At 33.8% G+C, this 144,179-nt stretch overlaps 11 protein-coding genes, 1 long non-coding RNA gene, 1 other non-coding gene and 3 pseudogenes across 14 annotated transcripts; 8 read left to right on the top strand and 8 right to left on the bottom strand.

Moving 5' to 3' along the window:
* The window catches only part of LOC120117236, a 5,970-nt pseudogene extending 356 nt beyond the window's left edge, over window positions 1–5,614 (top strand).
* Window positions 5,615–17,516: 11,902 nt separating this feature from the next.
* LOC120117432 (auxin response factor 10-like) lies at window positions 17,517–20,093 on the bottom strand. Its single transcript, XM_039137721.1, has 4 exons — window positions 19,820–20,093; window positions 19,087–19,750; window positions 17,857–18,659; window positions 17,517–17,706 (listed from the first exon to the last, which is right to left on the bottom strand). The coding sequence occupies exons 1-4, from the start codon at window positions 20,056–20,058 to the stop codon at window positions 17,703–17,705; spliced, it is 1,710 nt and encodes a 569-aa protein (XP_038993652.1). The 5' UTR covers window positions 20,059–20,093; the 3' UTR covers window positions 17,517–17,702.
* A 6,171-nt stretch (window positions 20,094–26,264) lies between these two features.
* LOC120117234 lies at window positions 26,265–28,797 on the bottom strand. The gene is made up of 13 exons (XM_039137522.1): window positions 28,643–28,797; window positions 28,447–28,566; window positions 28,201–28,314; window positions 28,008–28,091; window positions 27,776–27,891; window positions 27,595–27,696; window positions 27,406–27,519; window positions 27,256–27,312; window positions 27,103–27,169; window positions 26,813–26,866; window positions 26,641–26,715; window positions 26,439–26,474; window positions 26,265–26,357 (listed from the first exon to the last, which is right to left on the bottom strand). The coding sequence occupies exons 1-13, from the start codon at window positions 28,643–28,645 to the stop codon at window positions 26,265–26,267; spliced, it is 1,035 nt and encodes a 344-aa protein (XP_038993453.1). The 5' UTR covers window positions 28,646–28,797.
* Window positions 28,678–31,225, bottom strand: LOC120117233 (alpha carbonic anhydrase 7-like). Its single transcript, XM_039137521.1, has 7 exons — window positions 31,120–31,225; window positions 30,812–31,029; window positions 30,611–30,720; window positions 30,410–30,512; window positions 30,156–30,323; window positions 29,990–30,077; window positions 28,678–28,754 (listed from the first exon to the last, which is right to left on the bottom strand). The coding sequence occupies exons 1-7, from the start codon at window positions 31,208–31,210 to the stop codon at window positions 28,678–28,680; spliced, it is 855 nt and encodes a 284-aa protein (XP_038993452.1). The 5' UTR covers window positions 31,211–31,225.
* A 19,004-nt stretch (window positions 31,226–50,229) lies between these two features.
* Window positions 50,230–51,076, top strand: LOC120117232 (extensin-like). The gene is made up of 2 exons (XM_039137520.1): window positions 50,230–50,257; window positions 50,472–51,076. The coding sequence occupies exons 1-2, from the start codon at window positions 50,230–50,232 to the stop codon at window positions 51,074–51,076; spliced, it is 633 nt and encodes a 210-aa protein (XP_038993451.1).
* Window positions 51,077–61,108: 10,032 nt separating this feature from the next.
* On the bottom strand, window positions 61,109–61,182 carry TRNAN-AUU. Its single transcript has one exon. It is a non-coding gene; the product is annotated as a tRNA-Asn (tRNA).
* A 2,924-nt stretch (window positions 61,183–64,106) lies between these two features.
* LOC120117430 (lysM domain receptor-like kinase 3) lies at window positions 64,107–65,558 on the top strand. Its single transcript, XM_039137719.1, has one exon. The coding sequence runs from the start codon at window positions 64,166–64,168 to the stop codon at window positions 65,519–65,521; it is 1,356 nt and encodes a 451-aa protein (XP_038993650.1). The 5' UTR covers window positions 64,107–64,165; the 3' UTR covers window positions 65,522–65,558.
* Window positions 65,559–70,277: 4,719 nt separating this feature from the next.
* On the bottom strand, window positions 70,278–73,331 carry LOC120117231 (annotated as a pseudogene).
* Window positions 73,332–74,292: 961 nt separating this feature from the next.
* On the bottom strand, window positions 74,293–79,747 carry LOC120117427 (ABC transporter G family member 28-like). Of its 2 annotated transcripts, XM_039137716.1 has the most exons (14): window positions 79,424–79,747; window positions 79,258–79,334; window positions 78,890–79,168; window positions 78,712–78,775; window positions 78,469–78,615; window positions 78,308–78,342; window positions 77,940–78,013; window positions 76,860–77,740; window positions 76,388–76,684; window positions 75,744–76,235; window positions 75,269–75,417; window positions 74,860–75,149; window positions 74,647–74,780; window positions 74,293–74,528 (listed from the first exon to the last, which is right to left on the bottom strand). In XM_039137716.1, exons 1-14 carry the CDS (start codon window positions 79,654–79,656, stop codon window positions 74,372–74,374), a joined length of 3,309 nt encoding a protein of 1,102 aa, XP_038993647.1. In that variant the 5' UTR covers window positions 79,657–79,747; the 3' UTR covers window positions 74,293–74,371. The 2 variants fall into 2 exon arrangements, with proteins under 2 accessions (XP_038993647.1, XP_038993648.1); XM_039137717.1 differs by lacking the exon at window positions 79,424–79,747 and having other exon boundaries at window positions 74,294–74,528; window positions 78,890–78,954.
* Window positions 79,748–81,162: 1,415 nt separating this feature from the next.
* LOC120117230 (transcription factor TCP20-like) lies at window positions 81,163–81,750 on the bottom strand. Its single transcript, XM_039137519.1, has one exon. The coding sequence runs from the start codon at window positions 81,748–81,750 to the stop codon at window positions 81,163–81,165; it is 588 nt and encodes a 195-aa protein (XP_038993450.1).
* Window positions 81,751–87,118: 5,368 nt separating this feature from the next.
* On the top strand, window positions 87,119–90,314 carry LOC120117429 (ruBisCO large subunit-binding protein subunit alpha-like). Its single transcript, XM_039137718.1, has 8 exons — window positions 87,119–87,295; window positions 87,456–87,639; window positions 88,031–88,152; window positions 88,276–88,483; window positions 88,591–88,736; window positions 88,866–89,172; window positions 89,268–89,719; window positions 89,885–90,314. Exons 1-8 carry the CDS (start codon window positions 87,242–87,244, stop codon window positions 90,176–90,178), a joined length of 1,767 nt encoding a protein of 588 aa, XP_038993649.1. The 5' UTR covers window positions 87,119–87,241; the 3' UTR covers window positions 90,179–90,314.
* A 5,499-nt stretch (window positions 90,315–95,813) lies between these two features.
* Window positions 95,814–96,714, top strand: LOC120117475. Its single transcript, XR_005515632.1, has 3 exons — window positions 95,814–95,970; window positions 96,188–96,298; window positions 96,466–96,714. It is a non-coding gene; the product is annotated as an uncharacterized LOC120117475 (long non-coding RNA).
* A 3,962-nt stretch (window positions 96,715–100,676) lies between these two features.
* Window positions 100,677–105,416, top strand: LOC120117472 (P-loop NTPase domain-containing protein LPA1 homolog 2-like). Its single transcript, XM_039137750.1, has 7 exons — window positions 100,677–100,979; window positions 102,048–102,382; window positions 102,970–103,051; window positions 103,137–103,562; window positions 103,686–104,420; window positions 104,564–104,674; window positions 104,943–105,416. The coding sequence occupies exons 1-7, from the start codon at window positions 100,839–100,841 to the stop codon at window positions 105,156–105,158; spliced, it is 2,046 nt and encodes a 681-aa protein (XP_038993681.1). The 5' UTR covers window positions 100,677–100,838; the 3' UTR covers window positions 105,159–105,416.
* An 898-nt stretch (window positions 105,417–106,314) lies between these two features.
* On the top strand, window positions 106,315–111,100 carry LOC120117237 (dolichol kinase EVAN-like). Its single transcript, XM_039137523.1, has 14 exons — window positions 106,315–106,531; window positions 106,660–106,772; window positions 106,924–107,130; window positions 107,292–107,396; window positions 107,497–107,567; window positions 107,660–107,740; window positions 107,815–108,029; window positions 108,519–108,708; window positions 108,827–108,892; window positions 109,128–109,216; window positions 109,301–109,415; window positions 110,338–110,389; window positions 110,512–110,612; window positions 110,863–111,100. The coding sequence occupies exons 1-14, from the start codon at window positions 106,347–106,349 to the stop codon at window positions 110,974–110,976; spliced, it is 1,704 nt and encodes a 567-aa protein (XP_038993454.1). The 5' UTR covers window positions 106,315–106,346; the 3' UTR covers window positions 110,977–111,100.
* An 11,047-nt stretch (window positions 111,101–122,147) lies between these two features.
* Window positions 122,148–125,482, bottom strand: LOC120117426 (4-coumarate--CoA ligase-like 7). Its single transcript, XM_039137715.1, is given in 7 exon segments — window positions 122,148–122,438; window positions 122,521–122,623; window positions 122,720–122,787; window positions 123,340–123,485; window positions 123,719–123,908; window positions 124,301–124,846; window positions 124,849–125,482. Coding segments are annotated over 7 exon segments (1,635 nt in total). The 5' UTR covers window positions 125,317–125,482; the 3' UTR covers window positions 122,148–122,324.
* Window positions 125,483–129,596: 4,114 nt separating this feature from the next.
* Window positions 129,597–133,250, top strand: LOC120117452 (annotated as a pseudogene).
* The last annotated feature ends 10,929 nt before the right edge of the window (window positions 133,251–144,179 follow it).

Here is a 144,179-nt window from a genome sequence, read left to right as displayed (position 1 = left end):
TTATTCAAGTCGATGTATTCACTTTATTTTTAAGCTCTTTTTTTAGTTGGAAGTGGCTGGAGTTCCTTTATTTGAAGCTGAACTTTCTTATTCAGTGCTAATTGCTATTCTATCTAATTTGCGAAAAACATTTAAACTGTGCAGATATGTTTAGCTGGATTTACATTTTAGATTGATGCTGGTTCTCCATTTTAAACGAATTGTTCTAGTGATATTGTTGTGTATTTCCTGGGATTTCGGTTAGTTCATTGACTGGTAATTTTTGTAGGTGGAGTCGATTTTAGACAAGGAAAACTTTACTTTGGAAGAGCTTCTCGACGAGGAAGAAATAATCCAAGAGTGCAAAGCTTTAAATAGTCGACTCATCAATTTGTAACTTTTGCCACTATATCACATTGTGCCTTTTCTTATTTTTATTATGTTTTTATATTCTACCAGTTCCTACTTTGTTGGAATTCAGAAGTTATTCGCTACAGTTAAACTTGTGAAGTGATATTATATAAACTGATTTTGAATCAGTCTTGCTTCTTGCTCATTATACTTAATTCTTTAACGTACAGTCTGCGAGTAGAGCTCAAGTTGAGCAGTTATTACGGTATATTGTCGATGAACCTTCAGAAAATGCTGACAGCAAACGGACCTTCAAGTATGTCATTTCATCTGGACTGAGAACTGACTTTTTTCTTTCTGTTTCCTTGTAACTTTTCTGATGTTAATTCCACCCTTTCTAAATGATCTTTTCATTTCATGTCTAGATTCCCATTCATTGCCTGCGAGATTTACATGTGAGATCGATGTTATTCTGAAGACTTTAATCGAGGATGAAGAGGTATGAGTTTCTTTTTCATTATTGATTATACATCTGAGTTATGGAAATTGCTATGACTTTGTTTCATACACTCTCCTCTTTGTTTGCAGTTGGTGAACTTGCTTTTCTCCTTCTTGGAACCTAACCGTCCTCACAGTGCTTTGCTAGCTGGTTATTTCAGTAAGGTGTGTTGTTCATTTTCTGATTATTTTGTTTATTTCCCCTGTTTTTCGTGTCCTGTTTCCATGAATGCTACTTTTGTATTTATTACGACCAGTTTTCTATTAATGCTACTTTTTTGTATTTATTACAACTTGTTAAGTTTCATTTCCTTTGAAATTTAGGTTGTTATATGCCTTATGCTACGGAAGACTATTTCACTTATGAAGTACGTCCAAGTAAGTAAAGCTTTTGTTTACAATCACATTGTGATTTGCTTGACAAATTAGTTTTTCAGTGGTTTATGATCCCTTAACCACAAAGGATAGACTGTTGTATAGTTATCTATTATACGGATTAACTGGGGCCTCTTGTTAACAGGCACATCAAGATGTGTTGCGCCAACTGGTTGATTTGATAAGAATAACATCCATCATGGAGGTACCTGAGATATTCTGTGGTGTTTTATTGCAGTAGTGGATTTTATATGGCTTTTCGTTAAATATTTTTGGGTGAAACTTGATGTAAGATTGTGCCTTTTTTGCAGGTTTTGGTTCGGTTAGTAGGTGCTGATGATCATGTTTATCCTAATTTTTTGGATGTAATGCAATGGTTAGCTGATAGCAATTTGCTGGAAATGATCGTGGATAAATTGAATCCATCTGTATGTGCAAATCTTTCGTTTTGTCTTTTTAATGGCATACTGTACGTTGTAATGAGTCTCACAACTTGTTTTTTACAATGACCAGTGTGAACCTGAGGTTCATGGTAATGCAGCAGAAACATTATGTGCAATAACACGGAATGCGCCCTCACCTTTAGCCAATAAGCTCTAGTCCAAGGTTTGTGAGATCTAGTTCCTTCTTGTCTCTTCTCTACTTGCATCACCGTCTTGATTCTACATCGTGTTTATGTTTTTGACTTGACCTATAATTCTGCATATGTTCAACAACAGTTTTGTTGCAAGGATATTTGGTCATGCATTGGAAGATTCACATTCAAAATATGGCCTTGTACACTCTCTCTCAGTTTGTATCTCATTGTTGGATCCAAAGAGATCAGCTATTGCTTCTCCCTTAATGCATTATTTCGGAAATCAACATATGTATGAGCCTCCAATCCCTGTAAATCCAGAGACTATCAATGCAATGCTCCCTAAGCTTGGTGAGTGGAGCTTTTTCTGAAAGTTGTAATAGTTTCCATATATTCCTAGGCACATGTAAATGTTGGCTTTCATTTTAGCCATGGTGTTGAAGACTGCTGCTTGTTGTGTAGGTGAATTACTCATACTTTTGAATGTTTCATCTGATGAGAAGATTTTGCCTACCACATATGGAGAACTGAGGCCGCCTCTGGGGAAGCATCGCCTGAAGGTTCATCTTATATTTTGAAAGAAGTTTTGTTTGCCAACCAACACGGATACTCAACTTGGCACCTCTTTGATTATTTGGTGTTTGTTCACAATGCATATCAGGCTTTTTGCAGGGCTGTCATAATTTATTCTGTTATTAATGTTTTATATTGTAACTTATTTATTATTTATTTATTTTCAGATTGTGGAGTTCATTGCTGTCCTGTTGAGAACAGGAAATGAAGCTGCAGAGAAGGAATTGGTCAGCTCAGGAACCATTCAACGAGTTCTTGATCTTTTCTTTGAGTAAGCTCTTGCAAAACTTGTTATCTTGAATGAGAAACAGTTGGAAGTTTGTATCTGGTTAAATATGCTTGATGTCCTCTTTAGGAGGTGGCGGATCATTTCTTTTAGGAGGCTAAGATCATTTGTTTATTTCAAATTATACAGGTATCCATTCAACAATGCATTACACATCATGTTGAGAATATAATATTATCATGTCTGGAGAGCAAGAATGATGCAATACTTGATCACCTTCTCCACAAGTGTGATTTAATTGGGAGATTTCTCCAAACTGACAAGCAACCAATTCTTTCTGGTGACAATAATCTGGTAGATGTTAATCATATTTCTATTTTGCATTCTGCTAACGTGTGTTTAACTGATTTAACTAGAAGTTGTTTTAACTGCTTCCTGAGTGCGCGGTCAACTTAACCCTTTTCTGGTTAAACAGCCAATTTTACCTGCTGCTGGAAAACGTGCACCACGGGCAGGAAACATTGGACACATTACACGTATTTCAAACAAACTTATACAGTTGGGAAGCAGCAACAGCTGTATTCAGGCATACCTACAGGTGTGGAATTGGCTGCTTGCTAATGTTGTATTTATTGCTTCTGTCAAATTAAATTAGGGTATGATTTTTTAGTGGTTGGTAAATCTGATTTAAGTTCATTAGAATTAGTTTTGTATTTGGCACATTAGTGGTTCTTTCCTTGGCAGGAAATGCTTGGCTGGATTGATATGATGAATTAGAATATTTTGCTTTGATTCTTTATTAAATAAATATTTTTTGTGATTTTTCTGACTTGAGTTCATATATTTATATAGGAAAATAGCGAATGGAATGAATGGAAAGCAAATATTCTGCTAGAACGTAACGCAGTTGAAAAGTTTATCGATGGGCTTGTGGGTATGTTCTTGTTTATCTTCTTATATGTACTGCAGACAGATTAGTAGGATGTGATTGAAGGTCAATCATCTCTTATATATGTTTTTATTAGTGAATAGTGAGAGTTCTTGTACTCATGGATTCCGAGGTCTCTTCTGTTATGTGTACGATGTGGAGCTTCTGATAGTGTACCAATTTTCTGTCCATGTTGTAACACATTATAGCTTTTCCTTCTCATGTGCAGTCGCCCACATCATTGCAAGACAGAACACGGGACAGTGTGACGAGGATGATATTCATGATAGAGATTATGATGTTGCAGCTTTAGCAAATAACCTAAGCGAAGCTTTCAAATATAAAATCTATGGCAATGATGATAACGGAGTATGTATTTTGACTTTTCGTAACAGTATCTTAAATTCTACCTGTTTGCTTTACTTATTTCTTATTAACTGTTTTCAGGACCATGGTGCTCTTGATCGAGATGATGATGTGAGTGGCTCCAGTTTCTTTTGATTAACTGAAATCATCTCTGTGCTTGACCTGCCATTAACTTGTTCTTCCAAAGGCTTCTCTATTTTGCCTATTAAAGAAATTGATGGTGACATAACTGAGGGTTGTGTTAAGAACAGTGAGTGATGGAGAAACCAAACAATTAGGGGTTTTTATCATTTCTTTTAACATCAAAATCTACCATTAATATATGTTTTTACTTTGCAGGATGTATACTTTGATGATGAACCTGCTGAGGTTGTCATATCATCCTTGAGGCTTGGTGATGAGCAGGGGAGGTGAGTTTTCTTCTTGTTCGTTAGTTATGGTTTAGGTTGCTTCGACTCCTTATTTGTGGAAGACCTATGTTTGACATATGGTATGGATATGTGGATATGGTCTCTAAAGATCATCCAAATATATGGATAAGCTTAGAAAACTATGACCATACCCCTATCCATCATTCACGCCCAAGTCCAAGCAAGATAGCTCATTGTAATCTGAGGTTCACGATGGGCACTCCAGATGGGTGGATGTTGTTAAAGAGCCACCAATGACAGTTGCATTGTAAATGTACAGTTTGGGGTTATATTCTTTTGTTGAAGTATCCATATTACTGGAGATTACAAACCATGTTTTTCTAATGCAGTAGTCTTTTTACAAATTCCAACTGGTTTGCCTTCCAAGACGACAGAACCGGTAATGCACCAACAGGCATATACCCTTCAGAGATGATGCATGAGATTAACTTGAACGGCACTGCAAATGGTGGTAACAGCAGTAGTGATGATGAGGTGGTAGTTGGAGAGGAGGATGAGGTGAATGATAATGGCACGTGTACTTCCAACCCGATGACTGGATTGAACAACGATTCCATGATCGATGGAGACACACCAGAAGAAAAAAACATGTTTGGAGCTAGACCTGTACTTGAGTGGGTGGAATGGGGAGAACCTTTGGATCTGCAAGTAGGCGGTTCGAGCAGGAATCCATTTCTTGATGACGACAGCTCAGGGTTCAACCTACCGAGTCATACTGATTCGGCGATGAGTGATGGAGGGCCGCCTTCAGATGGGGAATCCATGCTTCCAAATGGATCCTCCAACTCCATGGATTCGAGTGAGGGATCAGTGAAGAGTGAGACAAGTAAAGAATCTCCATCAGCAGTTCCGTCTTTGTTTGAGGATGTTGAATTCATAGGGGTTGAATTAGAAGGTACGGAGAAAGCAATGGAGCAGGCTTTAAAAGAAGGAATAGTTGGGGAAGCTGGACCATTGAAGAGGCACGTAATTCCAAAGGTAGAAAAGGAGAAATCGGATGGTGGGATGGAGTTCAATGATGCAAACTATTGGAGGGTGGATCATGAGGTCACTGTTGTGGAGTAATGCAAGTTTTGGTTGGCACTGTCAAAAATTCATCGTATGTACAGTTTAATATTGTTTCCAGACGGGTGACGGTAAGCTTTGCCATCTATGCTTATTACTGTTCATTATTACTTATTGTTTCCTTTCTCATCTTTCATTCTTCTCAATGCTTTAAGGTATAGATGCCAATCAAATTACAATCTCCCACAATTTGCTTTACCAGTCGAAACATATTTTTATAATAATTATTACTGTTATTTTTTCCCTGTCGAATGATTTTGAAATTGCAAAATAAGATCTACAGTTACTATTCTACATGTGAGAATAAATGTCAAATGATATATAGAACAAATACTAGTGAATTCCTTTTTTTTTTTGTTGAAAAATATAAACATGACACGACTCTTCAACCGTATTAATAATTTGGACAATGTGACCTAACAATATACCTACCTGTCTCTATTTCATGACGGTCCTGCATCACGTGTTCTATTCTACCATAAATTCTCTGATTAATATTGCCCTTTTCTTTCCTTTATTTTTGTCGTAACAATAATGAGTATTACTCTCTCTCTCTCTCTGTTTGTGTGTGTAGAAAAGTCTATTTCTTGTATAAATTACTTATTAAAATTGAACAATCGAATAAGCAAAAGAAAATCTTAAAATTCAAAAGAAAACATAAACTTTTTCTTTTCTTATTCATAAATAAAATAAAGAAAATGCTTATTGTGTTGGTATTTGTCATCTACATACTTTTATAAATAAAAATATAAAAAATATATTCTAAATAGTTTTAAATATATATTTTATGAAATTTAATTATTTAAAAGGATTATAATCAAAAGTTTAAAAAGCTTGTATTATAAAAAATAATACAGCAACATATTATTAGAGTCCGTACAGAAGGAATTTTAAAAATATGATATATTAAGAAATGTGTACGAGAGATAGGAAATTGGTAGTTGGAGAGTTGAAAATATCACGAGATAACGCAGTAACCCTCAAATCCACAGAGACGCTGGTAAAAGCGGATGAACTTGTGGAAAAGTACCCTAAACTACCATAATAAAAAGTTTTTGAGTAAAGTTTAAAAATACTCATTAAATTATTTTAAAATAATTAATATTTTTTAATGTGATAATTTTTCAATTTAAACTTTACCTAATACATTTGTTTTTTTATTTATTTATTTTGATATACAGATTTAACAAATGTTATACATTTATAACTTAAGTTTAAAACTCTTCTTATTATGCATTCAATTGAGATCTTTGTATTCATATATTAAGGAATTTTATAAAATAAATTATAAATGTCTATGTTTTCATAATATTTATAATTTTTTAAGAATTATTACTTAAATATTAAAATAAAATATTTATAATAATTGAAAAATTAAATATTATATTAAAATTTGTTGTCCAAAAAGTATTTTTAAGAATTATTAACCAAACCCTTTTTTAAAACAAAATCTCACTCTGTAGGGTCCACCGCACGAACGCAGCCGTCATGCTATGTCACCAAATCTCTGTCGTTTATTACACAAGGCAGGACTTTTTTCCTTGCACTTGTTATAGTATTTTGAATATAGAAAATCGCCTCAGTGACCAAAAAAAAGTTATAATATACGATTTTAACCAATTTTTTTTGGATTTGCCAAAATGACCAACAAAATCGCAACGCGAAATAAAAATCGCAACGCGATCCCCAGAATCGCAAATCAGTTTCCAGAATCGCAAATCAGTTTCCAAAATCGCAACGCGCTTGAAAATTCGCGATTAGACAAATCGCATGCGATTTCCATAACGTGTACGCGAAATGAAAATCGCACCTAATCGCAATGTATCCGTAATCGCAACGCGTAAATATGCGTAAATCGCAACGCGCAACGCGTATCCGTAAACCGCAACGTGTATCCGTAAATCGCAACGCGTATCCGTAAATCGCAACGCGTATCCGTAAATCGCAACGATAATCCGTAAATCGCAACGCGTATCCGTAAATCGCAACGATAATCCGTAAATCGCAACGAGAATCTGTAAATCGCAACGATAATCCGTAAATCGCAACGAGAATCTGTAAATCACAACACTGAAATTTTGGGTATATAACACTGAAATCATAAACTAAATCCCTAAATCGCAACTCATTCCATCTCCATCTATCACTCTCTCCGGCGACATCCGTTCCTATATCCAACGACAATCCTTCCCAATCCGGCAACAGGTTTTAGTTTCGCAGCTCGTCTGTTTAGTAATTAATTTACAACCATGAAATCATCTAATGTTGATCATGTTGGATAGATTTGTGTTTTGGAGGGTCATGGGATAATGTTCATGGTGTTTTACAATATATGCCTTTACACATGAATCTTCAACTAAAATTGTCTTTACAAAAGTTAACTTATGAACTCTAATGCTACGTGTTTCAAATAAATTGAATTTAGAGCCCCTAAGTGGATTTAGGCTATCTTATCAGAGAAATGGTAAAGTTTATTTGTTAACCGACAATGAAGATGTTGAACGATTCATTGCTTACATTAGTGTTTCACAAGATGATGTTACATTGTATGTTGTTGAACCTAGAAGTAGTATTGTTGGGTCAGTAGCGGGTAGTAATCAACTAAGTTTTTCTCAAAACCCACAACCTTTCTCTAATCCAAATCCCAATCAACTTTCAGCACCAAATTCCGGTTTTCGTATTGACCAGTTAGACGATGATGACCAACAGAAAAAATTGTGAGTACTAGTCAGTATTCGAAATTTGGTCTTGGTCAATATCCGGACTTTGATATTGGTCAATACACGGATTTTGATGATGTTTCAGAAGAAGAAACAGACCATGCGTGTAATGATTGATATTGGTCAATACCCAATTTTGATGATGAAACAGCCGTTGCCGAAGAATGTAATGTTGATGATAATGAGGAGGAAGTTACGACTGTGAATGAACATGTTGAACATCCATTCTGTAATTCATATAATCCTGAAGAAGAAAAGAAGAAGAAAAAGTCCCCGAAGAAAAGAAAATGCCACGGGCGTATAACGGATATCTAGAATTACTTCAGATACCGGAAGAAGAGTTGATAAAGAAAGCAGTTGATTGTTACACAAAAGTTATTCGTATCAAGAAAGATGATTGTTTTGATACAAAGGAAGACTTGAAGATAGCTTTATATACGAAATGTGTGGAAGATGGCTATCAACTAAAAGTTAACAAATCAAGCAAAGATCGTTTCGAAACAAGGTGTATGATTGACAAAAACTGTACGTGGCGTATGATTGCAAAGAGAATAAAGATTGCAAAATGTTTCAAGTTAGGACTTTTATTGATAAACATACATGTTCAAGAACCCAAGTTTTTCCTCACCATAGACAGGCAAACAAAAAGGTGTTGGGTGGTTTTCTGGCTGAGTTAATGTTTTTGAATGGCAGGTATATCGGGGACATGAAATTATGACTGACATGAATGCTCGGTTCAAGATTAGTATATCATATCTCAAGCTTGGAGAGCCAAATGTTATGCCTTGGAATTGTTGAGGGGGTCGCCAGAAGCATCGTTTGCCCAACTGCCGGCTTATTGTCACAATTTAAAGCTGAAAAATCCTGGGTCGGTAACTCATATCAAAACAGATAGAGATGGACGCTTTGAGTTGCTGTTTATCGCCATTGGTGCTACGGTTAGTAAATCAATATAATTTTGTTGACTCATTTTGTTAGTTACATGCATTTCACATTTAAATGATTATATTTCTTGTGTATATTATTTTGTAGATTCGTTCGTTTATTACTTGCATGCGCCCAGTTATTATAGTTGACGGAGCACATTTGAAAGGTCGATACCTTGGAGTAAACTTATTAGCAGTAGACATGGATGCTAACAATGGGATATTGCCAATAGCTTACGGGGTTGGCAAATCTGAAACCTCTGATTCATGGACATGGTTTATGGGGCATCTTAGGGATTGCATAGGTCCTATTAGCAATCTGACAATCATATCCGATAGGGCAAACTCAATTGACAACGCTGTTAGAAGGTGTTTCCCAGATGCTTTTCATGGACTTTGTGGTGTTCATTTGTATAGAATCTAAAATCAAGGTCTGCTGGTATAAAAAGCACAAATGGACATACTGGAAGGCTGTAAAAGCTTATCGGGAAGTGGATTTCAATAAGCATATAAATTGTTTAAGACGTGTTTTGCCTCAGTGTGCTCAAACACTAGAAGATGTCGGGTTTGAAAGATGGTCAAGAGTACATCAACTTGGAGCAAGATATGGTTTCATGACGTCTAATAGTGCAGAATCAATCAACGCTCTAAGTCGTCATTCCCGGAAATTACCCATTACTATGTTAATGGAGTTTTTCGAGCCTCTATTCAACAGTGGTACTACAAGAAAGAAACCATGCAGGTATTATTTCTTTGAATTCGTAACTTATCATATTTATATATTTTACTAAGTATTGTTTATTTAAATTTACAGGAACATTGGAACATCGTGTTACACCATGGACTGAAAAAAAGATAACGAAACGTGTTGTGAAGTCAACGTCATGGAGAGTTGAACCATGTTCAAACACTTTGTTTCAAGTACTGGATAATAACTTAAATGGGCTAGTCGATCTAAATGCAAGACGTGTAGTTGTATGAAATGGCAAACATCTGTTATCCGTGTGGCCATGTTATAAAAGTTGCTCTTCATTTAAACCAAGATGATTCAAGCGCATACGCTATGGATTGCTACACTACAGAAGTTTATCGACAGACTTATGCCGAGATTGTCTACCCTATTCCACATCCTTCTGAGTGGGACATACCAGATGACTTACAAACAGTTTTGCCACCAGCCATGGACAGAAGGCTACCTGGCCGACCAAAAGTCACGATCGTATACCGTCTAAGGGTGAAGAGAAGAAGAGATCGACATGTAGTCGGTGCAAGGAAAGTGGTCATACAAGGTTGACATGTGGATCACCAGTGCCATCAAATCATCTTTCCTCTACCAAATATGGATCCTCATCAAAATCCAAAGCTCATATGGTGTCAAGCAAAAGGCAATCATCTTTAAAATCCCAATCACGATTGGCTTCACCTTTTGAGACTGTTAACTTAGGTGATTTTTAAATGCAAACGTTGTATTATGTGGATTTTATGTGTGAACTTTTAACATTTTCAGTTGAATTAATGACTCAGGCCAACCATTTTGACTTAACCAACTCTTGTTATTCAGTTGTTATCACTATTAGGCATGCATTTGACTATCGCAACACGGAAAATACAATCGCAACGCGAAATGAAAATCCCAACATGAAAATCGCAATGCGGAAATGAAAATCGCAACGAGAGAATCGCAATGCGAAATGAAAATCGCAATGCGAAATGAAAATCGCAATGCGAAATGAAAATCGCAACGACAGAATCGCAATGCGAAATTAAAATCGCAATGCGAATGAAAATCGCAACGAAAGAATCGCAATGCGAAATGAAAATCGCAACGAAAGAATCGCAATGCGAAATGAAATCGCAATGCGAAATGAAAATCGCAACGAGATAATCGCAATGCGAAATTATAAACGCATTGCGATTTTCATTTCCGCATTGCGATTTTCATTTCGCATTGCGATTCTCTCGTTGCGATTTCATTTCGCATTGCGATTTTCATTTCGCATTGCGATAGTCATTTTTGCCTTCAACATAATGCAGATTGAAATCAACAAAATCAACCATTACATTTCAATCAATTAAACAAGCACAAATAGAATTAGTTCGCATCAATTACACAAATCAACTTTACAAATCATCTTTTACAAATCAATTAAACAATCAAAAAATAAGCAATAATTCTTATTTCCGATCATCTACTATTGAATCAACTTTTACAAATCAATTAAACAATCAAAAAACAATCAATTAAACTATTGAATCAACTTTTGCAGCTCGACATCATTTTCACGCAGTTCACTTCTGAGATTAACCTGCAGAAACCAAACATTGTTCAAACAACACTTTCACATCTAAAACCTACAAACAGCAAATTATTGAATTCTAGTTACTTAACCAAACATTTTCAAACCAAAAGTATAAACTTACCAATTGTTTATGGACATTTTATAACGCGGAAGCAGGTAGGCAGCGTCTCGTATATATCGATTTAGCCATATAATGCCGAAACCACAAGCCTACTGCAGCTTTATCTCTATCGGTGGGAGGTAGATACTTGATGCTTCCCGTCGTCAAACGCTCCAACGCCAAGCATACGAGAGGACCACAATCTCCTCTGGATCCGCTCGTTTGTTGTGGCGCGGTCTCGTCTCTAATAACTGTAATATTGAGCTTCTTTGGCTTCTTGTTTCCAGAACGAGTCCAATAATTGATCGCATCCAAGAATTTAGCCAAATGAGAGCTCCATCCCTTAATAACATCTCTTAAATCAGCCAATGATATGTAATTTATCATGCTGTCATACACTATTGTCTTAAGGGATGGGAGCTGAAGCTCGACGAGAATCCAATGTTTACGTTCCAAAACAGGGATAAACACCTGCAATCATAAGTAATAATTCATTCATTTGCGCACTTATTTCATAAAACCTTTAAACTCAATCTAAAATAAATACTAACCTTATCGACCTCCCACCATGCAGGATAAAGTTTAGCTTGTCCATTGCCCAAATCAAATGATTCATCTCGTGCATTCTTCAAGTGAACGGCGTGAAAAGACGTCGGCATTATTGTATATCGTATATTTTTATTTTCTTAAGTTTTCTTATTATTAGAAGACGTGTCACCCACGCATCGATATGCTGTTTTACAAAAAAAGACATATATTAGTGACTTACATAAATTTAAAAAAAAATTAATCAAATTGAAATATAAGAAAAATATAAGACTTACCCCCCCATCGAAATAGCCATTGTCTTCGACCCTAATAATACGCCCCACCAAGGCCGTTCAAGCAACAAAAGATATCATCGGTGAGCTTGCATATGTCAGTGAAACACCCCTTGCTCCGCTCATGTAGATAAAATCAACTGCGGTCTTAGCCCAAAGGGTGTTATCCAAAATTGTGTCCGGTAGTTGTTCCCTCTCCTCTTCAGATACCGGTATGGTACTGGCCGGTAACTCATACGAGAGCCAACTTGAATCCATCATGTCCGGCACGTCAGAGGTTTCTCAAGAAGCCTACATATGACGCCATGTAAATCGGGCTCTTGAATGGTGGGAGGGACCTCTTCAATGATGACAGTGGCCTCTTGAACGGTGGGAGGGGACTCTCGAGGAATGATATGGGGGCCTCTTCAACGATAGGAGTGGACTCTTGAGGGATGACAGGCGAGTCGGGCTTCTTCTTGCGGTGTCTTCGCACTATTGGGGTGTACGGAGACTTAATAGCACGTGCACGCTGTCTGATGCGTGAACTCCGTCGTGCAAGCATAACCCGACGTAAAGCATCCACTCTATCGGGCCGCTAAATAATTAAATACAAAAATCAGTAAAAAACAGACATGATATTTAAACAGTGAAAACAAAGACAATATGTTTCAAACTTGCATTGTATTCACCCAAGTCATTATTCTATCATAGTTCACAAAATGCATCAGATAACAAAGAAAAATATGTTTCAAACTAATACCCTGAAGTTAGTATTTGTCTTTGTTTTGTCTATGGTTGAAGTAATGCAATCCATTCAAGTTTCAATTTGCAGAAGAAGAAATAGTTTACTTTCGCAACACGAAACTTAAAATCGCAACGCGAAACCAAAATCGCAACGCGAAATGCAAATCGCAACGACAGAATCGCAATGCGAAATGAAAATCGCAACGAAAGAATCGCAACGCGAAATGAAAATCGCAATGCGATTTTGGTTTCGCGTTGCGATCTTGTCGTTGCGATTTTGGTTTCGCGTTGCGATTCTGTCGTTGCGATTTTCATTTCGCGTTGCGATTTTGGTTTCGCGTTGCGATTTTAAGTTTCGTGTTGCGAAAGTAAACTATTTCTTCTTCTGCAAATTGAAACTTTCAACCAAAAGACAAAACAAAGACAAATACTATTTCACAGTGTTAAGAATACACAGTTTAGCAGAATTGGCAGCAACCGAACAAATTTACTTTCAACCAAAAGACAAAACAAAGACAAATACTATTCACAGTGTTAAAGAATACACAGTTTAGCAATTGGCAGCAACCGAACAAATTTACTTTCAACCAAAAGACAAAACAAAGACAAATACTATTTCACAGTGTTAAAGAATACACAGTTTAGCAGAATTGGCATCAACCGAACAAATTTACTTTCAACCAAAAGACAAAACAAAGACAAATATATTTCACAGTGTTAAAGAATACACAGTTTAGCAGAATTGGCAGCAACCGAACAAATTTACTTTCAACCAAAAGACAAAACAAAGACAAATACTATTTCACAGTGTTAAAGAATACACAGTTTAGCAGAATTGGCAGCAACCGAATAAATTTACTAAGCAATCTAAGTGAAATGGCTAATCTAAGTGAAATTACGAGTAAATTTATCATTAAGTTAAATATGGAAAATCTTAAACTTACCTCGTTGCGTAGAGTATGAACCTCATTCTGCAACGATACTATCATCTCACGTAGAGCGGCAACCTCACCACGTAAAGTTGACACCTCCACACGCCATGCACCATCGTTATCGCGTAGAGTACCGATCTCCTCACGCAAGGCATTGACCTCATCACGTAACTCCCTTGACTCATCCCGTTGAGGTGGAGAACAGGGAGATAGGAGTCGTGGCATCTTTGCCGGTCGCCTATCATGAGGTGATGGTGGAGAAGAGGCTCGATGATGTGACGGGATAGGTGATGGCTCTCGTTCTAGAGGTGTATAGTCGGTTCGATCGGGTGATGGCTCTAGGTGAGGTGATGGCTCTCGAATTGGAGGAAGTGGATGCTGCTCATCATCCGTGCCATCAAAAAAATTCTGACTAGCTTGCCACCAATCAGTGGCAAGCTCTTCCTCCGTGGGTGTCAGTCTTTGTAATGGAATGTTGGCCTCCTAAAATATAAAAACTCAAACAAAGTTAAACGTCTACTATTAATAACTTGTTTATATATTATATGAAAGTATTTGTGTTAACTTACATTATTATTGTGGCATATGGTATTAAGTCTTCCCAATCCAACAGAGTTTTCCTCTTCCAGGAAATAGCCCTGGGAATATCATTTGACGTTTTTATTGCATATGTACGCATGCTGGGGAAAGCCTCGAATATCCAAATCTATAAACAATATAATAACAAATTAGTAATTGTTAAATAATTAATTATAATTTTAGAAACATTATATAGAAATTCTTACCTTAAAGGCCCAAACAAAGCCTGACAAAGTGTATTTGGACCCATCGCCCCGCAAACTTTTGCGGTCATCAAAGGCAGACGACAACTTAGTCCAGGTAGCTTTCCATATATACGAACCCCACGGAAACAGATTCCATGCATTCAGGTCCTCTACCAATATTATTAGCTCCCGATGAATAGGTTGTCTGGCCTCTCTGCCTAAAAAGCCGGCATACACAAGTAGTAGAAGGCATACTCGGACAACATCGACGTCTTCCATCCGAGTGAAACCAGCTTTCTTATTAAATAATTTCTTCAGGTCGTCAACATGTAGGTTCGGCTTCTCCATTGACTCATCCGGAAAAACCCGGGATAACCATGATGGGCGGGCGATATGACGAGTGTACCGGCCTACATCATCGTGTCCGAATCGTAGACCAGTGATTAAGCAGAACTCCTTCCGCCCAAAGCAAGTATACGCTGGTGGAAAATGAAACCATATCTCTTCCTCACCACGTTGTATACTGTCGGGTAGATTTGATGTCATGGTCTGAAGCCACAAATGGGTCAAATTAGCATCTCCACCCGGATGCTGTACTCTCAGCCATGGCCCGAAGCAGGTTTCCTCAAACAATTGTCTTTGAGCAGGTGAAAGCTTCTTTGCAATTGTAGTGGCCAGGCTGACTTTATTTCTCAAGGTCAATTGAGCCGAAAAAAATTTCTACAAAAACAATAAACATACCAAGTTAGATATACCAAAAACTACACTGTGAAGATATACCAAAAACAATAAACATAAAAAGTAGTAGTTTATTCTTGAAACTAAAATTTGCAACACTGTTTTGTCTTTTGGTTGAAATGAAAATCGCAACGAGAGAATCGCAACGCGAGATGACAATCGCAACGAGAGAATCGCAACGCGAAATGAAAATCGCAACGAGAGAATCGCAACGCGAAATGAAAATCGCAATGCGATTTTGGTTTCGCGTTGCGATTCTCTCGTTGCGATTTTCATTTCGCGTTGCGATTCTCTCGTTGCGACAGTCATTCTCTCGTTGCGATTTTCATTTATCTCGTTGCGACTCTTCTGCAAATTGAAACTTGAATGGATTGCATTACTTCAACCAAAAGACAGAACAAAGACAAAGACAAATACTAACTTGAAAATCGCAACGAGAGAATAGCAACGCGAAATGAAAATCGCAACGACAGAATCGTAACGCGAAATGAAATCTAAGTGAAATGGTTAATCTATTATTGAAATGACCAGTAAACTTATCATCAGTTTCAATATGAAAAACCTACAATAATGCAAACATTTCAAAATAAAAATAATTAAAAAAACTAACCCTCGGAGGTTGATTTTCCATTTCTGAATATTGTGAGGGATTTCTGACCGTGAATGGTTGTGAGGGATTTCGCCGGAGATGGGGACGGAAATCTTCGGAGATGGGGACGGATTTCTTCGCCGTAGAGAGTGAGAGATGGAGATGGGACTGAGTTGTGATTTTAGGTTTTAGGTTATGAGTTGCGATTACGGGATTTTGTCTTAATATTCTTTTTGTAATTTGAAAATAAAATACGCGTAGCGATTATAATGACGCTTTAAATATCGCGTTGCGATTTACGGATACGCGTTGCGATTTTATGTATTATCGTTGCGATTTACGGATACGCGTTGCGATATACGGATACGCATTGCGATTTACCCATACGCGTTGCGATTTACGGATACACGTTGCGATTTACGGATACGCGTTGCGATTTATGTGTTCGCGTTGCGATTTTCATATTCGCGTTGCGATTATGGAAAATCGCAATGCGAATTTGTACTATCGCATCGCGATTTTCAAGAATCGCGTTGCGATTTTGGAAACTGATTTGCGATTCTGGAAACTGATTTGCGATTCTGGGGATCGCGTTGCGATTTTTATTTCGCGTTGCGATTTTGTTGGTCATTTTGGCAAATCCAAAAAAAGTTGGTTAAAATCGTATATTATAACTTTTTTTTGGTCACTGAGGCGATTTTCTCTTTTGAATATGTAGAATTAATAATTAAATATAGTAGGTGTAATTTGTTGACGATACCCGCATCGGATCTTGGGATTTTGGAATTGAATTTATTATTAATTGATATCGTAAATAGTACTGTATTTGAAAGTGGATGAAAACTCATGACTTGGTATTACAACATTTAAGACACAATTACTACAATATTTTTGGATTCAGTGTTCTATGCGTAATTTTGCCTCCCTTTCATTGCCATTGACTACATTGTAAAACCAAATCCTTTTCTCTTTATTAATCAATAATTATTTGCTTTGTAAAAAAATCATTTTTTTAAATTAACAATAATTGTTTGATTCAAATTGAATTCTATAAATTTAGTTCATTAATTTTTAAAAACTAGTAGTGCTTTATAAACATTTTTTTTCATGAATGCAAAAATGAAAGTTATAAAAATAAAAAATTGTAATAATTAGAGATTGGAAATTATAATAAAAAGGATTTATCCAAAGGTAGAGGGAACAAGCATTAAAACGGCGAGTAAAAAGGGAGTCCAACACCAACTCCGAGATTTCACGTGCGCCTGTTTCTATTTAATTTTCAAACCTATTGGAACAGCAAAGTCTTGCGTGTTTATGATCCCAAACTCTCTCATTTTCCTTAATGAGTTCGGAATAGACAGTGAAAAAGGACTAAATCTTTTAATTTAAAAGTTTTAAGAAATACATACTATATAATTTAGTGTAGACTAAACTCGTCCCTGATGGTAAGAAGTTGGAAGAATTATTTTACATTTGCATGTTTCATTCGATAAACTAAACTCGTTGCAATTTCAGCTTGGAGGGATTCATGTTACATCAACTGATAATATCCAACAAATTATAAGGGCCTTGAATGTTGTTCTCATAATTTACACAAATGAGGAAGCCTATACAACACTTCCATTCATGTTGTTTTTCCAACATCATGCAAATTTGCTTCAAGGACCTGTCTTTTCCTGCCATTTGAATCCGTTTCCAGCACCGGTGAGCCCTGACCTCACCTGGAAGAATGGTATACCAAGTTTAGTAGGAGCATTTAGGGTGGTGGCAATCAAAACATTGGTTTGGTCAACAGCATTGTTGCTTGAATGACTCCATGAATACAAACCAGGGTTTTAAATCAGAAATTTCCAAGTTTTTCATATTGATACCTGTACGGCGGTTCATCTCCAGTTTGTTTGACAGCAGCCGGATACAGCACATGCCCCGGCATGTTTAATCTTTCTATTCCAAACATATTGTAAGAAGCAGGAACCGAGAGTTGAAGGGATCTGCCAACATCCTCCGACTCCAACAATACCTTGCAATCCGGGCTGGATTCTGCAGTTGGATTGTACCGGTGCCACAAAAATCTAGCACTAGTTGACTTCTCTGGACAGGATTGGTTCACCAGAACAGATCCCGAACCATTGGAACAATCTTTTCTTCTCTCTGCATTACCATCTAATGAACTGTTTCCACTCATAACTTGTGAGACAGCTACATTTGAACAGCTCTGAAACAGCTGCTGCTGGGTAAATATGGGCTGACCAAAGAGTAAAAACTGGGGTTTCTTCACATTATCAGATTTCTCCTGATGATTAGAGTTCCCCGTCGTTAAAAAGCAAGATTCATTATCATGACTGTTTGTGCGCCTATTGTAAATTCTATTGTGCGGATCAGACTGGTGGAAATTGGACAGAAACAGTCCTGAATGCAGTTTGCTTTTATGATGGAGATCCGATAAAGCTAATCCGAATTGAACATGCCTGGCTCCCTGTATCCCAGGAGCATTATCAGATACAGGGCTGCTTGGCATCAAAAGTCCATCAAGGGGAAAGTTGAGGTGTTGAGGGAGCCGCAACCTCTTCCTCGGTGGTGAAAGGTGGAGAGTGGGCGTGTTTGTTGTCAATTCAACCAACCATGGACTTACACGCTTAACATTTTGCAATAAATCCGGTTCATCCCATGCCACCTGCAACGGTGATTACAGAGGCTGCTAAAACAGTTTATGAACCAATAAAGCTTAGACATCCACTTTTTAGTACGAGTCAAAGTGAATTTGTCCTTCGAGGAACCAAACACAAGTCAAATTTCTCTAAGATTTTCGTACAAGCCACATTTTATAAGGACAGGTTATGTATTTCTAAAGATCTATAGGTTTAAATCACCAAAAACATACTGGCAAAGGGGAAAAAACAAAGAAGACGTCTCCTATTCCGGTTTTCATGAGCAATTTACTTAATAATCAAGGGGGAGAATTGCACTATTAATGAAGCATATAGAAAAAATTTGATTCCTATTGATATATCAAGATAAACATTGGTTAGCATGTTGTAATTCAGCAGAAAAATATATCAAGTTTAATACAAATCCATATGAATCAGGGAGGAATAAAGCACCTGCAGAAGTCGCCAAGGTGAATTCGGCCATCGGATAGGATCCACAACTTGAACGGCAGATACAGTCCCCTTGAACCAGCTAATCCTAGAAGAATCCTCAGTCTCAGCAGCCATCTTGAACCTCATACCACGACACCAAGGAATCTTCATTGCTGCCTTCACTGCAGATGCCTTGACACAAAACTCTAGTGTGCTTGCTCTTGGATAATAAACAACCTCAAAAGGCTGTCGGCGACTGACGGCAACCGCTGCCAGAACAGCCTCTGGCCTCACTTTTCCATTCCCACCAAAACCCAAACCCCTATTTCCCATTATCTTACTCTCATCCTCCTTCAAGAAAGCTGAAGCTCCTCCATAAGACCTAACACAATAACCAATCTCAGTCCCACGCTTGGCTCGCCTGATCCCAAGGCAAAGATCACCGTTCTCAGCTCTCAAGAACACAATGGAGTCCCCAGCAACAAGCTTTTTATGGTTCACAAAACTACTCCACCCACTAGTGAATAGATGCCTCCTAGGAGTTCCCCTATAAATATGTCTAAACTTCCATGTCTGACCACGAACATCCTTGGCTATGAGAGTTTGAACTGGAGGATCTAAAGTGTAATCCAACCTTGGGAAAATGGTCTCAGCACAGTATCTTGGAACTGAAAATCCACCCCCATTGTTAGCATCAGATTGAGTCAATGTCTTAGCAAAAGAACAAGCAGGCTTTTCCCCATTAGAGCCACAACCTAAAACCGCATCATCGTCTCCAACATCGAGCTCATGGTTTGGTAATGGAATAAGGATGATTTTGGCATATACTTGATCAGTTTCAGTATCCGCCAAGAATTTGACTGAGGCTACTCGGCAAAGAACAAGAGATGGGATTTGAGGAGAATATGAGAAATCCAGAGGAGAGCGAGAGTGGTCAGCATGGCCTTGAGGAAAATAGTAGACTTTGGAATTCAATGGTGGGATTTGAACCATGGATCCAGCACAGGCATGCCATAGATTTGTATCTATGCTCTTTTCAGGTTCCTTCATTTCAGCCCTCTGAAATTTTCTTGCACACACTCTTTGAAGAATTTAAACCGAGTTAATGCAACCCAAGAATTGGTTATAAATTTCAGACCATGAAAAGAAAAAACACTTGATTAAAGTTAGGACATCAACGACAAGACAAGTCTCTTACCTTCTTTTATTAGAAAACAAAATAACGATACAGAAAATACTTCTCAAATAACAGCCCCCGACCGGGATATATGGCTATGCTGATTAAGATAAACTTTGCTATGAGACTTGCAGGTTTTCCAAACCCGGGTTTTGTTTAATTTATACACAGAACACTAAAATCTCTTATCAGAATCTAAACAAGCTCCTCACTTTTCGTCATCATCTTTTACTACTTTTTCAATATTTTAATAAAATTTGATGTCATTTTATATTTAAATTTATTATTACTCTATTAATATTTAATACAATGATTATGCATACATTATCACTGAGTTTTGCCATTAATATATTGTTGTAAAGTTTTAAAATTAAAATTATCAATTATGACGTGTTATATTTAATTTATATACAATATATACTCAAATCATTATAACATTAAATATTGTCTTTTCATTAATTACATCAATATAATAGTGTACCGGACACGACACACCAATACAAAATTATATTTATTCAAAATATATAAAATTGTACATCATTAATACATCAAATATTATCTTTTTATTGTATCTTTTATTTATTTAATATCTTTTCAAACACTAATTGATAGTAATTTCAAAGATTTTATATATCAAGGTTTATTGTTTTGCTGGTACCCATTACATATTAGCTGTTGTTTATTCAAAAAGTATTTTTATAAAACTAATAAAATGTCAGCAATATCTCCTGTGGTGATATGAACTGAGCAAAATATCGTGACGAGACATCCTATTTTGTTCGTGTCACTATTATAAAACATTTTGAAAAAGAATCCATATCAAATATATAAAGGATAAAGTATGTTTAAAACTATTTTAATCCTAGTTGATATTAGATACAGATCAGATCCAGACAATCTCCCTTCATCATTTTTTATTAATTTTTTTTAAAGAATCCATATAAAATAGTTTTTTTAATATTAATTATAAAAAATATAAATATTATTTTACCGATGACTTGTACTATGTTAAAATAATATTAAAAAAACTGTATTTTGAGATTTAATTAAATATAGCTAAGACCTAATACTGTCAAACATTCACTAAAGCCTAATTTCAAAATACAGACTGAATCCTAAGTCCATCATTTTCAATCTAAATCTAACACAACTTCACTTGACAATGGATCTTTCAACATAAACTCACCAGAATCCAAAACCTGAAAAGTTAGTTTCAAACTTGAATGAATCAAACCCTAAATGGATTTGAACCCATAATGTTAACAAAATTTTAAAAACCAGAAACTGACCCGACCGCTGCAATTCCAATTGCAACATCATCCAAAGTCACCCCTGGACACAAATGGTGTCGCGTGTATCGGCAGCTTGGTACCTAAATGCTGTTTCTGTCGGATCAGCAACACTGATTGTATCGTAGTAATTGGGAGCCTGGCTTTTTCTTCTCATCTCTACCACATTCTTATGAGAGTTGGAGTGTAATGATGGAACAAAATTCGGACTTGCAGCAGGAAGATAGTCGGGAAAGAGGCGGCCAGACCTGTAGCGAACTCCGCATGCATTACAAAGGGTCTTTGGTCCATAAGTGTCTAAGTAAAACCACATCTTTCACAAATCAATATCGATGAAATTCTAACATCAGTCGCAAAAGCAATATACGTGGCAAGACAAGTATTTCAAAATAATTAGGCACATGCCACCCAAAAATAATGGCAAATCGGAAGATGAAACATTACAACAAAATGTATTGTACGAATAAGTCGATCCTCCAAGTGTCAGGTCCGGGTCGCCTATCAAAAAGTATTTGAAAGGGAAAAGTTTGGGGGAATGAGCTAGGGAGCTTAGTGTGTTCCAACAGTGCAGAAATAAACATACAATTAAGTTTCCAAATCAGTTCAGTTCCAAGTTATGAAAACGTCAATAGTGTTTTAAGCTTAAAATACAAAATCGCCCTCCAACCGAACACCATATGCAGTTCCCCAAAACTGCATCCATAAGGACTTACCCTAAGCCCAAAAGATGTAGGTGCCAACCTAAGGGAGCATCTTAGGTCCATAAGATCTTACCCTAGTCGAAACGTAGGTGCCCCTTGAGGGGTGTGCCCTCAGGCCCATAAGGACTTACCCAATGCACATAGCACAAGTGTCACCCTAAGGGAGTACCTTAGGGTCCATAAGGTCTTACCATTAGGCCCACTGGGCCCAAGAGCCCACCCAAGGGTTGCCTTAAGTCTATAAGGAATTATCAGCTGATCGGTATTGAACCTATATAAGAAATTACCAGCTTGATCAGAGTTGAACCTGCAGAGACTTCATACCAGATCCCAGAGTATCCCGAAGAAAATAGTTTTCAGACAATATTTAGCAGTAGTAGAAAAATCAGAGTTCAAACAAAAATTAATTCAATAAAAATAGTAATCAGATAAAATAATCAGACAAGCATGCTTAAAAACTTCAGTAAATCAGAAATCATACTTGAAATAGATAAATCATACGAAATCAAGTCAACATATAGTCACATTGCAAATCAGACAAAACAATCATCTGCACATGATATTTCATACATATATTTAAAACATGTAAATGGCACACAAGGAATACACATCGCAAAAAGAATCAGTTCGGGAGATCTATCGAGCACCAACTTCACTACGCTCTTCGACTGTACTCGAACCTAGATCATATCAGAATAAGGTTATTAACGAAGTAATACATTAAACTGAGTATTTAATTGGGTTGCAGAACTATACGAGTAATCACAGGCTATCGCGGTCGAGCGGATCGGGAGGAACTGGGTCGAGCAGACGAACGATCATGAGAATCGCGGGCATCTTAAATATACGATAACATAAATTAGCCCTCGACTCTAAATTAAATTAAATGCACTTAGATTAATCTCTTAAATGAATTACTTAAATTACATATGCATATTCGGGTTTATGGGTCAATTCGGAGGTTTTTGGGTTCGAATTTGGAAAAATAAATTTCGAATTTGGACTCAGGACGTAAAAAACATAAAATATGAATTTTCTAAAAATTTGACTTTTTGGTCAAAGTCAACGGTTCAGACCAGTTCGGGTTGCCTTAGGCCGATTCGGGTTGACTTAGTTCGATCTGAGTGTACTCAGACATGTTTGAGTTGACTCGAACCAGTTCTAGGATGTTTTAAGGCTTGGGAGGAGCCCCACGCGCACGCGGCAGCTGCCGGATTTTGCAATTAACCGAGGAAAGCCGAGGGGGATTTTCGACGGCTTGCTCTCGATTCAGGCCAAACAGTGACCGCTTCGAGGTCATTGTCGGTTGGGGACAGATCGCCGGAGGACATTGGTTCTGCTGATGGCGACGGGACACAATAACAGCGGCCGAAGTGGGATGGTTCGACGGAGAAAGCTTGGGTGTTGAAATTTGGGAATTGAGGTTTGGTTTAGGGGGAAGGGTTTTTGGTATTTCTTAACCCGAGCCTAACCCCTTAAAACTAATTTTTATTATTTTTATATACAAATGTGACCTAGGCTAGATGGTAGAGGGATGGCCGGCCATGCCTGGGTTTAAACCACCCCAGCCACCAATTATCTTAACTAAAATTTGGGGTGTGACAAACCAAGCACTGAATGAGCCAGCTTGCGTGGTTGGACCGAAGCAGTTTTAACAGCATGTGGTGCACATAATGCATCCCATATTCTTGGCGCATCTGGACTGGAGTACAAAATACAAATACAATGCCAGAGTATATAACTTCAACAAGTGGAAATGGGATGTAAAAGAGCCTGTGTATTCAATTTTCCAACCCCAAATATTACAAACTTTTGTGCTATTGACAGACTTCTAATTTGCAAAAAACAAATTCATGCACGGTGATATATAAGAAACTAATCACAAATCAGAATATGCAAAGGTAGAACTTACTGGAAAGGTAAGGCTTTCAACTATACTATCACCGAAAACATCTCTATAAAAGCTGGAAGAAAAGTCAGCCAAAACACCAGCAGGCGGTGGCTCCAAGTTCTGAAAGTTACAATCCCACACTTCACCGCCACTGTTCTCTTGTACGTCGTCCAATTGTATATCCAGATACTTTATTACGTCATCAAAGAAATCATCGTCCCCATTCAAGGTTTTCTCAAACCAAGGATTAGTCATAATGATTTTTCTTTAATTATCTGTTCGCAAAAAACAGAAACAAAACAAGTTAAATATAAAAAAGGCGTTTATTTGAAGAATTTATAACTCTAAACCCAAACGAAAGAAATGAATGAAAACGCGTATAAAAGGGGTTAGAAAAGAATCCTTGTCCCATTTGGAAAGTACCTTATCTAGATAAAATTTACAAAGAAAAGACTTGCTATCGATTTCTTCCTTCCTTCATTTTCTGAATAATTGAACTGAAAGCAAAACTAAAATGCAGAAGATAAAGTGAAATGCAATAAAATGCTAACATTTAAAACAATGCAGAGAGAGAGGGAGGACCTGTGGTTTGAAGGAGAAGAGTGAAGGAAGAAAAGAAGTGTTTGGGTGAGAGGAAAATGAGTGGTAAAATGAAATTAGATTCTCTGAGTGTGTGAGAGAGAAAGTCAATGTAAGAAGGCGCCCAAGGGGATATCTGCGCGGTTTTCCTCTATCACCGTTTATTTATCCTCAAAATCTAAATCTTTGAAAAATATTACTACTAATTTATAAGAATTAAAATATGAATAATTAGAGGAAATATTACTACTAAAAGTAAATTACACTTCTTCAAATATGATAAATCATGTATTTAATTTGGTCTTCCCATATATAAATTAATACGACAATTTTTATAAGTAAATAAAAAAATAAAATTAAATGCATAACATAAAGGTGTATTTAGTATGATTTTGGATTTTTTTATCGTTCTTCATTTTTTTAATTCGATAACCTTTAATTTTTAATTTTATTTTAGTAAAATAGTTTTATACTATAAATTTTTAACAATAAAATTTTGTTCTTTATAAATATTTATAAAAAAATAATTTATAAATTGTGTATAAATTTTTAAAATTTTTTTTACTATTTTAGATAATAAAATAATTAAACTTAATTATAAATTAAATAAGTATTAAATTTAATTTGATTTTGATAACCACATATTTTAAATTTATGAACCATAAATTATGCTAATATCATAGTTTAGATCGATTTTTTGTTATATAATCATTGGTATATGATTTATTAATCTACTAATCCGGATCAAATACTGTAGAGGTAAGAGCGATATTTTCAACTCAATTTACTCCATTCATAGATATCAGGATTCAAACTCCTATTTTTGCTTAAGTAATCTAGTATCTTATCCCACCAGACTAACTTATTGTTAATATAAGTTAACCAATTTTTAATTAACATATAATAAAAATTAAAGGTGTTATGGGCTAACTTGAATTGGATTTGCACATGTGATTATTATAATTTGAACTCACCCAAATTTAATAATTTCTAAACTATAAGTCTAAAAATTTATTTAAAATTATCTATATTATTTTTAATCTTTTTAATTTAATATTTAATTATTATATATATTCCGTTTTTTTTATTTCTTTTACATTTTCACACGTAAACAATTTAGCATGTTTATATTATAAGATGATATACTATCATAAATTTAATTTTTATATACTATATATTATACTTATATACAACATAAATTAAGAAAATAAATCGAATTAGATTCAAATCTTAAATATTGAAATTTAAATCCCTAAAATTTGGATTTTCCATTTTTTTTAATGGTAGTAGTTTTACATTGATAACACGAGAGTCAACCATGTGCCTCGACTCGAGTACAAACGGCTCTCCATTATTTGTACATTACGGTAAGAATCTTACCAAAAATGAGGCTCAGCAATATGAATGAATCCACTCTTTTTTTCATCAGTACAAAAAATTTTGAAGTCTAACAAACATTAGGTGAGATGATATATGAACAAATGGGATGATAATGAGGGAAAGTTGGGGAGAAACAAATATTTAAAAGGAACCCCCTCCCCCAAAACAAATACTATAAAAAATTACCCTGCTCTGGACTGAACACGGTATGCCTCGTCGGCACTGGCCAGACGATTCTGAAACATAGACCTCTCCGTTTTGCATCTTTTTCTAACCTGTTAATGCAAAATTTTCATATCTAAGCCACTTTGTTGTTAAGACCAGAGCCAACAGAACAAGTTTGAATATTAACATACCCCTCGCCCACGACATTTCCCATACTTGGTTATGCCCTGAAATTCCACAGAAATCGCAACAATGAGAGAGGTTACCATCAAGAGGGCAGGCCATTGCCATGACAAACATGTTGAGTATAAATCCATCAAGGGTTGGATCAACATAAAGGGAAACTAACATAATTCAGCATTAATGCAGCGTAACATAGCCAAATTAACTCGCCTGCTTTAATAGCAAAGGATTGTCTTGACGACTAACCCACTGTGAATCTACTACGCCAATTTTTTCATGAGCAGGCTGTGCAGAAGAAAGATGATTGTTATTGTAGTGTTGCATGGAAAGAAGAGTCAATAACCAAAAGCAAAAAGCTCAATAGGAGACAGAAACTGCTAACATCAACGCATCTTCTGAGAGCAAAATCCAATCCCCATCCATACACCAGATCATTCTATAACAACATAACGCTTTGTTAAACATTTTGGTAGTATAAAAAGAAGGAAGCAACTCAAGAAATTGAACCAAGTTAATATCCAGAAAAAAAAAATAAAGTATCGTAAAGCTCCTAATCCGTGTCTTTTTGCTTCTTCCATCATCATAGAAGTTGAGAATCGAGGGAGATCATCTTGAACGTTACTGGTATATCTACTCAGAATTAAGTCCATGAAATCCGTAAGCATACTTTACCTGAATCATATACCATACACAACGCCAAGCTTCCCGAGAAAATACAGGCGCAGTAATTTCCACAAAACTGAGAGAAAACAATCGATGTTAAATGCAGCAGTAGCAGATATCAAAGAGAAGCGTATCAGAGGCTGTGTGAGAGAGGGAGCATACGCAGCACATGGTGGCAAATGTTGATCGAGACACCAGCCCGGTTTCTCAGTGGTAACCCTGTTGAACCGATTTTGAAATGAACAACTTTAAGAGATATAAAGCAACAGGGACTTTTGTTTTTATGATTGTCAAGAGAGAAAGAGAGCCTACTTATGAACTTCTAAGTCATCTCTCCTCTTTGTCATCTGCCATGTCAGTCCGTCATCGGGATCCACTCCTGGTTGTGAGATCTCCAAACCATGTTTCTTCACCAGTTCTATGTATCTGGTAAGTTGTGCAGAGAATTTTAGAAAGAAGCACGCCCGTGTTGAAAATTAAGTTAAAAAGTATAACACAAACCTCTGTGCATTAAAGTGTTCCACTCCCAGATCTTCATCCCATATGAAAATATATTCGTAAGAAGAAACAACATCTGGGTGCAAAAACCTTTTTGCATACCACCTAAAACATACAAATGTATATACATATATGAACATGAAAATGTGTATGTTTAGAATCTTCGGAATACTGCAAAACCTACCATTTTGTTTGTTTCTTCACACTAACATGGATTGCTCTCTTCGACCAATCGAATCGGTCCCATTCATTTGTCCGGCCGTCATAATGAAAAAGTAAAATTTGGAAATCCGCAGAGAACTACCTCAACAACATGTAGGCAGGCATACATGAGTATCAGAAACTTTGAAATCATATTTGTAAAAGGAAACAATGAACACTAAAAAACAAAAGAGGGATTGGTCCCATTGTCGAACCTTTCTAACACATGCATCAATGTTATTCATCTGATCAATACCAACAGAAAATGTTGCTAAGTACTTTGGTTTCCTCTTCAGATCCTGCAGATTTAAAGCCAATCATTACAAGACAGAGGTACATTTGAGCATATTCCAAGGTGCATGTCTGGAAACTGGCAATGACCGTCTCTGTAAATATTGTGCATCATACCAGAGTAGGTAAACCCCATAATCTGTGAAGAAAAAGGTCAGATTTTGGAACAATGATTCGAGGAGGTAATCTTGCAATGCGAGGATCTGAGCGAGGATTTCTGTGGATACGTTTCTTGGTAAAAAAAATCAGGGAAAAAAAAACAATTAACAAACTGGATCAAAATCGTGCACCATGATGTAATCGAGAACAAAGAACACTGCTACACGCGAGAAGCTGGAAAACACAGATGATATAACTCATTACCATCGGTGGCGGTGGGGTAACATTGCCTGCAGTTGTTTTAGGGGACTTGACTGCAAAGAATACTTGATCATTAGATACTGCTGCATCAACAGATGATCTATGGCTTGAAGGTAAGTAATTCTGCAGGATTGAAAAAAAAATCATATGAATGATTGATCTATACAGCATTGGTAGATATAAATGAAGGGAAACGTACCATGTAACGAGAAAATACTGGTAATGAAATACCAATTAAGAATCCAAAAACAAGTCCAAGAATTGTTGTGAAAACGAACAGGGCACTCTCTTTAGTTTTCTTAAGAACCCCACTGTCAATGCATTAAAAATGGTTTAACAATGAACATAAGCATGCAGTAAGTTTCAAAACAATGATTAATGAGTTAACAGAAATGGTAACCTGCGTTGCATGGTGGCCATATCAATAGCGCTGTTTTGCAGTTTATTTAAAGGGTAAAATGGCCACAAGAAGACTTGTCTTCCATAAGCACCTTGAGGAGAAAATGGCTAAAGCCAATTCCCTTGAATTTCTTGATCTGCATAGTTAAAAAAATCTCTCATCACATTCAACAACATAAATCAATGTTTAAACAACAAAACAAATGTTCAATTTACGTGTAAAAATACAAATATTCTTCTAATAAAAACAAAAACTCAAGAAAAACAAACAAACTTTATAAAATTTGTCATCTACAAATTATTTTAAAATATTAACAACTCAGAATAATCTAAATTTCACAGAAAAAAGAATGTTAGGGTTAGAAACTTACCTGGTGATTAGTTTGGTGTTCTGTCAGCGAGAGACAAACCCAAAAAAAAATTAATATAAAATTTTATAAAGAAAGACAAACAAAGAGGAAGTAAGATTTGTTGTGTTTTCTGTTATTAATGCTATAAAATATTTTAATATTTATACAATTCTAATATTAAACTGTGTAATTTTAAAAAGGTGTAATGTTAAAATCCATCCCTAATTTGAGAAATAATGAATCAGTTGTAATATTTATTTATTCAAATTAATTTATTAGCACGAATCTAGTGACCTCGATGGTAAAAGAATCGTTTTTATCCTTTGAGATATCGGGTTCGAGCACCAACAACACCGGTGGTAAAAAAATTGTTGTTATCTTGGATTTGTTTCACATAAAATTTCATTAATTGTAGCTTAATTAGATATATAGGTACCAAATCTAAAACACAATAAAAGGAATTCAAACTCAAAGAGAGTAACCTCTTTGGCAGCCATTTCAGATTTAGTTTGAACTCAGAGAGTCTCCTTTTTTATTATTGAGAATAAAATAATTAGATACATATAATTAATCTCGAGATATTAATTTAAAAGATATTAAATATTCATACAAACAGAAAAATCATGATAAATGTTTACATATGAGTAGATGATATATCAAATTTTGTCTTCATCATTTGGTCTAAAGAGTTGAACCGATCGATGATTTACTGGTTGTAATGGTCTAGCATTAGTATTTGAAGCCTGCAAAATTAATTAAAATAATATGTTATATTAATAGGTAATGGATGTGAAGACTTTTTTTAAAAATAAATAAAGAAGAAGAAGTTACATCGTGAACCGCCACACGTAATAATCTGACCTGTTCCCTGGTAACAGTCCTCACCTGAGGTTTGAACAAGCAGAAAGTGTGAGAGAAATGATTAGAAAAAGAGCAACACAAGGATTATTGAGGAAACCAAACCTTTCTGACAAAGCTCCACACAACATTTTCAGTACAAGGAGGAACAGTAAGAGAGCCTATGTATCTGTAATATTTTCTGCTGCCGAATTTTATGCCCCTTGGATCCACCACGCCCACGCCTCGCTGTCCTTGTGTGATATCGGTGATGGCCGCTAAATGATCCCCCAACTGCAGTTTCCAACATATTTCAATATCAAAATACTTCATTTTATTTGTTTCTCTGAAAACTGAATTTGGATTGGGCAATTACTTACCGAGGCAATGAAAGGATCTGATCTTCCAATCTTGTACAGTATCCCTACTACAGCTATCTTACCGTCTGCACTTTGATGAACCAAGTGCGCCTCTAAATCAAACCTGAATGAAGTAGCATATATATTTAGTTGGTTGTAGGATCACCATGCATGCATTATACTGAAGAGAAAATACCATATATATATATATATATATATTACCTTCTTCCGTCGATGGTGTGTTCGGAAGGAGAATGCCAGTGACATTGGTGGAGCGCATATTCAGTACCGTTGATTTCTATAAGCCCTGCTTCTTCACCTTCCCAACTCAACTGTAATCATCAAAATAATTGGTAATTATATTTTCGACTGAAATCAAAATCCACTGGGTTTGTTTTTATTAAAAGAAAAATCATCGATTACCATCATATCATGACCCCTATTTCTTAGAGTGGCATTGGCTGGCTTGTAGCTTCGCTTGAGCCTCCCTAAATGGGAAACAATCTCAACTCTTTCATTAGACATATCAATAGGAGATTGCATGGTTCCATTGCTGCATGCTCCCCATTCCGGGTGAATCTCTCCCCACCTTGCTGGTCCTCTTTCACTATTTTCGCTGTAATTAAACTCACTTTCATCCTCTGCAAATATATACATGAAGTAAATTCTTTGCACATTAATGGTGAAAACGAAATGCAAATATAAATGGTGACGGGAATCAGATGACTTACCCACTTCTTGAGATGTTGCCAGCCGTGAATATTGCAACACAAGCAGGAGGACCAAACTGCAGGCGAAGAGTTTGGTTTGGAACTTGGCCATCTTTAATTACGAAGGAGCTTGTAATAATTAAATACGTTTATATTAAGGAGTGTTTGAAGTTGATTAAAGAAGGGGGGAGGAGGCAGCTTTTTATAGTTGATTCAACTTGGAAAAAATCTATGTTTTCCTTTTGAACATGTTGGGAAAAAAATTGGTTTCTTGGGAGTTAAATTTGTTGGCAGAATGTGACTTTTTTTTTTTATAACAAATATGAACACGCGTGGAAGTCAACAAATTCATAACCAACCTTTTTTCCTTTCTTTTTTTAAAAAAATTTCAGAGTTCAATTTATACTATTTTAAATTGCATTGTATAAATTGATGTAATATGACAGTACATGCTTAAATGTACGTACAAGATTGCACCAAATTCAAAAGATTTGAATAGAGATTTTTTCTGATTTCTTTATGTATCCGAATTCATCGTGGTATATAAATTTATATAGAAACAAAATATTAGTCACGAATTTTAAAATGATTTCATATTTAAGACGAATATTAATTATACACAAAATTCTTATAATAAAACATGTGTGCCTGTTTACATGGAAGTTTAAATGAAAGCTATAATGAGACAAAAGAGTCTCAAAAGGGAAAAAGAAGAAAATTCTTTAGGTCATATAAGTTGTACGGTATCGTATCGATTATCAAAACAAAATTTTGAAAGCGTACACTAAAATAATATCTCAAAAAAATGAGATTACCTTTTTTATTTATTTAATCTACTTTTATAATGATTATAAAAGTTGTTTTTTATTCAAAATGTGAGATTTGTAGTAAAAGAATTGTTTTGTGCGTTTGAAACTTCGATACCTAAGTTACTATTGTTATTTTGAATTTTAAATGACTGATACCATTACTAAAATCATAATTATTGTTCTTCCCAAAGTTACATTTATTTATGTATTTCAAGAGTAAAAAAGGCTTGTTTATGTTTAAGATGAATTAAAACTGCAATTGCACCATTCAACCAAGGCGGCCGAGATTATATTTCAGTAGATTCAATAGTTAAGAGTTTTAAAATAAAAATCTTAATTTGATGTATGGCCGTGTAAAACTCAGAATATCAACACATTGTTCAAACAAATTGTTTCTGTGTTCCCCCCCCCCAGTCAATATGCATACGTATACTATTATAGTTTTCAAATTTCGATCATTTATTTATTTATACATTTTGGGAAGATATGGGTTTAACAATTTTGTAGTCATGGCAACAACGTAAATGCTGACGGTGCTCATGTTTTTACTTGGGAGGTGCTGATGTTATTTAGTTGATCATTTCTCTCAGAGTTCAATTTGAAAAACAATTTGGAGAAGGATATTAATTAAGAAAAGGGTATAGTCAGTCATTGCACGTCCCGATTTCATATATCTAACAACAAAGAAAGCTTCAAAGTTAATGTTCAAAATTTTTTGTAAGTGAATGATTCCAGATTAATAGGAATGATGAACTTGAAGATGTGAGATCCTCTTTCTTGGAAAGCAAGCTTTAAAACATAGCCAGCGACCTTTGACTTGGCATCTTCTGGAAACAAATTTATTATTGATACATCTAAAAATAAAATATAATCACCTTTTAAGAATGTTTACGCAAATCCATAAATTTAAGAATTTATTGCATTTAAAAGATCAGAGGGATACTGAGGGGAAAAGATTGTTTTAAAATTTACGGTAATTTTATAGTGATTGTCAGAGTTATTATAAGATATTAACGATTCTGATAAAATTATAAGGTCTGCAATTATTGATTATATTGTAGATTATAATAATTATTGACAATTTTGTTAATATAAATACGAACAAGATAAGATTAGACATATGATGTGTAAGTATAGTGTTAGAAGATCACAACATGCAAGATGATCGTTTAATAAAATAAACATTAAGATTTTACGTGGGAAATCTTTCAGGAAAAACCATAGGTAGAAGAGGAGAAAATTTACTAATGTCAATAGAAGAATAATACAAGAGGAGTCCTCCTGGATAACCTAATCTATAACTCTAATCCTTAGTATTTATTTATAGATATTAATACTTGATTATAAAGGAAACTAAATAAAGTAGAAATCTATTTCAATAAAGTTGTCTCCTTATAATCAATCTAGATTTCTGCTTATTGGTATACGTGAATGATATCATCATCATAAGTAGTTATTCTGTTGAAGTTGATGATATTATGCATTATATTAATTTTGAGTTTTCTCTCAAAGATCTTGGTGAGCTTAAGTTCTTCGTTGGTATGGAAGATCAATATAGTTCTCATGGGTTATTGTCGATGCAAAAGAAGTATATTATTGAGTTGCTTGCCAAGGCCAACATGCTCACAGCATGACCTGCACCACTCTTATGACTATTGGGTCCAAGTTATGTACTGGAGATGGTCAGGTGTTCACTGATATTCATCTCTATCGAAGTATAACTGGTGATCTAGCTACAATATGTGTGTTTAACTCGACTGAACATTCCGTATGTTGTTAATAAAGTAAGTCAATTCATGAATGATCCTTATGATGTTTATTGGAAAGTTAAGAAGAGAATTCTTCACTACTAGCGAGGAACCTTTAGTCATGGGTTATCTTTTAAATCTAGTGGTGTTTTCAACCTTGTGTGTTACACTGATGCATATTGGGCTTCTTTAATAGAGGACAGAAGATCAATAACAGGATATTGTGTTTTTCTTGGTTCTAATTTTATTGCTTGGTGCTCCAAGAAGCAGAATGTTATTTTTCGTTCTACATCCGAAGCTGACTATCACAATCTTGTTAATGTTGTTTCTGAGTTGATTTTGGTAGAGCAGTTGCTGTTGGAAATAGATTTAGCCTTGGTAAGCAAGTCAATTGTGTGGTGTTATAATACATCAATAGTCTGCATGGCTACAAATTCAATTCATTGTGCTCGCATAAAACATGTTGAGATAGACGTTCATTTTGTTCGAGAATATGTTTTTCATGGCATGTTCTCACTTTTCACTTTCTTTTGCCTTATCACCAAAAGTTACTAAATTAATACATGTCATCACAAGTAGATCGGTTCGGTTAAAAAATATATTAGGGCAAATCTTTGTTGGCTCACAACAATAATTTATAAAAAAAGAATTAGAATATGACATCACAAAAATTGTTAAAAGTCAAATAATGTTAGGCACCAAATTAGGCACCGAATGGTGCTTTGTCAAAATAAAAAATTAGGCACCTAATTTTTTGTTGAAATTGGGTAATGGGATAATTAATTTTAGTCATTGTAGTTTAGGGTATTTATAAGATTAGTCATTAAGTTTTAACTATAAATACCCTAGCTCATTTAGCTTCAAAATCATCCCAAATCATTATAGTTTTCTCCCAATACTAAAGAATTTAGAGAGTTTCTTGAGATTTGTTTTCTCCTTTTTATCAAGAGAGAATTATCATTGTTTTCTCCTTGGTAGATCGAGAGAAGTTGTAATTCCTATTTTCTCATAGTGAAATTCTTCTACCGTTGTCCGTGGTTTTTACCCTATATTATTTAGGGGGTTTTCATGTAAATTTTGTGTCTCTTTTATCTTCATTTTTATTTTCTCAAATTATCAGTTGCGATTTTACTCTATCCGATAACCGTCTTCCGTAACAATTGGTATCAGAGCTAGATTAGAGTGTGTAATATCTGCTTATTGTCTTTGTGGTTGCCACCAAAAGGTAGATCCTCAAACATAAGAAAGTAAGAAGGTATTACCCATTCTTTGAAGGTTCCAGAGAACTATTCACGATAGTGAAATAGTGGGAGCTATCCATAAAAGAAGCTATGACAACAAAATTTGATATTGAAAAATTCAATGGGAGAAATTTCTCATTGTGGAAATTGAAGATAAAGGTCATCCTGAGGAAAGACGGTTGTCTAACAGCTATTAGTGAAAGGCCGGTGGATTTCACAGATGACAACAAATGGATTGAAATGGACGGGAATGTTATGGAAAACTTTCATCTAGCATTAGCAGATGAAGTATTGTCAAGCATCGAGGAGAAAAAAGACAACTAAGGAGATATGAGATCATCTCACCAAATTGTACGAGGCCACATCGCTGTACAATAAAATTTTCCTTAAGAGGAAATTATACACTCTTCGTATGCCAGAATCTACTTCAGTGACGGAGCACTTAAACACACTGAACACGTTATTTTCTCAGCTTACATCCTTAAGATGTACAATAGGAGAACAAGAATGTGCTGAACTTCTACTTCAAAGTCTACCTGATCCGTATGATCAACTCATCATCAACTTGACAAACAGTAATGTCACCAATATAGTCTTCGATGATTTAGCAGCTGCTGTTCTTCAAGAAGAAAATCGGCGCAAGAACAAGGAAGACAAACAAGTAAATCTGCAACAAGCAGAAGCATTGACAACGATGAGAGGGAGATCAACAGAACGTGGCCAAAGTAGCAGTCACAAACATGGTAGATCGAAGTCGAGAAGCAAGAAGAATTTAAAGTGCTACAACTGTGGAAAGAAGGGTCACTTGAAGAAGGATTGTTGGAGTCTAAATAAAAACTCCAATCCACAAGGTAATACCGCAAACACTTCAGATGATGGAGATGCTCTATACTGTGAAGTGTCAACCACCGTGGAAGGTAGAAAAAGATTTACAGATATATGACTCATTGATTCGGGAGCAACAAATCACATGACCTCAAGAAGAGAATGGTTACATCAGTATAAACCTGTCTCAGGAGGATCTGTGTATAGTTGCAATGATCATGCCTTAGAGATCATTGGCGTGGGAACCATCAAATTGAAGATGTATGATGGAACAATTAAAGTTGTTCGAGATGTGCGGCACGTGAAAGGCCTAAAGAAAAATTTATTATCCTACGGATTGTTGGATAATAATGCAAGCAAGATTGAAACACGGAAATGAATCATGAAGGTATTCCGTGGAACGCTTGTGGTGCTGAAAGGCGAAATGATAGCAGCAAACTTGTACATGCTGAAGGGAGAGACTTTGCTAGAAGCAGAAGCCTCTGTTGCCTCATGTAGTTCAGATTCTGCAATGCTATGGCATCAGAAACTTGGACACATGTCAGAACAAGGAATGAAAGTCCTTGTGGAGCAAAAGCTACTTCCCGGCTTAATAAAGGTATCACTTCCTTTGTGTGAGCATTGTATAACAAGTAAGCAGCACCAGTTGAAATTCAACACGTCAAATTCTAGAGGCAAAAGTGTTCTAGAATTGGTTCACTCTGACGTATGGCAAGCACCAGTTACATCCCTAGGCGGAGCAAAATACTTTATCTCATTTACTGATGACTACTCCAGGAGATGTTGGGTATACCCTATTAAGAAGAAGTCAGATGTGTTTTTAACTTTCAAAATCTTCAAAGCGCGGGTGGAACTTGATTCTGGAAATAAGATCAAGTGTTTCAGAACAGATAATGGAGGAGAATACACAAGCGAAGAGTTTGATGACTTTTGTAGGAAATAAGGCATCAAAAGACAGTTCACAGTGGCGAACACTCCTCAATAAAATGGAGTGACAAAGCGGATGAATAGAACCTTGTTAGAAAGAACAATAGCAATGTTAAGGGATGCATGCCTAGAAAAATCATTCTAGGCAGAAGCAGTCAATATCGCCTGTTATTTGGTGAATCGAGCTCCATCAACTGCAATAGAGCTGAAGACACCAATGGAGATGTGGACTGGTAAACCAGCTGATTATTCAAACCTCCATATATTTAGAAGTATTGTGTACGTGATGTATAACTCCCAAGAAATCTCAAAGCTGGATCCAAAATCCAGGAAATGCAAATTCTTAGGGTATGCTGATGGAGTAAAGGGGTATCACTTGTGGGATACCACTGCCCATAAAGTGATCATCAACATGTATGTCATCTTTGTAGAAGATAAGCTACAAAGGAAAGAAGACGATGATAGCACTGAAAAGTCAGAGACTACACAGATACATGTGGAAAAAGAGGTTGAACAAGAAGATTCTTCTGAAGCAGAACCAACACATGATGAACAAGAACCAGAGAGTTCTGAAGCTCCAATAACTCGTCAATCAGATCGTGTGAGAAGATGTCCCAATTGGCACTCAGATTATGTTATAGAAGAAAATGTTACATACTACCTTTAAACAGAGGACGGTGAGCCATCAACATACCAGGAGGCAATAAACAGCTCATATACTTCACTGTGGATGATGGAGATGCAAGAAGAAATCGAAGCCCTTCATAAAAATAATACATGAGACCTTGTGCCACTACCACAAGGAAGGAAGCCAATTGGTAACAAATGGGTTTTCAAAATCAAGCGAAATGGTGACGATCAAGTTGAGGGTATCGTGCAAGACTGGTGGTCAAAGGATATGCTCAAAAAGAAGGTATTGATTTCAATGAAATATTTTCTCCTGTGGTTCGACTAACAACAGTTCGAGTAGTTTTGACAATGTGTGCTACATTGAACTTTCATCTATAGCAGCTAGATGTTAAAACAACTTTTCTTCATGGAAATCTTGAAGAAGAGATTTACATGCTCCAGCCTGAAGGTTTTGAAGAAAAAGAAAAGAAGAACTTGGTTTGCAGGTTGAACAAATATATGTACGGTCTAAAGTAGGCACCGAGGTATTGGTATAAGAGATTTGATTCCTTCATTATGTGCCTTGGATACAACAGACTTAACGTAGACCCTTGTGCTTATTTCAAGAGGTCTGGTGATAACGATTTTGTTATATTGTTGTTGTATGTAGATGACATGTTGGTTGCAGGACCCAATAAAGATCATATTGAAAAATTGAAGGCACAACTGGCTAGGGAATTTGAAATGAAGGACTTGGGATCAGCAAACAAGATTCTAGGGATGCAAATTCACCGAGACAGAAGTAATAGGAAGATTTGCCTTTCACAAAAGAATTACTTGAAGAAGATATTGTCAAAATTCAAATGCAAGATTGTAAGCCAATTTCTACCCCTCTCCCTATTAACTTCAAATTATCCTCCAATATGAATCCTAGCAGTGAAGAAGAGAGGATGAAGATGTCTCGAGTGTCGTATGCATCAGCAGTGGGAAGTTTAATGTTCGTTATGATATGTACAAGACCCGACATTGCACAAGCAATGGGAGTGGTTAGTCGGTACATGGCGAATCCAGGCAAAGAGCATTGGAATATTGTAAAGAGGATCCTAAGATACATCAAAGGGACCTCAAATGTTGCATTATGTTACGGAGGATCAATTTTACTAATCAATGGTTATGTATATTCTGACTATGCATGGGATTTGGATAAAAACAAATCTACTACATGATATGTGTTCAAAATTGCTAGTGGAGCTATAAGCTGAGTTTCAAAATTGCAGTCAGTTGTGGCTACGTCCACAACAGAGGCAGAATATGTAGCAGCTACACAAGCCAGTAAACAAGCAATTTGGTTGAATATGCTATTGGAGGAGCTTGGGCACAATCAAGAGTATGTCTCTTTATTTTGTGACAGTCAAAGCGCCTTGCATCTAGCAAGGAATCCAGCATTTCATTCAAGGACAAAGCACATACGAGTTCAGTACCATTTCATTCGTGAAAAGGTGGAAAAAGGAACGGTAGATATATAGAAGATCCATACCAAAGACAACATAGCAGATTTCATGACAAAGACAATCAATGCTGATAAATTTACCTGGTGTCGATCCTCCTGTGGCCTGTCAGAAACGTAAGCAACATGAAGGTACAAGGTAGAAAGAATAGTGTGAAGATATGATTATTTCAATCAAATCTTCAAGTGGGAGATTGTTAAAAGTCAAATAATGTTAGGCACCAAATTAGGCACCGAATGGTGCTTTGTCAAAGTAAAAAATTAGGCACCTAATTTTTTGTTGAAATTGATTAATGGGATAATTAATTTTAGTCATTGTAATTTAGGATATTTATAAGATTAGTCCTTAAGTTTCAACTATAAATACCCTAGCTCATTTAGCTTCAAAATCATCCCAAATCATTCTAGCTTTCTCTCAATACTAGAGAATTTAGAGAGTTTTTTGAGATTTGTTTTCTCCTTTTTATCAAGAGAAGTTGTAATTCTTATTTTCTCATAGTGAAATTCTTCTACCGTTGTCCGTGGTTTTTACCCTATATTATTTAAGGGTTTTTTCACGTAAATTTTGTGTCTCTTTTATCTTCATTTTTATTTTCTCAATTATCAGTTGTGATTTTGCTTTATCCGATAGCCGTCTTCCGCAACAAAAATATCATGGTATCACATATACAAATGTCTCAAATTTTATATATAAAAAGAAAATAATTAAACACAAAATAATCCAGCACATGAATTGCCCATTTATTGATGTGTCTCGTCACATAGATGGGATCATGGGAATGAGCTGCATACCTAAATTGGATCAATTTTTAATTTAATTATGAGCTAAATTAATAGGAATCATTCATTTGTATTAATGTAAATACATTTTTATATGATTAACATTTTATTAGTCTACTCATCATATTTTATATTCTGTTCATGAATTATTTTAAAATTTTAATTAATTATTTTATTATAATACTTTCAATCATTAAATGTATTTTAATAGAAGTGATATTTTTTATTATATTAGGTCGATTTTAATTTTTTTATACATAATAGGTATTATTATATTAATAAAGTTAATAACTAAATTATTAAAATGTTAATCATGAAAGAACACATTGAGGGGGCTTTAGTGGTTAAAATGTTAAATTGTTAATCATAAAATGTTAAATCTTTCAAACACTTGCATCTGCAAGTTGTGTATGTTGTCAATAATTAAAAAAAATTATGAACAAGTACTCTTGTAACCATTTTAAATTATTTCAAAAAGGCATATATATATCATAAAAAATTATAAAAGTTTATAAAACTCATTTAATTTTACATTGATATAAGTAGAATCCTCTATTATATACAAATACAAACAAACAGTCTAATCAACCGATTTAATTTAATTTTTGTAAACTTAACTAACCATCCATACAAAAATTGAACTTTCTTATAATTGATTTAACATTAACTGATTAATTAACTTTTTTTAATAAAAGGTTAATATATGTTTTACAAATATTACAAATTTATTATAAGTATATAAAAAACAATAAAGAAGCACGAATCAAGTAGCTTTAGTGGTAAATGAATAGTTATTATTTCTTAAGGTTTCAGGTTTGAACACCATGAATGTTAAGGGTATTGTCTTAACCGATTTTCGGCGGGAAGACCGATCCGACTTTTGAAAATAAAATATATGTTATGAAAAGATGGGAGTTGCCACCAATCATTTTTAAAGTGAGATTGAAACACCTAAAATCAAGTAAATTTAATAAAACATTTTATTTTATAAAAAATATCAAGTTTTGGTCTACGAAATCAGAAATTAGGCTTGGTAGTCAGTTACGTGTGGGGAATGACTAGCACCCTCACAACGTCCAAAATTGGTACTTAGTTGAGTACCCTATATTTCAAAATTGGAGATTTTGAGTTTGAAATTTTATTTAATTTAAAATCCACTATGTATGCATATTTATAAAGGATGTCGATTTACCAAGATCAATAACAACCACTCCAAGCAAAAGCGGAAGCTTCATTACCAACCCTATAAATGAACATTGCCTTAGTGGTTTGGAAATCATGACGCGGGGCTTTGAAAAGGATGTTGATTCACTTCGAGAATCAATAGCGATCACCCTCGGACAAAAGCGGAGGATACACTATCAACCTCTAATAAATGAGCATTGCCTTATTTAAGAATCGAAGTGCATTCAAACAATAATTTATGGAACCTAATTATTCTAAATGAATTAATTAAGGATTCCCTCTAACTTAAAGTGTCAAATTATGAATTTTAAAGAAACTAAGGATTAAACCTTAAAATGTAGGCTCAAATATTAACTTAAATAATTTTTAATGAATTACTGAGTCGAATAGTTAAAATGGAACTCGAGCATAAGCGAGGACCAAGTTAAAAATTCTTCTAAATTAAAGGACTAAATATGAAATTAGGCCTAGGATGGAGGCTCTAATATTAATCCTAATTAATTTTAATCAATTAAGCGATTCAAATAATTAAATTGGAACCTCGAGCAATTAAATTAGACTATAAAGGACTAAATTAAAAAAAGGAAAGCTAAATAAATTAAAGGCAATTAATAAATACAAAATGACTAAATTGAAATAATTATGAAATGCATAGTCAAAATCAAAGAACAAATATAGTGGCTAAATCGAAATAAAACCTAATATAAAGTCCAGATAGCAAGAAATTAAAAATGGAAATTAAAGAATTAAAATACAAATATTACTAATTTAAAGGTAAAAATTAATATAACCAAATTTCAATGATAAAAAAAATAACGAAAAATAAATCAATAGAATAAAATACACGAGTTAGGGGGTTGATTTTCTTAATTGTTACTCATACCATAAATGTTGAACCATGTTTTCTAATATTTTGAGATAACAAAATAAGGCAAAATGTTTTTGTACATGATTGAATTTATTTAAAGTTTTCAAAAATAATTCAAAGTCCAATTAACTTATAATTTGAGCAAAAATGTTTTTCTGAACAAGTAGTATCGATATTGTTCTTACAATATCAATATTATATGAACAATATCGATATTGTTCATGTGGTATTGATACCAAAGGTAAAAGAAGTATCGATACTCTCTAGGTAGTATCGATACTACCAGCTTGCTCAAATTCCAGAATGCAAAACAGGTACCGGTACCCAAAGGGGTACCGATATTACTTTACATAGTAGTATTGATACCGTCAGGCCCAACGGCTAGTGTTATAGGCAGTTTTATTTTGCATGAAATTTCATCCCAAAAGGCTAGAAATGACCTCAAACACATTCCAACATAAAAATACACGTTCAAGACACTTGAAGAATAGTTAAAACACCTATTCAAGCAATCAAACACAAGAGAAGAACTTTTTACTCTTTATTTCCTTTCTCTTGTAAATAGTTGTGTTTTGTGAGCTTTAATTTATAATTACCTTCCTTTTAGATGTTTCTTTGTTTACATCTTTTTCTTTTTTTTTGTAAAGGGGTTTTGGTTCTAACTAGGCCTTTGAAAAGCTAGGGAGTTTGTAAAGGTTACTCTTGATCCTTGAAAAAAAAGAACAAATTAGTGGATTTGTTGGAAAATCCTAAGTGAGGAGCTTAGGTAGTGCATAGACTTTGGTTGAGAAAGTCGAACCACTATAAATCATTGTGCAACAATTTTCTATCTCTTTTTACTTCTTACTCCCTAAAATTATCAAAAAGCCAATTCACCCCCTCTTGGCTCATTTTCAGTTGTAATTCGAGCTTCTTAAAATCCTAACAATAATAACGCAAATCATACCCCAGGGCGGGTCATCGGGAGGTCGTAGAATAATTCAAATATATTTTAAGTTAGACGTTAGAAATTAAAAAATTAGCAAGTTAGCGATTAAAAATTAGAATTTTTCCCGAACCATGAATAACACGAATCATACCGCAAGGCGGATCATCGCGAGGTCGTATTAATGTTTAATAGTCGTATTTTAACATAAAGAACTAAAATGAAATAAGATTAAAAAAAGCAAGCAAATCATGACTAAACAATGACTAAAATGGACTAATATAAAATCCAATAACTAATTTCAAATAAATACCATAGCAAAATGATGACTAAATTGAAATACAATGAAATAGGATGTCAAAAATAAAATAAAATAAAACGTAAAAGTGAACAAAATGTAAACAAGCAAAACCAACATATCATTACTAAAATTAAATGAAATGCAATTAAGTGACTAAAATAAAATTAATAAAAATCAGCATGTCAAATTCGAAGAAATAGAAACTAAATAGGGGACGTGGTGACCAAAATAAAATAAAACAGAAATTGTAGGTTAATTTCGAATCTAATAAATAAAAATGAAATGGGGACCAAAATATAAATATGAGCTAAACGTTCGGGGGTCTAAGGGTGATTTTCCTAAAACTCAAGCTATATATACATATTTTTAGCCATATTTGGCTAAAATTGACCTAGCCACAAAAAAATCCCATCCATTTTTTTTTTTTTTAAAAGTTCTCTCCCCCTTTTCCATGGCTCGACTGAGAGCATCACAAATCCCTACGCCAGCCACCGTATTTCGGTAGCCACTCACTCTGACGACTGTCGTCGAACCCGCTGAAACAAACCCAACCTAACCTAAGGCAAACAAAAACCTAAAATTAACATTTAACCCCATCCTCTCTAACTATTTCGGCTGAAAGGCCTAACTTCCTAAAAACACCACAAACCGACCACTTTCGCCCCCAACCACTACCCCGGTGGTTGAGCTCTAAGCCTTGAACTGAGATAACCCCAAAAAAACCCTAAAATGAGACTTAAAAATTGATTTGTGGCCGAACCCAAAATCGAGACCCCTAAGGTGCCCACACCTCTCGACACCACACCCCCGACTCACCGACAGTATAGGTTTCGATGAAGAACCCCAAACGATCCAGGTAAAAGCTCACCCTCTCTCTCTTTCGATTTTCCTCTACTGGTTCCTTCCCAACTTGCATGCAATACAAAAAAGAGAGGAAAAACAGAGGCTTTTCGATTCCTTTGAAAATGAGATTTTTTTGCTTTTGATTTCTCTATGTAACTGTTACAATGAGGTTTTGGGTTTTTATATCAACCCTTTTATAAGTGTAAAATGAAAATAAAAAAAATAAATATTTACTATTTTTTTGCTGTTGTATGGTTGTTAATCTGAAGCTTTGGGGTAGTCGTGGCTCACTGTGGAGGCTAATTGGAGAGGGGACTAACTTCAGTGGCTGCTGGGACCATGTTGCTGGCCGGTGTGCTCTCATGGAATCTATTGGGGTCACTGATGGGCATGTGGGGGGGATGACTTGGTGCAGTTGGCGGCTGGTTGGTGCTGCTCATGTGGCCACTGCTAAGGGCTGATGCAGCGCAAAGGAAGGGCATGAGGATCACGGGGTGCATGCGTGGAGGATGCCGTTGCTGAGGAGGCTCGGTGGTTGAGGCACAATGTGTAGCTTGGGTTTCTCAAATCCTTAGCATTTTGGGCTATTTGGGTTAATGGCTATTTTTGGTTGAATTTTAGTTTTAGTTATGTAAATAGATATTGGGTTTAAATACATACATATATATATATATATATATATATATATATATATATTGAAATCATAATAATAATTATAATAATAATAAATACTAATAATAAAATAAAATAAAATAATAAAATAAAATAATAACTAATAAATAAGACTAAATAAGAGTAATAATAAAATTACATCAAATAATAATAATAATAATAATAAAATAATAAATTATAATAATAATAATAAAATAATATTAGTATTATATATAATAGTATATGGGAAAAATAGTGATTATAACTGCCTTCTTTGCTTGTTGATGTGGAATTGGAATGGAGCAAAGACATAAAATGTCATTTTTGGCTTGAACTGTTTAAACTTCTGAGCTACAAGTTATTTTTATTATGAACTTTTCGCTCACTTCGAATGAGTTCTTTTCATTATGAACTCTTTCATTGGAAATGTCGATCCACCTCTTTCTGTGATGGATTTAAGTAAAAGGTCGAACAAATTCTTCTCATTAAGAACTTGTCTTCCTTCTTCGGATGAGTTCTTCTCATTATGAACATTTTCACTAGAAATGACGATCCATATCCTTCTATGATGGATTTGAGTAAAAAAGGTTGAACAAGTTCTTATTATGAACTTATCTTCCCTCTTTAGACGAGTTCTTATTATGAACCCTTCCACTGGAAATGTTGATCCACCTCATTCTGTGATAGATTTGATTAAAAGGTCGAACAAGTTCTTCTCATTATGAACTTCTCTTCCCTATTCGACGAGTTCTTTTCATTATGAATTCTTCTACTGAAAATGACGATATACGTCCTTCTGTGATGGATTTAAGTAAAAGGTCGAAGAAATTCTTCTCATTATGAACTTCTTCTCCATTTTCGGACGAGTTCTTCTCATTATAAACCCTTCCATTGGAAATGTCGATCCACCTCATTATGTGATGGATTTAAGTAAAAAAGGTTGAACAAGTTCTCATTATGAACTTCTCTTCCCTCTTCGGATGAGTTCTTCCAATTATGAACATTTCCACTCGAAATGTCGATCCACCTCCTTCTGTGATGGATTTGAGTAAAAGGTCGAACAAATTCTTCTCATTATGAACTTTTCTTCCCTTTTCGGATGAGTTCTTCTCATTGTGAACCCTTCCATTGGAAATGACGATCCACCTCATTCTATGATGGAATTGAATCTGTAAGAAGAATTATCATATGTCAGTAACAATTGTGTTTGAAGTACCTGAATGTATTAACCCAAAGGTTCTCGAATCTTTGCTGAGATCCACTTCTCTCATAAATGAATAAGTTAATTAATTCTCTACTAAAATCTTTTCCTTTCACATGGAAATGTATTGTAATTGTGTTGACTTGTTGACATCTTGTCAAAAAATTCAAAATTGATAAAATGAATGTGGTTGCTGGGACCACATTGCTAGTCGGTGTGCTCTCATGGAATCTGTTGGGGCCACTGATGGGCGTGTGTGTGTGGGGCTGTCTTGGTGCAGGTGGCGATTGGTTGGTACTACTCATGTGGCCACTAGGTGCATGAGTGGAGGTTGCCATTGCTGAGGCACCAATGTGTAGCTAGGGTTTCTCAAACCCTTAGCATTTTGGACTATTTGGGTTAATGGCTAGTTGGGCTGAATTTTAGTTTTAGTTATGTAAATGGATATTGGGTTTATATATATATATATATATATTGAAATAATAATTATTATGCTAATAATAAATACTAATAATAAAATAAAATAACAATAATAATGAATACTAAAATAATAAAAATAAAAATAATTAATAGTAATAATAACTAATAAATAAGAGTGATAATAAAATTACATTAAATAATAATTATAATAATAACAAAATAATAAATGAAAATTATAATAATAATAAAGCAATAGTAAAATGATAATAATAACAATAACAATAATGATAATAGTAGTAGTAATATATATTAATAAATAATAGTAGTATTATATATAATAGTATATGGCAAAAATGGTGATTACAAGTATTAGCGTTCAATGTCAAATAGTTGAATTATATTTAAACATATATAACCCTTTGTACTTACTCCAGATTTCAATGTCATGGAGTAAAATTTATGACCCGTTAGGTCGACGAGTATATGATTATATTTGTTTTATTTTTTAATTTAATTTAAATTTTTATTTTTATTTCCCATAGTATTTCACCCTAAACTTTTAAATTTTCAATTTCTTAAATTATTTCAATATAGTATTTTAAATTTTAGATTTCTTAACTTATTCCGTACTCGCATTCTAATTATTTCTTTTAACCTTTAAACATTTTAAATTTAAGTGTATTTTTCTAATTATAATTTTCTAAAATTTTAAGTTTATCTTTAGATAAGATAATTTTAATTACTAAATTCTATAGGAGGATTATGTATTATTGACTTAAAATTTTTAAATTTTTATGAATTTTTTTAAATAATATAATTTAAAGAAAAAAATAAAAATAAATCAAGTACTTGTGACTCGAAAATATAAATATTTGAATTTTATAAATACCCGAATATAATGGACCGAGACACAAGAAATTTAAAAATCTCAAATATTTAGTATCTCGAATACCCAAAAATACAGGTATTCGAATATAAACACTCTCTACAATACACACCTCCACCTCTCAACTTTATCTCGATTAAACCTAATGTTTTTCATGTACAGAATTATTGAAGTTTTTTCTTCTTAATAATATCGTCTTTAATGTTTAAAGTTAATGTAATCAATAATGATAGTTAATGGATTTGGGTTTATAATTAACGTAAGTTAGGCGAATGTACTATGAGCCATATGTAATTTGCATAATTTGGTAGTTATTCTGCATTTTCTCTTTCTCCCATTTTAACCAGCGATATTAGATTTATCAGCTTGATTTGAGCCACTATCAACACCTTTAACTACATCCGAAGGAGTTATGTACAAATACATTATTATAGTTTGATAAGTTATTAAGTGCTTCAATTAATCGTTGTTAATTTCCACCACACCCAGAACCTAATACACATGGACTAGTACAAAGCCTCCAATTTTACGCTTAATTAATATTTTAAGGTCTTAAGCCCAACCCATGGTACTGTATCAAATATCAATGTATTAACCGTGCCAAACAACTACAAAAAAACCTTTTTTAGAATAATTATTTGGTATAGATTTAATCGAGGTTTTTAATTTCAGTGGTGTTTAAAAATTTGCACATATATAACTTATATTCTAAAAAATATTACATGACTTCTATGATAAAAGTGAGTATTATTTTCTTTAGTAGTTTCTAATTTGAACAATTACTTCTATAAAATAAGTACATTGTTAATGATTAAAAAAGATTTTAAATATTTATTTATTGTAAGCGCTTCATACTTTTAAAAATATATATTTAAAAAAAGTACAATCAGCTTAAGATTAATATCACAATTAACAGTGAAAAGTATTATGAGAAAACTAAGAGAGAAGTTGAGAAAAAAGAAAAAAACCCACTGCATATAATTTTTTCTCATAAAAGTCTTTAGTTTTATTATTCATAATTACGATGAATGCTTACAATCATAATCGTAAACTAAACACATAATAAGATATTCTCTTATAATTATACAAAAACTAGTCACTTAAGATCACACAATGACCATACAAGAAAATTGTTAAAAATCTAATAAAAAAACTTGAACAAAAGATAGATAAGAACATATCTCACCACATCGGTAAACGAACCACAAAAATAGATGAAGCTATTGAAAGACCACCGAAAAATTGTAAATCGGAGTCGAGCGACGTGGGAAAACAATCCACGAACGCATATCACGTATCCAAATTCAGTACGAGCGTCCAAATCAAAGAATATCATTATGATAACAAATAAGCGACATCTAGATCAGTCATAGCGAATGTCAAACCCAACCTTGAAAAAAAGATAAACAAATCAAACAACTGAAAACGTGCTGAAAGATATAGAAAATGTGCTATAAAGACAGAGAAATATATACCATCAAAACAAAGTTATTAAAAATTGAAAAAAAGATGTTGTATAAGAAAATGAAATAAAAATAAGAAATATCGCCTTTGCAGTACCTGATCTGGATTAATCGGTCAATAAATCATATACAAGTGATTAATTCAAAAAAAATAAAAATAAAGAGAGAAACCAACAATATTTAAAATAAAAAGAGAAAACCCTGAACCCTCACTGCATATAATACTTTAGTTCTAAATATATGATAAATAAATATTCTGTCCACATATTTATATATAAATATAAGTGTTTTTTGTTTGAATATATAATTTCTTTAAAAGAAGTTAAACAAATTTGTACCCAACGTTCATTTTTAATTGGGTTAAATAATTGGTCATGAACTTCAAAAAAAATTTTCTTAAAAATTACATTGTTTTATGTTTTAAAATATAATATTTTAAAAATATTGTTTCATATAAAATTAAAATAATGAAAGAATCTATCAAGTGGACGAATTTTTTTTTCTTTTCCAAAATGGCAATTATACTTTACAAGAAACTTTTTTAGAGGAGCTGTTTTAATCTGGATAGTTATTTTTAATGGATAATTATTACTATAAAAAAATTAAAACAGATATATCCTTAATTATTTTTTAATTGTATTCATATATTTTTTATTTTTATTTTCTTAATATACTAAATTGAATTGATGTTTTTCTAATTACATTGAACTCAATAAAAAGAATTATAAAAATATATAATATCTATTGAGAATAAAATTTTCTTTCTCCCTTTTCCTAAATAGAAATTGTTTAAAAAATAATTAAATATATGAAATTTGAATATAAAATCAAGACTTTAATCTTAAGGCTAGCCGCTCTACCCCTTTTCTTTAGAGTTTGATCTATAGATCAGATTAATTTTTTTCTTTGATTTTGTTTATCCACCTGCGACACCGGTTTTGATGTTGATTGCTAACCATCGGATCTCTTTCCTCTTTCCTCTTTGTTTATTTTTTAATTTTTTAATAAGAATAATTTTATTTTTGTGTCACGTTTTTCTCTGCCTTTATGACATATTTTTTTCTATCTTTGTGGTGCGTTTTTCATCTTCTTTCATGGTCGTTTGGCTGTTTTTTTATTTTATGTTTTCTAATTGTTGAATTTGAAGACGTCACAACTGATCAAGATGACGCTTATTTGTAATCATGTTGATATTTCCTGCTATAGACCTTCTGATTGAATTTCAATACATGATTTTGCATTTGTGGAAAGTTTCTCACAATGCTTGGCTCTGATTTGTGGTTCTCGATGATCTTTCAATAGTTTAATCTTTTTTTGTGGTTTGTTTGTCGATGCATTTAAATTTGTTTATAACTATTTTTTGTTCGAGTTTTTTGGTTGGGTTTTTAACATTTTCTATGTTTGATCCTTGTATAATCTAAAGTGACTAGTTTCAATGTTATAAGAATTTGTCCAAATTATATATTTAGTTTACGACGATAGTTGTCAATCCTTATTGTAATTTTAGATATTTTTAATAGACTAACATGTTGTATTAAAAAAAGAAGTTAATCTTAAGATTAAGCCAAGGGCACAAGGCCTTGTTATGGACGTAGAATTACAAAAATTCAATTAAACAAAATGTAAAATTCAAGCCTTAATAAAAAAAAATGAAACTGAAGGTATTTGAAATATGTTTAATAAAAAAAGTGCATAATTACTAAAATTTATCTAGATTGATGTTTAAAACTTTTTTTTTTTGGTATATAAACAAATTTTTGTTGATGTATAAATTACATCATTGAACTTATGATTTAATCTCATAAAAAATATTTTAACAATGTATCAGATTTATAATTTATTATAAAGTATAGATGTATAAAATAACAGTAATATTAAAGAAAAAACTGAATGGTAATTTAATGAGGTTAATGTGTATAAATAGGAGAAGTTTTTAGGTGTGATGCATTCCGGTCTAAACCTGATTATTGGTATAAAGTTGATTTGGCCTTATGGCCAAGGCATTGGTGTTTAGTTGTTTTATTTACAATCTTATTTTCTTCATTACCTACTGATGCTCACGTTGCGATTGGATGTTATAGGCCCTGTGGAAGACGACACCACTGCATTATTCCACTTGTTTGTTTACATGGTAAATGTCATGATAATTTCCGCTAAAAACAAAATATGTATTACAATAAAAAGACCTCCTCCAAAAACCCCTACTTCCTCCTCTCCCACCACCAACAATTCAACCTTTACCTCCAGCAACTCCACCTCCAATAAATCAACCCTCACTTCCACCTAATCCAAACACACCTTTAGCTCCATCTCCATCACCAAGGAGGACTCCACCACCACTACCACCTCCTCTTCCATCTCCGGCTCCATCGCCAAGGAAGACATCACCTTCACCACCACCTCCACTTCCACCACTTTCACCTCCTTCTTTGGCACCACCTCCAAGGACACCACCACCTTCACCTCTATCTCCGGCTCCATCACCAAGGAGACCACCACCACCAACTCCGCCACCAAGGAGGTTGCCACCACCTCCATCACCAAAGAGGTCCCCACCACCTCCGACACCAAGGAGGTCGCCACCACCACCTCCTCCCCCACCTAGGAGGTCACCTCCGCCACCAAGGAGGTCGCCACCACCAAGGAGGTCTCCACCACCTCCGCCACCAAGGAGGTCACCACCACCACCAAGGAGGTCGCCGCCGCCACCTCTACCACCTAGGAGGTCGCCACCAAGGAGGTTACCTCCACCACCTCCACCACCAAGAAGGCCACCACGAAGCACTTAGACCATGTAATGATAATCACATTGTGAATGGCACTTGGTTTATGGCATATAAGGATTAGTATTTGTTAAGGTTGACTACAAAAATGAGCGTCATATATTAATGATGGTTATAAAAATCAATCAATATGTCGAGAATGGTTAAAAGTATCCATACCGACGAATACCAAGGATATGAGTTGAGTTACTAGCCTGTGTCCAACTCTTATGTAATCTTCTACCAAATAATAAAAATAAATAAATCAACGTTGAATAATACTGTTCTCATGAAGCTGTTGTAAACAAATCATGGTTTCGAATATTTGATTTTATGAAATTTGGGTTGCTTTTTAAAACGAACGTGTAATCTGTTGTACGCAACAACACGATACAGTGTTTGATGTTTAAGTGGGAATTTTGAGGTTGGTCCAAATTAGGTTTAATTGTGTACCAACTATCTATGACTTTGGTACTTACCTCTACCAAAAGTAATTGGATTCACATTGTAAGCTATATTTATTTAGCTGACCCTATTCCCATATGTAATGGGGTAAGGGGGTAAGGGGAGGTAAGATAGTAGACTGTCCTCAACGACAGGTTGAGAGCAGCTTCCGTGGGAGACATCGGTAGTCAGAATTATGAATTGTCCACCGTGAGACCCGATCCCACGACCACAAGGTTAAGAGCCTTGCGCTCTTACCAACTGAGCTGGACGGGCAATTCACATCGTAAGCTATGTCAATTGAAAATAATCATGCAAGTAATACAATTATCGTAAGCCATCATATTTCTTTCAAAATCACTACGAACTTAGATGAACAAAGATAATGTAGGTTCATAATAGATCAACATTAGCTGAAAAAATCATGAAAAAAAAATCGATCATTCTAGGTTAAACAGGTTCAAAAAAAGCTGGACAACTCAATACTTACTGTTATAGTTTCAACTGAATAGTAACCACGATCAACATAATCTCCCATGAACAAGTAATTTGTGTCTGGACACTGACCATAAATTTTGAACCAATGTTAAAAATGCAACAATAAAAGTAGGGAAAAATTAAATTAACAGCCAGTGTGTAGAACAACAAAATCAATTCAAGCCCAGAAAGTATGAACGCCATGTTGATCCCAATTCCTAAGAATATTATTTTAGAATACTGTCATCTGTGTTCAAAAGTATGGAAGTCATTTTGATTTCATGAGTATTATTTTACATTACAAGCATCGGCGTTCAGTTGAATAGACTAATACCATACAGATAAGTAATGGAAAATCTATAGAGCAGGAATATGATTATATACGTGTCAACACACATTTTTCGTCATACTAGGATTCAAACTCCTAAAAATAGGATAGAATTTTAGGATTCAAACTTCTAAAAATAGGATAACATTTTGCTAGGATTCAAACTCCTAAAAATAGGATAGAGTTCTACTAAGATTTAAATTCCTAAAGATATGATCCACAAGCACTATAAATAGCCATTGTAGCTCACTATTGTAACACACGATTGGCATACGAAATTACCAGAAAAAATAGGAGCAAATAGATTGTTTTGAAGCTATTGTAAACAATTCAGGAGCAATAAAAGGTGAAAGCTTTTACCTTTCACATTCTTTTCTTCACTTGCATGTGTTGTTATTCGTCTTTGTGCTAAAAAAACAGTTTTGGCCGAGGAAAAGGGGTTGTCGTTCGAAACTTTTTCTTTTAGATCTACACAACCCCGAGGCCATTTTGGAAAAATACTAGGATATTTAAAACGAAGGAAAGTTTTGCTGCCGATGAACGATCCCTTATGTATTATTTTCATATTTTTATTTATTTCTTTTTGATAAATCGTATTATTAATTATATATATATTAATTATTTTTATTCTAATATTATTTTAATGTTTTTTAAAGTTATTATATATATATTTATAATTATTATATTTATTATTATTGTACTATTAACGTATATAAATATATTTTTCTCTTTTGCTACTATTATTATCATTATATGTATATTTTTTATTGTATTTTATTTTTATTTTTACTTTTTTTAAACATATGCATATATATACATTTAATTATATTTTTATATTTTATACTTCTTTATTTTTTTTGTTTTCATGTATTTATATTATATTACATTATTATTATTTTACTTTATTAAATTATTTTTTTTCGTTATAATATTTATTATATATATATATATTATCATAATATTTTTTGTTTATTCATTCTTACTATATTATAGGGATACATCACACTCATTTATTAACTACGGTCCCACCCCTTATCGTTTTTTTCCTTCCCGACAGTTATACTTCACCAAACCTTGACTTTCATTTTTTACTTTTTTGGTGTGATTGCATTTTTATTTTACTACTTATTATCATTATTATTATTTTGCACTTAATAATTATATGTTTTTATTCCTCTTTTAGTTTTTTATCATTTTTTTCCTTCTATTTTCTTTATTTCATTTACTCTTATTTCATTTTTCCTTTAACGCGTTTCTCGACTTTTTAAGGGTACTCTTTTAAATTGATCGGAGGTAAGTAATTTTGGATCATATGTTACCTTTAAATTTTAACTTTCGATTTTCTTAATTAAAAACAACTGGAAATGACGTAGTACCGAAAGGGCGGTTCAAGGGTGCTAATCCTTCCTTGACCGTAACCGACTCCCGAATCCGATATATCTTTGGTAAGACGCAGATCAGGTAAGATATAAGGTATCCGATTAACCCATTTATTTAAAATAAATAATCGGTGGCGACTCCAATCACATTTTTCAAGTCGAAGCCCAATTCTGGGGCCCAACCGAAAGACGGTTACGACAGCTTGGCGACTCTGCTGAGGACACAGGTAAGTGAGTCAGGCTAAGGTAATTTCCAGTTGTCTTTTTAACGAAAAGGGTAAGTTTAAATTTAAGGTAACATTTCGTCCTTATTGCTTACTTTTGATTATATTTTTTTCGAGTAAATAGTTGTACTAACCGTTTTCCTCAATGATTTCAGCCCTTAAAGTCTTTTTTCATCTAAAGCTCTAATCCGAGCTCTGAACCCATTTTAAATGGGGTGAAAGCGACGCATTCGTGTGAATTTATTCACCGCATATGCCTAGCAAGTAGCCTTCGGGATTCATATACCTTATGTCTTCGTGTGAATTTATTCTCCGCATAGACATAAGGGAATGTGTCCTCTCGAGTTTAACTTAGTCCACACAAGCTTGTAATAGGCTTAGGACTAAGGTCTGGCAAGCCCAAGGGGCACCAACAATGAGAACTCGGTACCATTTTTTTAGAACCTAAACCGGGAGACGATGGAGAATTAGAGCCCACCCCAAAACCTCATTCCAACCTTAGGCTGCTTTGATTTTATTTCATGCCTTACTTTCTGTTCAAAGCATGCGAACTAGACAAATATGCGGTTAGGATTTGTTTGAGATTAGCATGCGTGATAGAGATCATGTCCGGGTAGGAATAATAAGCATGTGGGGTAGATATCATGTGGGGTTAGGACTTTCATTTTTATGATCTTTTTTTATTATTTTTTTCACCTCACTAACTCTTTTCATCTTTCTTTTATTTTTTTTATTTTATTTTCATCACTTGCATCATAAAAGAGGTCATTGATCCTAAAAGTGTTTGTTAAAACTCGAATAATCTGAATCCATGGACAAAGGTGTTGTAATACAAGAGATTAAAAACCCCGAGGTACGACTATGGTCCGAGAAGACTCAGAAGGAAAATGGAGATAGTCTTCAAGGAAGCTATGTGTCAGAGCTAGTTAGCTACGCCTCTATCAGGTTTAAAACAGAATAATGTGCAAGAACTTCGAGACATATGAGATAGTTGGAAGAATGATCGAAACAGAAGTTCAATCAGCGGTATGGTGACATTGCACTTTTGCTTCATGTTAAGACCAATGAGCCCTTAATCAGAGTCTTGGTTCAATTTTGGAACCTGGATACAGTTGCTTCACTTTTAACCAGGAGGACATGGTACCTACCATCGAGAAGTATACTACACTATTGCACTGTGAAAGCATTAAACTGGAGCGAGCCTACATCAAACACATCAAGAGTCAGCCTTTCAAGAACGGACTGGTTAAGATTACAGGAGTTGATGAAAAATGGGTGACGACCGACTCCGAAACAAGGTAACGGGCAAGACTATAGACCTTTTTGCACTAGGTCTGTATGGCTTGATCATCTTCCGAAGGTTTTAGGATGCATTGACGCAGCCGTGGTGGAACTGTTTGAGCAACTTCCGAAACGAGTCACCCAGCAACGACCATCTCAGCCGAGACCTTTTGGTCTCTCAACCATTGCCGAAGAGCTGGCGAAGGTAATTCATTGGATGTGTTCAGTTCATTCAAGTCTGGATTCACATCCACTTCTAGAAGACTAATGGGTTGCCTACTGTAGATTTAACACTACGTATTCACCTTTGAGAGAGTTCATCACCATGACAGGATATGAAGGCGCTCAAAAGAAATGGATGAAAGTCTTCACTCATCTACAGGACCGGATATTACCTGGAGAGCCCCCTGGTGTTCCTCAGTGATGTTCTTTTCAGTGTGGGAATTCTGACACTATGACCCTATTGGACTTTGAGGTGCAGTTGGGTATGCTCCGTTGTTGGCACTTAGACAGTATGGGGCACATCAGTTTGTCCCAGCAACATATGGATTATCTATATCAGAGTTTATGTATCACGGTGACAGTTATAAGAAGATGATCAAAGAAGCAGTCGAGTCATGGAAGAAAGTATCTCGGTTGGATGTCTAGAAGATTTAGTCCAACATACCTTTTATTGTTTTTATGTCTCTTACAAGATAAACATTTTTGTCTGAATAAGGATTATTTATGATAATGGACACTTTTCTGGATCAATGCCTCGAACATTTCATGCATTCTTGCATTTTGCATTTTTGCCTTTTTGCATTTCATCTACATTTTAAGCATTTTCACAAACATGAAATTAAGTCGTGAAGGGCTCGAAGCGAATTTAACCACATGGAAGCAAGATTGTAACAGTAGGAGCCTGATCAGCTGATTGTAGGACAAAGCTTGCCAGGAGATCTAAGAAAATATCCCCATATCCTAAGGGCCACGATGTGAAGCTGCTAGCTGTTACCAACGTAAGAAGCCCCAAACATTCCTCTGAAACCTTAAGGCGCTTGCCGAAGAAGGGGGCATGGCATATACCATTTGCACTTAGGATTTTTTGTTTGAACACGTCTTTGATCTTTCGCGCTTAATCTGTTAAATGATTGAATTTATGCTACTTTCTAAGGTAGAGCAATTGAACAAATTTTAATCTTTAGTTCTTCGAATATTAAATGAATTGAGGATTCTTTTAATTATTCAAGAATTATAGATTTTGACATATGACAAGATTAAACCTTTCTTATCCTGTCTCAAACCCCCAAAATGAAATACCTTGATCAAAAAGACCAAATTTTGACATTACCTCCCCTTTGAAATTCTTGAACATTGCCTTTACCTTTATGATACACCCATACCTTTCTTGAGTCAATAAGATCACACCACTGTCTTTTTAGACTCAAAGTTAACCTTTTTTTACCATTAAAACCCAAGACATTGTTGTTCATTTGAACAGGAGTATTCTAAATTGGGGCATCTCGCCGGAGCCTGAACATTGAGACATGTTGGGAGCAAGGAGCAACAAAAAACAATTCATTCGAAATAATCCTATCATGCATTAATTACACTGTTTTCATGTGATATAGAATTAATCCTGCAATCTATCCCCTTGGGGATACCTCTTTTGTGAGGACTTCCATGTATGAAATGATGAACGGCTTTCTTTCTTTATCTCTCTCTTACAACAGGAGAAATATATATCCCTTGTGTCCCCTTTTGAGCCTGTAGTATTTTTCTTCTGATTCAAGCCTAACCAAGGATCACCCTCCACATTGGGGGTAAGGTGGAAGAAATCTGCTCACATGAGTGAAGACATCAATCAAAATGAGACACCAAAAGGTGGACCAAATGCAAGTGCGAAGATCCAATCAAGAACAAAAAAGAAAAGAAGCAAAAAAGCAAAAAAAAAAACAAAGAAAAAGAGAAACAAGAACAAAAAAAAGAGCAAAAATCAAAAAGAAAAGGGACAAAAGCACATGCAAAGATTCCCTAAAGACAAATGGCACATCAAGCTTCAAACTATGAGATTGATCAAGCACAATCATTCCCGAATCTCTGAATCACTTCACTCGAAGATCATGGAATCCAGAGAAAATCCAGAAACACATATGAGCAGATCCAAATTGAGCAAGACAGGATTGAAGGCATCATAATGAATTGATCCTTGGTTCAACACCCTGAAACACTTGTTTTGGCCTATTTATCCTTTTCTTTCATAACCATGAGCCTTGGCCTACATTCGTGCCTTAAAAGTCCCTTCTAATCATACATGGATTTATAAACAGAAGATACTATCTTCAGATTTCATCCCGCCCATCAGGATTAATCTTTGTTTGCAAAAAATACTAATTAAGCATGGTAGAAAAATGCCAAACCTTTAAGCATCAAATGCCAAACCTTTGACCAACACAATAACCTGAGACTTTTTATCCTTTCCTTACTTGACTATCTCCTAAAGATAGCTTGGATCTTGGCAGTTGTCAAATAACTAAATTATTGAAGGATTAACATTATAATTAATTCTTTGATATCCAATGAACTCTAGTTTTATGATTCGTCTCAATTGTAAAACCGTGATAGGGGCAATATTTTTAAACTTGAGATAACATTTTTTGAAACTCTTTTAATTGATATTTTCATGACTTTGAAAATAAAAGAGAAAGAAAAACATTTTTTTTCAAACAAGACAGTCTCTCTAGAGTGGATCTTGGTAAATGACATGTGACTCTTAGACACAAAACTCATGCTCAGAATCAATGCTGAAGTAAGAAATGAGGAACATTAGGGGCATCTTTGAAGATTCAACATCAAATATTGGGGCATTTTTGGATATTGAGGCATCTTTGGGGATTCATCATCCTAATGCGAATTATCAGACCTTTTTCAGGAGAGAAAATATAACCAATTCATGTTACATGCATTATGTATACATTTTAGAGCGTCATATCTATCATTTCTTTCCACGTACATAATTTTTACAGCTTTAGAGTCAAGTTCGACTTCAAGACGAAGGATACTCGATTCAAAAGCACCTTTACAGATTGATGTCGGTTGCTTAGCTCAGCAGCAAGAAGCTACACTTCAACCAACTCGACAGATAAAAAGATCGACATTCATTTTCAGATTCGACATTTCCAATATAAATTCTGTCTCGCTTGAGACAATCTCATTTAATGCAGATGATTATCTCACTTAAGATTGCTTTTTTAAAACAGACTTTGTCTCACTTGGGACTGTTTTACTCGAAAGAAGATTTATTTCACTCATGATTGTTTTTCTTAAAACAAGATTTGTCTCGCTTGAGACCGTTTTCACTAGAAGAGTTTTGTCTCTCTTGAGACAGTTTCCCTTGAAATAAATTTTGTCTCTCTTGAGACAGTTTTTCTTAAAACAAAATTTTGTCTCCCTTAAGACCGTTTCCCTTGAAACAACAAATATCTTTGAGATCGTTTCCCTTGAAATTTTGTCTCTCTTGAGACAGTTTTTCTTAAAACAAAATTTTGTCTCCCTTAAGACCGTTTCCCTTGAAACAACAAATATCTTTGAGATCGTTTCCCTTGAAAAGTCTGTCTCTTTGGACAATTTCTCTTGAAGCATCATCTGAACCGTTACACTCAGCTCAGCACATACTTGAGATGGTCGAGAAGCATTTCTCAAATCAAAATAGAATGTGCACATCAAATTTGAACATTTGAAGAATTCAAGATCAGGGATCAAAATTTGAAGATTCAAGAATCAAGATTCCAGACAGGCAACTAGAGATCGAGATTTCTCTCCAGAGCCCCAAGATAACATATGTTGCATATGCATTTTAGGCACACCTAAGATCATTGCATCCATAGCATCACATATATGCATAACTTTTTCAGGTCAAGGCTCAACTTCACAGCGAAGGGGCCATCCGCGATTTCAACTCCACGACGGAGGATATCGTGGCACTCGAGACAACACCAGTTCACTTCAACGAAGGGACGGCTTGGTTGTCAACAAACACTTCTAAATTTCAGAGCCAATTTCAACTTCACAACGAAGGATATTGGACTCCATTAGATATTTTTAATAATACTAACATGTTGTATTAAAAAAAGAAGTTAATCTTAAGATTAAGCCAAGGGCACAAGGCCTTGTTATGGACGTAGAATTACAAAAATTCAATTAAACAAAATGTAAATTCAAGCCTTATAAAAAAATGAAACTGAAGGTATTTGAAATGTTTAATAAAAAAAGTGCATAATTACTAAAATTTATCTAGATTGATGTTTAAAACTTTTTTTTTGGTATATAAACAATTTTGTTGATGTATAAATTACATCATTGATCTTGTGATTAATCTCATAAAAAATATTTTAACAATGTATCAGATTTATAATTTATTATAAAGTATAGATGTATAAAATAACAGTAATATTAAAGAAAAAACTGAATGGTAATTAATGAGGTAATGTGTATAAATAGGAGAAGTTTTTGTGGTGATGCATTCCGGTCTAAACCTGATTATTGGTATAAAGTTGATTTGGCCTTATGGCCAAGGCATTGGTGTTTAGTTGTTGGTTGTTTATTTACAATCTTATTTCTTCATACTACTGATGCTCACGTTGCGATTGGATGTTATAGGCCCTGTGGAAGACACCACTGCATTATTCCACTTGTTTGTTTACATGGTAAATGTCATGATAATTTCCGCTAAAACAAAATATGTATTACAATAAAAAGACCTCCTCCAAAAACCCCTACTTCCTCTCTCCCACCACCAACCATTCAACCTTACCTCCAGCAACTCCTCATCAACCCTCACTTCCACCTAATCCAAACACCTTTAGCTCCATCTCCATCACCAAGGAGGACTCCACCACACTACACCTCCTCTTCCATCTCCGGCTCCATCGCCAAGGAAGACATCACCTTCACCACCACCTCCACTTCCACCACTTTCACCTCCTTCTTTGGCACCACCTCCAAGGGACACCACCACCTTCACCTCTATCTCCGGCTCCATCACCAAGGAGACCACCACCACCAACTCCGCCACCAAGGAGGTTGCCACCACCTCCATCACCAAAGAGGTCCCCACCACCTCCGACACCAGGAGGTCGCCACCACCACCTCCTCCCCCACCTAGGAGGTCGCCACCACCAAGGAGGTCTCCACCACCTCCGCCACCAAGGAGGTCACCACCACCACCAAGGAGGTCGCCGCCGCCACCTCTACCACCTAGGAGGTCGCCACCAAGGAGGTTACCTCCACCACCTCCACCACCAAGAAGGCCACACGAAGCACTTAGACCATGTAATGATAGTCACATTGTGAATGGCACTTGGTTTATGGCATATAAGGATTAGTATTTGTTAAGGTTGACTACAAAAATGAGCGTCATATATTAATGATGGTTATAAAAATCAATCAATATGTCGAGAATGGTTAAAAGTATCCATACCGACGAATACTAAGGATATGAGTTGAGTTACTAGCCTATGTGTCCAACTCTTATGTAATCTTCTACCAAATAATAAAAATAAATAAATCAACGTTGAATAATACTGTTCTCATGAAGCTGTTGTAAACAATCATGGTTCGAATTTGATTTTATGAAATTTGGGTTGCTTTTTAAAACGAACGTGTAATCTGTTGTACGCAACAACACGATACAGTGTTTGATGTTTAAGTGGGAATTTTGAGGTTGGTCCAAATTAGGTTTAATTGTGTACCAACTATCTATGACTTTGGTACTTACCTCTACCAAAAGTAATTGGATTCACATTGTAAGCTATATTTATTTAGCTGACCCTATTCCCATATGTAATGGGGTAAGAGGGTAAGGGGAGGTAAGATAGTAGACTGTCCTCAACGACAGGTTGAGAGTAGCTTCCGTGGAAGACATCCGGTAGTCAGAATTATGAATTGTCCACCGTGGGACCCGATCCCACGACCACAAGGTTAATAGCCTTGCGTTCTTACCAACTGAGCTGGACGGGCAATTCACATTGTAAGCTATGTCAATTGAAAATAATCATGCAAGTAATACAATTATCGTAAGCCATCATATTTCTTTCAAAATCACTACGAACTTAGATGAACAAAGATAATGTAGGTTCATAATAGATCAACATTAGCTGAAAAAATCATGAAAAAAAAATCGATCATTCTAGGTTAAACAGGTTCAAAAAAAAAGCTGGACAACTCAATACTTACTGTTATAGTTTCAACTGAATAGTAACCACGATCAACATAATCTCCCATGAACAAGTAATGTGTCTGGACACTGACCATAAATTTTGAACCAATGTTAAAAATGCAACAATAAAAGTAGGGAAAAATTAAATTAACAGCCAGTGTGTAGAACAACAAAATCAATTCAAGCTCAGAAAGTATGAACGCCATGTTGATCCTAATTCCTAAGAATATTATTTTAGAATACTGTCATCTGTGTTCAAAAGATGGAAGTCATTTTGATTTCATGAGTATTATTTTACATTACAAGCATCGGCGTTCAGTTGAATAGACTAATACCATACAGATAAGTAATGGAAAATCTATAGAGCAGGAATATGAGTATATATGCATGATGGTTGTTATCAGGATTTATGAATGCGGGACAAGAAGAAAATAATTTTTTTCAAATTGCTCATAGCAATCAGAATCACATTTGAGAGCAGCCTCAATCAGAAAAATCACCTTCCCTCCAATTCGAAAAGGCTCTGCAAGATCATGAAACTGTCAACGGATATCACCACAAATTGTAACAGGGCTTTTAACAAGCTTTCTTACATTAAAAATAAATAAATAAATAAAGTCACAATAATCCCACCATGTGAGATAACTGTAGTTTTACATATATTAACAAAAATATATGCAATGCTGCTGTAAATAAGCAATGGAAAATCGAGAAAACACAAACTGCCATTAAAGAAATATGATATTGGGAGAAACAATAAGAGAAAAAATATACTTAGATACTCCTGAACATTGCTTTCGTTCCTTAAAATCTCCTTAGCATTGTCACATAGCTGCTTAATCTAATTTATGGATTTTAAAAAAAAATCAAAATAAGAACAGATAAACAATGAATTCAACCAAAATAAGATCAGCTCTTGAGAAAGAAGTTTGCTCTTAGGATTTACAAGAAAAAGGTATGTACTCTGTCCTTACTTTCCTATTTCACTTTTTATTTACCTTCAAACCCTGCAAATGAATTTATTATTCTTAATTCGCTTTTGTGTCGATAGAATCGTGGTGATATTAGTGTTTCAAGAACTGCAGTAATAAGCTGAAAGCTTTCTCCAGTTCTTTGATTTACTTCCTTCACCTAATACAAAAACTCGAGAAAATGCTGTTGATGCAATTCTTAACTTATTAATCAATGATAACTACAAAACAGCTATTGCTAATGCAAATGCAATTGATCCTCTGATTCATGTGCTTGAGACAGAAAGTCCTGAAGCTAAAGAAAACTCGGCTTCCACTCTCTTCAGTCTTCTGGTCATCGATTATAACAAAGTCAAGATAGGCAGGTCTGGTGCAACCAAATATCTAAACAATACACACACAAAATGGATCAATGAAAAAGAAACCAAATACCTCGTATCTTTGGGTAAACAGCAAAACTTGTGAATCAGCAGATTCCGCGAAGAGAAAGTGAGATCAACGAAGCTGCAGCAGATGGATTAGGTTAACAGTCGGGATTTAAAAAATAGGTGAAGGGGAAAAAATGAAAAAGGGTTCAAGGGGTGTGGGACTTACGAACGCCACTAATGTACTGATCAATTGTGGTTTTTATTAAAAAAACACAGTTACAATATGAATCTCTTACGGCAATTTTTCGAAAACGTCATTATATATGTGTTCTATTACTACATTTGTATAAAAATAACATTAAAGTACGGGTCTTTAATGGCGTTTGTATAAAAACACCACTAAAGTATAGTCTTTAGCCGCGTTTGTGTTTCAAACGCCGCGATATGCATAAAATTAGTGACGTTTCTATCAAAATGCCGCAAAATTTGTTATTTTATGACGTTTGTTCTAAAAACACCGCGTAACAATAAAATTACCGGCGTTTGCTCAAAAAATGCCGCTAAAAATACCTAAGCCCAGTAGTGCTACATTCTTCCGTATTTACAACAGTTTTCTAGCTTCATAATTTCACTCAAAACACGAAAACCATATATAATCTATGCGCATCAACCTTATATACACATCCATCAATTAGGAATAAAATAATTAGTTTGAGAGTCATTAAATTATAATTCAAATCAACCGGTTTGTTTTAAGTGGTAAGTAGCTTGATATTATTTAAGCAAATCTCGAGTTCGAGTTCTTGTGTATGCATAAAATCCTCGTTTGGAGACTCACCCACCAAAATCATATGTACGATACAGATCGATTCAAATTAACCAAGACGAATCCTTAAAAACTGGGAGGGTAACAAAAAAAATAACTATAGAAAAATGTCTAACGATTCTTAAATCAATTAATTGTTTCTTGTAAAATATTATTTGATCTTATAAATTTTTTTAAAAATTAAATTATGATATTTTTAATTTTTAAAGATTTTTAAATTTATTGTTTAAAAAATTCAAAAAACTATTAAAATAAATTTTAGTAATAATTAAAGGTCGAATAAGATTTTAACTACTAAATTAGAAGGTCATATCATCATCCCAATGGCAAGTTACGGCACAGTGACTAAAACGTATCTTTTTGATAATTTTAATAATTATTTTATAATCATCAGAAGTATATTGACCAAAACGATAAAAAGTATATAGATCAAGGACTTTGGTGAAATGTACCCTAAATGTGAATTCGCCAAGAATTTTCCTCCGGGGGAGACCGTTTCCAATTCCACTTGCTCATGGCGCCGGCCGCTCCTCTCAAATGACAAATCATTTAACGTACCCCCGAACTTAATCGTTTCTTTTGATTTTCCTTTTCGATTGGGTCCTCCTCCCCCTCTTCTATGTGCAAAACCAAAAAGGCAGCCGACGCGTCGGAGCCTCAACCTATTCCTTCCAGAACTCGCCCGAGTCAGTCTTCTCTATCTCAACCGACTCGCTCCCCTCGAACTCATTCAAGTGGCCGGAGCCATTCCCAGATTCCCTCCACTTCTAACCCTACCAGCGACGCTCACGCCTCTTCTTCATCTTACACCAAAGCGACGTCGTCAGGGACCGGGACATCAATTTCAAGCCGCACTTCACTCTCCAGCCTCCGCGAATCCCTCCCTGAAAACCCCCACATCTACCACATAAGCGAAATCCGAGCCGCCACCAACAACTTCTTAGCCAAACGCTACTCCTCCTCTTCGGCCTCTACCGCTGCCTGTTGGCGCTGCAACCTCCGTGGCCGTGACACTGTTGTTTTCCAGCGTAAGTTTCGCCGCAAAATTCAAACATCTCAACTCAAAGAACGATTGTCCACCATTTGTAGAAGCCATCACGTAAGCATAATTAAGTTAATCGGCGCTTCCATCTCCGGCGATCATATTTACCTCGTTTATGAGTTTATCGAAGGATCGAATCTCGCTGTGTGCTTGAGAAACCCTAGAAATCCGAACTTTACTGTTCTCTCGACTTGGATTTCGAGAATGCAGATCGCCACTGACCTTGCTCACGGCCTCGACTATGTTCACAACAAAACCGGATTAAATCTGAGCATCGTCCATAGTCACATTAAAAGTAGTAGCATTATCATCACGGAACCTTCTTTTAATGCAAAGCTTTGCCATTTCGGAACAGCACAGCTTTGCGGAGAAACAGACGAGGACGAAACGCCGGAAATTGACATCTCGAAAAGTGAAACAGAAATCAAACAAGTGACTGAAGAAGGTAGCGACGCGAGTTTTAGGAAATTGAAGAGATCTGACAGTGGAGAAAGAAAATTCGAAGGCGTGAGGGGTTACATGTCACCTGAGTTCAGATCCAGCGGCGTCGCGACACAGAAATCCGATGTTTTCGCTTTCGGAGTGGTGATTTTGGAACTATTCTCGGGGGAGGAGCCGTTAAAATACCGGTACGATAAAAAGACAGGTAATTTTCAACGGACGTCTGTGATGGATACGGCAGCGGAAGCGGTGGCGGATGGAAGAGAAGGGTTGAGGAGGTGGGTTGACAGGAGGTTGAACGATTCATTCCCTGTGGAGGTGGGGGAGAAGCTGATACGTCTAGCGTTGGATTGCGTACACGTGGATGCTGATAAACGGCCGGATATGGGACGCGTGGCAGGGAAAATTTCCAAGCTTTATTTGGAATCTAAAATATGGTCGGACAATGTAAATGTTCCTACAGGCATTTCGGTCTCACTGGCGCCGCGATGAGATGAGGTGGGAAAACATGGCGGCTTTATTATTTTAACATTTTTGCTGCTCGGACTCAGCTTATTGGTTTTTGACACTACCGAAAGTTACCATTTTTTTTAAATAAAAAAAAAATTCCAAACTAATAATAGACTAATATTGTTGCTTACCGACCTTACAATTTTGTTTCCGGTACCTTATCCCTTCAATTATTATTGTACACATCATTTTTAACATGGGAATAAAAAATGGTTCTTATTTAAAAAAAATTATGGAGTCATCGCCAATTAATTTATTTGTATGATTGAATCATCAAAAATGTTTAGATTTACTAAAATTAAAATTGAGTAGGGGGACATGGTTATGTAAGAGGAAGGATTAATATCCTCACAAAAAAAAAATGGCTGTCCCTTTTTTCCCATATGTATGGGGTAAGGGGGAGGTAAGATAGTAGGCTGCCCCCAACACCAGGTTGAGAGCAGCTTCCGTAGGAGACCTCCAAATTATGAAATGCCCTCCGTGGGACTTGATCCCACGACCTCAAGATTAATATCCTCACAACATTCATAAAAACGACGATTACTTAATCACGAATATTTTTATTTTGACTCACGGATGTAATTAATGTCTTTAGGTTGATACAAATTTTATAAATTCTCAAGCATAATCTTAAATTCTCTAAGGACTAAGAGAATTAAAATTAAATTCAAATATTTTAAAAATTCACATGTTACTCTATATTAAAATTTTGAAAGTAGAATCTTTTATGAATAATTTCGAGGATTCCTCAACGTCTAGGAGAATATCAAGAACATTATCTCACTCAAGAAAACACTTCAATTTTTATGAATTTTGCTTAAAAATGAAATCTACGCCTCTTTAAAAATACTCTCAATTTTTTAAACATTTAAAGGAATTTAAAAATATTTTCTCAAAGTCCGAAAAGTCCATGATGTATACTTAAAAAATCGAAGATAAAGTCTTTCGCTAAATAACCTCAACATCTCCTAATGCCTAAAAGGATGTCAAGAGTCCATTTAACTCAAATACTGTACCTCGTTTTTATTAAATGTTAAAATATGCATCATATTCTGTCACAAAAATAAACGTACATTAAATATTTTGGCTGACCATTCTAGAGCTCTAAGCCCTACTGTTCTCTAACCTTAGGATTGAACACTAAATTCTCTAACTAATTCTCTGAACCCTATATAAATATGATGGAGTGAATATAAGTATATAAAACAATTCAAATTATGACTGTTACGAAATATTACAGTTTGCTTAACATCTAAAGTAAGAAGGATTCTCCTCGAATAATCACGATTTCATTTGAAAATAGATGGAGAAAAGTAAATATTAATATTTGTTTATTGTTTACGAAAGTAAAATAAATTCGAAGGATTATCGGTTTACCTAACGTCTAAGACAACCAATTCTCCTTTGTTATTTGTATTCCGCATTTAAAAATAAAAACGTGTGAATAATTTTTCTTAATTTCGAAAACATAGTAATATTTAAAATACTTGATAATAGGTAAATCTAATAAATAAAAAATAAATTAAAAGGGAAACTAAAATATATAAAATAACATGTTTACAACTAAATACATTTAAAATAATATACGCAAAAATATATACATCACAAAAATACATTATTCGTATAGAATACAGTATATAAAATTATTGACCGATCATTTAATATACACGCGCCTATATGCATTATGCAAGTAAAACATAAATAACTAATATACTTATATATACTACACATACAGATATTATTTTTGTAAAATAACGCATGCCAGCATGCGCATATAAAAAGTACCAAAATAAAAAGAACCTAGATTCCCAAAATTGAAACTTAATCAGTGGCCAGAATGACATGGATGAAGGATATAAATGCTAAAATAAAAAAGGGTAGAAATTAGAGGTTCTGAAAATAAAGAGCAACAAATTTAAAGGATGGAAACATAAGGAACATAAACTTCAGGGCATAAATTAAAATTGTATAAAATTTAAATAACACCAAGACACGTGACGAAATTAAAAGAACAGAAAAATAAGGGGACGGGATTAAAATATGACTAAAAATGAAGGACCAAGAGTTAGAAAGACCCCCAAACAAGTTTTCACAAAAAAATGGAGACTAAAATGAACTAAAGTAAACTTATGAGCAAAAAATTCAAAAGAAAATAGATGCGAATTTGGACCAAAATGGAATGATTGAAAAGTTTGAAGATTGCAACGATGATATAAACATACCCGTGGTAAAACACACGGATCCCATGTGGGTATAGGATGAGGTTTGGTTTTTGCCTTATACTCTCTTTCTACGGATGTCCCGATGACTTCGTTTGTGCTTTTCAATAATGTCACTAAACTGTTTATCGACCTATATGCCAATTTCTCGAACTCATTTCGTAAAGTTATTTAAAATAAATATTTAACCACATTTCTTGATGACCCAATAACATCATATATTTTACGCACATTAACAAATAATTCAATATTTGAAATATTTGTTGAGCCATGTAATTCAAGCATGATTTTAATATCATTATCTTCTTTAAGTGGTACTGCAATATACCTCACTAGATTGAGACATACCATTAATCTATCCTCAAACCATCAATTGTAGCTCAGATTTTTCTTTCATCATCTCTTTCATTTCTACAAATGTAATGTCCCTTTTAAACATCATATTTATAGGTCTTTCAAACTGAAAAATAACACCGATCTTATTTTTCATAATTTTCCATTATAATGGACAATCATGAAAAAAAATTACTCTTCTTTACATACGAAAAACATATATATTTAGAATAAAAAATATATAAATAAAAGTAAAATAATATAAAAACATTTGTGACATATTAAAGTTAATGATTAAAATAAAAATAAAATTATTAAAAAATTATTAATAATAATAAATAATATTAAAGTTATTGTTTAAATTTGATTTTTTCTACTATTTAAATATGTACTTCATCACATGACCTAACTTATAATATATGATTATTTCTTAATAATATATTTAATAATTAATAATAATGATCTAATTGTTTTAATATTTTTACTTCAAATACTAAATCATTATTATTATAAAATTATAATAACGATTCAAAAAGTAAAATATAATTAAAAATATTATAAAATTGATATTAACATAATAATAGATCGTAAAACACTTCAAATAAAATCTTTTTACACTTACTTGAGAGTTTATTTCCACAACTTGATTTAAGAAATATACTTTGAAACAACTTCTCACCCACTCTTTAATATGCAAAAGAAGTAACATATTAAAAGTTATATATTTTTTTCTCAAATTGATATTATATATTTTTTTAATAATATTCTACTGAAAATAACGAAAGGAAATTTCGTTAAATTTTTTCTCAAATGTTCACTCTTTTAATCTTTTTTTTTTCATGCTTCAATCAGTTAATACTCCAATTTATAAATATATATAGCTGAAATAATTTTTTTAATACAGAAGTTGGTTGTGCATGTTTGCAGAGCATGAGAACTTGAAATGTATGAGATGATCGAGCGTGAGATGGAAAAGGTTGAAGACACATAGTAGTCTGTGCGTCCTCGTCGAACAAAGAAGATGCATTGCACTCTTGAAATCTTCTGAAGCTGCATGGAGCACTACATGTCTTATCATTTATATTGTAGCAATCGTCCTAGTTAAGAAATAATACTAGAGGTAAATTATTTTAAGAACTTTTTTCAGTGACATTATCTCAGCCATTTTGCCCGCTACATCTATTAAATACATATAATTATTATTTTTCTTCGCATTCATCATTTTGTGCTAAAACTTTTCATACTGTCTCATACTTTCTTCATCAACTTTAAAAGATAAGTTATTAATCTTTTTTTTTGGGGGGGGAGAATAGACGGTTCTCTCAAATTTAACAATATTTATAAAAATTCTATTAATTAATCTAATCTTAAAAAATTAAAATTATAGTGATAAATTAAAATTTTATGTAATATTAAGTTTCACTGATTCAATGAATTTAAATATTAATTTTGAACAAAATTTTTAACAACTTGATTAAATAATGACTTTTAGAGATCATTTAATACAAATCTTTAAAGAAATTAAGATAGGTTGACTTAATAATCTTATTTTTTTTCATGAAATATTAACTAAAATGTCCACATTGTATTAAAAATTGTTATTGTTAATATGGTTTTTGTTCGTCATATATTTAACATATTACATTTGAAAAATACTTTACGGAGGGCATGGGATCGTGGGATCGAGTCCTACGGATGGCATTTCATAATTCGGAAGTCTCTTACGGAAGTTGCTCTCAACCTGGTGTTGGGGGTAGCCTACTATATTACCTCCCTCTTACCCTATATATATGGGAAAAAGGAACAGTCGTTTTTTACATTTGAAAAATACTTTAGTAGTTTTTAAATAAAAGAATTTATATTAATTTTAAGGGATCCGGTAAAAGGTGCGGTCGTAGGGACGGCCTAGGCCTAGCTATTGAAATAATCTATTGGATGACATGTGCAATGAGGGCTTCAAAAAACAAAGAAATCCCACATCGATTTCCTTGGTATAAATTTACAAGTAATCAAATGGGAGAATAGATGGAATGTTTCAAAAGTCTTTTCACACACGAAGATTTGTCAACGTCTTCATTAGCTGTTACGAAAGGAAAACCAGAGACCAAACATACGAGTAGATAATAGTGGTGTCAACGCCTACCCGGCCCACCAACTCAATTGCTTCATAAATAGGGTATATTTTATTTCATACCAAACAAGCAAAGAGATAAAATTGTTTACATTGCAAGCAGATATTGGAATTCAAAGTCGTAGGGTATTTTCTCAACACTAATGGATGATGTCTTGCCACTCTTATGGTTCCTGAAACAGTCCACCATTGATTTCCTTAGTGAACCAGATGTGGGTAACTGCTGGCAAACCCATTGGACCAATGAGTTCTTATCCACTGCAAAGTCAAACATGTTCATCAACACAAGTTCTGGTAATGCAATCTTTTTTGATTTGGTCACCACGACTGATGCTTACTCTACTTTTGATTTCTCTAGCTCAGCTGAAACTCCATCACCCGTGTATATCTCACCTGAAAACAAAATAGAGGCTACTTCATTGATTTAATCACACAGACTTCCAATGTTAATTACCTTAACTTACTGCTGGAGAGGACCGAGTTCCGCAACACAGAGCAAACGTGACATTTCTATCCGTTAATTCGAACCCGAAAAGTTTTCCAACATTGGCTTCCTTGTCGTCTTCTTTGTCACCCTTTCCCTTTGGATAAGAGATCACGTTTCAAGATAATCAAAACCAGAAGAACTGTTACAGGGACAGTAAAAATGTACCTCTTCTATGTTTGAAGTCGTTGGTTTCCTCAGAATATGGTGCTCCATTGCTTGAGCACTTATTGTGTTGCCTCCAACGTTGAGAGTTGCCTGACAACGATATGACAATGTTATTTAACGGATGTGGGATGTCATTTCTTTTTAACACCTGCAAAACTAACCCGGGGTGTACCTTGTTGGTCATAGCCAAAATATCTTCAGAAGTATTAGGCAGACCATATTGGAGATATCCCTGTAATGGTGAAATGATCATTAGATATGATATTTTCCCCCTACATTACTCAAGCAAGCTCTGGGTATAGTGTAAGATTAAGCACAAGTCATGCAAAGACCCCTGTCAAGATGACATAAACAACAAGGCATTAAATAAATATAGCTTCATTTCCATACTATACATGCATGATACAGGCATTGTACATGTTGATCCAGAATGCTAATTTCTGCTGGTAAGTCAATGCCCCCAACTCCACCTTCTGGAGATTGCTCATCAGGACCCTGAAGACGGACAGTATAAGAAATTATCATAATTTGTATTATATGAAAGTCTACCCCAAGTTGACCCGATTATTCATTTTTCTTTAAGCACACGAGACTAACACATATTCACACATGGGTACAACCCTTCAAAAACATTAAAAGAAAAATCTTTATCAAGTTGCATATACCCAAACTCGAGTCCAAGTAGCATACCTTAGTTTTTTAAGTAAAGGAATAGAACTAGAGCTGGAAATGCATTTGGGGTCCATGGAGCTGGATGTGAATATGGCGAGGTTCTTGTAAGGACCAATGTCCCTCGGAATAGACTCTTCCACGTCGAAGATGCCATAGGGATCCTGTTGTCTTGATTTCTTCTGGAGAATTGAGTTTGGATTTAGGGCGTCTTCGACCCTAAAGCTTCTTGAGCATAAGAGAGTGTTGATAGACCTGGTAACAGTGCCTGATTTTTCCAGCTCCATTGCTCTTGATGTTCTAAGTAACCTCACAAAAATGAAGTTCAAACATTTCATGATATTCTCGGATAACTTGTTGGGATGCCAACTCTGACCGTTCTCTTCTGAAACAAGTCTTGATGGTGATTTTGGTGGCATGTCCCAGTTGGCCTCTAGAATTTGTTCCCTTGGCTGAAAGAAAGATCAAGAAGGTTCATTATGGATAAAACTCCATTTGTGATGAAGAGTTTGACTAGAATTGCAGAGTGTAAGAAGTTTTGCCTTGGGCGATTGCAATGGTGAAGATGCCTTGGGCAAACCACTTCTCCTTGGAGGCCTCTCTTGGAATCTAAACACCTGTCTTGTGTGCTGGTTTTCTTCCTGGTCTGAAACTTGTCCTTGGAGTACTCTTGTGGTTCCCGTTCTCTCATTAAGACTCATGAAGTCACCAAGAGTATAATCCCCTTTAATAGCTTTGCTAATGAAATGCAAAGCCTTGGTCTCAAAAACCACATTTTCTTGACCATCTTGCTTCATGGGGCTTCTTTGGTTAGACATAGTGGATAGATCCCCCGCAGGTTTTGATTTCTTGTCTGTGTGACTTGATGCTCCTGGTTCAGACCAAGTTTAAGCTGCCTTATTTGGCTTTCTAAACAACCAATCTCACCTTCAACCATAGCCAGCTCCTCTAACAGCTCCTTCATCTGCGATATTCAAACCAGATAGATAACTCGAGAGTTTCTTTTGTCAATTAATTAGAGTTCATTGAAATAGCAACACTATTACTTACTACATTGATGTGGTGAGCAACTGTGTTGGGAAATATATCTTACATGATTACTCAATTTTTTAAATAGATAAATATGGAGATCATCTTATACCATATTTTAAATAGATATGAACATGTAAGGAAAATGAATAATATAGATGAGAATTGCCTTTCTAGTCTAGAGCGTACATACAAGTCAAGGACAAGGTAGAATCCAATCTTTTCTAGTGATCTTAAGAAGTCATGCTATACAGTAGTAATATATTGCTTCCAAATACAGTAGTAATATGTAGAAAGAAATTAAATGGGAAAGAAAAGGGTTACTCTTGGAGGGAGGAAATCCGGAATAGAGATAGAAGTGGCATCCTGTGGATGATGAACTAGTGTCAGAATCTCATGCAATTTCTCTTCTTGATTTAGCATTTTCTGAAGCATGGAAACCTATAAATAGAAAAATAATCAACGTGTAACCCAATTTCTTGGTTAGCTGATTAAATTTGAAGCTAAAACTATCCTAAGTTGGTGCATAAGAATTTATCCAGAAATGATCCATGGACGTCTTACAAATTCATGCTACTCATGACACATGATATATATATATCCCCACATACCTCTCTTTCAAGTTCCTCTCTCTTCTGCAGCCCACTAAGCTTCTTCTTCCTCTAGAATTACAAATGAAGAAACAAATTGAAATAACAAGGCGTTGCCGAAAAGAAGAAATAGAAATGTTGTACTTACAATTTCCAAGGACAAATCCATGAATAACTTGACCAAAAACCCAGGGTGGATGAAACATTTATATAAAAAACATGGGGGAAAGAGAGGCAAGGCTTAAATCTAAAGGAAGAGAGTGAGGGGTAGTTGGTCTACATATATTGGCAGTTGAGAGTTATCTAGTATGACAAATGAAGATGGTGAGGAGCTTTCAGGATTTGGGCTAACCGTCTCTCGGTGGTGAGTGGGACATGCAGCAGATTCAAAACTTTTCACGTAACCTACAATCATCCTCTTTTTAACCTTATTAGTATTACCCTTCTATTTCTTTCCCACAGGAAAAGCTTCATGGTTATACAAGAGTTTTAAAATAATTTGTATGAAAAGATGATAAAAATTCGATTAAAAAATAAGTAATATTTTTTTTATCTTTATTTGTACTATTAATTAGTGACGTAATATTATAATTCCATTAAAATTCATGTAACTTTTTTATATTATTTAAAAAGAAAAAGTTGTAGATGTATGTCATGTCACATCCTTGGTAACCAGAGCAATATGTAATAACCAAAACCTTAATTTCCTGATTGTTGGCTTGTAAGTAGTGTTTTTGAGCATTATCATTTATGCATATGGGTAAAATCCACGCCTGCCAATTTCATAGCCATTTATGTATGAATACTTAAGTAAATTATGGTTAAAGCTACAATAAAGACGGAGGAAAAAGAAATAAAGCTTGATTTTATGTTATGACAAGCATTACTTAAAATTACATCACTTTGGAAGAATAGTCCAATTCCAATAATTAATTGTATATACAAACATTTTCTTGTTTCATGCAAAAGGAAGATCTAACTGCAATTCTTATACATTTCAAAATGCATCCATCCATCCATTTCCTAACTTGAAATCAGCTACCACAGAAACTGATATATATAGCCTTGCACTCTGCTGTTCCCACTCTAGCTTAGTCTCTTTAACGAAAGAGAGAGAAGAGAGACGATGCTTTCCTATTTGTATAATATGTGTACGTGTATGAACTAAGAAATGATGATAATTACAGTAAGAAATGTTGATGATTGAGTTCATCTTCTTTTGAAGGTTACCATACAAATGAAAGCAACAATACGGCTGAGTACACCGGTTGCAACAAGGTAGATCAGACAAGGACGAAAATTCTTTAGATCGTATCCGTTCTGAAGAAGCGAACCACATCGTGTTATCAGCCATACACCGGAATACCTAAAACCAAATAATAATAATAATAAAGATGGATCAACTTCAATACAAAATATTAAGGGTCGGAGCAACATGTTCACATTGACTAGTATATGGTGGATTCTAGAGATTGAAAGCTGACATTTTAGCATTCGAGACCACAAAGGCTTCCAATGCCCACTTGGTATAGCAGAAGTCACCAATAAAATTAACAACATCGCCGTCATTGCCTTGAGTTGCTATCAGAGTCAAAACAACTGGAAGAAGCACTGACCACTGCATTAAAAGCCAAAGGTAAAACATGTAATTGAGACAAGAGAGGTGGATTCACACTTGACATATTCACAATTCTTACCAGTTGAGCTTGACCTTGCTCAAAAAGGATGGAGAATATATATGATATGCCGGTTACACAGTATACCAGACAAAGTAAAACAAAGTAATTATCGGTGATGGTTGATCTTGGATTGTTGAAGAAGTAGAACATTGAGAGATACACCAGAGGCTTGATTATTGTATTGAAATGGTCGGTTGTATCCTTAGCTAGAAAGTAAGCCAAGCTGCTCATGCCAGATGAACGTTCTCTCCGGTAGTGCAGCTTATCCAAACCAAAGGTTCTCAAAGCTGCAATCTTGCATAGGAGTGCTGAAAGCAATCGTATTTCACATTGGTGAGAAATGGATTAAATATTTAATCTTGTAAAAATTCTACTGTCTTATGTTCACAGCTTCAAGGAGTTGAATGAAAGAGGACTTTTAACTTACAAACTCCAATAACTGTGTATGTATAACCCATTGCACCAAATGTCTCATCACTCACTTCAGCTAGTGTTCCTAAGCAAAGTCCAGCGAGCAATAAAATTAGATAATCTACCACTTGTGTCCTAAAGTCTCTTAGCCGTTGCTTTCCAAGCCTGCCAAGAATTCAGACATCATTAAAGGTTTAAAACTATGAACATTCACCATAATCAAATTTCAGAACTGATTAACAGGAGAAGCATTGAACATCTTATCTGAAAGATGTGATCACATATAAGCTATTGAACCCAGACTTGGGCGAGTGTCAGATACACATTCCGACACGATCATGCTCCCATTTTTTTCTTCCCTTATACCATATACTTGGACTATCATACCTTCATATCAATGTCCTGATATGTGTTGGACACAGGTGTCGAACATGAATCTTAAGAAAAATGAAGCATCCAGGTACATAGCACATAAGAACTTGAACTTCTACCTTCCAAGATAGTATCTGTACTGCGTGAATACACCAGGCGTTTTCCTTTGTGACAAGTCAGCTGATGTGAGGATATTATGTTGTACGTGGTCCATCTTTTTCTCAACAGAACATTTCACATCCTGCCACAATTCGCCAGCAAAGGAATTTGGTGTCAATTCAGTGCTGTGAGTACTATCGTCTCCATGCCCTGACCCACCAGATTGTGCTGACATTCCCTCCATACTATTCAGCATATCCATGGGAACAGGATAGCCATTGTGAAGCATCCATCTTACTGGAAGCTGTTTAACCGTCAAACCTGTGTCTGTGTTTAGTTTTATTATACCCTCCAAAATGTCAATATAGTAATCTGGAGGATTAGCACGATCAGGGAGATTAATTCCAAGGCCAGCAAAATACTCTTCGGCTTTCTTCACTGGCCCATGATATACAGTAAGTCCTCCCTTTGCTAGAAGTATCAAATCATCAAACATCCTGTACAAGGTATAACTGAAATGCCAAAAAAAAAAGAGAGAAAATCGGCATCCATTATTTCCTGCTTCTTATGAGCCATATTGGTGTATTGACAATGACACGTGTTTACTCCTTGGTAAAACCAACAGATTTCATAAATTTCCAAATTCCCATGATAATAAACTTACCTTGGCTGGTGAACGACCATGCAAATGTTTACTCCTTCAAGAGCTTCACGCCGAAGAGCTCGAAGTAATAATTGGGAAGATGAACTGTCCAAACCTGAAGTTGGTTCATCTAATATCAATAGTGAAGGTTCCATAACCATTTCCAGCCCGACATTTACTCGTTTCTTTTGACCCCCTGAGATTCCCCTCTTCTCCACTGTCCCAACTAGAGAATCCCTCACAGCCTGAAGTCCCAAGGACTCGATGACTCTTTCAACAACTAGAACTTTCTCTGGTTTAGGCAGGTCAGCAGCAAGTCTAAAATAGTTAGGAATCCAGTTAGTGACAAGGGGAAATTAATAGCATCTTTTCTAATGTAGCAGTTCACATGTAGAAAGCCACGCACACCAAAATTTTATATTTATAAACAGTAACACCATCTATAAATGAAAAGGGAAAGGTCTCCTGCATGGTTGAAATAAGTGTGGCATACCTGCATATAGCACTGAACCATAGATTTTCCGCCACTGTCAAGTTTCCATGCACAATATCATCTTGTGGTACAAAACCAATTATTTTCTTATATGCTTGGATTGACCCTTCCTTCCCATTTATTTGAACTGAACCAGTCATGGTACAACCTGGAGCTTTTCCAGTTACAGCTGAAAGAAACGTTGTTTTTCCAGCCCCAGATGGACCCATAACAGCTGAAACCCTACCAGGAGATAACTTCCCTGTTACGCACCTCATCAAATGTTTGTTTTTTCCTTTCAGAGTTATGGTTAAATCTTTGAAGGCAACCTCAATTGTAAGCCTCTTTCTGATAATGCTATCAACCTCATTATCCAATGAAATCACTCCAGAGAAGGTCAAGTGTTTGTGCTGCTCCTGGAGAGCTTTCTCCTTCTCAATTTGACCATAAGCATACCTGTATATTTGGCTCTGAGTATGCAATTCTTTACCCTTCGGTGGGTTCTTCTTTGATTGTTTATCTCCAATATTTATATTAAACCCTTCATGACTCTCAGGGTTATCTTCCATTTCATGTAATATCTTTGTGAGATTACCCTTTTCCTTCTTTTTTGACTGCTGAGATGTACTCGTAGATAATCCAGCATCTGTTCCAGGTTTACCTTGACTTGCTGGTTGCTTTTGAGATTTCTTTCTGGAAAATGTACGTGACAACGATGTATGCAGCTCAATAGCGTGCTTCTTAGCAATTTCTTTTGCCGAAGTCCATTTTTCACGTGCTTGAGCTGTTTCTCTCACACTTTGAACTGCCTTCTCCCTGGATAGCTCTTTTTTCTTCTCTCGAGTTGCAATAACTTGATCAGACCAGTTGTATATAATGACAATTAGGAATCCAAGTCCAGCCTATATTGGCAAATTCAAGATTCAGAATTTTGTGTGTGGATAGATTTTTGGCTATTATTTCATTGAAGAAATTAACCACTAATCTAAAGACAACCTTCAGAAAGAGCAAATGAACATCGGAATATAATTTTAAAAAAGAATGATACGTTCCAATGAATGAAAAATGCCACATCGTTTAAAAGGTAAGCTGCTCACTCACAAAAAGCATGATGCCATATGCAGTGATATTTTGATTTGTCGACTTTGGATTACAAGTTGCAAACTGGAAGCATGCTGCAAAGTTCAATTGCCTAAAAAGGTTAGTTACTGGGCTTCTTTCACACATTGGGAAATTAAATTAAAAAAAGAAGGAATTACGGCTAACCGATATACTCCTATTCAAGGCATGAGTATGACATGTAGAACATGATACAAATTAGATTCTCATAAGAACTTATATTGCAGGGTATATAGTTTCTTCGTATTGGCCATTCGGCCCATACTCATGAAGAACTTCACTCGAAAGTACTGCAATTTGTCAAGGAACAAGACTCAATTTAATAGTAAGTTATATGAGGAAAAACTTACTTAGTTGAGATGTAGAACCTGTCCTGCAGTAATATCTGGAAGGAACAAACAATACAAACAGATAGTCAAACCAGAAAGTATGAAACAAATGGTATCGATGCATTTGGGTTGGTGTTGGGGGGGAGGGATAAGTAGGCAAAGTTGTGGGATAATATAAATACCCTTTACTGCAAGGAACTTTTTCGATGGTAGATGGACAGTACGATCCGCCTGAACAGAACACGTCAGCACTACTCATAACATCTGCCCAAGTATCGGCTCCTCCGCATTTATGATCCGGATTACCAGGAGGTAGTTGATAATTGTATCTGCAAAGGAGTTCTGCTACTGATATTAGTGTATGCTAAAGAAGAACAAAGCCATGGGTCAAAATGGATCAATGTTTAAAACAAGAATGAACTTACGGGTCACATACGCCAGTACTCGTGTTGAGTTTTGCAAGTGGACAGTAAGCACCCAATGGACAAGCTTCAGTAATGAAGGAAAAACAAATTTCAAAACTAGCAACTATTTTGAGATTGGCAGGCATTTAAAAAAAAACAGAAGTTGATGTTTCTTAGTGACAAAATATCAAACACTTACGTATCATACAAGTGATTCCACGAGGGCAGAAGAATCCTTCACAACAAGCTGAGCAGTTCAGAACTCTGTACGGCATCACAGAGGCATCTCTTAGATTAACTTTCTGGTTTTTACCAGCACTACAAGCCCATCCAGGCTCACACCCAGAAACCCAAGATGTTAAATTACAGTTCTTATTAGGCTTCAAAAAAGCCGACTTCTTTGTTTCACCTCCACTCTGGTGGAATCTGCTAAAGTAGAATTTGATTTCTGCTGCTGTACATATGCGTTTCATCATGTCTGTTCAAATCCCCCCAAAAAATCATTCAATTCAATGATCTGAATTTTAGATTTAGCATATATATATACATAAAACTTGAATTCTGAACCTCTATTTGTTCGGACACATTTGGCCAAGAATTTGGGGTTTTTTGAGAAATTGAATGCATCGTTCCAATCTGCATCCCTGCAATCCAAGAAAAACGAAAAATTTCATAATGTGTATATAAGAATTTACAAGAAAAGAAAATAAGGCACAGAATTTTGAAAACATACACATCCGTAATGCAAAAACTAAACTTTTCCTTTATATCGTCCTTCAAGGTAGAAGAAAGATTAGAAAAGCGATCGGAAGCGTATTGGGAGAATAATTGATTAGCAGCCGAGCTATTTCCAAACTTACTAGCGCCATCTTCATCATCGTCTTGACATACAACGTGACCCAACAAAGTAGATATCAATATCAAAACATGAAGAAATCTCCATGTTTGGAGCTTGTTTTCAGTCATTTCAATTATATATTTACAAAACTAAAAAAAAGGGAGGGATTTTATTTATGTACATGAGATGAATCGAGGAGAAATTAAGTAATCATTTGAGATGAAAGAATGAATATGAAAAAAGGAAGAGAATTATTTTGTTTGGATATTTTCAAGGGGAAGAAATGGCAGGGAGAAAAGGGAGGGCGAAATCGTTTAAACCGTTAGAACAGGAAGCATATCACCAACAATTTGTGTTTTCTTACAACTTCAAACAGATGCCATTGAAACTTTGTTGCCTGTGTTCCATTCACTTATTCTAATTTTGGGTCAAACAATTATTCATAATGAAATGGAATAAAAATAGTGTAAATTATTAAATATGGTTTATTAACTTGACTGTCAGTCTCACAGCTCTCTATCATCCTCGTGACTTGCGTATCATTTTGAAGAAGAAGAATAAGCATTGCAGGTTACTGGTTATCCACAAGATTGAGAACATCCTTTGGTTCTGGTACAAGGGAAATTCTATAATTCAAGTTCAATGTTTGATCTACTTGAATGCACTTGGAGTTCATGCTCTAACCCTGAAGAAAAATTGTTCTTCCGTTGGAGCTAACAGAGAGCATGCTCTTGATGGTGAAAAGGCCTGCAGTACTTTACGCTTTTTGGTTCAATATCCTACACAATCGTCTTATCCAGATATATATATCTCATGGCACATGGTGACTGTCTGCAGAAGATTTCCATGTATGTTTATGCTCCTCTTTCACTTGATCCTTCTTTCTTTTTCTTTTTTTTATTTTTCTTTTCCTTGTTTCTTCATCGTGCGGATGCTTATAGGAATGGTGAATGGGGTGATCATGTCACTTTCCTTGTTTCGGAACAAGTATTTGAGTGACAGGAAGAAGCACATCTACGGCACCAGTTATTTGTACCATGTTCGATTCAATTTGGACTTTTAAGAGCAGATACATCATCTTGCTTCATCGCTCCCACTTGATTTGTAAATTTCTTGAACCCCAAATCATCTTCAAATAATATAGACATTTTTCTTTCAAAATGCAAGGTTTGTGCATTTCCTCAAACTTCAGCGCTTGCAAATGTACATTTCCGAGCTCACTTGCTAAAAAGAACCATTTTAGTAATTGATTTAAATAGATACTAAAAGGTTGTTATATCGGTCATCGTACAGTCGTACGTACTCATATAACGACATTCATCTATTCGTACAGTTATATACTCGTATAACGGTATTCATTTATGATTTATTCATACGATTGTACTCATACGACGACATTCATCTTTGAATCCATTAAAAGAAAATTCAATGCACAAGTCAAACTGAAGAAGAAGTTGAGAAACTTTGTTTTGGGTTAAATGTCCAAAACCAATTCTTGAATTGGTACACATAAAGCTTAAGATTACAGCATATCAAAGTGCCAGATATTAGCTGATTAAAGTTTTTTATTCATCCCAAATAACAAGAAATTTAAGTTGTTGTCCTTCTTGTTGTTGTTTGTTGACTAGATTCCCTCAAGCTTTCCCTTCTTTGTCATGAGTTGATGTAACTGAGTTGAGCATTGCAATCTCATTAGCAGAAAAATCCAAATTAAAATTTGAAACCATGTCAAACTCAAAAGGTGGCAAACCGGCTTCAGCCCTGGAAACCCCGGAGACGTTCTTGAGCTTATCTTGATTATCGGAGACAAGTTTTGGCTGAGAAAAGTCCAAAGAAGGGGAATAATCCGATGAAAGCAAAGGGAAAGCAGAAGGGAAAGGAACTAAACCGGTGGGGTTGGAAACCGGAGGAGCGGTGGAAACAGCAGGCGGGGTGACGGTGATGCCGGTTCCAGTGGCAGCAATGATGGATGGCTCGGCCTGACGCAGGAGCCAAGCAATGGTCTCACCGTCGGTCTTGAGCCCGAGTTCCCGAGTGAGCTGGAAAATCCTAGCGGCACAAATAGGTGGCAACCTGATGCGTCTGTCTCTGCCGTCAACCTTTGCATGGCGATCTTTGGTGGTTTTGGAGGAGCTGGCCTTGTTTTGCGAAGAGGACCTCGATTTCTTGGTTGAAGGGTTGGTGGATAAAGCCGTCTCCAAATCCATTTTCTTCGACGCCATTGATTGATTTGCAGGAGGTTTCAGTTTGATTTCAGGGTGGGGGAGGAGGTATATATGGCCTTTTGTTTCTATGACTTTGAGTTTGAAGATGAAACTTCAACGGACAAAGTATGCAACTAGTCACCTTGTTTTACAAATGTGCACAAAATACCTTGAGTTCCTTCTTCGTAACGTGCAAAAGGTGATGTAAGGCTGTGATTATTATTTACTACTGTATATGGATTCTGGGAATAGCCCCTTTTCTTTTCCATTTTGCAACCCACTCTTGCTTGCTCTGCATGAACCTTCTATCTCCAATAATACTCCGCCAAATACCATAATTAAATGTTGTTTAGTTGTCATTTAAAATATTTAATCACCAAGCATATATATTTGGTTTAGAATTAAATGTACTTAATACTTTTAGTAATTAATACAAAACCTAATTATATATGTGCCATTTATTCTCTTTTTTTTCCAATGTGAACACGACGTTAAAAGAATGACTAGTTTTTTATTTGAGGTTCATGGTTATTCATTCTAACAATATTATTTTCAAAATTCAAATTCAAATTTTCATTTCGAAAGTCTAATATGTTTTATCAATGACTAAATTTGATACTCCATTAGATTTGGGATAAATGAAATTTTATTAAATTAATTTTATTTAAATATTTATATAAGTGATATATCTCAAATTTATGTATTACCTATGATCTAATATAATGTATTATATGATATTTGAATATTGGTTTATGTAACCGTACATATATAATTTTGACTTTTATTCAATTATGTGATATAATTTTAAGAAATATGTAAATAAATACAAGTGTTTCAAATGAATATAATTGTTTGTAGGTGAAATAAGTGAATGTGTGATATCTAAGATCGGTAATGATGTTATTGTATATAAGAATAGAATAAAATTACAATTACATATATAATCATAAAAAAATTAAATTTATGAATTATATTATACATTAAATTTAACTTCATGAATAATGTTGTGATTTATCCATTTATATAAATAAATTCGAGGTGTTTTGGATATTATATATAAAAATATTTTATTAACATATTTTAATGTTTGTTAGTATGAGTTATAATCACATAATTACATAAATTTGCATTTAACCTAATTAATTATTTTTAGTTATTTTATAAATCTCTAAATAGATTTATTTATTAAATGTTAAAAATAAAATTATATCGTAATTTAAATATTAGTGAGTTTGAGACTGTATCAAGCTTGGGAGTTCTTTAGTTTGTTGAAAGTTCAAGAAACAGAACACAATAGCAAGGTCATCAGCAAAAGCTGAATATAGAGATATGACTGTTGCTATGGCGGAATTGAAGTACCAATAACCTTATGGCGTGATAGTCAGGCAGCCTTGCAGGTCGCTGCAAATCGAGTTTACCACAAACGAACTGAACACATCGAGATTGAGTGTCATTTTACACAAGAGAAGATTCAGAGAGGTGTTGTGCAGACGCTGCATGCACCAATGAAAGATCAGCAAGCATATATCTTTACTAAAGATTTGGGAGTTGCTCAACATGAATACATGTTATCCAAGTTGGGAGTGAAAGACATATGACTCACCAACTTGAGGGGGGATGTTGAGGTAGTTAAGTTGTTATAGGGGGTTATACGGTTAGCTTGTAAGTTTGTATATAAAAAGTATATTGGTTTGTGATAGGGGGAAGTGTGATTGTTGGTGAATGAAGAGAAATACTTGAGAGTTCTCGAAATTATACAAGGAAAGGAGAGGTAGAGGGAACCAAAGTAGTCGCAGACGGTGACATTATTGAATGTTTACGGTAGGATTTATTTGTGAGTTTCTATTTGTTTGCAGAGGATGAGGAAAAATATGGTGTTTCAGTGGTGCTAACCATGACGGAGTGGAGGGGGAAGCCAAGTTAAGTGACAGTGATGGTGGTTTCATGGCCCAAAGTTTTTAGTGTGAGGTTGAAACTTTGCAAGTTAAGTGAAAAACATGACAGTAATATGAATATTAATAAGAATTATCTGAATGATGATTCGTAATAATTTAGAGGTGAAATTAAATATCAATTTTTTATTAAAATTATATGTTATTAAATTATTGAGAATTGATATTTAGAGGATTGATTTATTACAAATCGATAATGTTAGTGATTGTAATATAATTTTTAAATTTTAGATGTAAAAAAAATTAATCTAAATATTAGTGACTATTTATGTAGTTTACCTCTAAAAAAATGATAAATAACTATTTTATAATATAAATATATTTATTAAATTAAAATATTTTTTAATATAATGTTATTTATAAAATTATTTAAACTAATATTCACTCTCGTATAATTAATGTATTGTTTTTTAGAAAATGTAATAAAATATTATACTTTTAATAATAACAAATAAATAATAAAAATTACTTAAAATTTGTAATTAAAAAAATACAAACGATAGTTTTATATTAGGTTTAATATAAAAAAGTTGTTCAAATTATATCTCTTTTCTCATTTGGCTGAATAATATTTTTAGGTGTCTAAATTTATGAACGTTACCGGTTTAAGTGTCCTGACCATATCGACCGTTAGAAAGTTTATTAAGTAACACTTATCCTATTTATATAATTTAATTTTTTAAAAAAAACTTAAAAATAATATTATATTTATAAAAAATCCTAATTTCTTTAAAATTACAAAAAAATCTAAAGTCATCTCTAAAATCTCTAACCATAACCTTATCATCTCCTTTGCTGGCCACATCCACCATTATCGTTGTTGTTCTTGATCTCTCTTTTGTCGATCGTCGTCACGCTTGCTGTCGAGATTGTCGGTTTGCATGGGAGTCACAATTTTTCCCTGTGTTGTTTGTCAGGTGGCTATTCATCTGGGGGAGATTTGGTCGGGTGACGGTTTAGTCAACGTCAACAGTTACAAAATGTGATGACCGACATGGGTATATAGATTAGAATTAGAGTTTTTAAATTTTTTTTTAGATTTGAGAAAATTGGGTTTTAAATTATAATTTTAAGTTTTTTTTTTATTTTAAATAAAAGTTTTAAAATTATATAAATACTACACATGTCATTTCTTTTTTAATGGTTGTTACTGTTGAGACATTTAAATAGAACGTTCGTAAAATTAAACACCTTCATTGACCGAAAAATTGTATGCACCAAAAATGAAAAAAGTTACGGTTTAAGCATTTTTTTTATAATTCAATTTTATTACCCAACGAATCAAGAATTGCTACAAAAAATAACCGACCACAAAAATCATATGTACACCATACTTACAAAACAAAAGATCGGTTAATCAATACCCCAAGAATTACATAGGAAAGTATTGATACTATCAGGCATATTAATATTTACCCCCCTCATTTTGATAGAAATAGAATCTTTGATGCAAGCAAAAAGGTCTTCAGCAGTCCTTGTACATCCTCGAAAAATTCGTCTATTACGTTCCTTTCATAGTACATAGATTTTGGCACACCATGCAATCTTTAAAATGATTGAGATAAGAGATTTACCTTTCCAGATATTGCTTGCCCATGTGATCATATCTTCCTAGGTTGAGATTGGTTTCTTTAACCCATTATGAAGCAATATTGAATCCCATAAATTAGCAGCCATTGGACATTCAAAGAATAGGTGAGATCGAGTTTCCATCATTCCGTTGCAAAGCACACAATTCCCCAAGGTGGTAATCCCCATTTGCAAAAGTCGATCCCGGTAGGAAGTCGATTAAGCATTTTTTTAGATACACCTTTATGGTATAGTAATTAGAAAATAGTTGGAAATTGAGAAAAATAAATATAATTTTATTAACTAACATGTTACATTTTCAAATTAATGGTTCAATAATCAAATATAATAAATTGATAACCTATATGATTGTAATATATATATATATATATATTAAAATTATTATTTAAATAAGATAAATTAAAAATAAAATAATATTAAATATTTTTTATAATTATTATATATTTTTTAAAATTATTATTAAATAAGATAAAATAAAAATAAAATAATATTAATTTTTTTTTATAATTATGTTGATAGTTTTAGTGTTGAACTATGTTTTGATATAACAATTTATGGCAAAATATTTTTGGACTTGAATTGATTTTTTTCAAAGTTTTCAAAAATATTTCAAAGTCCATTTAAGTTGGAATTGAGCACAATTTTTTTTATAAATAGTACTATATTGTATGAATAGTACCGATACTGTATGAATAGTTCGATATTGTGTGAACATTGATGAACAGTACTGATGCTAAAAAACATCGAATGCAAAATGAGTACCGATACTGCTACAGTAGTATCAATACTGCTATAGTAATATCAAGCCCAACGGTTAAAAATTCAAATATTATAAAGGTAGTACTGATACTCATTTAAGGAGTACCGATACTGTTATTAGTATATGTTAATTTTGAGCTTCTGCAAATCCCAACATTTAGTGATTATGTTATTAGTATATGTTAATTTTGGATTCAAATTTTATTAGTTTTACAATTAATATAATTTTTATTATTAAATAATAATTTAATACGATGTTTATTTATTGTCCAAACTTGATTAATATCCGTAGAAATGATTATAAGGGTGCGTTTGGTTTCCAGAATATAAGATTACAAACGGGAATAAGATTACCGGAGGGAATAAGATTACTGGAATGTTGTATTTTGTGTTTGGTTCGTTTAGCAGGTATGTAAGATTATAATATTTGGTTAAAGAAATAAAAGATTATTGGAATGTATATTTTACCAAATTGTCCTTATTATATATTTATTTTTTTAACAAGTTGAATTCTACTATAATTAATTTATATATTTTCTTTAAAAAATTTAAATTCATAAAATTTATATATATATATATATATATATTACAAAATTGAAAAGATAAATAGGTTTAATGAAAGGGTAAAATTTTATTTTAACCCATGAACTTCATATGAAATTATAATTATGAATTTTTTTTTTGTAAATCTAAAATAGTTTAAAGATAAATTTATAATTTAACCTTCGTAGATTTTTTTATTCAACGACCGAAGAAAGATATTTTTGAAAAAAAAATTTATAAAGACATTTTAATTCAAAACACCGATAATTCAATAATACCTAAAAAATATTCACATTCCAATAATATACTTTCAAAATATCCCAATAATATACTTTCAAAATATCCAAATAGGGAAGGACAGTCCATTTCCTAATAATGTGAGATGAGAACCAAACCCCCGCTAAAATAAAATAAGGGCAAATTGGGCGATTGAGAGGCAAGACATTAAACTAAGGCCAAAAGACTCGTAGGTTATACAAAATGGCAGAACGTTCTGGAACATTTAACTCTTAGGGAGTATTAAAGAAGACCAACCCTAGTTTCGTAAACGCCTTCATTCTTACTCTGCTATCTGCTAGCCTCCTTATCCACTCCCAAAGCTCTCAAACAAAAACGCCCTCTTTTCCTTTGTTACTTTAGTTTTCCTTTTCGGTCACCATAGCAAAATGGCCTCTGCAAATGCTCTTTCTTCGGCTTCTGTTCTTTGCTCTACCAACCAGGTAATTTCCTTTATTGCCTTCATTTCATTTCCTCCTCTTTTTAGTTGTAAAAGCAGTCTTTATTTGAACTATGGATTGAGTTCTTTTTTTGCATATGGGTAGTGAAAGAAACGATTCAAGTTTGGCTTTTTGGAGTTTATTAATGAGTGTTGAATTGCAGGGAAGCTTGAGGAGGAAGGGAAATCAGAGGCAGAACCAAAGGCTAAACCATAGGCAAGGAAACAACCGATTTGCTGTGAGGGCTTGTGCCAAGGAAATTGCTTTTGACCAGCGTTCAAGAGCTGCAATGCAGGCAGGAATTGATAAGCTCGCTGATGCTGTTGGCCTTACTCTTGGTCCTAGGGGTAACTTCTATTTTCTATCTTCTCCATTTGTTTGTTCCTTTAGTGTTAGGATTTATTTATGTTTTAATGTTGGAAGATTTCGTATTGGCTCTTGAGTCTATTTCCCCGTAAAAGAAGAGGCAAAAACTTATTCATGTTGTATTTAATGTCACAAATAACAATTGCTTTACTTTTTCCTGGTTTAGAAAGTATAAAGTTCATACATTGACTGGGTGATTTGTTTATCGCGTCCGCTTGTAGACAGCTATAGTTCTGCAATACTTTGTAATGTATGGCTTGTGTTCTTAATGCTTCGACACTTTTTTTATCATTTTGCGTTTTTTTAGTATTTCAACATATTTTGATGGATGGTCTCAATTACATTAACTACAATATGTTTGTTATTCTAAAGGGAGGAATGTTGTTTTGGATGAATATGGAAGCCCAAAGGTAGTTAACGATGGGGTGACAATAGCTAGAGCTATTGAGCTTCCTAATGCCATGGAAAATGCTGGTGCAGCTCTTATCAGAGAGGTTGGTCGGCACTTGTTTTTATTGTTGTTCTCCTGATTATATGTTCTGTTAAGCCTTTCTTCTGACCAAAACATGGTCATTCACATTGACATTATTTGTTTGTTCTTTGGCTGTGGGATGAAGGTTGCGAGCAAAACGAATGACTCTGCAGGTGACGGGACAACTACGGCAGCTGTTCTTGCACGGGAAATAATCAAACTTGGGCTTTTGAGTGTTACCTCTGGTGCAAACCCAGTCTCCGTGAAAAGGGGTATTGATAAAACTGTACAAAGTTTGGTCGAAGAGCTAGAAAAGAAGGCCAGGCCTGTTAAGGGCCGTGATGATATCAAAGGTATGCTGCAGAAAATTGATTATATTCTGTAATTATCCAGTCTGCCTCTGGCAGAGAGATTCCATTTTTAATTTTTTAAGTGCAATACTGATGCTTTTACCTTTCAGCTGTGGCTTCCATTTCTGCTGGAAATGATGACCTTATTGGAACTATGGTTGCTGATGCAATTGACAAAGTTGGTCCTGATGGTGTATTGTCCATTGAGTCATCGTCCTCATTTGAGACCACTGTGGATGTTGAGGAAGGAATGGAGGTATGCTATGCTTTAAGTTTCCAACCCTCTGATTTTTACCATTTAAAAGAGAACTGACCCATATGTTTTGGTGGCAGTAAAAATCCGGTTATTCTAATTATTGCTGCTTCTTTTCCTGTCGTCTTGCAGATTGATAGAGGTTACATCTCACCACAGTTTGTAACAAATCCCGAAAAGTTAATTTGTGAGTTTGAGAATGCAAGAGTGCTAGTAACTGATCAAAAGATTTCAGCTATAAAGGACATAATTCCCTTGCTGGAGAAGACTACTCAGTTAAGATCTCCTTTGCTAATAATTGCTGAGGACGTCACTGGAGAGGCTCTGGCCACCCTTGTGGTAAACAAACTGCGAGGCATCCTAAACGTTGCAGCCATTAAAGCTCCTGGTTTTGGTGAAAGGAGAAAAGCTCTCCTTCAAGATATTGCCATTGTGACTGGTATATAAACTATTGTTGAATTCCGTCATTATTGTTAGTATTATTGGAACATTAAATTGTGGAATTTAGCATTTGTTTCATTATCTAAACTGTAGGTGCTGAGTTCCAAGCTAGTGATATGGGTTTGCTGGTTGAGAACACATCTGTTGAGCAGCTTGGTATTGCCAGAAAAGTGACCATTACTAAGGATTCAACCCAACTAATTGCTGAGGCTGCTTCAAAGGATGAAATACAAGCTAGGGTGGCACAATTGAAGAAAGAGCTAGCTGAGACAGATTCTATTTACGACTCAGAGAAATTGGCTGAAAGGATTGCTAAACTATCTGGTGGTGTTGCGGTCATTAAGGTTGGGGCTGCCACAGAGACTGAACTTGAGGATCGTAAGCTACGTATTGAAGATGCCAAGAATGCTACCTTTGCTGCCATAGAGGAAGGGATTGTGCCTGGTGGTGGTGCTGCCTTAGTTCATCTCTCAACATGTGTTCCTGCAATTAAGGACAAGCTAGAAGAGGCTGATGAACGCATTGGAGCTGATATTGTGCAGAAGGTAAGTTTGTAAAATGATGGAGGTTGATTTGATTATTTGGAAACTCTGTTTTAACTAGGGACTATATATGGAGATGTCATGAATGTAAATATGCATTCAGTGTGAGACTAAAATGTTGCATCTGGATCTGACATGTATGGATTGATTCATTATGTTCCCGTGCAGGCTATTGTGGCACCTGCCTCGTTGATTGCTCAAAATGCAGGTATGGAAGGTGAAGTTGTGGTCGAGAAGGTGAAGAACAGTGAATGGGAGATTGGTTACAATGCAATGACCGACACGTATGAGAACTTGCTGGAGGCTGGAGTTATTGACCCGGCAAAGGTGACAAGATGTGCGCTGCAGAACTCAGCTTCAGTTGCAGGAATGGTCCTTACAACTCAGGCCATTGTTGTCGAGAAACCCAAGCCTAAGGCTCCTGTTGCTGCTGGACCTGCAGAAGGTAGTCTTATGGTTTAAGTTCTAGGAGAAGTTTTTCCATAGATGAAAAACAATATTTGTGCGGTAAATCAGTAGAAAATGCAAGATGAAACAAGGTTGTGTCTTTTTTTTTTGAATGGATTAATAAAAAATGTGGTATTAAGCGCATTGTAACCTTGGAATATTAAACTATGTTGATAGACATTGCATTAAGAAAAAAATGTGGCATGTGTGGTACCATTTCCATTTTACCAAATGGAAGAAATACCAACACAAGAAGCTTAGAATTCCATTAAAGATTTCTGATTCTATTTAGTAAAATGTGAGATGATTCCAAATGTCCAATTCTGTAAGGCCCAACGTCTGCACGTGAGTAGTCTTTATACCGTTGAAATATTATTACCAAATCCTCTCATTCTGCTACTTTTGATTTTTTTTGCCCGAGAAGAATTAGAACATTTAGATTTTTTTATATATATTTATGCTTTTTTTTCGCTTTAACTTGGATCAAATTGACTGAAAAATTATGCAATTTACATTGGTAATTTTATTTTACGGTAGTCTAATATAAGGTTAAGAAAATACGTTATTGGAAATATTAATAATTTTTTAATATTTCCGGTTGAAAGTTACTTAAAATGTTATTTTTCTATCGAAAATATTAATTTTACTACCTAAAATGAATATTTTTTATATTAATATTTTCATTAAAAAAACATTTTAGATAGCGATCGATATTAATATTTTTAATAAAAAAATAATATTTTAAGTAGCGTTCTATCAAAAATATTAAAAATTATTAATATTTTCGATAGCTTATTTTTTAACTTTTATATTATTATGCTACTTTTCCTAAAACATCCCCATTTGCATGCCATGCCAACGGGCATTCATAATCCCATATTGCCTTGGCTCTTGTGTCGTATCCAATGCCTCCTAACTGCTCCAATCAGGGCTCGGATGCATTCAATATCATTTCTTAAATTTAATATTATTTTAATACAGTTGCTCGAATTTAAATTATTTAAAGAAAATAATATTTCTTTTTACTAATGAGGTCACTTAATCAATTTAATATTGTGTTAATTTTGTATGTTATAATTGGAGGAATTTTTAGGGGCTAAAGCAAAAACTTACTAATTTTCATTATAGAATATAATTAAGTCTATCAAATCTTTATTTGATTAGTATCATATTATCGCAATAATTTAAGTCTTTGTTTGACGATTTGTTTAAAAAATATAATCAACATAAGTTATTTTATAGTTTTTTCATAAAAAAACATATAAGGATCTACTCATTATCTAATTTAGAATATTTTTTTATAGATTTTACTTTACTTTATTTAAAAGTATATTATCTTTTAAAATTTTATATCTATTGAATGTTTTAACTATATATCCAACATTTAATTTTGAATAATATCCAAAAAAATTATGATTTAAATTCATTACTTATTTTTTTCAACACCACATTTTGTAATTTATCAATCAAACAAATTCAATGAAATGTGAATTGAAATGCGTTAAAATACAAAATATTTTATTACTTATTTAATTTAAGATTTAGAAGGATTGATAGGTAGTTTAGATCTTAGAGATATCCACAAAGCATTATTATTGTGGAATCAAATGTTGAATGTAAGTAGTTTTATAATCATTTTCAAATTGTATGTTTAAAATATGGCTGTTTGAAATGATCAAATCTTGACAAAAGGAGATTCTCTCCGTTTTATCTTTCTTTTCAGCTAAAACGACTCTTTATCAAGTGAAGTAGTTATTTTGATACACAATTTTCTCTAAACTTAATTCAATATTTATCCAATCTAAATGATTATTTAATTATACTTTATCGTATTTAATGTTAGAAAAAAATGTTAATCCGAGATAATAATAATAATAATAATAATAATAAATATTATTATATAATCGAACGAAGCAAAATAAATAAGGAGTTAAAATAGAGGAAAGTGATTTGTTTACCCGTATGTAGACACTGAATAGGATGAGTAGAGTAAGATAAATTGAAGAAGGATTTTTGTTGAGGCCTGTATGAACAATTTCCTTAAGACATATTTGTCCTCTCCTAGGTGCTTTGAGTAACGTTGGACGTCAGTCTCCCAGAATACAACAACAAACGATCACAACAGTAAGCACAATCGTAGTGATCAGTCGAACACAATCATGCCTTTCTTTATCATCGAAAAGAACGAATTTAGAAGGAATTTTCTAAGTGTTTTCTAATTCAACACTGTGAATTGTGTCTTGTAACTTATGTTGTGTTGTGTCTTAGAATTGTGCCTCAAGTAACCTATATATAAGGAGAGGAAATGGATTGAATGGTTAAGTCCTTTAGATGAAAGGATTTAATCTTTTCATGAAGAGAATTGTTAAATAGGTATGATTGAATGGATCCAACTTTAAACTAAAAAATAAGTCCATTCACTAAGGTACATGACTTATTATAATAAGTCCATTCACTAAGGTACATGACTTATTATAATAAGTCTATTCACCAAGTGACATGACTTATTATAAATAACATCAATTTTATTCAATTAAACTATTAATTTTTCCAACAATCCCCCATATGAATGAAATTGATGATTTCAAACATTAACTCGATATGGTGATAGATTTTACGTTTGATATTTGCATAGGATAGGTAGGTGTTCCCATTTGAACCTTCCATTGTGAAAATATGTTTACCTTACTGACTGTCCAGTAGACATGATGTCTTTGAACTGTCCTGACGTTGGTGTAAGCAATGACATACCTCACACAAATATCTCACTGACAAGAATTTGGTTCTCATGGTTATATACATATAGTCATGGACATCTCTTGGTTCTGCAAGAGTTTAGAGAACTATGCCCCAATAGTCTCTTTGAAGCGGCTCCACTTCACTCTCACATAGGTGACTTATGTTGTTCGGCTCGCCGAAACACATAGTGGTCAGTAAAAGCATTGCTTAACCTTTTCCACATTTTAGTCATTGTTTTCATCATAAGAATGAACTTGGGATAAAGACCCCTACAGTGACCTCACAAGGCCTATGCAAGTAGGTTGTCCCATTGAACCTAGATCTTGGGATCTCTAGTCAACTAGGTTGGGTTTTCCTTCACATAGCGCCTTAAATATTATTGGGCTTTAGTCACATTCCTTTCGATGTTTATCAACTTGATCTATATTCAACTCATTGTTTAGCGGATCTACAATGTTATATTTTGATCTTACAAAATCAATATAGATAAATCTAGTTGAGATCAATTGTTTATGATATTATGTCGATGATGTATGTGTCTTGATTTACCATTATACTTATACAAGGCCCCCTACACTTTGATGTAGTTGTAGGAAAGTTTTCTACATTTCCATAACTCATATGGTGTCTCGCCTATTTTCTTGTAAGTTACCTTATTTAAAGGTAATTTGCTAATAAAATAGCTTCCTCCACATGTTCTCTGACAACTCAGAGCATGGCCAAATGTCATTCATAATATGGTGTATCTAACAATCCATTCAAGATGTAATTCCGAAATAGAAACTTAGAATGGTTTCAAGCTTTAATGACAACAATGTCTATCTCATCCTCTCTATGAATAAGAGATTATCTTATATTTGATCATATTCAGCATGATTAAATATAGCATCTTATGTCGCTATGTCTTGAAATTTTATCCATGAATTTCACACGCTTCTCTTGTGGCTCACAACCACTGATATCGTTAAATTTTATTCAAAGTCTGAATAGGAATCAACCTTTCAAATCACGAGTTAGGTGAATCAGTGAGGTTACCATTGTTTCGTTTAAAACACGTAACCAAAATTTGTAAATATTCCAACAATAAATTGAAATTTAATTCAATTCATTTTACCATTTGTTTCTGTTGAACAACAAAATTTAATTAAAAATTAAAATTATAAAAAAGTGTAACAATGTTGTTACCTCCAAACGATTTTGTATTAAATGCATTTACAAAACTATGAGATTTTGTATTAATATAAAATGTGTATGGTGTTAAATTTATGTGTGGTCTTAATTATACAATAATAGACGCAAGTAAATTAAGGGAAAAATGTATTCGAAGTGAACCTTTCGTAGTTTGATGCGATGATATGTATTTGCATTTAGAATAGGTAAATGACACGAGGTTTTGATAAAAGTGTTAAATGCGTAACTTGATCTAATCATATTAGTTAATTGATAAGCAATTTGGCTCATCTAAGCATAAAAGTTCTTTGTTTAATAATTTCATCTGTTTCTATTGTAGGTTTATGGAATAAGCTTGTTGTACAATTCAAAGATGACATTGAATTTATTTGATCTTTGGCAATCATGAATCGTCGAGTAGAACAATGATTTTAACACATCGAGGTGTCAAACTCACCACTAGATGTGATGTTCGTGAATAGAAGAAATGTATCCCACATTGCTCGTGTAAATGATATATCCGCCGTTTAAATATATAATTAGGGTGTTTGGTTTATGAAATTTAAGATTATCAGTTGGAATAAAATATTATCAGGGAATAGGATTACTGGGAATGTTGTATTTTGTGTTTGGTTGGTTTAGCAGGAATGTAAGATTATCGTGTTTGGTTAAAGGAATAAAAGATTATTGGAATGTATATTTGACCAAATTATCCTTATTATATATTTGTATAATATTACAAATTGTAAAATATTTATATATTTTCTTTAAAAAATTAAATTCATAATATTTATATAATTTTTTTTACAAAATTAAAAATATAAAAAATATTTAATGAAAGGGTAAAAAAAATTTTAACCCATGAACTTCATATAAAATTTTAATTATAGACTTTTTTTTATAAATCTAAAATAATTTAAGGATAAATTTGTAATTTAACCTTCGTAAAATTTTTATTATTTAATGACAGAAGAATGATATTTTAAAAAAAATAAAAATTTAAGTGCATTTTAGTCCAAAACGCCGGTAATATTACAATAACTAAGGGAATGAATGTAATGACATTCTTGATAATATACCTTAAAAAATTTACTATTGATAATAAAATATTACCAAAAATAAAATTTAAACGAACCAAACATGAAAATATGAGATTCTCATCCCTCAAGGGATATGAAGTCCGCCAGGTGGAGTAACGTCTGCTTATAACTCAAGTGGGGGGTTTTGATGTGATTGAACACTTGATTGATTCACTGAGTCGGGCTTATGGTATCTTGCTTCTAGCCTGTCCGTTCCAAGATAAGAGTGACTCATTGAAATTTGTGTGAAGGCATAGTTCTCTTGAGTCCTAGAGCAGAAGGCACAGCGTCAGGCTGATTTCACAGAGCAGCGATAACTTCCTTTTCTTGGCTGTGGAAGGATAACAGGCTGAAGCAGTCTAGGTCCAAAATGGCTCCGTGGGCCGTTCTTAGTTGAACCACCACATTTTTGGTTCCTCATTATTTAAATTATAAATTTATGTTTATATTTTCATAATTTAAAATACTTTCTAAAAGTACATTGACCAATCTAATAAGAAAATCATAGCTTAGTTAATTCAGTTTTTTGTCTATTAGAGCCTCAGCCCTCATGGACTGAAAATCAAGCAGCCCAAAGCCCCATTATATTAAAAGCTTTTTCGTTTTTCTCATTGTTTAAAAAAGGTTTTTTTTTTCTCCTTTTTTGATTGATTAGAAAAAACTAATTTGGAAATAAGAGTGAAATCCGGGAAATGAACAACCGGATTTCTTAGCGGCAATTTGATTCCTTCTGCTTCATCCGATGTGATAGAGGCAGATTTGATATATGTAAATGCAGTGAAAGCCCAAGCAGTCGTTGTTTGCGACAACGGCACCGGCGTAATTCATTTTTCTCTTCTCTTCAAATATAGTTTCAATCATACTTACTCTCTCTGCATGAAATTGCTTTCTAATAAATTACTCAAATCACTTGATTACCTACTTTAAGATAAAATCTAGTCATTAGACAGCTTGATTTCCAAGCTTCCTCTTTCTTTTTTTAAGTTTCATTTTCTTTCAGTTTACTTGACTATATCTGTTTAATGTTCGGTTGCAGTACGTAAAATGTGGTTTCGCCGGAGAAAATTTTCCAACATCGGTGTTTCCGTGCGTGTTAGGGAGACCTATGTTACGGTACGAGGAATCTCTCATGTAACAAGAGTTGAAGGTCTGAAATTGTTTCTTATAATTTTGCTTTTTCTTTTCCTTATTTCAAAATTTTGGAATTCAAAGATCGTGTCAATTTTTTTTAGATTTGGCAGCTGTAAGTTTTTTGGAGTATAGCTTAGATTTACTGATTTTTTTCTTCATTTTCATATTTTGAACTTTGGTTAGGATATTGTTGTTGGAGAAGCATGTGCTGATTTGAGACATCAATTGGATATATCATATCCGGTTACTAATGGAATTGTGCAGAATTGGGATGATATGTACCATGTTTGGGATCACGCCTTCTACAATGAATTAAAGGTCTTCTTGCCTTTTTTTTTTTTTGGTTTGGGCCTCATTCATGCTATTTATTTATTGTATTGGTCTTGATTATGTTTTATGTTGTTTGTAAGCAGATTAATCCTACTGAATGCAAGATATAATCTCAATGTACATATATTATACAACAAATATTGAATGGTCACACAAACTTTTTTAATTTTTTGATCAATATTATAAATTCATTGCCAACCAATCTCGAACTATCAACATGTGGGCTCAAGGTGCACCTCCATAAAGGACAAAGGTGTGCTCCGATGCGGTTCAAGTTGTGCAACATAGGGTGCAACCACAAAATATAAAATTTGGTGGACAACACATCATGGAGTTCCACGCCACCAAGTTTCGAACAATCATTTGATAGAACAATTTCTCTATCTTTGATCGAAATTCTCCAAGTCACCATTAGTTAAAAAAAAATTCATGCGGAGACCGAATATTATATGGCACTTGCATCACTGTGTTCAAAATTAATGCTCTTGAAAAACAAATATGATTTTCATGCAAGTAGGTGTTAGAGTATGCCCAAAGACCAATCATATGATGATTGTAATAATACTTTTATTTACCGATTTTATTGAATAAAGGCATTGCCGCTATTATTTTCATATATATATATATATATATATGTGTGTGTGTGTGTGTGTGTGTGTGTGTGTGTTTAACATAAACTGGAAGATAATAAAGTCCATATGATGACATAATTGTTATTATTAAAAGATCCCTAGTCAAGTATTATTATGGGCATGGACAATAATAATACGCTTAAGACTAACATATTATTGATTGATGACAACGAGTTGTCATTGACATAGAGATGTCAGAATTGATACATGATTATATTGTTAGAGAACAATGTATTCGATTGACCGACCATGAGCATATGTCTTGGATTATTATGTGACAGTCATAACATTGCTCATGATGATGACTATATGTATGATCCTCAGACTTGAGATCAATACTATCCAACATATATTGTTGTATGTTTTGATGCAGCTAAACAAGCTCTGTAATTGGTTTCTCTATAAAGACTGTTATTGAATATATCTCAATATATGTAGTAGGTGCGTATGATTAAGATAGGATTTGTCCTTCCTACATAATAGGAAATATATCACAGGCCACTTGATTGAGTAAGACTAGAAACGCATGGCCATGCTCAAATAAGTTGACATGAGATATCATTAACTATTCGTTAATTACAGTCTACTCTAGATATCAAGAAACAATAGATGGGCTATACAAGTGTGACTATTCCAAGACTTGTGCATATCCTAGATATAAAGGAAATAAGGATGTAATACATAAAATAGTTAATCACCAAGATGATATGTTGAATCATATTTTCTTGTAACTTAGGTGACAATGATATATTGCTAGATGTCACTCATTGTATGTAATATTAGAATTGTTCTAATAATTACTGCTAACGTTACAAGAACCTACAAGGTCACACCCTAGGATTGAAACGAGCAAAGATGTACAATGATATATATCTAGAGTTAATTAAATATATGTTTTAATAATCCCAAATATTTAATTTCAATTAATTAAATATAGATTTAATTAATTTGAAATAATAAAATCCCTAATATGATTAGGGTAACTTGGATATAAAATAATTATTAAATTCCAATTAATTAAATATAGATTTCATTAATTTGAAATAATAAAACCCTAATATGATTAGGGTAACTTGGCTATAAAAGGGTGTGTTAGGTCTAGTAGCCGTTTTAGAACACACACACAAAACCTTCAACCGTTTTTCTCTCAAAAATGTTTTGGGGAAGAAAAATATTGCTCTCAATCGGGTGAACTGAGTAGAGGCTGAGACGTGATTTCGTGGAGGCTTACGAATCGAACCGATCTACACCACCAGTATTCATTGTTGTCCTTGTTGTTTTTCAAGGAACCCGCTGTAAGTATTCGCATCCTTTCCTCCCGATTTCAGTTTTTCGTACTTGGATCACTGGTGAGACCGTCGAGTTTTGTTTCCGCTGCGCCGACGGTCCCAACAGTAGGGTTGCATACCTTGCTCCACTTGAGAATCTCAATTATATGTCGATATCAAATTGCCACAAAAAAGTAATGAGCGACACATATAGATTACACTTCGTCTCGGATTATAATTGTAAAATTAAATATAAAATATGTCTTAAGATTGTTAGAAAAAATGTTAATCCGAGATAAAATAATAATAATAAATATTATTATATAATCAAATTAAGCAAAATAAATAAAGAATTAAAAAAGAGGAGTGTGATTTGTTTATTCGTGTATAAACACTAAATATGATGGGTAGAATAATATAAATTGAAGAAGGATTTTTGTTGAGACATATATGAACAGTTTCCTTAAAACAGGTTTGTCCTCTCCTAGGTGCTTTGCGTAACGTTGGACTTCGGTCTCCTATAATACAACAACAAACGATCACAATAGTAAGCACAATCGTAGTGATTAATCGAACACAATCTTGTCTTTCTCTATTACCGGAAAGAACGAATTTAAAAGGAATTTCCTAAGTATTTTCTAATTCATCACTGTGAATTATGTCTTAGAATTGTGCCTCAAGTAACCTATATAAGGAAAGGAAATGGATTGAAGGGTTAAGTCCTTTCTATGAAAGGACTTATCATTTTGATGAAAGTGCTTAACCTTTTCGTGAAATGGTTTAATCTTTTCGTGAAGAAAATTATTGAATAAAAATGATTGAATGTATGCAACTTTATACTAAAAAATAAGTTCATTCAAAAGGGACATGACTTATTATAATAAGTCTATTCATCAAGTGACATGACTTATTATAAATAACATCAATTTTATTCAATTAAACTATTATTTTCCAACATTTAAATCTTGATTGAATATATATATAATATAAAAAACATTATTTTTTTGAGAAAATCATTCAAAAAAAATGAAATAGTAAAGAATTAGTATATAAATTATATTTGATATGAGAGTACAAGTTCTTTTAAATTATGAACAAATAAAAGTGTAATAATATCCCTATCAATATTTAAATAATGAATTTTCAACGTTTTACTAATTCAACTGGTAACTAACTCGGTCAATTTTTTGATAATATAGAGAAGGATAATAAAAATTTAAGTATAACAATATTTGCAATGATAAAAATAAATTTCAAACTTGATCCGATAACAAGATAAATAGGACTTGGATGAATGATTTTTTTTGGGATAAAAATCTTGATATAAATACTAAATTAACATATTCAAAATAATTTGACTAGTTAAAGGATTCTTCAACCATTTGGACCGCACCAATGAAAGGCAAAAGATCCATTCCTTTGAGATTTATTTATTTATTAGGGAGAGAGTGTTTCTTTATTTTTCTCACTTTGAATCACATTCACATTCGATTGGTATATATTCTAGTAACTGTAAACACAACTTATTTTTTATTTTTTTAAGAAATTCATTCATTAAGATTAAAAACATAACATTTATTATTATTATCACAATATATTATTACATAATATACATTAATATTTATATGACATTTAATAATTTTTTAACATTTTGTTTTGGATAAAGAGAAGCCTAAGCCATAGGATCTATTTAATAAAAAATATAATTATTATGTATTGGTAATTTGAGATGAAATTGAAATGTTCAAAATATTAAGACTGATTCAAAATAAAAGTTATAGTTTAAGGATGAAGTTAGAATGTTCAAAAGTTTAAATTCACTTAAAATGAGAGTTATAGTACGAGGATGACACTGAAATGATAAAAGTTTAAAGACTGATTTAGAAGGAATGTCATAGTTTAGGGATTAGTGGAGCAATTTTATTGTTAATGGAAAACAAAATTGTAATGAGGAAAATGGATTTATGTAGGAGGCTGTATGTGTATTTTTGATGAAATTCTCCCGCGAGAGCGGTATTTGCGTAAAGTTGAAAGTGAATGAAAGGACCGGTGGAAGCCGTGCCCGCGTGATGCGTGGTATGGTGCTGATATGGCCTACCAAAATAGCCAGTAATTCATTCTTTCTTCTTCTTCGGAATGGCGTTTCCCGCGTCATGTTTTTTTATAGGAAAGCCAAACCCTAATCATCTCTCTTCTTTTCTTTTTTGGCTGATTTCGCTGTGAGCATATTAAGGTAGAATATCTTACTTGTTCTTCATTCATTCTCCTACATTGCCTTATTCCTTAACCTTTTGACGTTTGATTCTGGTTTTGTTGGCGCCAAGAGATGGGGGAGTCGGCGAAGGTGTTGTATATAGTTGTGGTGGACGAAGATGAGGAGGGAGAGGAGACGTCGTTTCGCTACACGCGTCCCGTTCTTCAGAACACTCTTCAACTCATGGGCTGCAAAGCTCGTCATGCCTTTAAGGTTTTCCTTTTTATTATCGTTCAAAATAATAATCCTAGTGTGATGTCAGAAATATTTTTGACGTTGATTACTTATATATTAACCATACAAAGGAGTGGATACAAATAAATTTTTACAGATAAAATAGGTCATTAATTGAAGTAAATTCGGATTTTAGAACGTCATTGTCTGGTGTTTTATTTTATTTAGATATTAACTTCCTGTCGTGCTTCTAGCAATTTGGTTGATTTAGCTTAATTTTGAATCTGTGATTTAATCTCGATTTCTGTTTGGTAAATGTTTCTTTTTTTTCTTTACTTTTTTATTTATTTTCTGTTTGATCGACACATTGCAGTTCTGAAATTAGTAAACTAAGAATGTGGATGATGAGATGATATATCTGGATTGCTTCTAACGTGCTTTCTAAAATTCTCTCTCAATTCAACATCATTTTAGTCTTTACCTCTGAGTGAAAAAGAATACTAGTTTTATCAATTTGATGGTAACATTTTCTTTCTTTTTTAAAACTTTATTCTGTCGTCATAGAACTTTCATTCTCTCTCAGTATACCCTGTAGAACAAGATGTTTGATGCTTAGTTTTTTAGGTTCATTTTCTTAATACCGAAGCTTTCTGAGCATTGGAAATCATAGAAATCAATCAAGATAAAATCAGTTTCGTTCTATTTCCATTTTGTTGGTATATTTGCATTGTCGATTTTGTTCTACCATGTGGTCCCATCCCGTCACCATTTGGTGATTTTGTTGCCTAATAATGCACACTTTATCTGTTCAAGTTTCAATTTGTAAAGCTTTCTCGTCTTATAGGCAGATAGAGGTATTCATTATCGTGTTTAGGGAGAGGTTCATAGTTAAATTAAGTGCTTGGTTTAAACATGCATACTAAATTTGGGACTTCGTTTCTTTCCTCAATCAGATGCCTACTAAGAATTCTTGTGTACCGTCCATAGTCATGGTTATTGTATGCCATTATTTTTTTCATTTCACACCATTGGTTTTCTCTCATGTTTCTTTAATTGTTATGGCAATTGGATCCTTTTTCTCAATATCCTCTTCATATCTCTTACCAGATTAGCCAGAGGGCTTTTGAATTGATTACAAGTGAACCTTCTTATAACTCTCTACATCAAGAGGGAAGTGAGACATTATATCCTGACAGTTTGAAAGGAAACTCTGAGAAGGAAGGCGCCCAACCTGCTAATGGTGACTTTTGTAGAGCTGAGGCAGGCAATTGTTTAGTTTCTGAGAAAGATGATAGAGATAAGAGTATACCGTTTGAGTTGTACAAAAGACGTACATCAGTTGTTGTTAAAAGGAAAATTTTCTTAGATGTTGTTTGTGTTGCTCTGGATGAATATAAGTATGTGGGTCCAAATGAGAGAGATGACTTGATTTTGGCATGCAGGTATTGTGCGACATCTTATACCTGCCATAAAAGGTTGCAATAATACATGGCATATAATTAATTGCTTGCATCGAGAATGTGCACGTTTCATTGTTCTGCTTACTGCTTCTCCCCCTAACACCCCGGTGGCTTTTTGGACTAGAAGATGGTTATTATCAGTTTATCACTACTCACTAGTATACCATAAGTTTTTATGTAACATTTATAGAATTTCATGCAGGGATGGAACTAGGATAGGATGCTAGGGTGGGCCAAATAGCTTAGGGACCTAAAAACAAAAATATTTTGGGGGACAAGGCTTAATTTGAATAACATTTGAACTACAAGCAACCTAAATTCCAATTAAACCATTTGTTTGGGTGGGGGCAAGGCCCTTGCCACCATATATTTGGTTCTGTCCCTGATTTCATGCCTACTGCTACTACTACTAGCAGTAAATGAGCATATATGATTTGTTATGGGATCATGGTAGTGGGTTTTATAGTGGTCTTGCAATCTTGTTCAATATCCTCTACTTGGGAGTCTTCAAATCAGATAAAAGCACCATCTTGTTTCCCCTAGTGAATTGTATTTGGTCTTCACTGCAGAATCCGGGAGAGGAAGGAATCTATGACTGTGCTGTTGTGTGGCACTAGCGGTTGTGGCAAATCTACTTTGTCTTCTTTGCTGGTATCTTTGCTTTGCATAGTAATGTTGTGAGCACTAGTGGTGGTAACTGCATAATAGCTAATCCTAATGCTTTTTATGATGTCAGGCTAGCAGGTTGGGAGTTACTGCTGTGATTTCAACTGACTCTATTCGTCACATGATGAGGAGTTTTGTAAATGAGAAGGAAAATCCTTTACTCTGGGCTTCAACCTACCATGCTGGGGAGTGTTTGGATCCTGTGGCAGTTGCCAAAGCGAGGGCGAAAAAGAGGGCGAAAAAATTGGCAGGTTCTACTCAATCACTTTCCAAAGGTGAGCGAGCTGATGGTTCTTCAGCTAGAAAGTCTGATCCGCAACCAATGGAGAGTGGTTCTACTAGTGCTGAATTGATTAGTCCCAAACAGATAGCAATTGAAGGATTTAAGGCGCAAAGTGAGATGGTCATTGACAGTCTAGATAGATTGATTACTGCATGGGAAGAGAAGAAAGAGTCTGTAATTATCGAGGGCGTTCACTTAAGCCTTAGTTTTGTTGTAAGTAGACTTTTGATTTCTTCCAGCTATCAGATGTGTTCATTTCCCAAAACTGACATATTTTGTTCTTACCCTGATCTCTCTCTCTCTCTCTCTCTCTCTCTCTCTCTCTCACATGTGCAGATGGGGCTTATGAAGAAACACCCCTCAATTATACCATTCATGATATACATTTCAAATGAAGACAAACACTTGGAAAGATTTGCAGTTCGTGCAAAGTACATGACTTTAGACCCTGCAAAAAATAAGTATGTGAAGTATATAAAGAATATCAGGGCGATACAAGATTATCTATGCAAACGAGCTGACAAGCATCTGGTTCCCAAAATAAACAACACAAATGTTGACAGAAGTGTGGCAGCCATACATGCAATAGTTTTCGGTTGCTTCCGCAGGCGTGAAGCTGGGGAACCACTTTATGATCCTTTAACACATACAGTTTCTGTTGTTTATGATGAATACCGGAAGTGTGCTGCAAATTCAATGAGCTCCAAGGGAATGTTTCAGTTGATCCAGAGGAATGGTTCTTCTAGGCAATTGATGGCTCTTCTTAACACTGATGGATCTGTGGCAAAAGCTTGGCCAGTTCGATCAGTTGATAGTAAAGGAAGGCCCACATCTGGCCGTAGGTGTGAGGGTGGATTAGGCGTTCCGTTGTATGGACCTTTAAAATTTGGCAAGGCTGAACCCGTTAATCTTCAATTTGGCAACTTTGGAATCAGTGCTTGGCCCAGTGAAGGAGGCACTAGTCATGCTGGAAATGTAGAGGAGCCGAGATGTGATGCGACTGTTACTGGCAGTAGACACCATTCTTCTTGCGGAAGTTCGCCAACGACGTCTGATGGTCCTTCAAAGGAGGTAGCATCTTATGATATTTTCTTTCTTTTTTTAAATTTTTAAGCACTTGGTGTCACTGCTTTTGATTAATTTTTGGTTGTATATAAGAAACTAGATTAAAAAAAAAAAGCAATGGGATTAGTGGTTCTCTTTCTATCTCACAGTTAAAGGAGGAACATTCAGTGCATGGGAGTGATGAAGAAGTTGACGATCCACATGATGTAGACAGTGATGAAGATTTTACAGATGATGGTGACAAACAGTATCATGAAGAGGTATGGACGTGTTTGATCCAATAAGAGGTAGGTAGTGATAAATTTGCAATTGGCATCTCGACATTAGGCCCAAATGAGAAGAGTTATCAGTTTCTTAGTATGGGTGTAATGTGGATGATGTTTGTGACATGGGTTGTGTTAGCTTGGTTAAGTGATACTTGTTGGATGATTGAATTGGGATTCACATATTTTTTTCACGCTAATTGGAGTTTAGAAGTCCAGATGAAAAAAAGTTAATAAAATAATTTTCTTGTTTTGTGATTTATAGGTAGGGTCTGTGGATGAGGGATCAACAAAGTCAGATGAAGAGTATGATGATTTGGCAATGCAGGATGTGGTGGAGAATGGAGGGCGGTCGGAGGATAGGGAGAAAAATGAGAAGGGATGTGTTAAAATGAGGAAACGCTCCCTCAGCACTCCAGACTTGAAGAAGCATGGATCACTAAATAGTGATCCCATACTTTCCGGTGCACACGAGCGGTAGCACTATCATTCATTACAGATGATGCTTGGTTGGCAATGCTGCCTGCTTTTTCTAATCTTGTGTGTTTTATATACATATTTAAAAAAAAATGCAACGAGCAAAGGTCTGGGCTCGTCTTTACTTGGTGGTGTCTGAGTGAGCGGATTAGGATGGATTCAATTCGACAATGAGCTGTGTAAGTTTCAACCTCATAATGGGTTGGTCCAAGGCGTTTGCCGCCGAACTAGTCTTGGCTCTGGGTGTCCAAAAGTTTTCAATATTTAGAAAATAGAGATAAGAATAATAATATACGGGTGATTATAAAAATAATGTGATTTTAATGGAAGATTTTTCTTGTTTTATTGGTATTCTTATTCTTCAACCATTATTGTAATCATACATTTGGTCATAAATTTGATTAAAAAACGATTCTGACATCATATTTATTTTTATTAGTATTACATACATTTTATAAAAGAAAATGAATGTATGAATGTAGTAATTGAGGATTCGAAATTTAAAATCAAAATCAACTTTAGCTGGGGATGAGTGGCCACATCATACAAGTATATATAATGTACGAATTGAATATTACAGTTTAAAGAAAAGAAGATGGGGAAAAGGGAAAGTCTAGAGATATATATGGTTGAGTTTTATACAATTGTTAAATAAATGAAAATATGATTTAGATTAACAATATGATATGAGAAAATATTCATTGAAATAAAAAATAAGGAGCTAATTTCATCCATATATTTTCTCATCCAATACTCTTAAATTCATAATTAAAATGATAAGTATAAATCAATCATAATTAAACGTGTGTACTTAAAAAATCTTAAGTACCTAACTGCACCAAAAGAAATTTTTAGATATCTAATTACACCGATAAAAAAGTTAGATACTAATTGCTCCAAATCCAATAAGATCTAGGTACCACTGCACCATTAAAAGAAAATTTAGGTACCCAATTTTATAAAAAAAATATGTACCATATTGCACATAAATACTAAATTTATTACCGAAAGTTATATTTACCTAGTGAATATAAAATAATATTTAAAAAAGACGAGCGGGAGAAACATCCCACCGTGTCTACCAAACCAAAATTGGACATCTTTATATAAGATATGATTAAATGAATAAACGGTTTGAAAACTTTTCCTGTTTAGTCAAATCCATCCCGCGTAATCATTTTACCGGTATCCCATGGTGACCTCGCTGTTGTCGGCGATGAACGGCGAGAGAGCCGTGGTTTTCTTCTTCGTCTTCCGTCTTTTCTATTCCCTCCCCCTTTCCCTCCTCCCCCACGCCTTTTCCCTCTCTCTTCTCTCCGTTTTCTCTCTAATCGTTGAGATCCGCGCCGACTGTTCTATCTCCCTCTTCAAAACCAGGTATGTTATTCTCTCTCTCCCCCCTTTTTTCTTTCAACGGGAGAATTAGGATTTTAGAGAACCTCAATTCGCTAAATTCTTTTAATTTTGATATGAAAGTTTGAATTTTTGTTTGTTTTTCTTTGCAGGCCGGGTGCTTCATCAGGAATTATGTTAGGTGCAATTACGTTGCCTACTGTAATGCTCTCCAAGTTGATTCAGCTCTCAAGAGCTTTCTCTTTGCAACAAATTGAGATTGGAGGTTAATCATTTTCGCCTTGTAAAATGTTATCTTTGTTGGATTTAACAAATCAAATTGTTGATTCACAAATAAATTATACTATGAATTGTAGGGAATGTATTTAAGTTATAGATTTTTTTAATGGTTGTTTCTTTTCAAATTTTGTGTTTAGAGCATGAACATATGGCAATGCAATTTTGGGCTGCTTCGGCTTGTTGCTACGGTGTGCTTGTATTTCTCTCAGTAGTTATGTGGTGCGCTGCCTACAATAAGAATCCTCATTTCTCCTGTAGTGTTTGGGATGCAAAGTTTAGCTTAAGCTGTGTTATTTTATATTCTGTGGTTTGTTGTATATCACTTGCTACAATATCTCAAACCGGTGAGTTACTTGTTTCATTAATATAGCGTTGCTGTTTTTCAGTTTTTTTGTTATAGCATTGCTGTTTTTCAGTTTCATGCTTTGTGTAAGCTGTGAAGATGAAAAAATTGGTAAATTTTACCTGTATCGAGTAATCAATGGTTTTACTTCTCTGCATACAGGTTTTAACACAACATTGAAGTTACTGTGGTTGCTATGTCATGGATTTGCAGCAGTGAAATTAATTCTGCATCTTCTAAATACATTCCCTTATTGTGCTTCAATTGGTTTGTCTCAAGCTACAATTTCTGTCAATGTTTATTACCCAAGCCAAGCGTCTCTTATGGAGAGCACTGAAAGGATTATTTTCATCCCATCTTGTTGCAGGGGAAGCACTTTTGTTGACTTCAGGTCTTGTGCTCTATTTCGGTGACATGTTGGCGTGTACCATTTCAAAGGTTACGGTTGTTTTACCACACTGGACTCAGGCGCTTATTGCCGAAAAGCCCAGCAGATTGACCTTTTGACATGAATTACATTGTTTGAACAGGTTTGTAGATTGTTGATTTCACCAGAGTTGGTATCCATACGATATGGAATTAAAAGAAGTGAGATAGGTATTATTATCCAGGTATGAATCTTTAAGTGATGATATTCTTTGGAAATGCTCTAGCTGGGTTGTGAAAGTTGCTCTATTCTGTGCAGGGTGTGCTTCTTGGGCTTCTTATTTTTTCAGTAGTTTTTAAATTTGTTGTCCACTTATGGGAATACTTCTGGGGTGCTGACAACTCTGAATCGAGAAAAAACAAAGAAATCAGGAGATCTCTTATATTCTTTACATCACTTGGATTTATCATGATTGTGGTTGCCCCATCATGGATGATGACTGTCCTAGATTTTGATGTTCATCCTATACTATGGTATATCTTTGCTGAAAGATCTTTTTTCTCTTCAATTGGACTGTATTATTGTGTTGTTTATTAACATTTTGTTCATTGATTTTATCTATCCTCCTTACATCTAGTTTCTGTAATCTAATCCAATCTAATGTTGAGGTAATTTGGTGTTTACAAAGAGGTTTTTGTGACTTTAAATTGTACAGTTTGATGATGGATATGGATATGGAATTATGGATATTATCGGTTAAACGGGTGGTTTCTTGTCTCTGGTATTTGATTTAGCCAGAGTTGCAAGTTACTTGTGCTACAGTCTATGTTTGCTTCTATGGATTAAGGTTGTGCAGCAGAGAGAAAACTGATTTATGCTGTCACGTGACTTTAAAGGAATTATTGTTAACAGATAATGACAGTTTTCTTTCTAGGTTACCGTTATTTTTGTTTGTCATGTTATCTTCAATTTTCCCTCCAATTTTTGCATGTGTCTTATTGTTAAATCATTCATTTTTACAGGATATTCCAGTTTGTTTTCTCGGAACCATTCAAAAGACTGTCACTATGTATCTACTGGTCGGGTTTGATATACATATCTGTATTGAGGTTCTACAACATTTCTAAGAATAGCAAGATTGAGAGAATTCTTCTTCGGAAATACTACCATCTGCTGGCTGTTTCAATGTTTCTGCCTGCTCTTATTTACCAGGTGATATGAGTATACAGTTGAGTATCATGTTTAAGTTATTTAGCAATATTATTTTGCTCTTTCATTCTAGTAACGGTTTGATTAGATGTTATATTGACTTTGTAATTTCTTTTTCCAGCCAAAATTTCTTGATCTAGCATTTGGTGCAGCTTTGGCAGTCTTTTTGGTATTAGAAATTATTCGAGTAAGTTCTTCTAACTTGGAAATATTATGTAGATGTTGAACATTATATCATGTGAAGTTGCTGTACCTATCTAGATGATCACTAGTTAAAGCTTTCAAAGGATGACATGTTTGCAAGTGTCATCATATCTGTGTGTGATTTTAAGCAAGGTTTATGCTTTCTCACATGCTGGGAAACTGATGATTCATTTTAAAATTTCTTTGTTGATTTTTGCATAACTTTTCTGTTGTAGCAGGTTTGGAGAATTTGGCCTTTAGGGCAACTTGTACATCAATTTATGAGTGCCTTTACAGACCATCGTGACTCTGATCTTCTTATTGTAAGGTATGGATTGTTACCATTACTGGATCTATAATGCCTATACTTGTTGCAAGAAATTTGATTTAAGGTCCCTTTTTTCTTATGTAGCCACTTTTCACTCTTATTGGGATGTGCACTCCCTATATGGATGTCCTCTGGGTTCAATGATAGGCCTCTTACCCCTTTTGCTGGAATTTTAAGCCTTGGCATTGGAGATACAATGGTAATGCGCTTACTGTTTCCATTTAGCCTTCAATTTCTTGCCATGTCAAAATTTTCACTTTAACACTTACCTGGGAATTTCCCGGATGTTTTGAAAATGACAAAATCTGACGTATATCACTAGTATGTATATTCTTCTCAAAAGTTCATGCTGCATTCTTCTTTCTTTAATAATGAAACAAGTTCGATCACATTCACAATTATCATTGCTTGTTGATATCGTGCCTCATGTTACAATGCTTATGATGTTGTCACTTGTTGCACTTTTGGTTTTTCTTTCATGCCAAATTTGCTCTTGAACTAAACTAAAATTAATGCAATTTTCTACTTGAATTTGCTTAATATCAAATGAACAGTTTTAACATCCCCTGTGAATATGGCTAAAGTTCTTGAACCTAAACAAATATTCTATTCCAAGCTTTTCCAGAAAGAGAGAGAAGTGAAAACCTTGGCCATCTTTATGTAGGATTAAAAGAGCCATAATAACTCCACCACCAACATTAGTGCCATACTTAGTAACCCTAGGGAGTCCAACTTATCATGTCTATATTTAGGGATGGAATGAGGGGGGAGTGGGTGGGGGCAGTCACCCCCTTAAAAATTTAAAATTCCTATATTTTTTAGATATTTTCTCCATATTTTCGATTGAAATTTTGTTTTCACCTCCCCCTAAAAGTTTACAAGTTCACCCTCTCTTTGAACTTTATAAATTTGTCCCTCTTAACATAAAATCATGTGTCTATCCCTGACTATATTACAAAGTAATTTACCAAATTTTGAGCAATAATTGAAAACCTTGTGGACAATGGGCTAGTAATAAAGGTTATTTACTAAAAGGTCTACACATTAATAAAATTGGCTGGCTGTCTGTTATTCTGTCCAGGTTGATCATAAAGTTCTAATTATTTTGTTTTTATGTTTAGGCATCAATGGTCGGTCACAAATATGGTGTCCTTAGGTGGAGCAAAACTGGCAGTAAGATTCTTCGTTCTCTCCCGCTCTCTCTCTATCTCCCCCCCCAACACACACACCTTTTATTTATTTTTAATGCTTGGGAGGCTTTACCTGCTAACTCTAGCAACTTTCTTAAAATTCAGAAAAAACTATTGAAGGCACTGCAGCTGGTATAGTATCTGTCCTTGCTGCTTGCTCTGTTCTGCTTCCACTTTTGGCATCCACTGGATACATTCTAACTCAGGTCCTCTCTCTCTCTCTCTCTCACACACACATGAAGATCTTGACTGACACTCATCATAAGAACATTTGTGGCAACTTAGTCAGGAATGAATTTCACTGAAAAATCCAATCTGGCTAAGTCGTTAAATGTTGTATTAAAAGAAAGTCATGGGAAAGTTTTTTGAATTGACATCATAGATGATACCTGATTTACTGTTTGGGTTATGAATATACCACATATATAGTGATGTCTTAAATTCCAATTTCCACAGCACTGGTTTCCTCTTCTCATTGCCGTGACCACAAGTGGTTTGTTGGAGGCTTACACAGCACAGCTTGATAATGCTTTTATACCTCTCATCTTCTACAGCCTTCTCTGTTTGTAAATGCATACTTCAACCTTCCCAAAATGGATATAGTTTCTAAACAAATCCTTCACACATTCTTCCAGAGCTTGTAATGTGCCATAACATTTATTTGGTTGTAGAATGAGCTTAGTTTTACATTTTAGTAGGGTGTTTTTAGCCATCGTAAAGAGGAGAAGCAAGTGGTTAGTTGAGAGTTGGGGGTTGTTTTTCAGTTTAGTTTAACCTAGGGAGCAACTCTGAAGCATGATAGTTCAATCTCAAACCTAATGTATTTCCTATCGCAAAATACGAGTTTTGAACAATGAAAAACTGATCACTACCAATTTGTCGATGTTAATAATGTGTGTTATGTGAAATCAAATGGTGCAGTGAGAAACGACTTGTGTTATAATTAAATTTTATTCGACACATGGTTGCTTTTATTTATAATTTATAAATGTCTGTTATGTCCTATAGGATTTTTGGGTTTGAGAATGTATGGATTTTCAAAATGTGAAGGTGGGGGCCCTTGGGCCTTGGCTATTGCCACGGACCCCCCGAATTCTTACTCTCTCTGTCCTTCAAGTAGACAAAATGTTTTTCCAATTAATCCAATGCGTTGACATGATAAACCCTAACTAAAATTATAGAGTTGCTTCTCACGTGACAAGTAATTTGGAGAATATCTTTAATCCAAGTGATAACAACTCTCATTTTATTTTACTTTTTTATAAGATTTGTTAATTGGGTTTGGACAAATTTTAAGTTTGTGATACGAATTTCACATTTAAAATCCAGAAGTCTATTTATTTATTTGAAGGATGCTTAAGTTTGATTGAGGTTTGTGTAATTAAGTTTAATAACAAATTCAAAATCTAAAATTAAAATTTAGGCTTAATACAAGAAAAAGTGTTCAAACAATATCTTTTTTCCATTTAGGTTTTTAATTTCTTTTTAGTCAATTCAAGTGTCTAATATTACTAGCGTTATCATTTTAAGTGTCTTTATCATAACAATGTTAAACACTCTATTAAGTGACATGTGTCACATTTTGGTAATTTTAAAAATTTTATTTTAAAGAAACTTAAAAATATTGTTATATTAAAAAACTCAAAAAAAATTAAAATTACAAAAAAAACCCCACTCAAATCAACCTTAAAATCTCTAATTTAATCTTACCATCTCTTTTGTCGGCCATGGTTATCGCCGCCGATGCCATCATTGTCGTCACTTTTTTTGTCGTCGTCACCATTATCGTTTCTCGTGCTGTCAGGTTTTGTGGGGTTATACAAGTGTCGTGATTTTTCCTTGTTTGTTAGGTTTAAATCATAATTGGGGTTCGATGAATGGTTGGTTGTCAAGTGGAGGCGTTGTCGGGTGTAGTTTCGGTCGACGACAACAGTGGCGATTGACATGAGTATAGGATTGGAGTAAGGGTTTTCAAAGGTTTTGATTTTTTTAAGATTTGAGAAAATTTTGAGTTTTTTTTAAATAATATGTTTTTATTTTTTTAAAAATTTCAAAATTACTAAAACTGAGATGTGTTATTTATCAGAATTTTCTAACGGTCATTACGGTCAAAATTACAGGCACTTAAAATTATAATATTTATAATGTTAGACCTCAGGATTGATTGAAAAAAGTTTATACACCTACATGTAAAAATTGGTATAGTTTAGACACCTAAATAGATAAAATGTACAGTTTAGCCAAAAAAAAATATATTAGGCCTAAAATTTATAATTAACTTTTTATATAAATAATATTCTACAAAGTAACAATTGGGTTTAACAATATAATTATATAGTTTTATATTATATAGTTTCGAATCTATATGATATTTTGTTCACGATAAATAATAGATTAAAGGATGGAAAGATTTCATATATAGATAAACTAGGCGTGGATAATTAAATAAATATTAATCACGTTCGAAGGATTGGGAAGATCCAACGAAATGATTTTTTTTTGGGGGGGTGGTGGTAAAGAAAGGTTTAAAGGAAGTGTGAAGAAGATAAAATAAAAACGAGAGGCGTTTAGCAAAGGATGATTTTAATTTTCCGTATGGCCTCTACTCTCCAGCGGTTCTACTTTTGTTTTTGTAGTTTGAGAATGAAGATTAAAGCTATATATTAATATTTGAAAGGCCCAAGTGTTTTTATAAATAGTTTTCAGTCAATTGTCTTCTTTCTGGCTCTCAACTTATAAAGGTGGGAAGAAGCGGCTTTAATTTGTGGTTTAGCATCTTAAATTCCAAGGAAGACGGACCTCTTGCTTTTGTTTTTAATAATAGTAGGGGTAGCACATCCAAGAGCGTTTAGATATTTATACCGAGTGGGGCCAAGTTCATATCTTCCAAAAATAGGTGAGATTGCCTCCGGTCATTTTTTTTTATAGAAAAAAAAACATGGTTTTCAGAATAGGATCGGTTAATGAACTGGTCATGTTATCAGTTTACTGATTCAACCGGTCGAATCGGTTCGACGGTCGGAAGAACCGGACGACATCATAATTATTTAAAAAATTAAATAAAAATACCAAAAATATTTAATAAAAATAATTTTTTATATCACAAGTCAAATTCAAAGCAAGTAATAACATATATAAGTTAAAAACCATAAAATCAAGTGAAACAAAATGATTCAAATTAAGTACAACATAATATTTAAGGTAAAACATATTAAATAATAAATATAATTATATAACTATAATTAAAAAATAAATTTGGGGCTAAAAAATCATAACAAAATGATATTGTTTGGTTTAATTTTTTTTAAAAAAACAATCTCACATGCTAAGAAATATAGAATAGCACCATAAAAGTCTAAAGAGTAAAAATATGAGAACAAAACAATCTCACATGGCTAAGAAACATAGAAGATCATCCCAACTAACTTCTATAAATAATAGAGTAAATTTGACATTCAAAATCATGGAGCCTTTTGGTGAGCATTGAGTGAACTATTCTTTCACTTCAATCAAGCTCGAATTTTAGGCTTCAATCGAGCTTCTAAATTTTTTTTGAGTTCAAGCCTTTTCGAGTTCAAGTTTCAATATTATATTTCGAGTTCGAGTTGAACTTAATAATTTTTAGCTTGTGAGTTTGAGTCGAGTTGAGTTTACTTTTAAAGTTTTCAAGTTCGAGTTGAGTTTAGCAATACTCGAGTTCGACTTGGCTCGTTTAACAAACGACGTTGTTTGGTTTATTTAAAAAAAAAAAAAAATTGCCGGTTTTTCCCAGTTTTTTCTGGTTTTCAGTCGGTCCGGTTCGAACGGTTCAGCGGTTTCGGCCAGTTCACTAGTAGCAGTTCAACCGGTGTAGATTGAACCGGACTAGGCAACGGTTCCCAGTTGAACCGGCCGGTCCGGTCCGATTTTCAAAACACTAGAAAAAAGGTGAATTTATTCATGGATTTAATATTTAAATTAAATATATATTTATTTTAAATTAAGATATATTTTTTTATTTGAATATTAATAGGATAATTACTCTTTAAAATATGTCAAATTAATAGGTATTTATCATCTATTTAACTTTGAATATTAGAAGATAATTATATACTTTCAATATTTCAAATTAAAATAATATCTATTTAATTTTGAACAGTAAAAAGAGTTTAAATCTTTTAATATTTCAAATTAAAAGATAATTTTATCTGTTTAAATTTGAATATTAAAAGATATTTAGTTGAAGTAAATCTCTCGTGAAAATCCCTATAAATAAAGAACTAATCTTTCAGATTTTAAAACATCTCAAAATTCAAGAACTTCATAAATCTTGAAAAAAAAAATTATCTCCTTAGTTTTTCGGTGATAGGCAAAGTCAAGAAGTAGTTCGTGATCTTAAAAGTTTGTGCTACTGTTTGAATATCATCTAGTTGTTATATCATGAGAGATAGAGGACCAACGATCTTAAGTACCAAATGAGTGGTCGAATATCTGTCTTAAGGAAACTGTATAGCGACAGGCCTCAACTATTCCGATCGATTGATCTATCAAAAGAGTATTTTTTTCTTTATATTTTATTTTATTTATTATTTAAAAAATTTAACTTCATTTTTATTTTATTTTCTCAGGTTCAATTTCGTCTTGATTATTATTTTGGATAACACTCTTAAGACAGACTTTCAAATCACTCTTCTACCTTTCTTTAATCCGAAATGACTCGAAAAGTGTGGTGAAAATGAGATAGCAAATAAATTTGTTTAAGGATTTATCCTGCCGTCTGAACGGATTTTCTAAAATCTCATAGTGGACAAATTTATTTAACAGAAATTTTTGTGAAAGTAAAATTGGTTACTAATTTTGTTTCAGAACATTGATTCTGTTAGATAACAAAATCGAAAATAAACGAGAATTAATTTTTTGTTTATTAGAATTAATATTGATTCTGGTTCTGTTTCTTTATAGAAAAAAATGAAGGCAGGAAACTCCATCGGTTTACCCAACTTAGATGCTAAAATTGTGGTACCAGTTTAGAATCCAAATCTGAATGCAAGCCAACCTACAGTGACTGTTAACCACAACGAAAAGTCGACAAAAATCTCTGGAGAAAAAATTAAGATGTGGCAACAGAAAATGCTTTTCTATCTGACCACAATGAATCTTTCTAAGTTCTTAAAGGAAAATCCTCTTGTTTTTAAAGAGTGAGAAGGAGAAAGATATGTAGAATATATTACCGCCTTCAATATTGTTGATGGTTGGAAGCATACTGATTATATATACCGAAACATAATTATGAATAGTATACAAGATTCATTGTATCTGGTATATGATGGTTATGAAACAGCTAAGAGGTTGTAGGAGGCATTAGACCACAAATATAAAGCTGAAGATACTGAAGGTAAAAAGTTTTTAGTTGCTAAGTTCTTGAATTTTACTATGGTTGACTTTAAATCAGTAGTAAAACAAGTAGAGAAACTCCAACTAATTGTTAGTGAAATTCTTGCTAAAAGAATGGTCATAGGTGAATTATTTCAGGTATATGCTTTTATTGAAAAATTACCTCCTGGATAGAGTGACTTCAAGAATTACCTAAAGCAAAAAATAAGGAAATAACCATGGAAAAACTGATTGTCAGACTTCGAATAGAAGAGGATAATAGGGTTGATTCCAAAAAGCTCAACAAATAAACCGTTAAAGAGGCTAGGGCATACTTGATGGAAGTCAGAGACTTCAATAAGGGAAAACTACCCAAAAATAGGTCCAAGTTGGGACCTAAAGGTGGAATTTCCAAAAAGGAGAAATTATAAGGAAAGTGCTTTAACTGTGGGAAGATTAGGCACAAGTCCACTGAGTGCAAACATCCAAATAAAGCCAAAGCTCATGAGGCTAATGTTTTGGAAAGAATAGCTCAGGATGTGGAAAGAATAGTTCATGATGTGGAAGACATAGATCTATGTGTTGTGATCTTGAAGTCAACTTGGTTGACACTTATCTAAGAAATGATGGCTTGATACTGGAGCCACACGTCATATTTGTTGCTATAAGGATTCTTTTTTTGAATTGATACCTTGCAACAATGGATAAAATCTATATATGAGCAATGTTGTGATTTCCAAAATCAAGAGGAAAGGTACTATGGAGTTGAAGATGACTTCTGAAAAATAACTCAAGCTGCAGAATGTGTTGTACGTACCTGACATATGGAAAAACCTTGTTTCTGGAACACTATTAAGTGTTCACGACTTTATAATGGTATTTAAATCCCAAAAGCTAATTTTATATAAGGGATGAATGTTTGTGGGTAGAGGATAAGTATTGAATGATATATGAAAACTCAATGCTATCTCTATAAAAGCCAAAAGCATGAATAAGAATAATTATTCTTCTTCCGTTTATATGCTTGAGCTATTTAATTTATGGCATGGTAGGCTTGGACATGTTAATTATGATACTTTGTCGAGATTAATTAACTTAGAACACATTCCTTCGTTTCATATTAATTATAATCATTTTCAAAATATTGAAAAAAATATTGAACCACTTGATTTAATACACAACGACGTCTATGACTTGAAATTTATTCAAACGAGGGGAGAAAATATATATTTTATTACATTCATTATTGATAGCACAAAATACTGCTATATGTATTTGCTTAAGAGCAAAGATGAAGCTATAGAGAAGTTTATATTCTATAAACAAGAAGTTGAAAACCAACTTAATAAAAAGAGTAAGATGGTAAGAAGTGATCGTTGTGGTGAATATGTTGAACCATTTGGTTAATTTTATTCACAACATGATATTATTCACGAAGTAACACCACCATATACTCCTCAATCAAATGGAGTAGCTAAACGAAAAAATTAAACTCTAAAAGAAATTATGAATGTCTTGTTAAAAAGCTTTGGGTTATCACAGAACATGTGGGGGAAGATGTCCTTTCAACAAATTACCTTCTAAATAAGGTACACTAGAAAAAAAAGGACAAGACACCATACGAATTATGGAAAGGTCGAAAACCTTCATACAAACATTTGAAAATGTGGGGGTGTCTTGCCAAGGTAATGGCCACATTACCAAAGCAAATTAAAATAGGTCTTAAGACTGTGGATTTCATTTTCATTGGCTATGCAGAACATAGCAATGCGTGTCGATTTCTTGTGTATGAATCAAAGAATCCTGAGATTCACAATAACACGATAATGGAGTTAAAGAATCCATCATTCTTTGAAAATGTTTTCCCTTATAAATCTAGGGAGGTTTATCAAAGTTCAATAAAACGAAATTTAGAGAATAATGATGAAACAGCCTAAATGATCAATAGGAAGCTGAAACTAAAATTGAGTTAAGAATGAGCAAACAAGAAAGGGTAGAAAAATCCTTTAGACCAGACTTCCTAACCTTTATGTTGGAGGCTGAACCTCAAACGTATAGTAAAGCTATACAATATTCTAAAGGCACCTTATGGTAGGAAGCCATTAAAAAGCGAAATAAATTCCATCATGTGGAACCATACACGGGAATTAGTGGATCTTCCTCCGAGATTAAACCACTAAATTCTAAATGGATTTTCAAACAGAAAATGAAGGAAAATGTAACAATTGATAAGTATAAGGCTAGATTAGTAATAAAAAATATCAATAAAAGGAATACCTAGACTATGATACACACTCTCCTATATCAAGAATAACATCAATAAGAATGATACTCACAATTGCCGCTTTGCGAAATCTAGAAGTACTTTAAATGGATGTTAAAACAACTTTCCTAAATGGAGACCTTAACGAAGAAATATACATAGAACAATCTGAGGGTCATGTAATTTTAGGTCAAGAAAGGAAAATATGTAGGTTGGTAAAGTCTTTGTTTGGGCTTAAACAAGCACCAAAACAATGGCATGAGAAGATCGATGGTGTCATGATGGAAAAATACTTCAAGATAAACGAATGTGACAAGTGTGTATATGTCAAAACTACAAACATTGGATATATCATTATATGTTTGTATGTAGATGGTATACTCGTTGTTGGGAGTAACAATGAGATGGTAAAATGTACCAAAAACATGTTAAATTCAAGATTTGACATGAAAGATATGTGATTGGCTGATACAATTCAGGGTATCCAAATTAAAAGATCATCTGAAAGCCTTGTACTAACTCAATGATACTATGTGGATAAGATTCATGAAAATTTTAACATGGATGATTCTGGTATATCCATAAATCTAATAGACTCTTGTTCACATCTATCTAAAAATCAAGGTGAAAATGTTCACTATGTGAAATATGCAAGGGTCATGGGCAACCTAATGTATCTTATGAGATGTATTAGACCAGACATCGCTTTCAAGGTGAGCAGTTTAAGCAGATTCACGAGCAATCCAGGGGAAAATCACTGAAAAGAAATAACAATGATACTGAGATATCTTAGATATACTCGAGATTATGGGTTGCATTATTCCAGAGATATTGTTGTTTTAAAATGACACTTCAATACTAGTTGGATATTGATATTCAAGATACCAAAGGTACAAGTGGATATGTATTCACTTTAGGAGGATTGATGTCTTGGAAATCCTCAAGACAAACGGTTATAACTAGATCTACAATGAAATCTGAGTATGTAGTTCTAGAAAAATCTAGAGAAGAAACTGAATGGTTTCAGAACTTTATTGAAGATATTCCAGAATTGTCGAAACATGTGCCCATGATATGCATATATTGTGACAACCAAGCAATAATTGCTAGAGCATAGAATTTCATATATAATGGTAAATCGAGACATATGCGTCGTCGACATAATACCATTAGACAACTGATCTCAAATGGAGTTATCTCAATTAATTTTGTAAGATCAAATGATAACATCGCAGATCCGTTAACCAAATGGTTAAATCGAGATCAAGTTGAGAAAACATCTAAATGAATGAGACTAAAGCCCATGAAACTTAAAGGTGTTATGTGAAGGAAAATCATACCTAGTTGACTGGAGATCCCAAGATCCAGGTTCAAAGGGAAAACCTAATTGCATAAACCGTATACGGTCACTGTAGGGGTCTCTGATCTCAAGCCTATTCCTATGATGTAAATAGTGATCAAGGTGATATAGGATAAACAAAACTTTTAATGACCATTATGTGCTTCGGTGAGCCGAACAATATAAGTCACATATGTGAGAGTGAAGTGGGGTCGTTTCAAGGAGACTATTGGGCATAATTCTTTCAAACTCTTGCAGAACAAGGTGATGTTCATGGCTTTAAGGACATACCCATGAGAGCTAAATTCTTGTCATATGGGTAGTTGTGTGAAATAAGTCATCGTTTACACAAACGACAGAATATTCAAGGACATCACGTCTACTCGTTAGCCAGTAAAGTAAATATATTGTCACAAGGAAAGGTTTAAAGAGGGACACCTACCTATCCTATGTAACTATCAATCTTAGAGTCTATCACCACATTGTATCAAAATGATTTGATAAAATTATCAATTTCATTCATGTGGGTGATTGTTGAAAAAATGGTGAATTTATTGATGGATTTAATATTTAAATTAAATTAATATTCCTTTTAAATATTACAAATTAAGAAATATTCTTTTATTTGAATATTTGTAGGATAATTACTCTTTTAAATATGTCAAATTAATAGGTATTTATTATCTATTTAACTTTGAATATTAAAAGATAATTATATACTTTGAATATTTCAAATTAAAATAATATCTAGTTAAATTTAAATAATAAAAGAAGTTTAAATATTTTAAATTAAAAGATAATATTATATGTTTAAATTTTAATAATAAAAGATATTTAGTTTGATTAAATCTCTCCTAAAAATTTCCTATAAATAAAGAGTTAATCTTCCAGGTTTTAAAACATCTCAGAATTCAAGAATTTCATAAATCTTGAAAAATTCTTTTTCTCTCCTTAGTTTTCCGGTAATAGCAAAGTCAAGAAGTGGCCGAAAATTTGTCTTAAGGAAACTGTATAACAGTAGGCCTCAATTGTTTCGATCAATTGATCTATTAAACGAGTATTTTTTATTTTTATATTATTTTATTTATTATTTAAAAAAGTTAACTTCCTTTTTATTTTATTTTATCAGGTTCGATTTCATCTCAGATTGTTATTTTGAATAACAATTTTGTTATTCTGGAAGATAAAGCTCCGAGATGATGAGTTTAAATCCCTAAATCAACCTGGCTCATATCCAAGACGATGTTTTGGATGATAGGAAGGGGAGGTAAGAGAGAGTGGAATAGTAAGGGCTGGGCGGTATACTCTACCGCTGCCTGCTCCAACAGCAATATCTCAACCAATTGAAAATGCTGCATCAGCCATCAATGCTAATCACAGTGGTGAAAATATGGATAGACCCTAAGCCAAAGGATAGGTAAAATCTCGTATTCATTTGTTTTTAGGGTCCTACTGCACTCTTATAGTTTAATTTCCATTGCAGTAAGTGAAGGAATTACTTTTGCTGACGTCGAGTATATCCCCAAAATGCCTATTCAAGCCCACGAGGGTCTCAGTTCCCATCCAAATGAACTGGAATACGTGTCATACACGTGGCAGTTCATTACTTTTGCCTTCAACTTGTCTATAAATACTTTGGTGTATGGAATACGGATAATGACAATAGTTTATGCAACAGTGAAGCTTTGGTTAGATGTAGCCTTTATCTGCATTTGCACCTGCACCTTGTTGTTTTTATTTGGTTCAGCTTCACAGATGTGTTTGTGGTAAGTGAATGCCATTTTGGCTTCCGCAACTCCTTGGCTTCCAGTGCGTGATTATAAAGGGTCAAAAGGGCCAGCTTTCAGCATTCGAGATACATCAGTTAGCTCTACTATGATCCTAGTTGCGAATGAAGCTGTCTTTCATGCGGTTCCGTTACACATCTTCAACGTAACAACAATATTCTCCATAGGTTACTTTTGATTTTTTGTTTAACATAGATTAAGGAAGAAATGTTGGTTTCATAATTAAAGAGTAACTTAAGATTGGGATATAATATACATTGATTCACTAATAAGATTGGAATATAAATTATCTTATTAGGATTCAGTAATTGATCAGTCTCTCCCATCTTCTTATGTTGAGAAAACTTTGATCATTCTTTTTCTACAGCCACATAATTATAAACTGCCGAAATGCGGTGCATGGGGCTACCATCAAATAGGTCTTAAATTGGCATGATAACGAGTAAAGACAGGTACAAAATATTCTTTTATCTTGGGCTAAAATATTAACAATTTTGTTTATTCAATTGTGGACTGGAGAATGGAAAGCTGTGAAATCCGGTGCAAGTCAAGAACCCTATACAAGTCCTTGATAGGCATAACCCAGAATTCATTTATTTATTTTGGTACGGCATATGATAGTTAAATAAGCATGTAAAGCTGTATATGAAGGCCAACTCCCATGCTTGATCAAACTTAAACCTCGCTGCATTTTAGAGAATTTTTTTCAAAGTTAAGCTTTAAACATTTTGCATTAGGTAGTGGTAGACATATATAGGGGCATGAAAGACGAGAATAATTACGAATCTGTTGGAAGTAATGAATCAACTTGGTTTTTTTTCCTGACACAACATAATAGCTTATTTGATGATATGCATGAACTTAATTACGAATGCTATACACCCTTGTACTTGTTAATGATGATGTTCTTGTTCTCACGTTGAACTGGTATATTCAGCAAAAGCAGAAGCTATTTGAACTACTCATGTTTAGACACTGCATCTTATATTACGCTACGTGGAATAATTAACATCGTTCTCCAAATATAGAAAAAGAAATTAAAAACAAATATACGTGTAGTAAACACATATTCATATTTGTTACTATGCCAAATTAACATAAGCTTTAATTTATGAGTATCATGTTCCAGGCGAGCATCTAAATACCTTTTTGGGTTGATCTGCATTACCATTTAATTTCAGATCTTGGATCCTACCTTCTCAATAAGTTGTCTTCTCAGGATCTTCCCCGAAACCGACTTTGGGACACTGTTAATGAATGTCACCCTCCGTAATCTTTTGAAAGGCGCCACCTGCAGAGGAGGGAATAAAATCATCAGTTGAAACAATCATTAAAAAAAAACTTGAAGAAAACAGCCATCATTCATACCATACCTGTTCAGCGGTAAAAATTTTAACATCTTCTTCTGTTAGGCAACTGTTGGGTGAACGCACTACGTATGCAATTGGGACCTCCCCAGCTTCAGCATCAGGATACCTGCAGTGTGGTAACGTCTTTACTATCAACCATGTCTTTTCAAAGCAAAGTTTCAAGATACAAAATCCAAATAGGGGGAGGAATTTTTGGGCTTACGGGATGACAACCGCATCCAATATTTCAGGGTGAGATACAAGTAGACCTTCGAGCTCTGCTGGTGCAATCTGGTGTGTGTTTTATGAAGCAAATGAAAATGGTTTTAGTTTTTACAAGGAAAACCATTGAATCTTGATCATCAGCTTGGTCAATGCAACACATTTATTGCAAGTTAAGACCATATTAAATGAACAATAATTGTTAAAATTCATTAAGCCTAAAATCAACAGGCAATGGACCCATATAGGCTTTTGCATTATGGCAATATTTATGAGGTCAGGATGCCGAAACCCAACTGATGTAGCATTTTTATAATCACCATTTCGATAATAATCTTGTTTCATGATTCACAGGGATAACCATCATCAACTGCATTCTAGGAAACTCAGCCAATGAAGATATATATATATATACACACACCAATGAATGCCATTATTTTCTATTAAAATTGTCTCCAAAGCAATAGAATATAACTAACTAAGCCTACTCTTGCATGCATAAACCATATAATATTATCTGTTGTACATTATTGTTCGTGAAAATTGAGTAATCTTTCTTTCCAACGGAACTTTTATTTGATAGAATATGCAAAGTGATATACTAAGAATGAAATAAGTTACCTGGAAACCTTTGTACTTAATCAACTCCTTAATTCTGTCGACAACATACAGATTCCCATCCTCATCAAAGTATCCAAGATCTCCTGTATGTACCCAACCCTTTCCATCTATTGTGAGTTTTGTTGCTTGTGGATTGTTGAAGTAACCTGAAAATGGTTATTCAAATTGCAGTGTCACAGAAAACAACATACAAACTCACCTAAAGTTATTCAACACTTGTACCAGGCTGACAAACAGTTTGCACATACATAAAATTTAACCATATCAAATCAAATTCTTAGACCACGACAAATAAAGATTGTTAGATATGATGCACAGAATGGAGTTATTATCATGATACAAAAGAGCTTAAAAAGAAAAATAGCATTTGGCTGTTAACCTTGCATCATATTAGGCCCTTGGACCCATATTTCGCCCAATTTATTAGGAGGAAGAGGTTTTTGGCTCTGTGTACAGATTATTTGGGCTTCAACGGTTGAAACCAGCATGCCAGTTGAACCAGTATGTCGAACACCAATTGAAGTATTTTCCATTGAGACAATGCCACACGTTTCAGTCATTCCAAAACCCTGAAACCACAAACAGGTTAATGATGAGATTGAAACTTATCTACTACAAGCTATTCCAAAAATTCAAAAAGCCCGAATTGGAAAATTTCCTAATTTCTGATTCCAGCAACACAAAAGGACCAAATTGCAGTTACAGCGTACAAGCCTACTTCACATATACCAATAGGTCAATGGATGGCCTGTAACATCAAGGAATGATGTTTCAGCATTCATTGCTTCCCATGAATATGCCCATAACCAAAGAGGCAAAGATGAAAGACCACAGTGATTAACACAGTTGAGATATTTGTGCAATTTTTTATGCTTTTATAGGACCATATTGGCAATAGTATAACTCGTGAACTAGTCAAAATCTGTCCCAACCTAAAATCAATAATTAACAACTAAAATACCTGCATAACCACAGCCTGAGGAAATTTCTTTGCACATTCCTCCATCAACTCCTTCCCCAGAGGTGCAGCACCAGAACCGATTTGCCTCACTGAAGAAAGATCAAACTTGTTAACAACAGGCTGCTTAGCCATGGCAAGCACAATCGGAGGCACAACCCACAAATGAGTTACTCTATACTTGTCTATATTCCTCAAAAACATCCCAAAGTCAAACTTTGACATTGACACCAACGAATTCCCCTTCTGAAGCTGCCCGTACACTATAACTGCCAATCCGAACACATGGAACATTGGCAATACACACAAGAAAACCCGGTGCATATCCCCAGCAATTTCTTGATCCATGGTTACCATCAAAGCTGCTGCAATGAAATTCCTATGTGTCAAAACAACACCCTTACTGACCCCTGTCGTGCCTGAAGAGTACAGAAGGGCTGCCGTATCAGTCTGCTTAACAGAAACTGCGGGAAATTCTTTTACATCCCCCGCTAAATCGAGAAGATCATGAAAAGATATGACCTTTGGGATATTTTCACGTCAGATGGTGGTTGGTTTCCTCCAGGACCAAGCAAGATTACAGGGAGCTCGAAACCCTTAACTTTGTCGAACAACTCAGGGACAGTGACAACAAGTTTGGGATTGGAATCTTTGACTTGTTTGGAGAGTTCATGGACAGTATACATGGGGTTGGCCGTTGTAGCAATGGCGCCTATGGCGGTTACAGCGAAGAAACAAAGAGGGAACTGGATGGAATTGGGTGCAAAGATCAAGACTCGATCGGTTCTATTGACACCCAGATTGAGAAAAGCATGGGAGAGTTTGAGGACAGTGGATTTGAATTGAGAGAAGGAGAGAGTTTCATCAGTATCAGCATCGATGAGGGCCGGTTTATCAGGGTAAGAAGAGATGTTTCTGAATAGAAAAGAAACCATGGAAAGACTTCGTTCCTTGGGGAGAAGTAGAGGTGGTCTTAGAGACCTGAAAATACCGTCTCGTCCATACCCAGATTTCTCCATCTTTTTGTTTGATGTCAGCTTCAGCTAGATGATTGAAATGGGAAGCTTGGTAGCTATACAGCAGTAAAGAACGGCACAAAATAAATAGGCACCGTCACCCACGGAGGCCCAAACTTTTACTCGGTGGAAACTCCGAAGCACTATCTGACGTGCCTAAGATTACAATCATACGGCTCTCAATTTAACAAATTCAATCACAAGTACTACATTAAACAATTATCCAGGCTCTCAGCTTCACCCATATCAATTTATTCAATTATATTTTTATCAAAAGTGTATAATAAGAAAATTATAAATATAAAATGAAGAAATACGCTGAATATATCAAAAATACGTGTTAACACATATGAATAATATTGGTCCATTTTTTATATTTTAATAATCTCAGAGTAAATATAAAAATTAGATATTTAATAACATGTAATACCCAAAATCCGGCTAGTGACTAAAATGAAATTTTTGAAAGTTTTGTGTTCAATTTTGAAATAAGTTAAAGTTCTAGGATTTAAGTAAAGAATTTTGATGATGGATTAAATAGTATAGATGGATAATTAAAGGGGCAATTTAGTCTTTTCAATTTAAAGGATTTTTCCCCTTTAAATACGAGTTATATACATGGGTTTTGGGAAATTTCTAGAAACCTTCTTTTTGCTCTCTTCTTTTTCTTCTCGTAGCTCAAGCTTAAAGGTAAGTTTGATTTGTAGCTGTTAATCTCTTGAATTTATAAGTTGGTTTTGAATCTTTGGGGGTTATATAAGCTTAAGGAAAGCTTATATAAGCTTAAAACATCAAGAAGAGATAATTAGAAAGGAATTTCTATTAAGAGTTTAGAAATGAACTCTTGATATATAATGGTTTTTGAAATTCTAAGGATGAATTTGACTTGTCCTTAACTTAATTAAGAGATATGAAGTAATGGAATTGAATTTAGAACACGTAGAAAATTTAGTATGATTCTTGAATTCCATATGAAAGATAGAATTTTGAGTTTAAAGAAGTGATTATGGAGTAGAATTGAGTTTAAGTATGTATATGAAAGTTAGGAGTATTGAAGGAGAGTGAATTTCGTGCTTAAAATAGAATTTCTGGGTTATGTGCATTGATGCATCTTCAATGTGTATCGATGCACTCTCAAATAAATGAACATCGAATGCAATTAGTGCATCGATGCATAAGGAGTGCATCGATGCATCCCCTTAAGAATAAAACATCGAAGGTGATTTGTGTACCGATGCACAGGTAGTGCATCGAAGCACACGTTAAAGAATGCATCGATACACTGTAGAGTGCATCAATGCATACCTTTATTAAAAGATGAAAATAGTTTTCTTTTAGCATAATAATTGATAGTTTAGAATATATTAATTAGTATACTGATATGTATCAATATATTACTATGTAGATTCAGAACTTAAACGAGTTTCGGAATCATTGACAAGTAAGATCGATCCAGGGGAAAGATAAGAGATTGGTATTAACTAGTGAGTACATACTAGTGATATATAGTGTTGAATGAAAATAAGACTTGCGATAAGTCTATTCCCTAGAGTAATATGCATGAAGTCATGAACATGATTATGTGTTTGTCATAATTATATGTGTTATATGTGATTATATGTATTACATTAACTGTATGTATGCATGACTAAAGATATTGATATGCTTTGTACATGCTATATGATTTGTGTAAAACATTATTATGTAATAATGGAAGAACATGAAATAAGTTCTATGATAAAGACATAAAGAATGAAATGAACATGTGACATAAGCTACAAGTTAATGAATCATTGATATATATATATATATATATGAACATAAGATAACCAAGTATAAGTCATATTATATGGTATAAATGATTACACGAGAAAGGTTAAAAGACTCCATGAGGATAATATAAATTTGAGGGCATAAACATAAGTAATGATACATAAGTTATAAAGGGAAGATTTATATACTTATAGGAAACTACGGGTTATGAGTTATAAAGTGAAGAATTACAAAACTTTATGAAAGAGTATTATAGAAGTCATGGAAATTGAAATAAATAAATAAATAAAACTAGTATATAGATGATGTATGTGATTGAAAAGGGGAAGTGAGATAAGATAAGTAGAAATTAGGTATAGGATAGAATAAGACTATTTGAACTGGTAGTATAAATTTTATAAAGGAAGACTTAGGTAAACTCAGTATATGATACAATTATAGAGCATTACTATACAAATTATATTAAAGAGTATATATGAGTATATGAGTAAGTTTATAGGTTAATGATATGACATATAAGATTATATAAAAGTATGATAATATGGAAGTGAACTAAGTTTAATGATGTTGAACCCTATGAGTATAAGTTATGTGATTATAAGTAACATGATTACATGATCACAAGATATGATATGTGACATGATATATATGAAAGAGAAAGTATATGTCATATGAAATATTATATGACTATGTGATTATATGAAAAAGAATACAATTATATGTGATAAGCTCTGTGATATGTAAATCATATGAAAATGTTATACACGTAAGTGAACCATGTGTCTATATGTATATGTGATATGTGATTTATATGACAATGAGCTATGTGAAAGAACTATGAGACTATGTGTATAGGTGAATGTATGATAACATAAATATTAATGCCCATGTTGTGTGACATGAGAGCTAGAGGTATAGTTGGCATGCCAAGAGTCGAGGGTTTACGCGGTCCTTCGGGACATATATGTATTCTTTGGAACATGTGTGAGGTCTTTTGAGACACACACTTGATCATTGACATATGTATATGATTCTTAAGGAAATTTCTACGTGGTCCTTAAGGACAACCTTATATAGCACTTCGGTGCATTTCTTACGCGGCACTACGGTGCAATTCTACGTGGCACTTCGGTGTATTTATACGAGCTGTGATGACAGCATTAGTGCACAACCTCTATAGACTCACATATTTATAGTTTTCACATGTGTACATGGGCTAATAAAGAGATAATTGTGAAAACAATGTTGTAATATATGTATATGATGTGTGATATGAATTGTATGACATGATATATGTGTGATATGGTTGATTGCATCTGTTACATGATATACATGAATATATGTTGATGTATATGTGAATGAGTATAAATGACTTATACGATGATATAAGATTTTGTTATAAGATATAGAATATGAACGTAAGATATCATATGAACAAGAAATAAGAGATATGAAGTATAATAGTATAAGTGTATAATAAAAATATAAATGATGACATGTATGTGCACAAGTATGTAATTGTTATATGGAAGAAGTATATGAGTTGTATGATTTGGTAGCATAAAACAATTATGCATGATTAGTGGTTATGAATTTCATTAGATGTGTTTTTTTTATGCCTCGCTAAGTCATCGACTTAGCGTGTGAGTGTTTCACACGCAGGTTACAGAAATTTAATATAGAAGCTGAGAGGAACAAGACAGGTCAGCATATTTCTTACAAAGTTCAGATCAGAAAAGAAATGTTTAATATGTATTTTATTCTGTTAGATGTAGTTGGCATGTCATATAAACGATTTGAATTGTATATGCTCTGATAAGTGTGAAAACTTTTATTTTGAAATAATACTAAGTTTTCTTTAACGGGAATTTTTCATTATTTTGAGTAAGTAAAGGTTTAAAGTTGATGTGACACTTCGGACTCAGATTCGGGTCGGATACGGGTTGGGGTGTTACAACAAGTATCAAAAAATTTAAATTATAAGAGTAAATGAAAATAAATTTATAAATATTTTTTATTACGTTTAATAAACTATTTAATGAATATATCAAATTTCAAATAAATAATAATAAGAAAATTTATTAAAGAATAGTTACATAATAATTAAAAATTATATCATGCCAACGTTATTGTTATTTTTTAATTATGAAGATTAATACAAAAATAAAATATAACATTAAATATGATTTTAAAAAATAATAATAATTGAATGACTAAAATAGAAATAAAATATTAAATGAGTGACTAAGAAGATAATTTACTGGCTTATAATTATATGATGTAATAATTTATTTCTAAGACAATGAATTATTATTAGTTTGTTTAAAATTTAACTATAAAAATAAAGAAATCAAATTTAATATAGAAACAATACTATTCGTACATGTTTTTATAATATTTGGATAGGTCAACATCGATAAAATATTGGGCCTAGCCACTGCTTTACAGCCAACTCTTAAAATTCAAAGGTAAAGATAAAAAGTTCGAAATTAATTGATGAATTAATTATTAATGTCGAAAATGGCATCGGTTTCAATCACCACAGCCTTATCTCGGCTTTCTCTGTTTCGTCTCTCCAGAAAACCCTACTTATCACCTTCACTCTCATTTTCTTGCATCTCAAACCCCCCAAAACAAAAGGTCTCTCTCTCTCTTTCTTTCTCTGTGTGTGTGTGTGTGTGTGTTTTACCTTCTAAGACATTCATTTGTATTTCATCATTTCATTCACAAAAGTCTGAACTCTAAAACCCAGTTCTTGAAACATATTCGTTCTAGAAGTGTAATCGAAAATTTGGATTTTTGTAGAACCGAACGCATTTTAGGTTGTATTCAATGGCATCATCCGACTCTTTGGAATCAGCTGCCAATAACCCTGGGCTTCATACTACTCCAGATGAAGCTACCAAAGGCTATTTCATGCAGCAAACTGTAAGTTTTTGTTTTTATTTTTATTTGGGTGTGTGTTTTTAAGGGATTTATGTTAGTAGTTTTCTGGGTTGCAGATGTTTCGAATTAAGGATCCAAAAGTCAGTCTTGATTTTTACTCCCGTGTATTGGGCATGTCGTAAGTTATATTTCAATTCCCTCTCTCTTTTTTAATATAATTTGTTGTAAAGTTTATTGGTTATTAGTTCTTATTTGTTTATCCATTTTGATTAATTAGTTATTTATTAAGAAACCGGGGCTTTTCCTTTCTTGGTTTACCAAGTGTCTGCGGTGTTTTAGTATAACCACCGGAATTCTGCCTTGGCTGACTAATCTATGTCGAATACTACATAGATCATTTATGAGGTGACCTTCCATCTTGGTTCCATTCACAAGATCAATATGAGAGCTCTACCTTGTTTAAGAGACCTAGCCACCTAGGCCTCATCCTGATATTTAAATGAATCAAAAATTGCTTATAACATTTTCCAATTTATTCTTTTTATTTGTGCTTTGGTTGCTCATGGAATCTATTAAAACTTAATATTACTGACTTCCTGTCCTTCAGGCTGCTTAAGAGGGTGGATGTTCCGGAATTAAAGTTTTCCTTGTACTTTTTGGGCTATGAGGTAAAATTCATATAACTACGTTGCTAGAAGTAAGCTTGTATTAGTTTTCTGCTTTTCACTCGTAGTGCCTTATTATTTCAACTCTGTATGCGGTACTTGGTTTGAGGTATCACCATATTTCTGATCATAATGATGTTGATTCTAGATGGACATTTTCTTTAATGTAGGATGTTTCAAAAGCCCCAAGTGACCAGTTGAGAGGACAGCTTGGACCTTTGGAAAACCAGCTACTATTGAACTAACACAGTAAGAATACATTATTGTTGTTGTTGAATTGAATCCTTCTTTTGCGTTTACAAAGTCTTTAGTCTTGTTCCCTATCATGTTTAATAGTTTAATGTTTCCTACAGTAATTGGGGTACTGAAAGTGATCCAGAATTCAAAGGATATCACAATGGGAATTCTGAGCCTCGGGGCTTTGGTATGAATTGATTTGCCCCTTTTTTGTATTTCTTCTCATTTTTTGGTTCATAAATCTGAGAATGAGTTAAATTCAGGACATATAACATTCATTTGTTGAGCCTTATTTAACCCTGAAATGCGTTTATTTACCTACTGCTGGTTCTAATATTCATCAAGTTGTCCATCCTGTGTTGCTTTCATTGCGATAGTGATTTTTATTGCCAAGTATTTACTGAATTTATTCGCACATGGACTTAATATGATCTGTCAACCCTACATAGTGGGAAAGACATAGTTTGGTGTTCGTTATCCCATTGTTTTGTAAGTTATAATTTTTACTTAAAGTAAGTGTAGCATAAATTTTCACCATTTATTTTCCATTAACCCACTCGCTTATCTTAACATCTATGCTGTAATTGATTAAGCAATATCGGCTTTGGGGTGGATTCACTTCTACATTCAACTTCATAGAAGAAAGTTTTGTTTGCTTTTTATGTTCTTAAAATTGTGAAATCTGTATTTAAGGAGTTTTTGGAATTTTGATATGCTAACTTTTCTTTTTCATGTTTCAGGTCATATTGGCATCACTGTGGATGATGCAGTCAAAGCATGTGAGAGATTCGAACGTCTTGGAGTAGAGTTTGTCAAAAAATTAGATGCAGGTAAGTCATCTCGATTTGAATAATTATTAAGAATGATATGAGGCTTGATTAGGTATTTTGATTTCCATTTAAGCTTTTTATGGGATTTCTGGTATTGACAGCTGCTTCTAGACGAATTGCATTGTCTTCATCTTTTAGGAAATGAATCAAATGTTACAGGAACTTGTTCTTCAGCAGAGTTTAGATGATTTGGATCTTGGGGTTGGGTAGAGCATTTGTGTTTTAGCTATAGTGTCAGCTACTTGGTATCTAAAGTAAGTAAACTAATGACATAATTTAGGACTAAAATGATAAGAAAATGTGAAAGTAAAAAAAAAAAAAAACTGAAACAGTAATGCATATGTCTCTTTGTCAAATGACATATGTCTTCAAATAGAAGTAGAGCCAGGGTTGGCCAAACCCAACAATCCTATATATGCCCACCTTACGCTTACCCCTTGGGTTGGAGCCTGACTTTGACAGGGAGAAGCTCCTTCTGATCCCATCTGTGCCAACCTGCATATCTGCATTGGCATGAGATTGGAACTCCCAAGAAGTATCCTAATTCCATCATTTTAGCCTTCATTTTAAGCAATACAGCGGGCAGATGAAATGATATAGCAGTAGAACCATAGAAGACCCTTATCACAGGAAACAATTGAACAAAGAATAGTTAAATCAACCATTCATTCAACAACCAAGAAATAAAACCTCTCAAAACACAAGAAGAACCCTTTTTTAAACTTATTTTGTGCAATCTATCAAATATTATTTGCCTAATCTATCAAAGATTACAAACAAGGCAGGAATCATATAAACAAATCCTCTGAGCAGCTTTCAGATTTTACCTTGTTAAAATTCTTTATTTTGTCTATTCTATCAATATGATTTGCAGGCAAAATGAAAGGGATTGCATTCATTAAGGATCCTGATGGTTACTGGATTGAAATCTTTGATGTGACAAGTATTGGAAAAGTAATTAGCAGTTCCTGAGCGAGTACATCAGGTAGCTTTTCGATTTTTATTTTGCTGATTCTCAATTGAAATTAGGTTCCCTTCAGATTGAATTATTGACATCAATGAAGCTATGGTTTACGCTTGTTAACCACATTGACCTTCTTTTATGGGCTTTATGACTTGTTCCCATAGCGAATGTCTGTCAGACCTACAGCTCTGGTTGCAGGGAAAGTATGTTTCATATAAAATAAATTTACATGCTGAATCAGTATAATATTTAAAAAAAACAGAAAAAATCGAATAAAATAAATTTACATTCTGAGTCGGTATAATATTTTTTTGCCCAAAAGAAACCAAGCATGGAAGGTAAATCCTTGCGTGCGATCAGGTCTGCTTATACAATTAGATAATTGGAAATGAAAGTGATAGTTTTGATGCAGGAAGGAGGATGGCATAGGAGGTTTATCTGAATGTCCCAGTTTCAGAGTATGGTCTTCCTGAGACATGAAATTTTAGTTGTATTCCAGAGTGTGTTTATTATGCTGGTCTTTGTCAAACAGAATAATGGGGAATTATTTGTACGGCAGATAATCTTGTGGTCTTTGTGAAACCAATGCTGCCCTTGTGTTAAGAATTTCCCCCGTAAATATCTGGTAATAAACTCCAGCGTGGTTTCTTCAAAATATGAGTTTCTTTCTGCTTTGGACTTTGTATCAATTGGATTTGGTTAATTTTGCTTTGCATGCAATAAACAAATTCCGGAGCTTGCTTTAGGTTTTTCTGTTTTATGAAAACAAATTTCGGAAAATGAGTTCCACAAAATGAATTATATTTTTTGGAAAATAGATTTTGTAAATTGTTTCAAGGTGTTTGGATGATGCATGCAAATCATTTTTAACTTGTTGATAAATAATCTAGAAATTATTTATTATAAGTAGTGTGCAGTAAATATTATTTATTAGAAAATAGTTTATATTATTAATATAATAATTTATTGAATATTATTAAAACTATATATAATTTTATAAATAAAAATGTATAATTTTATTAAAACAAAAAATTTATAAAATTTATAAATTATTTATTAAAATAAGAATATTATATTATATTTTAAAAATTATTAATAAAGCATATTTTAAATATTTAATAGCTTAATAATATTATTTTATGAATTAATAAATAAAAATAATTTTATTAATAATTTACTATAGGCGATATATTATTTTAAAAGATCCTAATAATTAATTATTTGGAAAAAAACCCTCAAAAACTTTTTTTTTTGAAAAAACAACTCTCAATCAAATTTTTTAAAAAACGTCGCGTTTTACAAAACGTGGTTCGAACTCGCGTTTTATGAAACTCATGTTTCATACGTTTATGGCGCCTTTTTATTCATAAATTAAAGGGTAAAGTATATAAATGATCATTGTACTTTTTAGATGCTTGCATTTTAGATCCTAAACTTTAAAAACTTGCAATACAGTCATTAAACATTTAGTTCGTTTGCATTATGGTCCTCGACGTAACGATCATTTCATTGTTGTTAGGGTAAATTATATAAATGGTCACTAAACTTTTTAGGCACTTGCATTTGGGTCCCTCAACTTTTAAAACTTGCAACACAACCATCAATTGCATTTTAAACCCTAAATTCCAAAATATTTCAATTACATTCTAAACCTCAAATTTCAAAAACACTTCAATTACTTACCCAACCCCAAATTCATAATACATTCTCAAAATCCACCATAACAAATTGAACTTGAAGCGGCAATCCTAAACCCTCAAAACATAATGCTAAATTTCCCCACCATAATCAACAATAATTAGTTCGTTTTGGGTCCATCACAATAAGTGATTATGTTGGGTTTAGGATTTAAAAGTTATATTTAACCAACTATAAGTGAACAATACTCAATATGATTCGAAAAAATTATTTTTCGACTTGAATTTACTCAAAAAATTTGATACAAATTGACTTTGAGTTGTAATTTCATAAACTCAACTTAAAAAAAATTCAAGTTAAAATCGAGTTGTAAAATACAACTCGAATATCTCAAAATTTTTAGTAATTAGTGGATTAATTTTTAAGTTTGAGTCAAGTCCCTTGACTCTGTATGATATATGTATATCACATATAGAAAATATAGAAAAAATATGAAGAAGTATATGTATTGTATATGGTTAAAAAATTATTTAAATTAGAATCAAATAATATTATAGTATTATAAATATTTATAATTAAATTTAAACAGAAACTCAAAAATTCAATTCAATTCGACTTTATTTAAATTTTATGAACTCAAATCGAAAAAAATTCGAGTCAACTATTTTATAAACTGAACTAAATTTGAATCAAAAAATATTATAATATGATAAATATTTATAATTAAATTTAAACAGAAACTCGAAAATTCAATTCAATTCGACTTGATTTAAATTTTATAAACTCAAATCGAAAAAATTTCGATTAAACTATTTTATAAACTGAATTGAGTATTTAGGTCCAACATAACCCTAAACCCTAAACCAACATAATCACTTATTGTTCACTTATAGTAGGTTATTTTTTTGAAATAGATATGTTTTGAGGGTTTAGGATTGATGCTTCAAGTTCAGTTTGTTATAACAGATTTTGAGAATGGATTATGAATTCGGGGTTGGGCATGTAATTGAAGTATTTTGAAATTTGAGGTTTAGAATATAATTGAAGTGTTTTGGATTTTGGGGTTTATAATATAATTGATGAATGTATTGCAAGTTTTAAAAGTTGGGGGACCTAAATGCAAGCGCCTGAAAAGTTCAATGACCATTTATATAATTTACCCTAACGGAAGTGAAACGACCGTTACGTCGAGGATCATATTGCAAACGAATTAAATGTTTGGTGACTATATTGCAAGTTTTAAAAGTTTAGAGACCTAAATGCAAGCATCTAAAAAGTTCAATGACCATTTATATACTTTATCCTAAATTAAAGGAATTTATCTGAAAAGTTGATAGATCTCGTATTTTACAAAATGCGTGTTGTAGAACACGAGTTAGTCCTACTTGGGCAGTTTGAAGGTTATTTTTCTAAATAATGTTGTTTGGAGTTATTTTAAACAAAAATGTCTTTATTATATATAATTTAAATAAAAACATGATATTATATATTATTATAATTTAATTTAATATATTATCATATTATTAAAAATATAATATTAAATTAAAATTATTAATAACATATGTTAATAATAATAATTAAAATAATAATTTAATATTAAATAATATTGTTTTAAATATTTATACATTAAAGTTAAAATTTTAAAAAATAACTTACAGGAAATCAATCAGTAATTTTTTTTAAATAAAGAAAATATTAATAAAAAATAAATTACGTTAGTTATCTGTTTTTCATTAATCAAATGCCGAAAAATGAAAGAAAATAATTTCCAAAAATCAATTACATGGAAATAAAAAGACTCTTAGTTTGCAGCAAGACATCAGATTGGGATTTGATTTTTCGAATTCTGGAGAAAACTTTCATCATTAATAATGGTGACATGACTGTTATTGAATTAAAAAAAAAGTTTCAGGCTCAGTAGGTATCACTCACTTTTGACTTTTACGTGAAAAGACATTCCTTACATTTCCAAACGATCTACATAATTTTCTATTTTTAATTTAATTATAAAATGTATATATACTAATTTTCTTGGATATTGTAAAATCATGTTTCGCACACAATAGGCAAAGTTTCAACATAATTCCATTCCAAAAGATTATTTTTAGATATAATTTATTAATTAAATAAATTAAATTTAAATATTATAGAAATAATATTTCTAATCCAACCTTAAACGTTATGATTTAGACACTAAATAACATATTGTTTAATTCCATCAAATCAAAATTTAGTTGAGAAATTTCATTGATCACATCATAATGAAACTCCTCATACTTGTACCGATGCACTTGGGCATGATTCTAGAGGCAAACATTTTGCTTGTCCCAACAAAAGGCCAGGGAACGTACATTACAAACAAAAATCAAAAGTCATATTACCCGAAAGCATACTCTTTATAAAAAGCTGCCTTGTTGAAATCGTATGAGATTTCAAACGTACCCAATTCTGATGAACCTCTCTAGTTAAACCCTATATTAACAACGCTTGCACTGAAATACCCATTTTAGCTAATCTGTCTATGCATCACTGCCATCAGCCTGTGTTCAGAAGCATAAAAAATATATAACAATGGGGATTCCCTCCATAAATTACAATGTCAACACATATATAAAAATTTCAGTCACACCTAAGAATTTCCCATATAACAAAATATAAACAAACATTAATATTAGGATACTAAACAAGACAGTGAAGCTCACATGAAATTTTTTATGCCAACTCTAAGCCATACCATCAACAGCCAAATTATATATATATTAAACTTAGCTTGTCAGCCACTTACAACTTATATATTCATAATGAATAATTAATGCATCTTCATATAAACAATGGCTAGCTAAGTATAGTGTTGTCTGTCTTATTAGCCAAAAAGAGAGAAAGAATGACCAAATTTAGCAAATTATATACCTACGTATAATTAATATTCATTCATGCTATATCTAGCTAAGTTGCATGCTAAATTATTAATTAGTTTGGGTAGGTAAACGAACTGATAGGGTACTGAACAAAAGAAAAATACAATATATGGTTCAAACTACTATAAATAGGTATATATGCGTACAAATTTAGGGATTCAAAATATATATATATATATATATATATATATATATATATATTACTTAATATGAATCAATAAGTGTTCATTCTTATATCTCAAATGGTAATTGAACAACCAACTTAATTAAAAAAATATTTTGAAGATTTTTTTTTAAAAAATGGATACTTTGTATTGAAGAGATACAAGGTACTTATAGTCCTCATTAAAAAACTTCCCTAAACCTATTAGAAGAAAAAGAGTGAACTATGAGGTGAAAATAACAGGAAGCCAAAAACAAGCTCCTGAGATACAACACTATCTGAGATACAGGAACGTTCAAAGAAACATCTAACCTGCTGTTATGAATACAGCTGCAAACAGAAACAGAAACCCTCCGAGAAGAACACATAAGAAGGAGCAGCAAACCAACTAGCCACATAACCTCTTGGGGATAGGCACCAAAGCGGAACTCAGCAAATTCAACACTATAATAGAACAACCTCGAACTAACAACTAAAACCTTGAATCTTGGCCACGAAAAGAACGACCTAAACTCCAAATTTCAAAACCAACGGCTCCATGACTAACAACCAGAAAAACTAAAAGAAGGAACCAATACCACTGTAGTACCCTGAAGAACCCAACACAAACTGAACGAAAGCCTCCAAGACTTGGAATACGGATAACTAAACAACCAACAAAAATACCAACCAATCAACCCTATCACATAAATCTTCAAAAAACAAAAACAAGTACACCTCAACAGACCACAACAACCAAGGATAAACCACAAACCACATTATTCAACTGACTTTAACTCCAGCCCACCCCACAAGCCTCCACAGAACTGAGCAAAACAAGGATTTCCTGACTCCAAAACATCAAACACAGAAATTCCTCAAAGACAGCACCCTAACCTTCGGAATGAAAAATCCACCATAACACCTCGGATTGAAGATTTTTTATTGTTATCACGACGAACACATAAGCATATAGTTGACGACTTTGAAAATCCATTAATGACAAACAGTAGCAGCAGTCAGAGACTAAAAAAAGGAGTTTCTGCCTTCGTTCTGAGGCTGTAATTGGTTTTTCCAGTTGTTTCGATACCCCAGTTTTTTTTTTTTTGGTTCAAAGAAATCCCAGTAATGATTGTCCAATTGTTTTTGAAAATTGATGAAGAAGTTGGTTTATCTTGACATAAGGATCGATAGTTGTTCGTAGGCTAAATTACGCTTTACCCGCGTTTTCGCTGAGTTGGATGCCACGTGTGGAAGGCGCGTCCCCGGGGACGCGCCTTTGCCAACTCAGCAGACACGTATTTTGTTTTATAATAAATAGTTTATTTTTATTATTATTATAAATTAATAATATATTATGTAAAATGTTTCGATTATAATGTAAGAATTATCAAATGTATTTTGTTAATGTGTGTTAAAGGTGGAGTGAATTATAAAATTAATACTTTATTGTAGTTATAGGAAAAATGTATGAAATTAGATATTACACATATGGTTATATTATTATTTTTGATTTTGATTATCGATCTATTAATTTTATCAGTTAATTATTTAAATGTTATCAATCTAGTCATCTCATATCAATATTTAACGAAAATATTGATGCATAAGTTAATAAATTAGTATAATTACATATTTAATCTTCAAGACTTACATATTTTATAAAATTAGTCTTATTAAAAATTTAATTTAATAAATTTAATCCTCCAATCAGAACATGAAATGTGTCATCGTATACATAAATTTTTTAATAACTTTTAATTTGTTTAATTTAATATTTTTCTCTACTTAGAAGGTGGAATTATTATTATATTTTAAAAAAAATTATAACTAATAATATTAATTATTATATTAAATAAATATATTAAATATATTTATGTATTTAAAAGTTTAAAAAAATATTTAGGTGTACATACATTGACAAATTATATAAATGCAATAACATTAAATTATTAGAAACAAAAACATTCATTTAAATACAATATTAATTACATAAGAGTTAACGGTTATATGATGATAACAGAGCTGGACATTTTTTTCTATTGTGCCCGATGTTTCTAAAATGCCCACATCGTTTTTGTTCTGTTGACTTCTCCCGAATATCCATATCACAATGTATTCTAGTAGATTTTGGACGACCTGAGTCCCTCAATAGCAATGGATCTGGTACAATTGTAAGCCAAGTTTGAATCTCATTTGGGTCTCTTTCGTTTCCTATGGGCGGAAACTCAAATTCATATACCTTGAATACTTGTGAAAGTTGGTATACGAGATCAACATAATTTTTGTAGTCCAAATGCGAATTTGAGCAAGCATCAATGACATGAGAGCATGGATATTTGAGTGCTTGAAAGAAACCACAATCACACCACCTCTCTTGCAGATTAACTCTGAAAGAGTTAGCTTCAATCCCTTGCAGCGGACGTGGCATTTCGGTTACACGAAACAATTCACGGGTGCGAGAAAAATTTGTAACTAACATCCCATTTGATGCAGCCACTTTTTTCTGTAAATCAACTACTAGTCTTGGGTGGTAAATATGTCCGTTTTGCATCCAAGTAAGAGCTTGTCCACCGAGCTTTGCAAAGAGTTGACCCAAACGAAAATAAGTCGTTTTAACCAACGCCGTGACTGGTAAATGGCGCCCCCCCTTTAAGGTTGAATTTATTGCTTCAGCCAAGTTTGTTGTCATATGACCATAGCGATACCCCCCGTCATATGCATTTGTCCACATTTCTTTGCTGATGTCCATAATGTACTCGCACCCCTTCTTATTTTTGCCAAACAGCTATTGTAGCATCGACTCAAACCTTTGAGGTAAGAGTTCGTAACCTAATCCATTAGGAATATGTAATAGTTAATATGAAGTATAAATAAGTAATAAGAAATTGATAGAAAATTGGGAAAAAGTAACATACCCATCCGCACGACTAACTGACGTTCATCGTTCTTCTTGTATTTTCCGTAATAGTTTGCAGCAATATGACGGACACGATAACGATGTTGAACATGTGGAGGTCTATACATTGTACCCAAAGAGTCCATTGCTGCTTTTATCCCGGCTCCTCGGTCTGAAATAATGCATAGTCGTTCCCTGGTGACAATATGTAAACGTAAATTTTTAAGGAAAAAAGCCCAAGACTCAGTGTCTTCTCCTTGAACGAGGGCAAACGCAACAGGAAGAATATTGCGATTTCCATCTTGGACCACAACCAATAATAAAACTTGCTTGTATTTCCCATATAAGAAAGTACCATCAATTTGGACAATTGGTTTACAGTACTTGACTGCATTAATACACTGAGGGTAAGTCCAAAAGACTCGGTAAAATTGGCAGCGATCGCGAACCATTCGATCATTCACGTAATGATGTTGAGTTTCGAACTCAACAATTGTCCCAGGATTAAGTCTTTGCACAACATGAAACCAACTGGGCAGCTCGTTGTAAGAGGAATCCCATTCGCCATGAAGTTTGCAAATGGCATTCTGTTTTGCCAACAACGCTTTTTTATATGAGAAAGTGTACCCATATTGTGACTGTATAGCAGAAATCAACACTGCAACATCTATATGAGAGCTTTGCTTCACCATGGGCATGATTGCTTGACAAATAATGTTGGAGTCCAAGTTGGGATGATCCTGGTTTATACCTGTTGCACAACATGTATGAGGACCATTGTATCTGGTTAGTTCCCATAAGTTGTTCTACATCTTCCTCTTTGATACACGTACCATCCATTGACATCCGTTGTCACGTTGAACGCAGTAGCAGACATATTTCTCCGTGTTAGATCGATCAACTCGGGACTGAACTGAGTTACGAATATTGTAACTCTTTATTGCCATCATTGCTTCCTCCTTCGATGCGAACTCCATTCCAATATGTAAATTACCGTCATTGACTGATGATTGAAGTCCATAGTTGCCAACATCAGGAAGATCTGGAAATTCAGGCTCATACATTGCATCATAATCAGCCTCATACATATGTGCAGGAAGTTCGGCTGGTGTTGTATTTATCGGAACGTCATCCTCATCATCATCAGAATGTACGTTAAACTGTGGTGAGTCAGGTTCAACGAATAATCCCGTTTCAGCACCATCTGCACCTGGCTCCCGAAGAGGTTCTTCTGGTGGAGATGAGGGTTCCTCCGATAATCCAATGTTGAGGTCAAATAAGTTCCCGCTTGCGTGTCCTCCCCTTGAACTTGAGGCCATTGTATCATGTGGGATGTGAATAGACTGTCGTCTCGTTGGCATTTCCATATGTAAGTCGAAAACATTGGCAGATGAATGTCTGCCCCTTGAAGTAGAAGAGATGTTGCCATATGGATTTTTGGTGAAGCCACGTGGGTTGAGATCATAAGCAGTTGCAGATGAATGCCTTCCTATTGAACTTGATGGCATGGTATATGGCGTTGGATCCGCCATTAATGATGTGAAATCATTACAGATCAGTTGTGTCGGGCTATCAACTTGATCAGTTTGATATGCAATGCCAAAGTGAGAGGAATATGAGAGACCACGAGTTGCACGAACCTCAATAAAAGTGGCATACATTTCAATAAGAGATTGTGAACTCCCCATATGAGCATCAACCATCATAGAAACATCATCATCGTTTGAAAGCTGAAATGATGTATACGTGAGCGGAAAAAGTTCAGTAGGAAATCTGTACTGAAGTGAAGATAGTCTTCTCTGGCCTGCTACACGAATCTTTAACGAAATTTTTGTGATTAACTCCTCAATTGTGATGTTTCTCTTCAAGGTTAAGGGGATATAATGATCTGACTCAAAAACAACCCCCTCTTCAGCTTCCTTAATTTCTCCATCATACAAAACAACAGCAGAAAGACGACTCATTTTCAGACAATTTGAGAATTTAGAGTTTGGGAATTTGAGAATTTGAAAGATTGTGAACATAAGTTTGTTTTGAAAGTTTATAATACGTTGCATATAATAGTGTCTATAATCGGAGTACTATTCACATGAAGGCGCGTTCCCGGGGCGCGCCTTCTATTATTTCATCAGAGAATATGTTATCATTGCCCTATTATGTCACTCATGTCCCTCGGGGACACTAGATATATCAGTACCTATTATTTCACTATTCACATGAAGGCGCATTCCCGGTTGCGCGCCTTCCATTATTTCGTCAGAGAATATGTTATCATTGCCCTATTATGTCACTCATGTCCCTCGGGGACACTAGATATATCAGTACCTATTATTTCACTATTCACATGAAGGCGCGTTCCCGGGGGCGCGCCTTCTATTATTTCGTCAGAGAATATGTTATCATTGCCCTATTATGTCACTCATGTCCCTCGGGGACACTAGATATATCAGTACCTATTATTTCACTATTCACATGAAGGCGCGTTCCCGGGGGCGCGCCTTCCATTATTTCGTCAGAGAATATGTTATCATTGCCCTATTATGTCACTCATGTCCCTCGGGGACACTAGATATATCAGTACCTATTATTTCACTATTCACATGAAGGCGCGTTCCCGGGGGCGCGCCTTCCATTATTTCATCAGAGAATATATTATCATTGCCCTATTATGTCACTCATGTCCCTCGGGGACACTAGATATATCAGTAAATCAGGTAAATTATAACCAAAATTTAACTTCTTTTGAAAGTTCAGCAAGTTAAGAATAACTTAAATTAAAACGTTATGTGAAGTTTGAATAAATTAGATAAAATGTTATGGATAAATTGAATAAATGTGAAGTGATAAGTTGATTGTGACATTGAAATTGTATGGAATGAGCATTGAAATGTGACATTGAATAAATTGCCAATTCACCCCCTCTTGGCTGATTCCGTCGATCGATGAACTCAACATAAGTTGATTTTAATGTATACGTTTTAATATATATGTTAATGATAAAATCATATGTATGGATAAATTTAATTTCAATTTAAGTATTGTGTACTATAATTGGAATATAACTTTTAATTTCGAATACAATTGGAATATTAAGTTGAAATTTAATGTTAAATTTTGAATACTATAATTTATATTTTAAATTTAAATTTGAATAATATTATTTTTATTTTTATTTTAAATTTCGAATAATATAATTTGTATTTTAAAAACATTTATCAAACATTTAATGTTAAATGTGAATAAAAAATAACATTAAAAAATATGTATGTAACAACCATGAAACATTTAAATAACATAACCAAATTACATAAAATTCTGAAATATAATTATTTAAATAACATTAAATATAACTGGATCACCGATGTCGTCTTCTCGAATGAGTTCCACATGGCGGTGGTTGTCTATTTCGTGGAGGATTTCTTCGTGGAACTTGTTCTTCAGTCTCCTCATCTTCACTATCATCATCAGCAGCATTTTCTTCATTTGGTGTAGATGACGCTGAAGGGGTTGAAGGGCCTGTATAAAATAACGACCCTGGAGGAGTGCTAGTAACAATCCCACCGCTCCCCGGGAACTATGAAAACTGTGGAAACATTGGCATCGATGTATGTGATCCAGATGGAGATTGAGGTGTCTGCGGAGAAACACCACCAGCCAAATAAGATGCATATGAACCATATGCTGGATTATTAAACATAGTCGTATATGCACCTCCATATGGTATAAAACCCTGCGGGCTAGGCATGTAACCTGGCGGGCTAGGCATGTAACCTGGCGGGCTAGGTATGTAACCCTGCGGGCTCGGAATGTAACCCTGCGGAGATGGCATATAAACTGGTGGGCTTGGCATATAAAGTGAAGTGTTGGGCATGTACCCCTGCGGCATCGACGAATAAGGATGTTGTGGTGGGACT

Source organism: Hibiscus syriacus, unplaced genomic scaffold (genome assembly GCF_006381635.1).
Source record: "Hibiscus syriacus cultivar Baekdansim isolate YM2019G1 unplaced genomic scaffold, ASM638163v2 tig00110319_pilon, whole genome shotgun sequence".
Lineage (NCBI taxonomy): Eukaryota > Viridiplantae > Streptophyta > Magnoliopsida > Malvales > Malvaceae > Hibiscus > Hibiscus syriacus.
The sequence above is the reverse complement of the archived record's forward strand: the minus strand, read 5'-3'. Positions and strand labels throughout refer to the sequence as shown.

Coding starts and splice junctions, on each gene's coding strand:
- LOC120117427 (XM_039137716.1), bottom strand. CDS start 79,656: ATGACTGAAAACAAGCTCCAAACATGGAGATTTCTTCATGTTTTGATA. Junction 79,335..79,423: donor AGTTTTTGCATTACGGATGT/GTATGTTTTCAA, acceptor CTTGGATTGCAG/GGATGCAGATTGGAACGATG. Junction 77,741..77,939: donor CATATGGCATCATGCTTTTT/GTGAGTGAGCAG, acceptor TTGCCAATATAG/GCTGGACTTGGATTCCTAAT.
- LOC120117233 (XM_039137521.1), bottom strand. CDS start 31,210: ATGGCCAAGTTCCAAACCAAACTCTTCGCCTGCAGTTTGGTCCTCCTG. Junction 31,030..31,119: donor GGCAACATCTCAAGAAGTGG/GTAAGTCATCTG, acceptor ATATATTTGCAG/AGGATGAAAGTGAGTTTAAT. Junction 28,755..29,989: donor TTTATTTATTTTTAAAAAAA/GTCTTCACATCC, acceptor ATGCATTGACAG/TGGGGTTCTTAAGAAAACTA.
- LOC120117234 (XM_039137522.1), bottom strand. Junction 27,313..27,405: donor GATGACTTAGAAGTTCATAA/GTAGGCTCTCTT, acceptor TCGGTTCAACAG/GGTTACCACTGAGAAACCGG. Junction 26,716..26,812: donor CTCTCAGAAGATGCGTTGAT/GTTAGCAGTTTC, acceptor TCTTCTGCACAG/CCTGCTCATGAAAAAATTGG.
- LOC120117237 (XM_039137523.1), top strand. CDS start 106,347: ATGGTGACCTCGCTGTTGTCGGCGATGAACGGCGAGAGAGCCGTGGTT. Junction 107,568..107,659: donor TGGCGTGTACCATTTCAAAG/GTTACGGTTGTT, acceptor TTGTTTGAACAG/GTTTGTAGATTGTTGATTTC. Junction 110,613..110,862: donor CTGGATACATTCTAACTCAG/GTCCTCTCTCTC, acceptor CAATTTCCACAG/CACTGGTTTCCTCTTCTCAT.
- LOC120117232 (XM_039137520.1), top strand. CDS start 50,230: ATGCATTCCGGTCTAAACCTGATTATTG. Junction 50,258..50,471: donor CGGTCTAAACCTGATTATTG/GTATAAAGTTGA, acceptor TACAATAAAAAG/ACCTCCTCCAAAAACCCCTA.
- LOC120117230 (XM_039137519.1), bottom strand. CDS start 81,750: ATGGCGTCGAAGAAAATGGATTTGGAGACGGCTTTATCCACCAACCCT.
- LOC120117432 (XM_039137721.1), bottom strand. CDS start 20,058: ATGGTTCAAATCCCACCATTGAATTCCAAAGTCTACTATTTTCCTCAA. Junction 19,751..19,819: donor GACGATGATGCGGTTTTAGG/TTGTGGCTCTAA, acceptor TGATGCTAACAA/TGGGGGTGGATTTTCAGTTC. Junction 18,660..19,086: donor CACCTTGGCGACTTCTGCAG/GTGCTTTATTCC, acceptor TCACCGTTGCAG/GTGGCATGGGATGAACCGGA.
- LOC120117429 (XM_039137718.1), top strand. CDS start 87,242: ATGGCCTCTGCAAATGCTCTTTCTTCGGCTTCTGTTCTTTGCTCTACC. Junction 87,640..88,030: donor CCTTACTCTTGGTCCTAGGG/GTAACTTCTATT, acceptor GTTATTCTAAAG/GGAGGAATGTTGTTTTGGAT. Junction 89,173..89,267: donor AGATATTGCCATTGTGACTG/GTATATAAACTA, acceptor TCTAAACTGTAG/GTGCTGAGTTCCAAGCTAGT.
- LOC120117472 (XM_039137750.1), top strand. CDS start 100,839: ATGGGGGAGTCGGCGAAGGTGTTGTATATAGTTGTGGTGGACGAAGAT. Junction 103,052..103,136: donor CTACTTTGTCTTCTTTGCTG/GTATCTTTGCTT, acceptor TTATGATGTCAG/GCTAGCAGGTTGGGAGTTAC. Junction 104,421..104,563: donor CTGATGGTCCTTCAAAGGAG/GTAGCATCTTAT, acceptor TCTATCTCACAG/TTAAAGGAGGAACATTCAGT.
- LOC120117430 (XM_039137719.1), top strand. CDS start 64,166: ATGTGCAAAACCAAAAAGGCAGCCGACGCGTCGGAGCCTCAACCTATT.